The following is a 144179-nucleotide window of genomic DNA, read 5'->3' as shown; positions in this document are numbered from 1 at the left end:
TCAGATCAGGGAGGCCGTTCCTCCCCACCACGCCTCTCCAGGTGTCTCCATCGTTGCCCACGTGGGCGTTGAAGTCACCCAGCAGAACTACGGAGTCCCCTACTGGAGCCCCATACAGGACTCCATTCAGGGTCTCCAAGAAGGCCGAGTACTCTGAACTGCTGTTTGGTGCATACGCACAAACAACAGTCAGAGTTTTCCCCCCTACAACCCTTAGGCGCAGGGAGGCGACCCTCTCGTCTACCGGGGTAAACTCCAACACCGCGGCGCTCAGCCGGGGATTTATGAGTATCCCCACACCCGCCCGACGCCTCACGCCCTTGGCAACTCCGGAGAAGAATAAAGTCCAACCCTTATCCAGGAGTATGGTACCAGAGCTGAGACTGTGCGTGGAGGTAAGCCCCACCAGATCTAACTGATAGCGCTCCACCTCCCTCACAAGCTCCGGTTCCTTTCCCCACAGCGAGGTGACGTTCCACGTCCCCAGAGCCAGCTTCTGCCGCCCGGGTCTGGTCCGTCGAGACCCCCTACCTTCGCTGCCACCCATGTGGCTGCGCACCCGACCCCAACGGGTCTTCCCACAGGTGGTGGGCCCATGAGATGAAAAGAGGGGGGGTGCCACGTAGTTTGTTCGGGCTATGCCCGACCGGGCTCCGTGGCAAACCCGGCCACCAGACGCTCGCCATCGAGCCCTCCGTCTGGGCCTAGCTCCAGACGGGGGCCCCGGGCTTCCTCCGGGCTGGGTCCCATCTCCTCTTTCGTCGATATTCATTGAGGGTTTTGAACCATTCTTAGTCTGGCCCCTCACCTGAGACCACTCTGCCATGGGAGACCCTACCAGGAGCACAAGGCTCCAGACAACACAGCCCTCAGGTTCACGGGGACACGCAAACCTCTCCACCACGATAAGGTGACGGTTCAAGGAGAGGGTTTTAAGAAATGGGCGCGGCAAAAAAACTGACCAGCGCCCCCTATAGGGCAACCCCGGCACTACGATGGCCGACATTTATACAAATCTATCGGGACATGTGTCGTTTCATAACAAACAAAAAAATATCTTGGATAGGTATGCTTGACCAAACAGGGAGGCCGCCATTTTGGATCAAGTGGCCATTTTTATTCCATATTCCACATTTTTACTTGATGCACTTGTCCCAGGGCTTTCATCAGATTAACTTCAAATTGAGATCAGTGCCATCACAACAAGATGGAGATAAAAAGTGATTAAGAGATTGACCTTTCGTCACACCGTGTGACCGTGGCGTGGCGTCTTGAGTTTGATTAAACGCCATCAAAACACGAGGTTCTGTATCTCGGACATACATTGTCCAATCGAGTCCAAACTAGACATGTAAGACAAGGGTGCCATCCTGATGACATCTACACAGAAATTATGACTTGAAATTACAGCGCCCCCTGGTGGCTACAGGAAGTGACATGTTTTATACTTTGATGAACTGCTCCTGGCTGATTTACAATATACAGCTCAAATCAGATCAGTCAAGTCATTAGATCATGGTCAGAATTGTGACGTTTCCTCAAACCGTGTAAACATTGATGTGCGGCGAAGGATTTTCCTTCGCCAAAGGACACGATGTTATCATAACTCCACTGTGCATTGTCCTATCACTACAAAACTTCTGTCACATGGTCAGAGTCCAAGCCTGAACAGCTCTATGTGTCAATATTTCCTCAGTGTCATAGCGCCACCTACTGATTCGCCAGGAAACAGGAAGTACTTTGTTAATCCACTCTGCATTATCCAACCGGCTCCAAACTACTGACCTATGATCACAATACTGATCTGAACAGCTCCATATATGAATATTAGTTCAGGATCATAGCGCCACCTACTGATCAGTGTGAAAATTAAGTTGCGGAAACATTGTCCAATTGACACAAAATTTCTCACGCTACATCAGAGCGCCTACTTGAACAGATATATATGTCTGTGCGTAATAATAGTGATGGCGCCACCTACTGGCAAACCTACTGCCGAAGAGCGCAAAACGCATGCAACGTGGAGAAGTGCATGCTCGATCGATGATGTGCACTTGGTCATCGATCGCTCTCTCCACCGACCGCAACAGGCTTCAACGTGCGGGTGCTCGGGCCCGCAAGTGCTACAACGTAGCCCTAGTTTTTAATTATTATTATTAAAACAATTTGCCTTAAAAAAAAAAAAGTACAATAAAATGAGACAAACAGGCTTCATTTCAACAAAATATACAACAATAATTAAGACGAAAAATCGGTTATTGTAAGAATAATATCCTGCAGGACAAGTATAATTTGATAGAAACAACAAAGTGAATCAAACCTCAGCTGAATTTGCAAAGAGGAGTAATGGGAAGGCAGACCTTTGAACCGTAGTCATAATGATACAATGACCTTCACATAGCTAAGTGCCAGATCAAAGCCATGAGCAGCTCATCAGAAATGTATACTGCAGCAACTGGAGCTTAACCAACCACGGTGGAGGAGGGAGCGAGAGAGGCAGTCGGCAGAGCATACCGCTTCATTTCTCCAGCACCTTCCCTTTGTTGTAAATAAAACATTATTTCAGATGTTCAATTAAGATAAGTACCCTTAATTTAAGACCTCAGTCAATGTGCTGCCATCATTATTCAGCCCACAGAACGCCTGGGCCACGGCTCCAGCTACGGCCTAGCACACAATCACTCAGGGGCCCCAGCAAGCAGGGGAAATCGCAGTCAATTTCTGGAGCACTCATTTGCTTAACAAGGGGAAAATCAGAGGGAGCTGAGGCAGAGCGGAGAGGAGAGGAGAGGAGAGGAGAGGAGAGGAGAGGAGAGGAGAGGAGAGAAAAGGAGAAGAGAGGAGAGAAAAAGAGAGGAGGGGACACATGTGGAGAGAAGAGAAAAAATATGCTTTATATTTACCAGCCGGCTGGTATTGTTTTCACCTTGCCTATGTGTGTGTGTGTGTGCGTGTGTGTGTGTGTGTGTGTGTGTGTGTGTGTGTGTGGGTGTGTGTGTGTGTGTGTGTGTGTGTGTGTGTGGCAAAATGTGGCCCTAAAAAGACATACTGTGTCGGGAACAGCCACAAAGGGCAGGTTCAAGGATTGTGTCTAGACCGGGTGTTTACACATTTCCGATCACAAGTGATTGGGTATCACTCCCCTTATTTATATGCAAATAATCACTTGCGTCCTTTCTGTTAGCAAATTATGTTGATTTTACCCAGCTTGAGTTTGAGCGATGTGTCTGATGACGATATTTGTATGTGCATGAAACAAACATATGGACACTCAGAAGCATAAAAAATTTTTTAAACTGCAGCAGGTCACAAGACACAGCTGAGTAGGCCGTCCTTAATAAGTGGCACGGGACCTATTGCATTCATGAAGAAAAAAATGTGCCACATGCATCACAGACCTCTGAATGTGGTCTGATTGATCGGATCTCAGGACGCATTTGGGTGTAGAGCTGGTACTTAGAGCTGTGTACTTGTGATCACATCACTGAGGCCTAATCTTAATACCAGGTCTGAACGGGCCCAGAGAGACAAACCCACAGTCGAGTCTGTTTGACTCACAAAACTTGTGATGCATTGCTTAGATCGAAATCAAGGCAGAGATTGAAGGCTGTGGTCCACCCAATAACCCATGAGTATTAAAGTAATAATGTAGTTGTGAATGCTGAATCCTCATGTATCGGATCATCAACATATTGAAGGGTGTCATGGCTAGTGTGATCCAAGGCAAGATTGTCTCTAGTTAGGGGAGAATATCTTTTTTATTTTATTTTTGTAAATATGTCCAAAGTTGCTTTAGAGACTACAGGAGCACTCTCTTATGAGAAATCACTGCATTTGCCAAAATCCAACACCATAAACAACTTCCAGGGGAGATGTATAAAGCCCTTGACAGTGTAAAAAGCTCCTGGGCTCTCATCTGATTGTGGGAGGACTTTGTTTGTACTTCGTTACAGCACTGATACAAGATTAGATAAACAATGTGCTATCTCTACCCTGCATCTTTTTGACTCTGCAAAGTCCACTTTCCAATTCCACCAGTGACCTTCACAGTGGTCTGGTTGGCAGACACTAGAATTCAGAAGGACATAAAGGGAAGGACAAACTATTGTGTAGGAGAAAACATGCATAAAGACACGCATGCATATATTCATCTGCCAGACGTTATCACCTGATGTCAAAAAGCCCTCAGACCCCACATAGAAAATTAACGCAGGAATGAGAGTGTCTGTTTCTCATTTAAATGCAGTATCCATCAGCTAAAAACCTCCCTGAGGGGTAACGGTGAGCGCTTGTACCTCCGGAGGATGAACAAAAGTGAATGCTCCAAGGGGCTGTAGTGGATCTAAAAGCCGTGGTCACCGGAACCAAAGTGTCCTAAATATAGCTCGGCTCTGCCTCACTCTGCATGGCTCTGCACCATCATATTACGCTTCCCTCAGAGATACAGTGTCTGGCCGTCTCCTGTTCTCTTGCCACCAGACAGACAACCTTGACCGGTGAGAACTGCAGCAGGGACAAAGGGGCTGGGTTGACTTTACTTTGGTTTGACTCTGACTCTGTGTGAGTGCGTGCGGCCGATTAAACATGTTCACCTCGTTTTTAAGTCGTTTAACTGCTCAACAAATCAGTCATTTCAGTTTCCGCCATCTGGTCAAATTAAAGCAGATTCACATCTACGAGCGAGCTTGCACATCTGAGTGCACTGTAGCGCAGGGAAAGAGATCGAGAAACGTGCAAGACCTGGCACATTTATTCCTAGCTGCAGCTTCTCACCTTCTCTACCCCAGCTAGTGTTAATTAAGAACCTCATTAACAGGAAGTCATGTGAGCGTGCTTTGTGCATTTATCTTCCACTAGTTCTCATTTTGTTGAGGGGGAAAGATGAGCAGAGTGGTGGTTAGGTGAGAATTAAATTAAAATTCTGTCTTTAAAAATGTTTAACTCAGAGAATAGAGAGCAATTAACTTGGGTAAAACGTGCGGAATCTATGAAGGTGTTAGCGCTGCGCAGATATATATTGGATGTGTATTAAATCTCACCTACATCAGATGTCAAACACCAGCTCTGTCTACAACATTTTATATCCGTCAAACTCTTGAAACAAAACAACAACAGGGGGGAATTGTGAGAGTAGAAGACAAACACATTGAAAGAGAGATTGGAAGAGAGAGAGAGAGAGCGAGAGAGAGAGAGAGAGAGAGAGAGAGAGAGAGAGAGAGAGAGTGGAAGACAGATTCAGAGAGAGAGAGAGAGGAAGACAGATTCAGAGAGAGAGGAAGAGAGAGAGAGAGAGAGACAGATGCAGAGAGAGAGCGAGCTAGGGCATTGACAGTGATACAAACTGCCCTGGCCTCTCCCCTGGTCTCCTGAGTGGCAGGGTCTGTGCTAGCCTGTCAGCCTGTCTGTCATCACCATTGCTTAGTATTCTCCTTAAGACGATCCGCCTGCTCATTATACACAGACTCTTGCTTTGGACTGACATGTTTTCTTTACATCAATATTTCCATTGAAGCTCAAATGTCCCCTTTTCCCCCAAAGAACGTGAAGGGCAGCAAGTTTGCCCACTAAGCTTTCATTTTTTTTTTCGAGATGGAATAATATTGCATAAGAAACTTTCTCATCCTGGTGATGCTGTGATATGATATGGAGAAGGAGAATAAATGACCACAGTGCGTTTTATCAAACTGACGACGAAAATAAAAAAGGCTGATACAGTAACAGCGCTACCTGCTAGATGGGGCCATTCTTCTCATATCTCAATTGCTCTCACAACCAACTTTAATTTCCTCTAAAAGACGACATTATCGGAAGCCAAGGTTAAAGGAACGAGCCAATTTAATAATGATCTTAGCTGTGCTATCTACCGGCTGGAGGATGAAGCATCCAGCCAAAACAACGTCGAGAAAAAGTGATATTAGTACTGCAGTGTCATTGTGTCTTTGGTGAGGAATGGGAATTAAGAGAGATGCATGGCCAGTAGAAAACACCACAACACTAAAACTACTGGGAGAGATATTACATTATAATGGGAAAAACTCAATAGCTTTATATCTTTGGCAACATAGAAAATAAAGGTTTCTGTGAATATGAGAAAAATGTGCAGTTCTGTCAAAAAAACTAAATTTCCACGTTTAGTTTACACAAAAGATCCTTAACCTGAGGTGGATGTTAAAATGTAAACATACCTATAGCTAACTGGAATACCCAATCCCAATAATACAAAAGACCACTTTCAATAAAAGTAGCCTGGAAAGTAACTCTTTTGTAATTGGGTATGAACATTGTTTTCTTTAATAATGCGCTGTTGGGCGGGAATATTCCCACAGAGCATGTGCTTTCATTTATCCTATTCCATGTTATCTGTCAACTTTTCAAAGAGAGGCGAGCTGTCAGTGGTGTGAAAGACCCCCTTGCTCACTGTGTCACTCTCATTATAAGCCTAAAAAACAAGACAGATATTCAATTTAGATAAGTCCCCAGAACATGCTTGCCTCGCCTACATGAGACAATGCTCTATTTCTCTCGACCATGCTCCACAGAACATGGATGCTGCATTGTCCCTCACTCCGGCAAGGCTAAGCCGAAGAAATTTCCAATTATGGATCGAAAGGACGGTGAGGAGAGAAGTGATAGAGAGCTAGTGTGAGCGAGAGGAAAAATACTGTGGGGGTACCATTAAAAGGAGTCTCTCCTTTTGTTGGGGCGCCTTGTAGTTCCTATATTTATCTAAAGTCCGACAAAAAAGTTGATTTCCTTAGAGTGTTGGGCTACTCATGGCAGGAGGAATGAAGTGTGGAAGAGAGATGGAGACACATGAGATAAAAGGTGTGCAAAACGAAAGCTATTGACAGCCAGAAATAGAGAGGAATGCATCAGTGAGAGTCCTGAATGCTTCCTCCATACCTCCTGTGGGGAAGGATAATGATGAGGCACGAGGACAAACCCTGACTGTGTACCAAAAAAATCAGTATTAGGCCAAGAACTGGCTTCCAAGCGAAAACAAAAACAATAACTAGTCATTAGTCTTCATGTGATTATTTCCTATGAGAACATTATCGTAACAGCTGAATTGAATTATAACTGTTTTAAGGTGCAATTAAAAACATCTAGGACATAGAGATTTGATGTTTAATTTTTGGACCTTTGTTTTCAAATACATTGTTAGTGGATATATACCATGATTACACCTCTGTATATCATTAGAATATACATTTATACAGAATAACATATTTCTGACTGACAAAACGTCTTTTTAAAACCCCACATCATCAATCTGAATTTGTCACCTTTGGTAACAGCCTGTAAATGCAAATGCGGGCACACACAAAACATATCCTTCCCAAAACAAGCTGTTCGGCTTGCAGTAATGAAAAAGGAGTCAACTGCCTTCAGGTGCCGCTGTGCTGATGTGTGTTGGCAGGCGTCGCCTTCGCCAGTGTAGAAAAACACAGAGAAATCTGCTCTGCTGTCCTGCCTCCCTCAACCATGGAGGAGAGCAGAGACGGACTGACAGCGTTTGGAGCAGCATCTGGGATCCACAGCCAAGACCCAGACCACAGCAGCAGCCCACGTCGCTCAGAGAGAGAGGGCGAGAGAGCTGGCTCCGCACTCTCCAACAGCCCCAGATGAGCCACTGGATCTGTCAGCACCAGATGTTTGTGTAAGTGCACTTTGGTCTATACCTCCTTCACCACAGTGAAACTGATGATATATTCCCCATGCTTATTTGGTGTAGATTATATGCTACACAGCACAGGTTACAGATTAATCCCAACACATAAACAGAGGAGCCGTGAGGACAGGTGTTAGGAGCCGGTCGTATTACTCAACGACTGGTGAGCCTCAGAGCACGAGAACAGACGTGAATACTTCGTTAAGCTAACGAAGGTGCCAGCATTCATTTTCACTCAATCTGCTGTGATTTACAATGGGACAGACAATCACAAACTCCATCAGGGGTGCCCACAACTCCCTCAGTAGACAAGCTACGACCTCTATTTAAGCACCTTAGACAGTTCAAAGGGCAAACTCAGGCACGGACGAATCCTAAATATTCAAACCTTTTAATCTACGGCACAGAAACGGCATCCATTAGGTGGCTTTTCTCCACCTGCTGTCAAAAACCTCATGAATAGGCCGTTATTATGCAAGGTTCATGTAATCCACTGACACTGGAGGGAGTTTGGATTATCGGGCACCAAACCAATGTGGGGATTTCCGAGGCTCATGAGGGACCCTTCATCAATATTCATGAAGTATTCCTGGGCTTCCCTACTGTATGGCAAAGCCTGTGTTAATATTCATGAGGTCAGGATTGTGATCTAGTGTGTGTGTGTGTGTGTGTGTTAATAACAGGGGGAAGCCCATGTTGTTAGGTAATGGCAGAGAGAGAGAGAGAGAGAGAGAGAGAGAGAGAGAGAGAGAGAGAGAGAGAGAGAGAGAGAGAGAGAGAGAGAGAGAGGAAGTTTCAGGACCATGGACAGTGCTTCTTTAGTGTGAGCATAGAACACAGAAAAATGTGATAACATGGAGGATTTGGGAGGTGGAAATGTTACAGCACTAGTCATATTGGTTGATTATTGATATTGTGTTGATATTACATACATGATAATATCAATCCAGAATATTGTAAATCAGAAGTGTCTTTATGCAGTCAGATATGGGGAGTATGATAATTAGTTATAATGACCATGTTACACCATGTGCTGGGAAAACAGGTCCCTTCTCATTTAAGGCTCACTTGTGTTATTGCTCTTCTCTCTCATTGACTCTATGTTCACTTGGAGCTGAAACTGTAAGTTTTAGTTACAACCACAAAAAATGTGCATACTAAGAACATGATGTTATTTATCAGTCTTTACTTTTCTCTGCTTTGGCTCTGTATCAGTGGAGTACTTACAGACATTTGTGCTGTTAGTACGATGTCAGTGTGTGTGTGTGAGTGTTTGAACAATAATAATAATTTAATACATTAATGGTAACAATGGGCAATGTGATCACTCTGACCCACTTTGATCAATGGGATCATCATCTATCGAGACAGTCATGCTAGGTCTTAGTAATTTGTAGTATTTTGAGGATAATACATTTGCTAAAATTGAAAAAAATAATAATGAACAATGTTAAAGAGGAAATTAACTGATAGTATTATTATTATTATTGAAACTTTTTTCAAATGATTTAAACTTTCTATAGATACTTTTATAATATCCTTATCGTGCTTCAATAATTTTTGAGGGAAAATCTGATATGGTGACACCCCTATGTCAAAGTAATCAGCAAAGAAGAGAGAGGCAGTACTGCTGATTGCTTGTTCATTCGGGGGTGTCCAAAAATGTATGTCAGGTCATGTTGGACACAAAATGGAGAACATTTTTTGTATTCACACTAACTCCAATTACTTTATGTTGCTTAAATAAAGAATGCACTGCAACATACAATAAGGTCAATAAAAGAAGAATCCAAACTGACACTAATGTGAAACACCACAACAAAGTTAAAGTTTCCAAGCACTTAAATAAGTTTCGTACTGATGCTGCTCTAATGATCACAGCAGGACCCAAACCGGCACATATGCAAACAACTAGACAGACGGTTTTCCTCTCAGTGAATTCAGCACTTTCACAAATTGTAAAATAAAAGCAATTAAAGTGCAGGAGCAGCAACAGCAGCAACAAAACAGACTCAGCAGAGGGCAGATGTCCCAGCACATTGCAGAACACAGATAGCTTTATCAGGACATTAACAGAGCAGCGGATAGCGCAGAAGCCAACAATATCAAGTCTGCTAACAAGTGGGCCAACTGGCCAACAAGCCAGCCAGAAAAGCAGAGACATACACTGTAGAGGGAGCCAATGGTGTCTGAAGTTTGGAGCAGGTTCATCCTTCAAACACTCTGTGACCACACAGCTCGACCGGGGCCAACTGTCAGTCAAGTGGATTATAAGGTAAGAGGCAGAAACAATTCTGAAGAAGCAGTTTGTTGTGGACATTTGTTTTTGACTTAAACATTAACCTAAGCAGAGTTCACTGCTCTGGCCTGAACTTGTTGCCTCAGTTATTTTTCTCCAAGAAACAATGCAAGCTTAATTCCCTGTACAACACACACACAACCTCCCTCCTGCTAACACACACACACACATACACACACACACAATCCCTCCTGATAATACACACACACACTCACAATATATACATGCAAGCCACCCCACACAGTCCTACACCCTCACATACACACATTCCTATGTAAACATCTAGACACAGGCTGCTCCCCTCTGAGTGAGTGCAGCAGAGCGCAAGCTGCTTAATAACTGGCAATGATGGGCTGCTCGGTCCCAGTCGGAGACCGACCTGAAGCGCTCTGCCCAGGATGTCAACTCTACTCACGTCAATTACCACTCACTGCTACAGCCAGCCTGCACAACAGCACTGACTGACATCTTGATAGCACTCCCACTACTGTAGGCTATGGTGACTTTGGATATGGGTTTGTGGTTGTCACAATGTCAAACACCTTCTCCCCCAAGTGTCAAGTAGCCACTCAACTCCAGAGCCTGTTTACTGGGGATAAGATGTACAGGGGAACAATTTGAGGTTACAGAAGGGGGTGAATTCAGACAGACACTACAGCAGTGGAAGATTTAAGTAATATGTCAGATTGACAGATAGTGTCACAACCATTGCAGGATATAGTTGCAAAACTTTACTGGTGTGTAGATGGGATCAAAATGGAGGTCGAGTCAGAGTGGAAGTTGGGTATTGAAACACTTCGGTTAAATCACAGATCACTGAAGCCCACTCTCTGGTATTTCTTATTTAAAGAAGAATTTATTAACTTGCCGGCAGCAGTGAAATGATAAACCAGCACTGTCACGTCACCAGTATTACTGGGCTAGAAGATTTTCTAAGCTGCCTAGAACTTAATGGAACGGCAATTATCCATCCGGCCTGTAGCCAGGCAAGTCATATGAGTTACTAATCTCCATCAGTCACTGTATAGAAGGTTTGATAAACTTGGTATTAGCCAATATCAAAAACTTTCATCTAATTTTGACTCCTGAATTGTTCAGTTTGACATGAATCTTCTCCAAGACAACAACCACAACATATGGTGAACAAACTGCGAAACAAGTTGGGCCTAAACATGCAAACATCAGCACCTACATCTTAATTCACATGGCATTCCATTATATCAGAGGATCATGGTACATGTTTCCTACCAATTCACAAAGAAAACCTAAATAAATATGAGCTCTGCCAACCCTACTTGATACTTCCCAACTAATTCCAAAGCAAATAACCATACACGCTGGAGGTGGATACACTGGAGCTGGAGCCAAGAGCAAATCTTGGCAGGCAAACCACCAGGCACCATGACTAATACATCGCCCACAAGATGATATGTCAGACTGCAACAAACCAGCCCAAAAGAAACTCCTGCTTCTAACTAACTGTCTCCAACCATTGGCGAACTATTCCTTGAAAAGGTGCACAGAAATGAGTCAAGCTTGATGACATTTTATATCCAGTGAACATGTTTGGAATTGTTCCAAATATCAGTTGCATCACTTTTTCTATGCACAGAAAACACATGAAATCGAACAGGACTTTTTCTTTCTGAATCCAGGACACCGAGAGATACCTCGTCTCACTTGCTGATCTGTAGCCCAGGATGGATCGCTCTGTGAGGTAGTTTGACTTGTCAGTAAAATTAACATCAGTCCAACCAGCTAGAGAAGACAGCTGTCAACCTTCTAATTTAGGGGCTGTCAGTAACTATTAACTTTATCACCGTCAAACCTGACTTACCGGTAGATTTTTCATTATTACCATGAGTAAGATGATGTAGCTGTCTTGAATAAAAAGTTATTTGTGAGAGTTATTATTTAATGATGTTGCAGGATAGCTGAACAAATAAAACAAAAACTGGAATTCCAAAAGCAATACTGAATCCATAATATTACAATTGTATGATATGTCATGCCCCTTTCGCTGCTGTTGTCCAAAATCTATTAAAACAAATAAAAGAGTCATACTTATATATATGTTTTATACCGACCACAACCAGGGTATACTGAAATAACTCTGCATCTACATCGTGACTGCTCATGTTCAGGGATAAAGTTTACACTTGTGTGACGAGCTGAGAGAAATGCAGCCCTATGTTTGCTATATAGCAGGGGCTTATGTTATTAAACATATTCAAAGTAATGTTGTGGTCTGGATATATCCAGTTCTGCCACTGTAACTTATGAAAAGGATTCCTGTGGGTTTGTAAATAATGATTAGAAACCCCTGGCCTTGGTCTGCATGTTCCGCTGATGTGGTTCTTGCAACCTCTTCAATAAGACAGTTCAGCTCAATGGGGATTTCCACATGGTCCACGTTGATCACATCTTGGCCTGGACTTGAACGGGCCCTTTATGATAGAGAGCAGGAGGGTCTCCCATCTCTCCAGACTCTAATATACAAGACCTGCTCCTTTGAAATTGACTGTGACCTCTGCCACACTTGCAATGGACTAGTGCTCTCCACTGTATGGGATTTCTGATCTCCCTCCGCTGTTCTCTCTGCTCTTTTATCAGCCATGTTCTATTTTTTGGCAGGGATATTAAAGTGTGCACAGTGACACTGGCACACCCATGGACACTTAATCCTTACATAGATGTGCACGCAAGCTCATGCACGTATAGGAACTCAAACGGATGCCAAACTAGACGCTTTAATACACATCCTTTCCTCGAATTGAAGATGTGGAAATGAGACAAATGTCTCAGTTTAATAAGTTCTTCCTATTCTGATTATTTTCGTCATCAACGACATAAATGAATCTGCTACACAGTGCTCCACATTCAGACTGCGGATCCTCACATGGCGGCTTAGGCTTGGCAAGGAAATATATTGAATCCAACTTAATATCACAGGCTGAAGTTCTCTCCCAGACACCCATTCAGATTGTGATTAATTATAGTGTGCACACAAGTGCCCACACATGACAGCTCACATTTGAGTATATGGATTTAAGTATCGCACATTCATTGGTGTCCTATTCTTTTCAGACCATCAGTGAGTTTTTCATAAATGTCAGACACTGTGTGTGTGTGTGTGCGTGTGCGTGTGCGTGTGCGTGCGTGTGTGTGTGCGTGTGCGTGTGTTTGTACATGTATGGGGGGATTAGCTTGTGTCTGTATCTCTGTTGCTAAAGGTGAGGTACTGCACATATGGGAGTGTGTGTGTGCATGTGTTTGGTTAGGGGGTAATAAATCATAATCTGTATGTGGACGTGGCTGTGGTATGAAACCCTTATGTTGGAGCTGCCACCCCAGGCAACTGCTGCCCTATACCAGCCAACCATCGTCCCATTTCACACACACTCTAATCAACAGGGGAAAGTGTAAATGGATTAATGCAGTTAGACGGTTAATGCCACAGATTACAGCAAGTAGCAGCCTAGTATGAAATGTATGTGTGCCACCATGAACAAGATTGAAAAAGCGGTTGATCGATTAAATGTTGTATTAAAAAGAAGGTAACGCTGTCAGGGTTGGCATAATGACACAGGCCTGAAATACAAAGCAGAGCGGTTCTTTCTTAAACTGGGCTTAACCATGTACTTCTGTCAAATAGTGGTTACTTTTAAGGGCATTTAACCAAGTGAGAGTCCGGACTATGGTCAGAACCAAGGTTCATATCATTGTTACATTGCCTTCAAAGCAAGAGCTTTGTAAATTATACATACATGCTGTTGTTAGCACCTAAGTAGGCTACGTCTAAGCATTAGACATTAATTGGTTTGTAGATAAATATGTTAGCCTGGATGCCAGACGAACTTAGCCCCACCCACAACATTTGAGGTCGGGAAGTTCGGTCTGGAGTCGCTCCGTTGGGGAGAAATTATGCCCGACCGGGCCAATCAGATTGTCGGGGCTTTATACGATGATGGACAGATGATCAACGGTAACGTAATCAACCACGTCATTAAAGTGCGCTTGGGTTGAATTCGGTTTCAACAAACATGCCTGCCGCTGGAGAGCTGAGATGTGTAGATGCTGCCATTGAGTCTGTTTTAGAAGACATCGACAGCGCATTCATTTTGAAAGAGGAACAGAGAACGTGGAGGCGACCCCAAAGCACCGCGCTAATCCCTATCGCGCCAGCGCTTGGCTGTTCACACCGGACACTGAAGCGATGCTGAACCGCCGGGCAGCGCTAATAATATCACCCGTTGATCCAGTTTGATCGGCGCGAGGCAGCCTTGGCGCAGCGCGGAACTTCAGCCTCCGGTGTGACCGGCACAAAGTTTTAACATGGGAGTGGATGGGAGCCAGCTGTTATTTAAGGCTTGGCACTGCGCTGAAGCGTCGCTTCGGCATCACTTCAGCGTCCGGTGTGAACCCGGCGTTAGTAAATAACTCACAATGCGCCGCTTAACATACGTCTCATACTACGTTGCTCTGATTGGTTGTAGGTCTATCCAATTGAGCTAAGAGGAATTTTATTTCCTGGTCAGTTGAAACACGCCCCATAATCACAGCCCATTGGAGCAGTCTCAGACTCACATTCTGACTAGAATTGTGAGTCTGACAACGTCAGGCTACAAATATGTGCCTGACATAGCCACATATTCAATTCCTCTATTTTCTTTTATAACTTTTGTTAATAAGTACAATAAAAAAAAGGTCTTCTTCTGTTTGAATGGTGAAAATAAATGATCGCCCTTCACATGGCTAATTTGGTTGTTATTGTAATTTCATTCTGATATTACTACCAGTAACATGAACGTCCTTTAAACATTGAATTTTTTTGAAGCGAGGATTACATCTCTACTTCTTGTAATTGGTCTGAAAGTCTAAACTATCTTATAAAGTTTTCACACTGCAAACAAACCTTTACAATGGTTAACTTTGATCCGGACTTAGACCATCTCTTTTGGTCAGAATAGATTTGTGTCTGTTGGTCTGGACCATGATAAGAGGCACCTTTTACATCGTTTATATAAGAACACTGAAAATTCTGACAATCTGGACCAAACAAAGTCGGTGTGTTTGTGATTACAGCAGATTTTTATACCTGCTCTGAGTGCATTTTCTCTTGAATTGCAGGAAGCAACAGAGAAAAGAGCACTCTGTTGTGCACCTGTTCTGCTTCGAGGAGACATACAGATGCTTTGTGTAAAGAGCTGAGCAGATTAGCACTTCATTACCATGGTAGATTGTTTAACGAAGACACTGAGGGAACAGAGAGGCAGCTGGATTATGACCAAGCCATGTTTTCCATTTAGACAGGATTATTGCTTCAGGCTGCACACCTCGCATAGGGAATATGACTTAAAACTGAGGAAAACACCCATCAACCAATCGTCTTACGTTACCCTAACTCCCTTGTCTTATGAGGCCTGAATTGACAGAAAGCTTTGGCTTCTTCCAACTACATAAAAGTTAAACAACTCTTCTGTACTTGGAATGGAAAGTTTTTTTTTCTTTCTTTTAGATGTGCACTGTAATTTTTGTTAAAAAAAAAAGATCTCTAAAAAACTAAATCCGACTTTCTCTTTTTGACTTTCTCAGACTGGAAACGTTGTATATGCCTCCAGCATCAAGTGCAGCTTCTGTCCACATTTCCTATGAGGTCACGATGACCTTTACCTTTGATCAATGTAATCTAATCAACCTTTGAGTCCGAGTGACGCCTGGTCAAATTCTGAAAGAAACTCCCTAAAGGTAGACTTCACATATCATGTTTTGTGAGGCCACATTAGAATCAGGTGATCCATGTGTCCGAGTGCATGTTTGTGCCAGACGATATTCCCTATGGGTGCTCCTGATATATCACATTCACTGTGACCTTGACCTTCGACCAACTGATTCTGACCACTTCAAATGTGTGGCTAAAGGAATGTTGGTTCAGAGTTTGGAAAAATCTCCTTTAGCCTTTCTTGAGACATTGTATTCACAAGAATGGGAGAGATGGGCGGATAGATGACTCCAGACAATCTCCATTTACTGGTTGTCACTGGTGCAGAGGCATGCAAATGTATGTGTACTATACGTCTTCAAAACTATAACATAGCTTTATCCCTTAACTGGACTAATAGTCGTAAAATGCGTATTTAGAGATAGAAAACAAACTGAGCTGTCACAAATGTGCTGTTTGTTTGCATGTTGGTTGCCATTAAGATGACACACATGCTAATCCTACTCACAGTGCTCATCACACAATTTAGAGACAGCTCCAAACAATCTGTAAATTCTGCTGTGACGGATTTATGTGTCTTTCTGAAGGTTGGATGAGAGCCACCCTCTGAGAGGAACCCATGTGCAAAATTACATTGAGCAGCAACGTGCCTCTGTGGATAACACCGCAAAGTGGCATTATTGTATTCTGAGCAAAGGGAGGAAATGAGAACAGAGATGAGGTCCAAAGGCGGTGACAGGAAATTAGTTGTGTTTGTCCTCTGTGGCAGCAGGTACTTCATCAAACCTGCGTATGTGAGAAATATATACTGTATATGTTACAGGGGCCTCGGAGTCCTCAGGAAGAATGTGCATAAGTATGAGGATACAAAGTGACATGACAGCAAAAGGCATGTAATTATATCCTCTACTTCACCAGGGCCCCATCACAGATACAACAGATAAAGACCCAGGCAGAAAGACAGGAACAGAAGTATGAATATACATATGCATACCTTCTTGTAATTACAAACAAAGACAATCCAATACACAAAAGTATTACTAGTGTGTAGTGTGAGTCTTCTAACCTTCAAGGGGTATTTTTTATAAATTATTCTGAAAAGACCAACAAAGCAGCGCTCTCTAAAACAACACTTGCTCACCCAGTCACCACAAGGCCCCAATCTTTTACTTTTTTTGGAGTGTGTGGGTCCACATGTAATACAATGTGTTTTTACTGTCCTTCCCATTCTCCTTTCATCTACTGTGTCTCAGAGGACAGAAAAGAGAGGGAGAGACTGCAGTGTTTAAAGTGGGCCGTCAGTCAGTCTCCCTGGAGTTTCCCATCCTGTAGGAATCTCATTATCAACAACCGCTGGCACATCAGAGACCAGGGATGCAAGTGTGTTTTCTGTGTGAGTGTGTGAATGTGTGCCCGTGCACACACTGCAGAGTGTGTGTGTATAGTACTGTATTTTTATAACATAGACAAGGATAAAAAGAAGGAAAGAGAGGAAAAGGGAGAGAGTGTGTGCCCACAAGAGGCGATCATTTTGTAGAATCTTAAGTACTAACGTGTCTGCAAGGAGCCATTTTACCCATAATGAATGCTGCTCCATCTCAAAACTCCTAAGAGAACATATAGCTTTATATGAAGCCAACCCAGTACTTTGCAAAAAGCAGACGGAATCATAACAGCCAGTGAACGGCACTGCTTGATTGTCTCTTAGTGAACACAGACACACTGAATGAACGACTTACATAACACCAAGTATAACTGGTAATGAAATAATTCTTCCCCATCAAATAAATGGTGGATAATCAGTCCAACACTTAAAGAAATTAGGTTTTTAAGTTTTGTGAAGGGACGGGGGCATGAAAATGTCCCCACTGTGGGACTATTAAAGGTTATTTTTTTACCACCTGATCATTCCAGATCTTCATTGAAATGCTTGTTCCTTATGGGGAATCAACGCTAATATTAATAAAGTAATTGTTGAAGTATTTGGCTGATATAGTTAGCTAGCATCCAGCATTTTACTTTAAGTACAACATATGAGTGAGGAAACGCACAATACTGAATAAATCTTTGTTTAATGACTTAGTTATTTACATTGATGAGTAAATAAACTCTTCCCTGTGTATTTGTAGTAAGTGGGAAAACAGTGATAATGTCATCAGAAGTTTTCTGATACAGAAAAACAACATACTTAGTGGAGATTGCTCTGATAAACTCTCTTGTTTCTTGTCTCTTAAGCATCAAGTCCATCAATAAATCAATCAGGTAAGCACTTGTCAACCAAAACCAAAAATAGGCTGATGGGAGAAAGGGCCCCATTTACAAACTTACAAAAAAACATTATTTCAAAGTCACGATATTATCACTGACATCACAGCAAGTGTACTTTAACGTACTTTGCACTGTATAATAAATAGGGATTAGGTCTTGAGACCCTCTTACCCAAAAACATCATAATTTATACTGCACTTTCAAGGGTCCTAAAAAACACATCCACCAAGTCTGAAGTCACATCAACACAGCATAATTGTGAGGGTACAGGGTTGGAGTCGCGACACTGCACTTGCTGTTTTTCTTTCTTTCAGACAGACAGAAAACAGAAAGACAGACTTTTCTGGCTTTGTAAAATGTAAACTTGCTTACCTCATTGTGTAACACATCGTCCTTACACACTAGTTAGAACATGCTGACAACACTTTTCTGTCAGGGAGCATTAGTACGTTTGCAGTGACTAATGCTACCACTCCTCATTTTAGTGCTCCTCTTGTTCTTAATCTCATTATTAGACACTGACTCACGGTTTTTCTAATCATCAGCTACATCTGATCAAGCTGCTTCCACAGGAAGCATTGCCACCCACTGGAAAGCTCGGCTCCTGGTTAGTTCATACGATGCTGCAGCTGCATTCCATGTAATGTTTTCTTTCTAACATAAATGGATTATTGGACTTGCAGTCAATAGTAAGCAGATTAAACTGAGCAATGTGTGTTAGCAGACACCACACAAATAGACCGGCAGCTCTAATCCCAATAAATACCCACTCCATGTCACATGATATAAATTTAGAAGCAAGAATCTTGATTTATGACACATCACCACAAACATGAGTGGAATACAATAAATTATATACATTCTTTGTCTGAAAAAGGATCTGAACAAAGTTCCAACTCAACCACATAACAGTGTTTTGTTGGTGAAGAGTAAATGGCTGATAATCACAATCACAATAAAACAATCCTGTGTCACACCCCCTTTAAAGTTCCTGCTTTGTTTGCACTTTCGGTTTTATTGTGTATATTAATAACACATCCTGTTCCTGATTGTTTCAACTTTACTGCTCACCTTGTCCGTGCCCAGTTCCTGCCCCTGTGTTTCCCACCGGTAGGCCCTTTATGTTCAGGCTATTATTCTGTGACGGATCTTCCTCCAATGTTTTCTCGCTTCCCTGTGTATGACTTTTTGCTTGATTACCTTATTTTATTTTTTCTCCCTGTTTCTGATGAGCCTCGCTGGACTGATACTCTGCACATGACCTTTTAGTTTGTAAGTAAAGACTCAGCCCTTTTCACCTACACCTAGATTCCTCTGATTTCTCAGTCACTGTTACAGGAAGAAGTAGGTTTAACTTATTGATTAATTGTTGTAAATTTTTCTTTTATTCAACTAAAAGTAAAAGACAGGAGGCGTTTTCTTCCCAGTGTCATAAACCCATATCATGCCTGGAGCAGGCATGTGAGCGTATGATAAATAAAAGCCTTTTCACCTCCGAGGTACAAGTCTGTACAGGTGGGGGAAGATTTTGACGGAAGTCGGCTTATCAGACCTGCCTTATCTCCCTCAGACAGTTTGTTTGAAGCAAAGACGCTAAAGAGAGAGAGGGAGAGAGGCATAGAGAAACAGAGAGAAAGAGAGGGAGGAACCGCCACAGGTCAAAAAGCCACAGGACTGTTGGTCGTGTCAGATTCACAGCCCTTCTGGGGTCACCTTGTCTCAAAAAACAGCTGGGGGACTCACCTCGGCTGAATGTGACTGAACTTTTCTGCTTCCTCTTTCACCTGACCTCAAACTTTATGCTCATAGTTACTTATGATATTTTTTTAAGTATTAATGTGTATTTTAGGAGTTTCGGCACTCACCATGCAGGTTTGAATTTAATTAATAGATTTTACAAGCAAATTATAAAAATGTAGATTAATTAGTCCACTGCGTTAGTGCTCGGTACATTACCCTAATCCGAGTAATCTTTATGGGTAAATGTATCTATTGCATGCTCATTACATTGTTATACAATAATAAAAATGCAGTAAAACATTGTGGCAAAAAGTCAAAATTATAAAAACAAATGACCCTGACAGTAAAAATGACTTCTACAGTTGCTGACTCCAGCTATAATATCGCAGCCATATTTGGTTCATTAAGCTGCGAAGGGGAGAGCTTGAGTTCAGGACTGGCACACTGATCTCAATGAGCAAACTGCCAAAGGTCACACTCATAAAGTCGCTGTGGGAGCTCATCCATTCTAGTGTCCTAGTGAGAGCTAAATGTCTTGCCGCTATTATTAAGTATAAACATGGAGCCTGCAGGAACCTTCAAGGTAACAAGCCTCAGTCGAGAGGAGCATCGCCGAGCAACCACCGTTGACAGCGGAGAGGAAAATGGTGGTAAGAGGAATTTTATGACAGAAAGTGGAAAGTAAATAAAAGATCCACATCGTATAAAAAATACATTTTGGATGGGAATATGATGTTTGTCCAGAGAAAACCTGACAAGGCTGCTAGCATTTATTAAAAGTGAAATGTGAACTACTCAATGATGGGTAGGCAGGTGTACGACCTCATACCTGTCATTGCTGGCCATGCAGAGGGGGACAGAGTATGTGTGGAGGGGTCCAGGTTGGATGTCAACCAGCCTTCAGTAATCATCTACACGTGTGACTCCAGACAGGGTAAGCGACTCAGTTCGGCAGGTAACTAGTCACCTATGGGCTGATTTATTTTCCAGAGGGCTGATTTATGTTGTGCTTATATCTGTAAAGAACCTTCCATCTGGCAGAGCACAAAACCATCAACACTGTAATTAAAATGCAATTACCACCGCTCTCCTCTTCCAGTTACACAGTAATCCCTGAGAAGTCTTTCCATCTGTGCCATATACGTATATACACGCGCTCTCGAACACGTGAGCACACACCCATGCACACGCACACGTAGAAAGTCTCATTTCTCACTCCTCAGCACAGTTTCCGCCCGTCGCCCCCGTCAGCACTCCACGACAACACAACACTGTCTTATAGCTTCCAAATCTGCTCTTCAACTCAGCTTACAGTGCAAAGCCTATCTGTTTCTGCACAAATCACCTGCTCATCCTTTTGCACCGTCTCTTCCCTCTCACCATGTTCCCTGCAGTTTGACGTATCTAAAGCCTGAAACATGCTTCTGCGTTTTCACGGGCCCGTAAGCGCAAGAGCCCTTCCGGGTCCCTTACGTGCTTATGTATCCCTCCTTACGTGCTGACGGGTGTCGACCCCCTTTTCTAAAATTTACGGCAAAGCTCCGCAAGCTCACTCAGCCCGCAAGGCTGTGATTGGTCTGCTCTACATCCCTTCTGGAGCTGCATTTCCGGTTTCATGCCCCATAATACCGGCAGAAATCACGGAAGATTTAGAAGAACGAATATGGACCAAATAGAAGAGCACTTGTTAGAATATATCCGATAGTATGATCACTTGTATAACCTGTCACTGACTGGCGGATTTGTCCGCCAGAAAAAGGCTACGAGGAGCCGCAGTGGCTATGTAAATAAACAATCGACGAAGAAGAAAGAAGGCGTCTCTAAGGTCGTCTTCGACAAAAAGCATTACTCCGCCTAGTGTTCTGGCGCGGAATTGCTTTGTAAGACGCGCAACGGTTGGGGAAGCATGAATGAAAACGAGTCTTGCGCCACAGCGGCGTGAAAAGACGCAGACGCAGTCGCAGAAGCATGTTTCAGGCTTTAGTCAAAACCCCCATTGCGAGGGGGACTGTTACTTTTGAAACTGGATTGTCAGTGCTGTTATACGGCTGTAGTTAGATGCTATAGCTCATAATAGGATATCAAATAAAATGTGTGTCAAGTTTTGACCATGACATTGACAACATTCTTTTTGTCAAATACTAGAAATTGACGACAAATGTTTGGTTCATCATCTTGTTTTTACTTATCTGATGCTTAATTACTACATTTGTAATTTAGCTAGTTTCATACTGCTCCATAAATCTAATCCTTGGTCCACCATGTTACCCGATTCATCTATTAATATGGGTCAAATTTTGCCATATTTGAAACACAGAAAAAACATGTTTTGTGGGTATCAAGACATTGACCTACGGCCACCGAAATCGAATCAGATCCTCCTCGAGTCCAAGTGAACATTTGTACCAAATGTAAAGAATTGTAATGAAACTCAAGGTCAAGGAAACTCAAGACATTCCTGAGACATCGGGTCTACAGGAATGGGCAGACAGGGATATTAGATTGATGGACAGATGGACAACACAAAAATAAAATGCTCGCGAATACAGCGTTGACTCATACGGAAATATTGAAAAACTAAAAATTTATATGAAGATAGAAAGACTTATTTTGTAAGTAAAATGTACTGAAACTAATGTAAGATATGGCAAGAGTTCTAAAGATTAGCAAATTAAAACTAATATTCTCAAGCACAAATCTTTGGTTGTGAACTCTGTGATTACATGCAGAAGGCCATAAAATGAAACTTCAGACTGACAAGACTTTGTTTGAGAATGGTCAAGGTCACTATGACTATGAAAGCTGTAGAACTGAACACAAACATATGTCAAACAAATGGGGAAACAAAGACATGAATAAGGATGTGTTTTCTGCATGTTTGAGTGTGTGCACACAGGCCTATGTGTGTTAGGGGGATGGGTATTGAGCTGTCCCTCTAGAAATAAAACCGTAATCACTTCTGACTAAAACTGTAATTAAAATACATCACATCTGCAGCCTTACGTGTGTGTGTGTGTGTGTGTGTGTGCTCTCGCCTCAAATGTCTATATACAGGTCTCTGTGTGTGTGAGTGTGTTTGAATGTCTTTGCCACTGCAATGGGACTCTGTGAGTGCCACAGATAAATCACCTCCACGTAGCTTGCCAGCACAGGGACACAGGGACTGGGGGTGGAAGAGAGATCAGAGAGGGGTGCATCGGGGAAGGAGAGAAGTGGCAAAAGGAATAAAAGAGAGAACTAGAGGGGGACAGACAGATAACAGACTTACATTTTGGTTCCCCTCCTAATAAGAGGAAAACCACTCCACTTTGCGGAAAGAATGGACGGCTAGAATACACAAGAGTTTTCAATTTGATAGAACATCAAAGGTAAATCCTGATTCTCCATATTGTCTTGTAGAACAAACCCCTCCTTGTTCGAGAAACTTAACAAAGATCATCCTTCTATCAAAGAGGTTTTCAGCTCACCAAACCCCATTGAGGGAAGAAATCAAATGCAGTGAATACTGTTAAACCCTATCCCGCAATACCGCACAAAAGCGCAGGCAGTTCGACCTTTTCCACTGTTTCCTCAAACAGGATCAGTGGTGTGAGTCAAACGATGTATGCACCATGCAGTCATGAACCATACTTTCACTGCTATTGCCTGTGTATATGGAGCCATCGGGGGAGGCATGGGAGGAAGAGGTGGGATGACAAATAGCGGGCAGCTGAAGCCACTGGGGTTAACCACAATTGTTGTTGCAGAGAGAGGACATTATTGGAAATGGCTTTGCCACCGTGGGCGCCCCTGTTTTTTTCCCCCTTCTCCCAGGCAAGCAATGATTTCCCTCTGCTTCCTGTCCACACGAACACACACACACACACACACACACACACACACACACACACACACACACACACACACACACACACACACACACACACACACACACACACACACACACACTGCATAAACACACTTACACGCACTTAAATGGAGTGGGATCTGCAATAACCCATGGGAATTAAGAAGGTGTCAACACAGACAGAGCTCAGTGAATCAGGGAGCAGCAGGTGATGGAACCTGAGGGTGAGGTGCTGGCCACAATGCTGATGCGTGCGATGAGAATGCATAACTATAATGGCTGATCATTGCGAGGAAGTCTGTTAAGAGACAACCTAGTAATCACCCTTCAGCTTGCCCCCGTCCAACCCATCAGTGCCTTCTCAATAACAAGACAGGAAGAGCTATTTGTTCCCCGAGTCCATTCTACACCTGGCTGCGGGGACGCGCTCTCCTCTGTTCCCGGTGAATGAGATAGCCTTTCACTGGGCTGTATAACCTTTACGAGCTTCCTTCACAGACAACACAATGTGTGCAATCAAATCTGACTCACTAAAATAAAAGACTCTTCTGAAATGAAAGAGTGTTCGGGTATTAAACAAGCCTGTTGTGTTTGTGGCATTGAGTCGAGACAGGACAGCAGTAGCACTTCATGAATTAAATAAAACAAATAATGAAACAGTTTGCACTCGTGTGACACCTGCTCTGTTTACACACAAAGCTTTTATCTTAGAGCAGGGAGGAGGGAAAAAAAGGCTTTGATATTGGGAGGGGGAGACATATTGATTTTCTTGACATTGGGCTCTCCTTGGCATTAAAGGTGTTCTTTCCTCTCAGCTCTGATTACCTATGTGCAGAGTAAGCTGGGCTTTTTAAATCTTATCTGTGAAGATAAAATAATGGTAAGAAGCCATCTGCTCCTATAATAGGAGAGCACCTCTAGCCAGCTATCAAGTTCTTATCAGGGTCCATGGAGAGTGCTGTAGAACATACTGGAATGTCAAGCAGTCAATAGAACAACACAATAAGCAAGCTTTATTCCCTTAAACAAAGACTGATGAATGGTGGACCTTTTTTCATTCTGAGATCTGTATCCAGAACAGGTTAATATCAGCTGCTGGAGCTTTTTCAAAAGGAAAAGTCAAAGAGAAGGGCACAGACCTTAACTAAAAAGAGCACTCAGTAAAGCCTATACCCCAACCAAGGCCCAGAGGTCCCTTTAAATTCAGTCAAACCACACCAAATATTGTTACATTCTCATTCTCATATCAGTCCCCTTAATGTGTCTGTTGTCCTTTTCATCAAGATCCATGCATAGTTCCCTGAGAAATTACTGAAAACCTAAAAAAATAACCTATCTCGCTATGTTAAGGAAAGTGCAAGGTAACTCCTTGATCTGCCCCCTGATCCAGCTCCACACCAAAATGTAATGGGTTCTACCCTGAAATGTACTGGAAGTTTTTGTGTAAATAAACAAACACACAACTGGAGTTGAAAGCATAACCTCCCTGGCAGAAGTAACAATACATACACAAGAAGAAATAGATTATAATTACAATAAATAACCTGTAGCGTCAAAAATAAATGTCATTACATTTGGAGTTAAGGGGTTAAGAGTTAACAGGCAGGTTAAGCATTACTTTTTCAATTAGCATTTAAAACCACAACTCCACCTTGTTAAGTTTGTTCGGCCTCATCCATCAGACTAGACTACAACGCTGGTTGTTGCAATTTAGCTCTAAAAGTGCAAGATACAAGTGTATGTAGGAAAGTTTGCTAAATTTCAGGATAATGGAGGGAAGTGGAGACACATCTTCCATGAGCTTCAGTGCTCCTCAGAGAGTTGTCTAAACATACTTCATTATTCACAACTTTGTCACATTGAACTTAACTACATGCAACTATAGCACAGGGCTTTCCAGCTAGTTCGATGTGCTGTTTGAGGGTTTATGTGTCAGCATGTGTTTCAAACAACCAGATTTCAAATCAAGCTGCAGCTACTTTTCTCTCCGAGCGCTGTTTCCCCAAGCAGGGCTCCTGCTCGGCAATCTAAATCAAGACAGAGCTGTTGTCAGCCATGTGGAGGGGACAGGGAGCATGTTAGCTCCACCAGATTGAATTTAGCTGAATCCCCCAAAGATCCACATTCAGGCAGGATTCAGGTCAACGTCGAGATGACGAGCAGCGCCGTATCGATTTCACCGGCTCCCAATCATATTACTCTTCTTCTGCCGACTAATTCAATTCCCTTACAGACAGTTCACAACTCAGTTCATAATTACAGCGATGCCAAATTACAATGTATCTTGCCAAAGAAATTGTATTAGGGGCTTCAAACTGCGCTGTCTGATTACATCAAATACCTATTGTTGGGTGGGTCATGACAAATTCAGTGTCTTCACTGAGGCATAATGTGTCGACCCAACCCAGTTGGGGTACTAATGTAACGACTCTGCTCACAAATTAAATTGGTGTCATGAATAAATTAAGTGTCGTTCTCACAGAGGGATCACTTAGTGCATTGTGACTCCTGTGTAAGTTATTAAATCTCATAACTTAATTGACACCTGTGAAAAACAACTTTAATTTTCCTTTCTACATGCTTTTTGTCAAGCGGCAGTATCATGTGTCATGTGTCCATTTCTGGCTTTCACTTGAAAGTCATGGCAAAGGGCAGATGGCTCTCAACTGACAAGGAGCTCAGCCTGCAGCATTGATTTGTTTACTAATAGCTGATGGAAACCCTAGAGCGCCTCTCCTCTTTACCACCAGCCATGGGGAGATGAATAATTAATGGATTTTTAGCTTCTTTTTTTTTAGCTATAAAAGGATTACTGAAAGTCAATTCAGTAATGTAATACAAACACTTAAAAAAGCCATTTCATGCCTGCTACAGCGTTAGATCTGAAAATCAGCCTCTCCCTGTGAAGACGTTGGAGTCGTGACAGTGATAAGGCTTCTTCATGCAGGAGCTGTTAAAGACGCTGATATGTTCAACTACAACATCAAATATAGCAAATGAACATACTCATAAAAGATTCAAATCTGCCTTGAAATTAATGTCACATTTGATGTAAAATGACACAGAGATAACACAAGGAAAAATAAACTTACGACTTACTAATAGCATAGTGCTAGTTCCACTACTATTAAAACTACTACTTGCATCTCTTTACTTGGAGTTTAATGATAACAAGCACTTTTATTAATGTCTGCCAAGCATCACTCTGCTTACACACACCAAAAGACAGACAACAAATGTGAGATAATTTAATCTGAAGATAAACCCAAAAAGCAGAGACAAAGATCTTGCACAGAAAACAGAACACTTTAATCTTTCTTCCCCCAAGGCCAGAGAAAGAAAGACAGGGAGATAGAGAGATAGAGAAAAAGAGAGACAGTGAACAGACAGACTGATAGAGACATTGATATAATTGAATGTGACTTATTCCCAGGACCCACCCAGCCCTGTGTCCATCTGTAGGCAGCCTTGGACAAACCACAAACACCCACAAAAACAGAAACACACAGACACACACACACACACACACACAATCACACACACACACAAACACATGCATGCAAACACACACACACATATTCACACACAAACAGAACATCTGGAGTGTGCACCAGTGGACCTCGCCTAGTGCCAACCTGCCTAATAGCCTATGGAGTCAATTATAAGAGGGGAGAAATTTTCTGGCTTAATCGCTAATGGCACCATCTGGATAATGGCAGACTTCACAGAGTAACTTTTGCTTCTTCCTCTTACCTGGTCATCTGGGGATGTCTCATCTCATCATCGCCTGTTTTTGGGGCAACGGAGTAAAACCAAAGAGTTTTTCACATATTAATGAAGTCCCTTTTTTCAGAGCCCAACGAGCTAGTTTAAGTGGAAGTGGACTTCTTCGTGTCTATTTAAATGTTCCATCGTATCTGTTTCTTTATATACGAAAAAAAAGTATAATTTGTGTACAGGGGAATTTCTGAATTGAGCATGTCACTGTATTTAATGGAAATTTAAAAAACAATCTTTCCGTTTGCTTTTACTCCAGCAGAGTAATTAACTGCCTGACCTTGAGTTGTGTTACAGCTTTTCAACAACAGGTTTTCTTTTCTGAAAACATTTGCTGGAAAAAATGAGCAGTGTTTTCTTTTCTTTTTTGCTGGTACACACCTGAACTTTCCTACAACTGTCGGTGTTGTGGCATTTCAAGTCAACACAAAACTCTATTGCCCAAAGCACATTGCAGCAGTATCAATTTCCCCTCTGTAGCGGGTGATATTTTAACAAATGTGCTCCAGCAACAGCCCGTTGAGCTGAGGGCCAGAGAGGTGCAAGGTTATTTATCGAGACCTGGGAGGAATGATGGCAGGGGAAATGGGCAGCCAGGTAGGAAGGCATGCGGGCGGGCAAGAGATGAGAAGACACAGAGATTGTCCTAAAAACACTGGGGACTGGAGGGAGTCCAGAGGCAGAGGGAGAAAGACGAGAGTGGGATAGTTGGGGAGCAGACAGATTGAAAAACACATTTACTTAGCGTCTGGCATAGCGACGATCGCAAATCCAGCTTGGCATGAAGGACAATTTGGAACCAAAACAGGCGGCCCTCTAAATGAAGGACATTGAAGGGAATGGAATATAGAATGAAAGGGAATTAACTAGCTGTGGAGATGTAAATACAGATTTAAGAATATTAATATTTATTTTTTGGATATTTCTAATTAATGTATGGCCTTGCTTCTCTGGCCTCCGACCTTTGATGCAAGCAGAGCCATATATAATGTAGAAATAATGGCCATGCGATAATGTCTGTGATGCTGCTTATGTTCATTTGATGGTTTTTACTTAATGCTTTATTATGTACCCTCATGTATTAACTGTAAATTAAAGTAGGAAAAAAACACAGCTTTAAATATAGATTGAAAATCTGTGTGTATGCATAAACAAATTAGTCAAAAATTAGAATGTCACTTCAAAATGCCCTCGCCTGTATTTCTCTTGCTGCCACACAAGTGTCAAGCTACTTTCCATTTTAAACGAGCAAAACACCATGATTAAGTAACAACAACAACATCATTAACATTTATCTCTTTCTTTTAAACCAGCCATACATGCGGTGGTTCTCGTGGAAACTGGAAATCGAATGTGGCCAGATGGAGGCTGCACACGAGCTTACATAAGTTGTGGTGACTGGGGTGATTTAATATGAGAAGTGACTGAACAAGAATGGGGGGGCTTGAATACAGCACATTGCCTTGTATCACAGTGGCTTTTTTAATAGCTCATGCGTCGCAAACAAGAACGTGCAGAGTTGAAAGTGCACAGCAAAATGGCAAATAGTCAGATCTCTGAAATCTTTTATACAAAATGTCCCGCACTGAAATCAACACGTAACACATGACGCCTTCTTAATTGAAAGCCTGCCAGTTGCAGGACAACTGTGAGTGTGAAGTGAAACAAATGTGTGTTTGATTTGTTATTATTTGTAAGGGAAGGGGTTAAAGAAATAAACGTTGGAGCTAACGGCACTCTGACAAATGGAGAACGGGGTATATGAACCATGAAATGAACACTCTGGCAATTGGAAGGCAGCAGGCTTTCAGCACCATGGTCAGCAACAAAGTGCCTGCAACAGCTCACTGCTTGAGCGATGGTATTCACAAGGCTAAAGAGAGCTGGGGAGAACAACAGAGGACGACAGAAAAGGCAGCGGATTGTGGGAAAGAGGGGGAAGGCGGAGAAGAATCAAACCAGGTGAAAAGTACGGGGATAGGATGGCGCTTTGGAGATAGAGATGCATTTTTTAGAAGAGTTTCATGTTTTTTTACTGGACCGAAAAAAAAAAAGAGTACACAGTGAGCAAGATCAAAAGCCTAACAAGGACACCATGACTAGATGTTTTATTTCAAGCAAGACTAGAATACAATTAAAAATAATAGATTTAGTTCAAAATGAGGTCAATCCAAGGTGTTTCTTTTTTTCTCTACTCCAGAGCCTGTGAAGGTAGCTGTCCTCTCGGCTGTCAGCCTGTCTGTCTCCATGTAAGGTGTGCAGGAGTTTATCAGTGTGGTGCAGAAGGCAGAGCTCAGATAAAGTTAGAAGGAGAAAAAAGCCTCCACCACCTGGCTCCCCCACTGCTTGTGAATGTGGCTTTTCCCATTAATTGTTGTTGTGGAGCAGTATACAGCCATTAAACAGTAAATAAGTCATTAACTATGCTGGCTGCCGGGTTGCCTCAGGCCAGGACCTGTATTTGTTGCAGAGAAATGGAAGTGGTGGGCCCTGCAGGCACAGAGGCCGAGGTTAATGCAGTTGGGTTGATGACGGACAGCCGGGGCTCGACTGCACTGGCAACTCACCCACACACACACACACACACACACACACAGAGTATGACTATTTGTCAACATCAGATATGGGAAATGGGACGTGCAAAACATAATTTGAATGCATAAATTACTATTTTATTAAATATTGCTGTAAATGCAATTTTCTAGCAAGCAGGTTAGAAGGTTAACTCCGTGGTTAATACCTATAAACCTGCAACAATAAACAGCAAAGCACTGCAAACACTTCAGCATATTAAACCACATTTTTTAGCAAATACTTTTTGAATATTGATCATTATAATGCTGCTAAAATAAGAAGGAAGGTTTTTCTTCAGCCTCAAGTGTTTGATAAAATGAGAAGTTACTTCACTTTGCCCCCTGCTTCTACAGAAAAAGACAATTGTCTTGTTCTCCCTTCAGAACAATCAACAATCAGAAATTATTTGAAATAATGAAGAGCCCTTTAGCTACGTAGCTCTATGTGTATAAAGACTGGTAAGGATTGTTATATTTGGTGGAAATCATAAAAAACTTCTTAGATGTATCTATTTTGTGTATATTTAAATGTTCCATTGTATCAGTTTCTATATATAAAAAAACAAGTACAATTTGAGAACAGGGGAATTTTTATTCTAGCACGTCACTGTACTTAGTGGAAACAATATTGTTTGTTTTTATACATTTAGAGTAATTTACAGTCTGACCCTGTGTTTTGATAAAGCTTTTCAACAACAGAGGAGTTGCAGGTGTTCATTTCTGAAAAGATTTAATGGAAAAACTATACACTAATTTCAGAAATCTCTCTCTGAACTTGGCTCGTCAATAATGGTAAGGTTTTATCAACACAAAAACTACAACTGCAGTTCATTTCAGGGTTCTGTTTATTGAGTTGAGATTCACAGAACTTTGAATAACCAGCTGAACACTTCTACGTACAGCAGCGGAGTCTTTCCGCCCGTCTCTACCTGCCACGGCTTTATTACTGCAGGTCACTTCTACAGTTTGAAAAGAAAGCTGCCAAGCAAACAGCTCATTCCAAACAGGCAGGTTCAGAACAAACACCGCACTTGTATGTTTTAATTTTGACTGTTCAAATGTAAACACTGTTGTTTAATAATGTTAAACCTTGAAGTGGAAATTTGACAACAAAAAAAACAGTGAGCCTCAAAAAAGATCCAGTTGCCTACAAAGTTATTTTGGTTCAACAACTCTTCAAATCCAGATAAATCCCATCTGAACCTCACCAGACCTCAGTGTGTAAAACTAAATTTGTGTGCAAGCTTTCTGAAGGTAGCGCTTGGCCATCTCTGACGTCTGTTTGCAAAATGGAGTGTCAAAATAAATATCTTGTGTGTGGGCTGAATTTTTTTTTTCATTCTGGCTGAGAAAGTATGGTGTCAAATCTAAAACACAAAACGGCAACACGCCAAAATAAAAACATCCCATTCTATCACTCAGTATCAGTGAGAGATGGGGGCTGGTGTTAATAGGACTGTAGTTAAAGCCTCCAACTCATCACACTGTCATAGCAGTACACTCTCTCTTTCAAAACACACACACACACACACGCACTCACACTCACAGACATATGCAGAGAACGCAAAACTGCTTTGTTCCTCCCACCCACCTTTAGTCTACCAAGGGCTGTGTGTAATTGTGTGTGTGTGTGTGTGTGTGTGTATCTGTAAGTAGTGTGGTGGTGGTGGGGGGAGTTATAAAATCATTCTTAATTACAGATTTGTCACATGAAAAGCATTCTGCCTACTCTGAATGAGCTCTCACAGTCTGATTAATTCAGCAACCCTGACATTCCAACTGCTCATTATACACCAAACTTCCACTCCTCTCTGTCTTTTTTATCTATGTCTTCCCCTTTTTCATTTTCTCCCTAATTCCTTTGGTCCTCAACATTTCAGGCTTTTCATGTGAGTGTACTGATGTACGCTTGCCAGATCCTGTAGCCGCAGAGACAAGTTTTTCCTCTGGGATTCGGGGCTTTGACAGCACACATAGGCTGTCAGCGTTCAATGTTGGCGAACGCTTATAGGACAATTAGAGTGGGGAACACTCTGTTTCTTGGTGTTTGTGGATCTCTCCGGCTCTCATTAATACCGGCGTCCACACTGTATCAGAACGATGAATCTAAAACAAACTGTAAAACTGCCTTTACGCATCGAGCTCTTGTGCTACGGGTGAGTGTATCCTCAAACAACATGTTGGTTATTCCTTATAGTCCACTATCGCTGGAGCCTATTTAACAATTATGTCATTAAATGAACTATGTGTTGAAGAAGAAATATTCAGGAAAGAGAAGAAAATGCATTGAATGATTTAATTAAACAAGTCAGCTAGATAGAGTTAATTTAAAAAAGGTAAATAAGAAAGCATCATCGGAAAATTAAGAGATACTGTGTTAAATTTGCATCTTCATTAAACTCAAAGGGAAAGACCATCCTTTTAACCACACACATTTCATTTGTGCAACTTAACCATGAGACCATATTGTCCAGGAGCCATGCAGTGTAAAAGAAAAACCTTTTACTCTCACTTTTGTTGTAAAACTGTGTTCATCTGTTTGAGTTATTTCCATCTCTGATTCCTTTGTGAGCTTACAGGAAAGCACAGGTCCGTTGCGTCCCTGGAGATGCTAAATCTCAACATCAGATATCTAGACAAACAACATCTGTTTACTCTCAAACACTCGCAGAGCTGCTGCCATGGTGGAAATATCACACATGCAGGCTGAACAAAGCAGTAAGGTGTCTCTATGACACTTCGATCACCTATCGGAAACGTGTTGTGGAGAGAGTCCCTATAATGTATATTTTTACTTTAAGTGTCACGGCAACTCAGAAAGCGAGAGACTTCTTTGAATGAGGCTGGACATTTACAGTATAAATTCCTAGATATACTGTATCCCCTGCTTTCATGCCAGTTTAGATCAAGCTTGCAACAGCAAAATGATCCCTTATCCTTTGTGGGGCAAAAGTCGATTACGTTCCACCTGCTCCATTTGGTAATATTTTGGCTTGCCATGAAATTGCTTTTACTGCAAAGTGCAGGGAGTACTTTAGAGAGGAGTGTCAATACAAATCAGGTGTGGCAGTGTAGTTTGATGTCAAAAATAGGGTTGCAAAGGGGCGGTTGAATTTTCAACCCTCCACTGTGCATTTCTCCATCACAGCACAGATAATTCAGGGCTATTGAGGCATGCTGTAGTGTGCAGGACTAGTCAGGTAAGTTTCAATGATATTACTTGGGGAAATATATTAACCTGCTGATTGAGGATGGTTCATCTGTTCATTTAGCATATTTCTATTCATTTTTCCATTTATTGTAAATTATTTTTTAAAAACGATTCCAATTGTTTGGCTAACTATTTATCCCTCAAGCATTGCATTACTGTTTTTTTACAAGCTTTTTTCTCATCTGTGGCTGAGGGGTAGAGCAGTCCTCCTCCAACCAGGAGGTCGGCAGTTCGATCCCAGTCTTCCCGTCTGGACAAGATGCTGAACCCCGGAGAGCCCTGCATAGAAGATAATACTTCTAATAGATGAATTATTTTTGGCTTACTCTTTGTGTGCTATTATTTTATTACAGAACCGGTTTAGGTGTTTGTGTCTGTGTGTGTCTTTGTGTGTGTGCGTGAGTGTGTGTGTGTGAGTGTGTGAGATGATCCCACCCATGGTAGGTTAACCAGCAGTGAGACATGAAACATTCATAGCAGATGTGACCAATGCGTCACAGAACAGGAAGTTAGATCCCCCAGGCGCTGTGACACACACACACACACACACACACACACACACACACACACACACACACAAACACACACAAAAACACAGGCACTTGAGGTAACCAGTCTGAATAATTGCTGTTTTGTTTTATTGACATTCAGTTTCTGAATAAATATCCCCTGGCACTAAAGATGGACAGAACACACACATTTGAGGCAACAGTCCTGATTTATGATGGTTCATAATTCTGACACCACCTACTGCAGGTGCAGCAAGGAGATAGAGCCCGCAACACACACACATGCATGCACATACTCAGATACTGTACTCCCGCACCGAGGCCAACACATTATATCATACTATGTGAGTGCATTAGCGCCTGAGCATGTACACACTTGCCACTAGAGTGGCTATAAATGTGTCTCCTAACAGCGTGCTCTTTGGGCCGGCATGCCACCACTAGCTAGTCCCCCACACAGTGTCAGTGACAGCACATAGAGTAAATTAGCCCAACTGACTTGACCCAACCACATGGTGTGTGAGCACAGTCTGATAGTGTCTCCCTCCCAAAAAAAAAACACAACATCAAATCAGCACTGAAACGAGCCGCAACATCCAACACTTTACCACTGCCTGCTTCCCTGCTTCCAGTCTCACCCTTCAAAAACAATAACCATAATACCAGTAGTAGCAGTGAGATACACTATTTTACAAAACCATCTGCAGGAATAAGTTATGGTCATATCATTTCAGTTCAATAATAAATTGCCAAACTAATTTTTAACAAACATTTTCATAACTGCAGAACAATTTGTCCCTGGAGTCATAGCATTGTAATGTCAGTCTCAGTACAGCAAAAACATGTAAATGTGCTTCATTTAAATGACAAACCACAATAAACTGGCAGAGCAGAATAGTCCAAAGGTTAATAGTCTGTAATAGAAAGGTTATACATACAGTTGTATCTCAGTCAGATGTGTTCTAAAATAGAACAGATAAATAACTATACTAACTTAACAGCTTCATTACTCCAACAGCTAAAAGAGGAACTCAGTAAATGAGATTATACGGTGCAGTTCCTGAGGTAAAAATGTCATAACACTGCCCCTCATGGTCCCACAGTATCTCCATGTGGCAGCAGGGTGCTTTAATCTAAAAACGTCAGGGTGACCTGGGAGATGTTCCTGCAGGCTGAGATGGAGAAGAGGCCTCTTACTCCAAACTGGTGAATGTGGTTACCTTGTATTAATTAGCACGCTATAAGCTCGAGTGATGTCTGCAAAGGTATGGCCCTGATAGTACATGAAGGTCAAACCAAAATGGTCGGGTCTACAGATGATTTCCTATTTGTGTCTCTAGTTGGTTCTGCCCTTACCATTGCCTTTTTATCTAATTTGAACCACTTCCCTTACTGTAGAAACTAGGGGACAATCATCTTACCCTAACACGAGGACAACCCCAGCTCAAACTATCTCAGTATCACTTCCAAAGCACAATTAATTTATCACAGGGATCTATTCATCCTCTGCAGTGTGTGTTTCATTATACATTAAGGTTGTAAATAATCTAGTCTGCTTGTTGATTTGATTATATGAACACTAATTAGAGCCAGCAGCATTGAAGCCTAATCAGTTACATGTCTTGGCCTAGCTCTAGATGGGGGATGAAGTCTTCACGACTAAAACACGGTGGTCAGTTGGTGTTAGTGCCGGCTGAACACGCAGCCTGACTGAATCAAGCTGTAAGATTTCAGATTTACAGAAGTAAGTGGAACACAGATCTTAGACAAAGTTGAATATGTGGTTAACTCTCACTACTTTCCGTGGGATCCCAAGTGTATATCTTGTTTTATTAAAATTTTACTCGCAACAGAAAGGAATGATATAGCAGCGCACTGCGAGCACTAAATGAAAGCTGAAGCTCTGATCTTTCCATTGATGTGGTTCGCCACTCACAAAGTACATTAGAATGGCTGTTGAAGCCTCAAGCCTAAATGGTAGGCACTGAGATGCTTGTGATGCCACAAACACAGCCTGCCAGCAACTGGGGGAAGCATGAGTTCCCTATTTATTGAGTAAGTGTATCAATCATAAGCTATGACAAAAATAGAGCATAACTAATTCTGTGAAGATTTTTAAGCAATTCTAGCAATTTGTATAATGGGTGTTTCTCCCTCTCACTTGATGGCATATTATGGATGGATGCATGAATAGATGGATAGATGGATAGAAAACAGAGACAATGCACTACAAAATCGCAGGCTCTCTCATCAGATGGTGAATATTAGAATCGTAGCTCGTCAGCAGCCTCCCAAAACAATAAAACAGCAGTCGACAGACAGCTTAGCCCATCAGCACACTGTTAAATTACAGCCATCAGCACCCCTCCCCCAATCCAGATCTAAACTCTCATCTCTAGCACCAGGAGAACAATCTGCAGAGTAATTAGCCTCCACCAACAGACATTTACAGAGAGAAGGAGGACGTTTGGCTTGATTAAATTATTAAACCACACAAACAAAAAACAAAAGCAGCATCAATGAGGCACTGCGGCTCTCCTTCAAAGCTCCTCGCTGTTCCCTAAATACAGAATACAGAGAATGTGTTCTCCCAAGCCACTAGTTGGCATAATTAGCTAAATGTGTGCATTTGTGTGTGTGTGTGTGTGTGGGTGTGGGTGTCTTTGCTGTGATTGGAACCATTCCTCCAACTGCTATCTAAAATAACCAAGTGGTTAACGACAACATGATGCCACCCTGCCCCCCCCCCCCCCCACAACATACACACACATGTCAACACACACACACACACATTAAACAATACTCTAATTACAACATTTATAACTCCCCCTTGCCTCCTGCTTCTCTCCAACCCCCAACCCACAAATCTGTGAATCTGGAATTGAATTTAGCCCAAGTTGAGGGCTTGGCTGGCATGAAAAGACTATTTGATTAGAACGGCAGTTGTTTCATTTGTGGTGCAGCAGATTGCAGAGCCTCTCTATCCGGTGTGCAATCTGTATTCATTACTCTGTGTAAAAGGATGATCCATGTCCTGACACCAGGCTCATCATTTCATGCAGATGCGCCTCAGCTCCACAAGGCCCTTGCTAAGCCACCATGCCTCCTCCTGAAACCTCAGCAATTACCATTCTCTTTTTTCACCTTTTCACTACTTACTTACTTTCACCTGCCTGGCTTCATTTCCATGAGAGTGTGGGCAATATTGTTTTCACCTTGTGCATTTGTGTGTGTATGCGTGTGTGCATCTCTTACTCTGTGTTTGTGAGTGTTAATGGGAACAAGTGTTCCAGGAGACACCTACAGAAGCAGGAACTTTGGCAGTTGACTAGCCAAATACTTTTTCCTTGATAGTGTAAATAATGTGCAAGATAAAGACACAGTGCTGCAGTTTAGATCAAAACAAAGGTGCAGATCCAGCATGGTTTGACCAATGAGTACTAATGTAACATAGTTGGCCAGGAAAAAGGACACTGTTTTTACACAGGAGATTTTTGCTAAATTGTATTTGCTTTTTATTTACTTGCACTTGGTGGTGATAGCACACTGAGCACCGCAGATGAAGTAAGGAGAGTTATTGCCTATCATGAAATGGATTTATATTGTCAAACAGGCTGCAGTTTTTAGGGTTGTGTATATTTGTGCACTATTTTGGAAAAACTTTACTTACCATAAAATAAGCAAAAAAAAACGATTGACGTGATAGAGATTTCTGATGCACTGTTTCCATAAGTAAAGTGGTAACATGCAAAAAAACAAATACAAAGCTGCATACTGATCTTTGTACTCAGCTTTTTCATTCAGACCACTTTGTCAGCATCTCACTCTGCCATACTGCTGGGATATGAATGGATGGACCACTGATCACTGTCCTTATGAGCAGATTCACCAACTTAACAACACATGTTCCCATGTCAGCCAAATATAGACAAAAATCAAACGCTATCTTAATTAGGTACTGATAATTTTGCTGTAAGATGTTATTATGACCATATGACATATGCTGACAGAGAGTACCAAATCAAGGGAAAATGGAAAAATTAAAAAATGTAAGTGCATGGAATATGAGATAAAAGCATTGTATGAGTGCCTGCTATTAGATTAAAGACATCCAAATAAAAGTGTCTTTTAAAAAATGCCCTTAAGGTCTGTGGCTCCTTTTTAAAGCAAATCAGGCTAAAAATAAGGGCATAAATTCAGCTAAGGAACCTTGTGTCAGCAGTGATAACCTAGGGAAAACTAATTTTGCTATCAGCTAGACAATTTTAAAATGAATTCTGTGCTGTTGTCATATCCTTTTGTCCATGTCATTATGAGGTGATCTGGGGAGCATCAGCTGTGACAATGAGGGAGGATTCCTTAGTTTGCCTTAACAGAACAGGGTCAATTACGATACCCTCTGCTCTCTGGCACAACGGTCTGATGTCTCGTATGTCTTTCAGAAGCCACACATATCTTTCTGCAACTTCCTTCAGGGGTTTAAAAGTAGGTTCCCTAAACTTTATGGGTCTATGTGGCATGTAAGAAGTAAACTAATCCCTCTGGCGGAGTCACACAGAAGCCACTGTCTCTTCTTTTGAGAGGGGGAGCTTAAAAAAATGAACATCCAAAGAGGAGGAAAACCACAAACACATGATATATGCCTATCTGCCTTGTACCATATACTGCAGAGGCAGAATAGAAAGGAAAAGGCAATGAAAATGGGTAAAAATGACATGATGAAAGCCTGTGTGTGGCGTTTTATTTGTTTTGACAGACCGGATAAGAAGACAAGCAGAACTGTTGACAAGCATGAAAGCTAGTTTGTGTGTGTTGGAGAGTTTTGGAACATGTATCTTGTGTGTGAGCCCTTGTCGTGCATTTTTTCGCAGCAAGGGAAGACCTGATAACAATGCATATGGATGAGTCTAATTCTAGAGCTGCGCATCCAGCAAGCCGTCCCATGGGTAGACCAAATTAGGTGCCACAAATAACCATCACAAACCACCTGTCTGGAACGCATGCTCGTGGCCGCGCCATGCCAGCAATGATTAGCCAATGTTCATCCAGCGTTGCTCGCTAGAGACCTGCCTGTCCTCTCCCTATGTCACCGCTGAAGGACATTGCGACACAGACCCGATGGTAAAGGGGTACAAGGAGCACCAACGGGACAGAGGAGGAGAAAGGCATAGACATTGAAGATTGGAGCGTCTCTCCACAAAAGCAGGAGTAGCAGGGGTGAGGTTTGCGTAAATCCACCATGACGTAGCCAAGACAGGCTGTCTGAACCAGAAGACTGTCCAGAGCTGATGAAGCAGCAAACTCGCATAGGAACATCTAATATACAGGCTGACATTGATATTACACACTGCAACCAGCAACTGCCTTCCCATAACTGCTGCCAACGTGTGCTATTTAGGGATGGGAGGGAAAAAGTATCACTTACAAGATCAACTCCTCCTCTTCCTCCTCCAATATACTCAGTTACTGCTCTCGTCTCTTCCGTAAAAAAAATATATATTGTGCACCACATCTATTACCCCGATCCTCCCCGCTGTCATTATCCTTTTCAGGATTCTTTGTCTCTGCTGTCACACAAGACATCAGAATATTAATGGTGTATCCTTTTCCAACTGATAAGAAAACACAGTCAGATAATTACACCATTTAGAGGATGTTTGCAGGCATTTTAAACCCAATCAGTCATTACAGTATGTGATATGTGACTCTTGTAATATGGTAATAATTTATACACCTGGCTGCAGCCCACAAATACATTGCTTATCAGAGTCTATGAAAAGACAATAGCTGTATAAAAGTAGAACCCCTTGATTAGTGTCATTAAGACATGATCCATAACGTCTCTGTGATAGTTTTAACATCCTGTTTAATATTTAACTTAACGTGCCATCCACCTCATCTCTCTACGACAAATTGCATAACATCACTGATGATGAATCTAAAAGGGTGAGCATCGTCTGAAAGAGTGAATCGACGATGGCTCTTTCGGGAATCGAGTTGACACATGGCCTATTCTGCTGCAGTTTGTTCTCTTTCCTGATTATGGAGAATAACCACCCTGTACTGTGCTTGCACTGGACAAGTGAGGGTTACAAATCACCCCTGTAGTAGTTGGAAGAGTTGAAGGCACTCTGCGCAAGGTTTTACTGCCTGTCTTCTGTGAATGGCTCCCTGAAGGCCTCTACGATAATAGCTCACAGCCGTGCCCTTCACGGAGCCTGACATCGAGCACATCCCTACAGCAGGATGGAATGGCATATCAACTTACCCAATGGGGTATCATATCAACCCATCCACTGGTTTCTGCTCATAACGTAGGCAGAAGATGAAAAGAAATAGTGGCATTTGGAACTTACATGTCCATTTGCAATTCACCCAGTTTGGACATAAGACACATTTTAAAACTTTTTTAAAGGTCCCATGATACTGAGCTCTTGAATTATTAATGAAAGTGAATGAGATTTTTCGACAGCCCGGGCCCTCTGCTCTAAAGTACATGGCGTAGCACAAAATGCAGGTTTGCACATGAATGCTGACTAAGTGGCCAAACATCAACAATTTGTAGATTTCAGGTTTACCACCATCTTTGTACGACCACGAAAACAAGTGGGCAACATAAAAAAATGTATGTCTCGCTAGTAGCAACGTCGATGAAAAATGTACTCATGAATACAACTGAAGCTTACAGTCAAATACTTGTATACATACATACATCAGATCTCTAGAAAGAAATAACTCATGTTCATCTCTGCTATATCTGGTTTCATCCTGTTATCAGTGGTTTACTGTACTGATAAATTAAGTTAAAATTACCGATAGAAATGAAGACAAAATAATTAGTCTTTGAAATCTTTGCATTAATTAAATGCACTGTATATATTCAAGCATAAGCTCTACAATCAATTAAACCATTTATGCCAAAGAGGCGATAAACCAGAGGCCTTCAGGGTTCCAATTTGCAAACGTTTGAGGCCCGTGTGGATCTTGGTTCTCCTTTCAGTGCCCATGTTAGTAGGTGAGAGTGGCCGTACAGCGCTTGCCTGACAGTTTTTCAGCATTTCAACGATTTTTCATGTGCTACACATAAGTGACACTTTTTCCTAGTCCGACGTCTAAAGTAAAGTTCAGATGTCGTCGGATGCTCTCTCTGAATTGCTCTCTCTCTCAAACAAGGTAGCAATCTTGCACACATTTGAAATATTTGGAGAATATAGCACTAGCTACACTGCATTTTAAGGATAATGTAAGCGTGGCTGTATGATGTTATCTGTGTACCCGACAATTGCTAAAGTCAACATGATAACACATTTACCATGTTCACCATTGACGTCTAGCATGTTATCAGGCAAATTTTGCTTGCCTGTGTGCTAAAATTAATAACAAAGTATGGCTCAGGCAAACAGGATGAGATTTCTGTTCAAGTATTTGGTAAAGATCTTTGAACAAAAAACAGAAATGGTCTTGTGCAAAAAAAGCAAAACACAGCAAAGCTGAAATAGCGTCACATGGTCCTGGTCATGGCAGCCAACGAAACCAGAATTGGGCTTTTGAAGTAAGTGAGTGTGTCAAAAAAAAAAAGAAATATACAAAACAGAGACATTCATCCATCCAGCCATCCATCATAACCAGTTCTACGGTGAAGCCAATTTCCACAAAGCTGCTAAGCTGATTGAGGCAGACCAAATCTGTTTCACCAGCTTACATTCCTTCAAAATGGCCATCTCACTTCCAATATCACAGGCTTTTACTGTTCCCCATTCCCCTGGCTCAGGCTGAGAGTTAGCAAGGCTTAGCTGGATGAAACACTCCAACAGCCCAGTTCTTCCCTGGAACCCACTGATATCGTTGTAGCACAGCCTCTCCCCACATAGCTGGTTTATTTACTCATGCTATTATTCTTTGGTTAATTTCTCTGTTTACATTTTTTTTGTCATACCAGAACAATAATACAACCATAATATATAAATTCAAGATGTATGTGGATTCTGATGGTCATGGGCACAAAGACACAATGTAATCACAGTGTCTGTATACACACAAACACACACACACACATTGGCGAAATGCACAGGCAGCACTTAACCACAACACCTTTTACTGGAGTAGATTAAATTCACACAAGGTCTCTTTGAAGAAGGAAATTGGACTGATAAGAAACAGAAGCTTGTGAGCTGTCCTATGGAGAGAGTGCATGGAAGTGTGCGATGGGAATGGGTTTTCACTGGTTTTTGTCACCTGTGGGCTGGCTCTCGCATGTGGCACTGTACATAGTTTGTTCATATAGCTGATATTTATCATTCTTTTGTCGTTTACAGTGTTGTATTCCACTCCCCAGTCACTTTCTCCCCCGTCTCTCTCCCTCACACTTTCTCTGTCATTTTGCCACAACAGCAAATATCCTGTTGGCCCAGGCTGCAGGCTGTTGGTGCTGGACTATCTGGCTCTGGGATCGATCCGGCTCCAAGCCGAGGCCTCCCATTCATCTCAGAGCCATAAAATGTGATTAGTGCTGACTACAGCACTGCAGGGAGATGGGCTGATAGGCCTGATAGCCTCAGATAGACTGGGCTGGACACTCTACAGGAAGACAGCAGTAACAGCATGCTGTGAATTCATCTTTCTTCATTTTCTCTATGGATCGCTATTTGTTTTTGTTATCGCTCTCATCTTTGTCAATCTCTTTCCTCCGTCTATCTACCTCTCTTCACTGTATTTATATTTGTCTCCCTCTACATTTTGTCTCTCATTTTTTGTTTGCTTCATATCTAAGCCTGACAAGCTTGTATGCACAGAAATTAGAAAGCAAACATAAACAAACTTGAAACCCATTGATTTCATTCGTACCTTCCTCTCATTCTGCAATGATATATTTAAATGGTAGCACCATCCTCCATCCCCCTGAAGCCGCACTCACTGTACCCACATGCAGTGTATCTCTGTGGCACGTGAGCGCCTCTCTCAACCAATCGCAGAGCTCAGAGCTTGCTAGTGGCAGAGTCAAGCTTGGAGACTGTGACAAGACGTGAGGTAGAAAATAGAGGACAGCCTCAGTTCTCAGCCAATCTAATCAGTTGATAGTGTTTATATATGATCTGTCAATGTCGCACCGCAATGTTTGAGGACACAAAAGAGGAGAAAGAAAATGTTTTTAACATCTCACATGGCGAGTGTATATTGTGACACAAGGTTGGTTGCGGCTAGTTAAAACAATCTATGATTACTAGTTGGGATTTCTGATATAATGACACCGTGTCACGAATAAAAGTAACCTTAAAAACATAGTCTTTTTGAAATTCAACAGCATAGTGGATTCAAGACCCAAATTATCACAGTTATTGGTACTATTGCAGTATTGTTACTATGTGCTGAAAATGTTCAAAACCAATGTTAAAAAATTAATAAAGTACAATATAATATCACTACAAGCTAACTTCCGACTTTAGCAGACTTTACAGCTCACTTTATCTTAAAGTTCTAACACTGCCAGCTCTTCCAACATGTTTTTACAACACACAAGGCACGTTTGCATGCTAAGCCTGTGTCTTGGAGACTTCCTAACTTTGGTTGATGCTGGACAGGATCAACCATATCACCATGGTGACTACAGTCATTAAAGATTGAAACATTACAACTAACAGTTGAGAATTTTACTGCTCAGTATTCTGTGAAACCGATAACCACGTCATCCCCACTTCCCACCTAATATTAAGAGGGAAGCACAGGAATCACACCAAGAGATGGTTCTGCAACTTTCTCCTGCTAAAGAGATGAAAATCAAACTTGACTTTTATAAAGAAAATACTATAGTAGTACGCTTATAAAGGCAGCAGAAGCTGTTGTCCTTGCAGTACTGTACTTAACCAACAGAATATCAAATTATTCATCTATATTTATAATTTAATCAATTTTTATTCAACAACATATTATATTTAAGGATGTACAATTATATATGTAGGATGTTGATAAAGTCTTATTAATAATATAAATAATATTGTTGGTATGTTTTATTTATTTGTTCATATTTATTCATTTGTAAACAGAACCCTGTACATCAGTTAGATCTCACCAGCGGGAGTAGGCAGGGGCTTTGGAGTTTATTCACTTTGTCAGAACTGATAGAAGAAAACACCAAACTTGATAGTTTTCCTCTTATTGCTGCTTCAAACCAGAGTCTTTGTGTGTTATACAATGGAATTGGGAGCAGAGCCCTTGTCTATGATTAATGGTAGCACTATATACTATAGGACCAAAGCATTCTGACCTGTGTCTCACGGACATTCTCCACTGTGAAGTTGAACCAGACTCTGAAGCGGGGGTTGCAGGTGTCGGGCCGGATGAAGAGGTCAAACTCGAATTCACTGATGTAGTCAACACGGCCAAGGTTTCCTGCAAAGGCAGCAAGACAGCTTACATTAGTATTACAAAGAGCTGAGTAGTTAGATGATTCAAAACATTACAAACAGGCGTCCAATTAAAACAGTGGGATAACACAACATGACCTTACTTCAAATTGAGGATCTGCTTCCTAAGACAGAGTGTTAAATCAATATGTCACAGTCAGCTGTCTAATAATGGTGCATTGCCTCCTGTTTTATCCATGTTTGTTGCTGCACATGTTTCTACATTGGTAAGTCTCTCAAACCCAAACGACACACAGAGATGAGGAGCAGAAAGACAACAGACAGGGCTGTTCCAGCCATCCATAACTGACACACTATATACGATGCAAAAAGATCCAGATGATCAGTGGAAGTATAATTAATCCAATGGGAACTATTTCCCCGCTTCCAATTCTCAAAGCTGTCTATAAGATGACTGGCTAGTAGATTATTACATGACAAGCATTCTAAATATAGGCTGTGTCTGTACCTTCTGATTCATATGTTGACACATATGTGAACGACATTCCTGTGGCGCATGTGCAAATTAATGATTGTCAGAGTCAAAGCAACGAGATGGAGGAGAGTGAGATAAGAACGAGTTCTCCTTCTTGTTATATGGACACTTCACCCAAAGCAGGAGAGCGGTCGACGCTGACATTTTAAAAGCTGAACTAAGAAGCTGTATAAGACCAGCAACTGTTCAAGAGTTAAAGTCACTGGAAATCAGGGCATACCAATAGGCTCAAAGTCCCTCACAACTTTACATAAGGGTACTGTTGACCACCTGGTGCCAGGTAGTGACAAGGCAGCAGCACGAACACACACACACATACACACAACACAGCTGATTATAGACAGATGGGCTAACTACCACACTGTCAAAGTAGATCCCTCTCCTTCTGCCATCGGACAGAGCTAATCCACTACTGAGCTTGTAACACAGGCGCACACACACAGACACACACACACACACACTTTCCTCCACTGAAGCTATCCACAGAGGTGCAATCATTAGTTTATAGAGGACTGCAGCAAACAACAACAGTATTTGGATTTTGAATTTCATATTTAAAGTGGTATATTCAAAATGTTTTTTTTTTATTTATTTGAAACACAGCATTCAATATAAATTCACACTCAGTAAGAAAGAACCCTAACCCTAACCCTAACCTAAATTTTGGGGGATTTTTTATAAACAAAATTATTTTGTATGTTATATTAGACCTATTGAGGCAACAGCATGACAAGAATATGATTTTCCAACAATATAGTTTATGAGAACTATGATCTTCATTTTGCTATGACAACAGTGTAGCTCTGACACATGGGCTCGCCATGATTTTACAGAGACAATGAAGATAAATGATAATACCAAGTTATCATCCAGCTCTTGTTTGTCTATCACAGTGGCTGACTAGTTAAGAAGCAGGCAGCCATGCGTGGACTAGCTCTTTTGGCAGACTGGCAATGGAATTCTGAACCATTTACAGCAGATAAAGGCGAGAGCAGGCGGAGGGCTGAACCAGACCCAGCTGCAGCTCGCGAGCACTGACAAAGAGAGGAGATTGACAGCAGAGCAGCACCTGTTCCAGACAGATGTGTCATCAAAACAATCATCTCTCATACCAACATCACAGCTATTCACAGAGCTGACACTGCCAAATGCAGCCTATTAGACCAAGTTCATAAGAGCCTTCAAAAGTCAGCACTCCTATCAGTGTTAATAATGCTTTTCAATAATATAAGCACAGCCACTTTTTGAGGGTCATTACTTTTTTTAAGATTTAAGTTGAAAAAAATGTTAAACTATACTCATGAGAGTACTCCCACCCTTTCAGATGTGGGGGCTTGAACTACTGTCAGATATATCTATAATTCAAAATAAAAATCATAAAATGTATCATAAATGAATTAATTTCTTATGGAAACATTTTACAGAACATCTCAATAAGTATAAAAAAAACTCACAATAGCTGCAGAGTACGACTTATTCAAAGAATAACGACTAACAAACAATAACCTGTACTGAAGAACAACTCAAATTAACAAACGGCTCCATACAATTATGCCACGAAATTCTTGGCAAAACTCCAACAGTGGAGATAAAGTTATAAACCAGACTAATATCTGTCGGCTCCTGCTTGTGAATACTCTAGCATGGGGGGGCAACAGACAGCAGCCATGGGCGGCTGGGTTATTGAGCCCGATGCTGGAAGGCCTGACGTGAGAGATGGCTGCAGCCCCAAGGTTCGAATTACATGTTCAGTCTGTGGAGTAGCAGTGATATGACACACCATTGATTCCCGTTTTAATTTTATGGTGGCTAGCTCCAGATTCAAACATTTTGGTAGGCCGGTGGCTTGACCCTTTTTAATCAATCTTATATCATTTACGATTTAACAAACATCTAACTGATTTTTCGGAAGCAACCCCTGAAAGATTTTGGGTTAAACTAGACAAAGCAAAAAGATGGTTTATTGAGTATGATGTGGAAAAGCGATAAACAGTACACCGCATTTGTCAAGAAGTCATCTTAAGAGACAGAGACTGTATTAGTGTAAGTGAAGTTAATGAACTACAGACTGAGAGAAGATGTGAAAGAGGAAAAAAGACTAAATATCTAGTCCTTTACATCTCTTGAGTATCATCTTTCTCCGTAGTCTTCTTCAGTGGTGTCTTGGCAGGTTATGTTGAATATCAATCTTTGACCTTGAGGGAAAACTAGTGCAGCGTTTAAGACATTAACAAATTGCTTTTCAATGAACAGCTTAGCCCTGCCGGTGCAGCCCAACAAAACACAATTGCTGGTTCTGAACAAGATTTTACACATGACAGCGTCTCCTTGAGGAAAACCCCGAACGAACCCTCCGCAGCTCTCCTTGTCTGTCTCTCTCTGATTCTTCAGCTGCTTCCGTCTCTCACACAATAATGAAAACAAATAGGGAAAATATAATGAGAGAAGACTGAAAAATTAAATATCAATCTCCTGAAAACAAAAATGTCACAGGAAAATGCTGTATAACCTGCGTCAACACACAGGCTCATAGGCAAGTAAAGTAGGTGCAAACATGCGATGGCCAAGTGGACAGTCAGCCATTCACACATCCCAGTGTGTGTATGTGTGTGTTGTATTGTGTGCGCATGAGAGAGGGAAAGAAAGAGCTGGAGAGGGAGCAGAAGAACCTGGCTAATGTAATCCCATTACGGAGGTACAAGAGGGAGCAGTCACAGTGCTCAGCCCACACAAAGGGCCGGTCTGCAGCCTGTAGCTATCCACTGGATGGATGGTTTCTGCCATGCAGATGGATCATCGAACAGCAGCAGCAGGCCTGTCTGCCTTGAGCCTGAGGTGGAACTCACTCACACAGCCAGCCATTAGAATGCTAATAGGCAGTTGTTTCAAAACGAAACAGACTGCGGTTACTGTGCTTTCTCCACGGCTGACGTGTGGGGTCTTGTCTCCTCAGTCTTGTATATTTTTTACACACAAGTTTGATCCCATAAATTCTCCATAATATGTATGGCATTGGGGAGAGGGTGCAGTGGTTGGCACTGTCAGCATGAAGGAACTTGGTTTCTCTGGCTCCTTCCACCCGAGGTACAAAGACGTGCTGATTGGGATTTAGGGTAAGTTTGAGATTCTAAATTGACAGTAAATGGGAATGTGAGCATCATTAGTTGTATGTCGGCCCATACGCTAGCAACCTTTCTAGCGTGTAATATACATCTTGCCCCTTGTCAGCTGACACTGGCTCCATTCAGCCCGCCATGACCCTCAAATTGTACTGATAATGGATGGATCGATGGATTAATAACATTAAATGTGTTTGGATTAAGAATTTGTGTTTCTTACAGTAAGCACCACCAAGTCTGTCGCAGACACCCAGGGAGCCATGAACCGAGTTTTTTTTTTTACAGTCTTTAGCGGCTCCGTCAGTAATTTACTATTCCTCGCTGTGTGCTGTGCAGGCAGCGTTAAACCAAAACCGAGCGCTCCGCCATCTCCTACAGCTCCATGCATTGTCTTATAAATACTGTGGTTTTTACTCAGTCTGAGTTTACATCGCGAGGGAGAGAAAGGAGCGGAAGGGCGAACAAGCAGCCGGTGAATCACGTGCTTCTCTGAAGAAAGAGTTCAGTTATTAATAAAATAAAATCATCATGTGATGATTACGTTATTATCAACTTTTAAACTATAGCGGGTCAGAGACGCACACACACACACACACACACACACACACACACACACACACACACATACACACACACACACACAGACACACAGAGAGAGAGCAGCACTGTGAGTGTGTGTTCCCAGTTACTTTCCCCTCATGTTCTGCTATCATAAATAAGCTTCACAATTATTTTATATAATCAACTGCTCAAGTGATCACTAGAAGATTCCACAGTAGAAATTAGGAGGCTGATGGAGATCTGAAATCTTTTTCAAATTCTCTTTTCTCCGTAGTCTCCTCTTATTCTCTTCTTCCAAAAATGTTTAAATGAGAGAAAAAACCTGTCAATGATCTGAATATCATTAATTTATCATCTAGGGAAGCAGGGCTCCGTCTGATTGGGCTAATATATTGACATGCAGTAAACACTGACCGAATTATCTCTGGATATTACAATTTGAGCAAGAAAATACCAAACTTTAAAGATTAACCGCATCCAATTCCCCTCAGTCCACGCATACATGTGCACCCACACAAGATAGTACATTCAATTCCCTTTGAGGGGCATAGGCAAGGCCACAACTGTGTTTAGACACTAGACAAGAGATTAAAAGAGTGCTGTACTGCTGAGGGAGACCAGCCAGCCACCTTTTTAAAGTTATTTTTTGCTGTGTTCCATTTCATTATTGGAAAACACATCAGTTTCCCCCCCGGCTGCTCTGCGGTGCATGGAGGATTCCTGGACACAGAAAAGGGCGACTGATAAAGATAGAATTGATTCCAGCCAAAAGCAGCAGCCATAGTCAAGGGGTCTCAGTTTAGACCTGCAGCTAAACGTCTGTTTTTTTTTTTTTCTTACCGTCTCTCTCTCTCCCTTTTGTCTTAAGGCAAGTTGTCACCAAGGAAACATCAATCTCCTGCTTCATGACTTCTTAAAGCCTGCCTTCTCCCCTGATGCCTTATCACTTCATCTGCAGGCAAGATTAAACAGGTCACCTCCAAGTTTCTACAATCTAACTAACTACCTAAAAGGTGCACTAAACTGAAGTCTACCTGTTCAATGGTTAAAGGACTGGCTCAGATTTTTCCGGCCTTTTTTACAGGAATATTTTATGGTTGGAGAAAATAGTCCTCCTTTGGTTTCATGTAGAGACTGAGATGAAAATATTCTCTTTCATTATGGTTGATATAATGGTAACCTCTCAATACGTGAAAATATGAAACTTTGATATTCCATTAATAAGATAGACAAGCCATTTCCATAGTCACAATAGGGTTGGTTAATGAAGCACACAAACCCCACATGCCATTACTATGGTATCCAAAGTCAGTTAGCTGGAGAGGAGAAAAACTCTTCCCAAAAGGAAACTTTCTCCAGTTGCAACACGCAACAGCTCAAAAGTTACATGTCAAGAAGCACAAAGGGCTTCTGTGGATAAACACGGCAGCAAGATGTCCTGTGTGGAGACACTTCAGCTACTTGGGGACATGCTTTGACAGAGAGTGGCTGACAAAGTCTCGGAAGAGCCTGAGCTAATGTTTATCAGAGACAAAACAGAAAGGAGATGTATATTATAAACTGGAGCAAAAACACGGTCCAGGTTGATCACCTGAAGCATCACATTATCTTTTTTATCTCTTATCATAAGGATAAGGGTTCACAGAAAAAAACCACAGCAACTAACAGCAAGTTTACTGTGCGACTGATAAATGATCTTTTAAATGTCTGCCTCCAACTTAATTGAGAACATTTTGTGTTTGAAAACCAAATGGACCTGACTGGACAGTCGACTGCCCACAAGATTGTCTGATAACACATTTTTTTTTCATTTAAACTAATATTTAAAACTGCCTTGTCTGATGTCCTACACAGCCATTCACACAATAGTTGATTGTGTATTTGTAAACACTACTTGGAAAGTGTTGTGAAACTAATCGGAATACACAACAACATCAGAATAAGAGCAGACAATAAGAGGGGACAATAAGGGAAAAATCATATTGTTATTAGTCCATCTATGCTTCAGTGAGCTCCTCGTGTCAATATAGATGAAGAAAGCTGGGCCCGAGGACAGCAGGGAGATATGCAGGCAGCCTGCACATATCTGATGATGTACAGGCCTGCCTGCACATTCTAAAGAGAACACATTTCCCAGCTAGCCTTTTATAATTGTATTTTTTCCTTCCAAAAGGCCCTAGAGCTAGACTGGTATTCTCCATCTGAAGCGGTTGGTGTAGTAATGGGTCATAGTGATGCATTCATACTGGGACAGGCTTAATTGTATTATCAATCTCATCCAGACAGTGCTTTAGCCCCACAGCTCTGGACATGCTTCTGTCAGACACTCTGCATTAGTATTGGGGAGTAAACCATGAGGAATTGCAATCTTCACTTTCATCTGTTTCTCAAGCTTTAAAACTCTGGGTTTGCCAGTTAGATGATGTTTGGATCAGAGTCAGGGCACTACAATCCCTCGCTTCTCATCCTCTCTCCATCACCTCTCTGTCTGTCTGCCCATCTGCCTGTCACTCCACCTCTCTCGCTCTATTTATCTTTTGCTTTTGGTGTATTCTGTGTTGGTGGCCACTGAGTAAATACAAGTCTGTTCCAATTTCATGCTATCTTTTAACAAGTTAATTATGTTGAGCTCTACAAAGACTGAGGAGAGACAGAAGAGGTGGCGCCACTGGCACAGGGACAACAACCCAGGTCAGGCCTGGGTTGTTGTTGTCTCGTTTTGTGTCCTCCTGTCCAAACACTCTCCCCATTTCTTCTCTCTTCTCCTCTTCTATATTCGCTAGGTGTAAGTCCATCCTTCTCTTCCTCAGAAGTAATCTTTCCAGCAGCTCCAGTGGTCGAGGAGAGTTTGGAGATAAAAGTGTAGGGAGCTGAGGAGTCCTTGGCAAGCCTAAGGCAAGGGGGAAGGTCAACAGGCCTGCTAAGAAGGGCTGTTATCATCTTGGTAACATGTTATCGGAGAGCCTGCAGTAGTCTTTATTTACAGTTATTGCTCCCTCTGGGTGCACACTTCAATGCCTGAGGCTGATTGCTCTGTAATGAGTTCAGGAACACAGGGAGCCGATGCAAGAAAAGAAGAGAAACAAGGGAGGCAAGAAATCATTGGCCAATAACCAATAGGTCAGCATGAAAAAAAAAATACAAGGAAGTACTGAAAATGTCGTTCACTGAGTATGCCGGAGAAGGAGACCATAATAAAATATTTTCTTCAAACCAAGACAGTTTTTCTCTTCAGCCACTATGCCTGGCAGTTAAGAGCAAACAAATCACCCCAAAGTGGACTGAGTTTTCTCAAATAAGGAACAATCCAGTTAATCCAGCATGGCAGTAAATGGCTCTTGACCTGGAGTTGGCTGTATTTGTTCTGAGTAACAGCCACTGCTTGGACCCAGAACACTTGATTTCCATCTCTAATGTCCAGAATGTCTCTTGTAATTTACTTTGCTAGTGGTTATTTTCCTGTATTTATTTGGCTGACCAATCCGGTACAGTCTCTGCTAATCAGATTGGTCCATATTTAATGGGCTGAAAGGTGAAGGTGCAAGAGTGAATCCAGGAGTTGAACAAGTCAGGGGAGAGGATATCTGTAAACCTCAGGGTGTTTCTTTTGTTTCAGTCAGGAGCAATGCACAGGAAATTTCTCATTGAGAAACAGCTTTTGAATCTAAAGAATTAAACTAAATGCTGCTACTGTCAATGCAATACCAGCTTTTCAGAAAGAAAAAAATTAAAGAGCAGGAAAAAGCAGTGCTGATTGCCATTCAATAGGCTGGGAAAAGATCAAGCAGTTTCTTATACATATATATATATATGTACTTTTCTAGAATACACCGTAAAACCCCATCAATTCTATGACAAGCTAATCCCTTTTTATATAATCGGATATGGGAGATTAAGAGACATAATTTGGTAATTCAATTTAGACATAATTCATCAGAGAAGAAAAGTGCAGGGAGCTTTCGGGGACGGTTCTTCTTTCTCACTGCAGGAGGTAGCAGATGATGCTCAGTTGATGTTGCAGATTGAACCGAAATGACTTAATTTAGAAAGAAAAATCTAAACATTTATACAAGGCATTGTGGTGACAGTCATTAAAACTAGAATAACCGCATTGCGTTCAAATGCCTCTGTCAATAAGTGCAGATTACGTGAACAAATTTCTACAAAGTTTTTGGTCAGATTCATATAAGGTCACTGCAACCTTTGACCACTGAAATCACTCCATCTTTCAAAAGTCAAAGAAATTCACTCAAGCAGTCTTGAGATATCAGACTCAAGTGGCCAAAGCCCTGCTTTCAATCTTTGGCTACCAAAATTCAATCCAAGATCCGGGGATACTGCATTCACAGGGCATATATATTATGATTTGTAAGGTCACAGTGACCTTGACCTTTGACCACCAACAACAAGTCAGTTCATCCTTGAGTCCAACTGAATATTTGTACCAAATTTCAAGGAATTTCCTCAATGTATTTTTGAGATATTGCGTTCACAACAATGTGATGAACAGAAAAGCCCAAAAACTAAACGCTTCCGGTGCGGAAGCATAAAAACAGAACTGGTCAGTATAATCAAGAACTAAAGCAATTGGATACAATCCCAAGAATCAATAAAGCAATCAGTAAAGGTGAGTTATTTGACTTAGTGACCAGCTGTTGAAGGCAGTGGAGCATTAAGCAGCCAAAAGTACGTTATTCTCAGGAGATGATGGAAACCAAATCAGAGCAAAAAAGAGAGTAAATTTGTAAACACAACATCAGGTGTGTATTTGCAGAAATATGAATCCAAATTCATGCTTATGATGTTTTGTGTCTGTTTGATGCATGAATAAACAACTCTATGCAGACATATGTGCCTTACCAATTTAATCAAGTTATATTATGTAATGTTGTGTTTACAATTAATGCACTGCACCAAAAATCTATTATTGGAACTGTAATCACATGCTCTGCTAAAGTCGTGGTTGGGTTACCCTAAAATCCATTCTCCTGTAAGGGTTTATATCTTAGGCAGTTTTTCAAGAAAATATTTCTATTGCAATTATTTAATGTTGAAACAAGCCTGATAACAATCTATCAGAATCTGAGTCCTTTTTAACTATATCATAGCATCGCTCGCAGACTGATTTCAGTTGCAGGTTACTCTTCTTATCTCTTTAAAATGTCTTTTATGAAATGCAGTGATTAGAGATTATATATGAATTTTGCTGCCTTTTCTTTTATACTAAAATATTGAAGTGCAACAATAGATGAGCACATAGTTGCTTAAGATAATAAATATGATAGACAAATAAATATAGTAAGAGTAAAACAGACATCTTGAAAAATTTGAATAGATATTAATTCTGTCTCTCTGAAAACAAGAGCTCAATCCAACATCTTCACTACTACGAGCTGTTTGAAAATGTCTACTGAAATAAATCCTGATAACAGTGTTTGCCCCCGAGTGCATTTCAATACTGTTTACTTTGAGCAGTAGACCTACGAGATAGCTGCCTGGCTTCAGACCAAAAATGTATTCCATCAAAATTCTGCCCCTGTCAGTATTTCACCCTCCACTGTATAAGCACATTCTGTACATGAATTTGTGTTATCAAACAAATCCTGGCACATCAATGGAGCTAATCTCAGAGAGAGGTTTGCTAAATAAATCAGCAGAATAAACACATGCAGCTTGAAAAACCCGGAATGGTAAAGCATTACAAATCCTCGCCATTTTCACAAACTGTACCGTCTTGCCTGGGATGAAAAATGAGACGTCTGCTCTGAAACTGTGTTTATGGTGTCAGAAATTGCTTGGGAATGAATTACTGGATAAATCACTGGAGCCTTGTGTGCAAGCCCCACTTGTGCAATGCAGAAATCTGGCTGCAGTAAGTTTCACTTATGACACACTTGTATCACAATGCTAGAGGCAGGCCCAGAGCCAATTAACAGTGATGTACCAAAGTACATTTAGAAGACAAAATACCCTAAAGCTGGACTTTAAAAACAACAACAAAGATAAACCTTTCCAGATCGCACAGCCACATTGTGTATACAGTTGATAATCAAATCCTTTCGTTACTCACTATTTTGCTGCATCTACAATTGGTGACATTTTGAGAAGAAAATGTGCTTGCTGGGCTTTCTGTGTGAAGCTCATATCAGAGCCATCAACGACAAACTTAGAAAGCACCAAGGGTCTTTGTACTACTCTGGCAGAGGAAGCATCTTCAACCAGTGCAACTGAGCCAATGTGTTCACTCAGTGATTACACAGGACCTTATGCAACAGGCTGAATGTCAGACAGGTTTCATTTGCTCTACTAATACCACATCTCACATCCCATGGCAGAACACTCCCTCAGCCCCTCTGAAGCCATGTGACAGAGGCAGATATATTGACCAACCTTGGAGTCAAATTCATGCAAATGAATAAGTGAGAGAACAACAAAAGAACATGCTTCTGGGAAATAAATTAATCATTCATTCAATAACTGAGTTTTTAAAGACACTTTTGAGTCTTGCATCACCCATGGAAAGCTTCCCATAGGGTCAAGCCCATATAACACAGAGGCCACTGGCACGGAAAGGGAAATAAACCTGACAAAATATGCCTCGGTAAAGCCAAAGATAGACTGTGATGATAATAAAAAACACAATAATAATAAAGACTAATCTCTTATGGATACAAATGGCCAACAAATAGTATAAATCAAAAGCAATGGTCTTGCCAACAGTCCCCAGACAACTCAAATTTATCTCCATACTCTGCTACTGACTTTAAAGAAAGAGAGAGGGGAGAAAACCGCTAAAAGGGAAAACTGGAGAGGCCATTTAGTGATTTGAGCAGTGAAGCTTCACCGCTGCCAAGGACATGTAAGAGAGACAGAGAGACTGGGAGTGCCTCTCAATACATCAGATGTCAGGAGTGCTCCCTCCCACTCAGACGAATGGATCTTATTTTGGAAAGTCCATAAGAGCTCGAGCAACCTAAGGTCAGTGAGCTATACAGAGAATACAGTAAAAGTCAAAAACTCAACAACCAAAGGCGCCAAGTCTGCACAATGCAGTGGCATCTACATGTTTGAGGAAATTATTATCAGGACATTTTTCAATTATGTTCATTTAAAAGAAAACGTGACAATGACAAAATATATATTTTTTAATGCTTGGTCTTTCTCCCTTCATGCGTTGTTTCATCAGAGAGGGAGGCGGGGCTAGGCCCAGAGCGAAATACTGCGGCAAGCTCAGGCCTCTCCAAGCCACTCCTCGCATCTGGCTTGATTGTAAAAACATTTCCCTCTAATCAATGGAAACTTAACTATCCTGATTCATGGGGAACTCTGGCGCGTATAAATATCTTCTGACAACATTGACTGTTTTTTTCCTTCCTCCACCATCACCAGGCCACCAGCCAGCCACTACCCATCGTGCCGCACTGTTTGTAATATTGTTCTTCTCTGTACTTCCTTACTTCTTTCCCTCTACTCGACCATCTCTCTCTCGATCTCGGTTTCTATCTTTCGGTCTTTGCTCTGTCAATTTTCGTTTGAGTATGAATCTAATCAGTCGTTCTTTAGAGGATCTGTGCAACTGCAACCTGACGTCTGGGAGAAGATATGGCCTGACAGATTAAATACACTGCTCAGTGTTAGAGGGAAGGAAAAACTAAATTAAAAGAAAAAGGAGGAAAACACAATAAAAATCCTAATCAGCAGTGGAACAGTGGCAATATTTTCTTCCACATGTATCCTCATTACTTATCTCCTGACAGCCTTTTTGTTTTGGTCCAATCTTAAAACCACATCGTCATCGGTTATCGTTACTGGTGTGATTTAATACCTAAGTCCATGATGTGCTTGAGATATTCCATAGTGTATATAATAGAAAAGGTGGAAACCTTAATCGCAGGGTCATAAAGGGTAAACACATTGCTCCACTTTTGACTTTCACGTAGAAAATAATCATCTGGCCAGTAGCAAGCAGTTATTTTTCTAACTTAATAGTGATGTTGGCACAAGTAGGTTAGAAAATACTTTTTGAATATTGTTTGTGTAGATCTTTTGCCATCAAGTGAACTGAGCACAATATCTTTTCAATGTATATACAGTCCAGGCTGCATTTGGACGGTTACACCTTTTTTTGTCGTTGATTACATTCATTTTACATATGACAAGGGATTAGCAGACTTATAGTATTGTTGCTTCCATCTGCAGTCAAATCCTCAATGCCAGTGGAGCCTTTTTCTGTTGGCAGCCATACATGCCCAAGTCATATCAGACTGTCTGCCATGTTTAACAGATGATGTGTTGGCTTTGGGCCATAAACCTTATTCCTCTTTACATTTATTAAACAGAGGTTGATTTTTGTCTCCTCAGTCCATATAACTTTGTTCCAGAACTAAGAAATTATTTGTTTTTACACACTCCAACTTGGACTTTCAGTTTTTGGAGTTTTGAGTCTGATGCTTATGCTAAATCTCCATCATAAGTTATGGTTATGGTCAGCATGTTGTCTCTTCATTAACAACAAGGAAATGCCTCCAGAGAGAATTCTTGACTTCGTGTGCAGTCACAAAGGATGTTGTCTTATTCTCCACAAGACCTGTGATCACCAGTCTATAAGGTTGTTTGCTATGTTCCATTTTGTCCATACACACCCCTGCCTTTTAAAAATGTACCTTATGTCGATTTTGAAAAAAACAGCTTTGATATCTCACTGATGGATTTTATCTTTTTGAGGCTCATCATTATCTCCTTCACTTGCAAGGTCACCTCTTTACTCCTCATATTGACAGACAACTCCACCTCAATCAAAATGTCAACTCTTAACGTCCAATAAACTCAGTTCTTTTTGTGCACGAACCAATGTTGAACCGAGACAAAGTAGCCCGAGGATTATTTAGGAGGCAAAAGTGCAATTACTTTTGAAACCCTGCAATTTGTGCACTTTCTGCTGTATTTCCCGCACAGTTCTGTCTACACTGATGTAAACAAATTCAAATCAAAGTAAGAACTTGGTTCTCAAATGTAATATCCATTATTTCAATTCAAATGTCATCCGCTCAAGATCAGAACCTGAAAAACAAAACGGTAAATGTTGAAACACTTCTGGACCGTATTTTCCCCATGCTTCTTTAATGTGTTACTATCTCGGTTTAAAAAAGACAAGTGAGGTTAATAAAGTACAAACATATTTAAAACTCAAACTCTAGAGAGGGCTTGACTATTTGGGTCACAGAAATAGCTGTAGGTGCATATCTGTTCTCCAGTCGGCCACATAAGTTGGATTGTATTGAGTGAATTGATTGTAAAGCCAGATGAGTCTATGAGTTGTGCTTATCAATGGACCCCATTAAACACTTGTCACCCCCGAGGAATTTCTTTGACCATGCAAGTCATTGTCAGCAGACAGCACTCTGACTAATCAATGAGTTCTTAATTACATCTGGTGAACGGTCCAGAGGTGCAGTAAAAAACAATATGTGCACACTGTCAGTGGCATCCTTTTGTTTAGTCAGCAACATTGTGGGGACGTATTCACAATAGAATTCGGAATTTAGCTGGAAATGTCAACAGTTGGGGTGTGTGACAGAACAAATGTGACAATACAAGATAAGAAAGTCATTTGGATTTGTCTCAATAAAAAAAAAACAATTAGGCTTCTCTCATCACATCATGAATCTTTGCCTTCTGACAAAATAAATAACAATATGCCAAGACTGAATGATGACATATTCAAAAAAAAATCTTCTATAGTATGATTTATTGTTCATTGTCCTACGAAGCATGAAAAGATGATCTCAAAGTAAGTAAAAAATGTACATGCTACTCTTTTACAACGCTGCGGTAAGAAAAAAGTCATAATGATTATTTCCCTCGGTACCAAATGCAGCATTTCCGAGGTCATCAACATACTGCAGGTTACATTTGAGTGTCCTGTTGAGAACAAAAAGGCTTTCAATGTTTTAGAATGACTCTGTGTCAGAGGACCTGTTGGCTGAGACACATACTGTATGTAAATCTGTAGGCCATCACTGACTTGATCAGCATAGAGCTGACAACAAAGTGAATTCAGCCTCATCTAAATGTAAATTAGGTTTTATACCTTTGGCAAACAGTTTACATAACTAAGTGTCTATTTTAATAAACCAATTAGATTTTACTCTATGCTACAATAACGCAACAAAATAAAAATCTGTACTTCATGAAAATGCACATGGGATGCAGAGGACTGTCAAACACAGGAGAGAAAAGGAGGCAGGCACAAAACTATACAGAGTTTAATGTCTGTATAAATGTTAAGAATGTAATGTAATGAGAACATCTGCTTGAAGTTTAGTCTCTTTCTAGGAGAGTAAAATAGATCTAGGTGGCAATGAAAGTCTATTTCAATGGCTTTGACAATTACACATGACAGTACATACAGGAGCCTAAACACTAGACTCCAACGTTCACCCCTTCATTTTTACCACAGACATCAGATTAACTTGTATGCATACAGTCTGATCAAGTGTATGTGGGCACTGAGTCTACGTTAAACACAAGCCAGCAGGTTCTTGTTTAGGTGAATTTAGAGATATTACTGTCTTTAAAGATTATATATACATCATTCAAAACATATCGCGTATCCTGGTATTCACGATAGTCAACAGGGTGAACTAGGGTAACGTTATTAAGTTGTGTTATTTGTTTGGTGAATGGGGGCTGCTACAATAATGAGCCTCGTATATAATGTAATGTAAATTAATGTAATTTAATGTAATGTATAGCCTTCATTCAAAATCCACAATCTATATAAGGTGAGTAAACAAAGCCAGTTTCTTTCACATGATCGAAGTGTAGTTGATGTCTCTGGCACAACACACATCAGTAAACAAAGGTATTATAGTCATCCGTAATGTTTATTTCACATTGAGGAAAAAGTATTGCTTGGTTCAATAGTACAAAGTAAATAAGAACCCATAATTAACAGAAATCAATAATGCATGAAAATATACTGTAAGTGTAATTTTTCTTTGCTGAAAAAATTACTTCAAAAAATTAAAGATCCAATAGGCCGCAGTTTGTGATGTGATGCTCTGCTCTGCTCATATTTATATTTGTATGACAGGTCGGGCTGTTCCATTCAGAGACAGGATATCAACTGCTTGGTACAAAAGGACAAAATCCTGAAAGAAGTATTATGAACCAATATAAAGACTCACTTTGCAGTAAGGCCAGGACAAACAGTGATGCTTCAATGAAACAGCAGCAGGGTATCAATTTGACTTTAGCTGGCAAACATCAATTTATCCCATATTCTAACTTTAGTAGTTCAGTTACTGGAAAGACATTAATATCAATTCCATAAATCATTCAGGAGATGTATCCGGAGCCAGAGACACTGGTATGTTAGTTGATCTCAGTATGGGAGCTCAGCACACATTAATCAATGTCTGAGGCTCTCTGGCCATGTCATCTGGGAAAAAGGCAAATTTATAAAAAGAAAAAAGGAGGGTATCACCACCCTGTTATCAGCAGAATCCTCATAAACTAACATGTTTAGATCTATTTGCACTGGTTCGATATGTATGCACTTGTCCCCTGCACATGTCTATTGGTTGCTATGTATGAAACTGTGGATACGGTTACATATTTCTTTATATATCCCTTCATATCAAGTGCCTAGGACACATAACAACTAAGAAAACGTATTTGCATCTGAACAGCTGAATATCACTGTGAAAGTCAAACCTAGAGACAACATTGAAAGTCAAAATAAACTTGGAAGAATAACATTGTCAGTGACACCAAGACCAGACATCAGAGAGTAAATAGGAGGAATGTAAAGCTCATGTCCGTCTGCAGGAACCAAAATGTTCTTGTCTGTGGAAAAATGAAATCTGAGTGCCATTTTAACCTAATCTCCTCAGTCCCACAGAGACCGACTGACTCACTGATTCACTCCAACTACTTCTGCGCTTGAGTGGGTGTCTGTGAGGGTCTAACCAACTGACCTTGTCAGTGGTTGAGAAAGTGCTTACTTTTCATTGTCGCACAATTCATCCGTCAGAGAAGCTGGAAAACAATGATTGTTGACAAAGGACCCTGCGGAATATTAACTTAATCTCACTCTAAGCCAGGTCCCTGCAAAAGAGCTTGACAAGGTATCAGGTTGTTTGTGCTTTCAAGTATATTTCAAATATTTCTCACCACTAACCAACAAACATGACATTGCAAGTGATAATGTGGATATTTTCTGTGTACAAATATATGTATATCCACATAATAACAATAAAAAGTCAATATCTATATTAAATGTGTATTAGCAGCATCAGTAAAAGAAGACCATCACTATACCCAGTACATGCCCAGGTAGATGCTTTTATGTACACATCTATAAATCTTTATATTGACTTGTCACAGTTATACTAGTTGCAGAGGTAAGTGCTGTTCCTGACAGAGCTCTCAGATCCATAGACTCATAGATGAGCCTCAAAAAAGCAAAAATCCATCAGTGAGATATCAAAGGTGGTTTGTCAAAATACATTTGAAAAAGCAGGGGTGTGTATGGAAAAAGGGGAACATAACAAACGACCTGATAAACTGGTAAGACCAAACACAGAACTTTGTTTGTACTGGAGCTGCCCCATTTTTATTCAACCCTTAGGAACTGTTAATAATCTAATAAACCATACTGAAGATCATGTTAACATGCTTTAACTGTTCACCTGTAATTGTTATATTGCTTTACTTTTATTATTGGTAGTAGTAGTAGTACTAGTAGTAATGATGGTCGTGATGGTGGAAAATTAGCTGTGGCTTCTGTCTTTAATCAAAACTGTTAATGGAGTCCTTAGTCCTAAAGTTAAGTGAAAGTTAAACATTTTGGTTTATTAAAGGTCTTCCTCCAATGATTTCATTCTTATTCTCACACTATATAAATACACACAAAAAAATCGACAGAGATCAGGGGCTGGAACATGCAGCCTGTTAAGTTTGGATAAATAAGATGATGCTAATCGATGGCTGGAATTTATTTCCGGCAGTCAAATATATTTGTTCTCCTTGTAATACGATTTGAACTGTTGTATTTGGATCACAGTGGAGCTGTTTGGTGAAACGTAAGGCCAGAGCTGCTGACAACAATAAAATCCAGTTAGGATATAAAAATAAAAAAACAGTGTACCAGGATATATGTGATATATTTGACTTAAGGAACAGAGAAGGTATCAACTATCTTTGGTCTGTTTTTCATTTGGTATCACGGCTTAACAGTTGCCCACACTTGCCTTAAATAATTTAGAAACTATCTTTTGAGGACATTTTGGTGAATATCATCATTTTTCATTTACACGTTTTTGAACATGCAGCAGGACATTTACAGTCAGGTTAAGGCAGGGATGAAGCATGCAAGGCCTCTGGGTCGTATGAGGCCCGTGAGACAGTTTGATCAGTTCCACGAGGCAATTCATTAATATTTCATCTAGAATTACTTTTCTGCAATAAGCCTGAAAGCTCTACAAACTGTATGCACTACGTCCCGAGGATTTTTCGATTCTGTGCAGACATGCACTGATGTTTAAAATTCGATTCAAGATGGCCCACTGCTGTGAGCAATTATTTTCCAAACTGACTCTTGCAAAGATTCCTCTCAAGACTGACTGACCCAAAAGCTGCGAGTAGCATCAGCATCAGCATCGCTGCCATCTGACAGAAGATGTTTTGCCCAGGAGAAGCAGATCCAGCCGTCGCACCAGAGAGGTTACTGTGATATATGTGTTCAATTATTAAGTATGCCCCCTGAAGGCTGTTATAAAAACTGAAATGACCCTTGATAGGAAAAAGGTTCCCCAGTCATGGGTTTAAGGATTTTTCCTGCAGGTTGAAGGAGGTCTGATACAAAATCCACATACTGAAGCCTGTAATTATTTGCAGCCACAACTGAAAACAACACACACCACTCAAGAGACATCTCTAAAATGAAAACAGCAGCATCAAAACATGTTTGTCATGGCTTACCACCACTGACTTGTTTTTGGGCGTTGTGTTGTTTTTTAGTTTCACTACTCACCGCTCTCAAAGCAAGCATCAAATACCAGGTGTCCTTTTCGTGGAGCTCCTGAGTATCCTGGTGGGCTGACCGTCAGTTTGGTCACATTCCCCACCAGGGCATCCTCTCCTCCGGCTTCACTTCCTGCTGAGCAAGTCCAGTATGAATGACAAAGTTAAGTCCCAATTTATTCCAAGACATTGTGTAGAAATACATTTTCTCCATTTTGCCAATAGGTAGAGGACAGCTGACCTGAGTAATTTAAATAAAAATATATAATACCCATGTGTTCTCATGTTTGAACAAATCATGGTTACAAATGCATTTATTTACAGTTAACTTATAGTAACTTAAAAGTTAGTTGTCACTCATTAGAAAATGTGAGAACAAAAGAGTTAATTTTCAGTGCAAACTAGAGCACCCATCTAAATAAAGCATTTCGAAATTCAAAGATTGATTTTTTTGTTTGAAACACAAGTTGCAGTTTGAAGCTTACACAATTGCCTCACTGTGTTATGTTTTTTATTTTTTTTTATTTTCAATTGATCTTTAGATGTGCACACTTGTCTGTAATATAATACTAAAACATAATATAACCTATCAAAATGTAGGCTGGTTACCTCTGTTTAAAAACACCATGAACAGTAATAACATTGAGTCACAACAGAGTTCATCAGACAGACAGGTTCTCAGAGTAATAACTGAATCCTTGTATTAACAGACAGGTCAGTTATTGAGTGTTCACGGGTTTGTCGCTTTCATATCAGCCCAATAAACGTGAGCACGGAACACCTCCAGGTTCTGACAGCTAGCTCATTAGCATCCCAGGAGGAGCTAGGGTCACCCAGCTAGCTAGCAGCCATTACACCTGCTCTCCCTGCGGCTCCCCTCACACACACACAGGCCGGCTCTTCGCCTCACGTCCTCCCGTGCGCTCCAACACGCGCACACCCTTCATGGTATGTAAAGTGCAAGTAACAGCAGAGCTATCTCTAAACAAGCTGGTGACCCGACTCTTGTTTACATCCCTGTACCTGCTAGCTAGGTTAGCACACCTCACGTTCGCGTCAACACAGACTCGCGTGGAGCCCGAAGCATGCACATGTATTATTATCCAGGCTACGAGGGACCACGCGCCTCCTTCTGCTTGTGTAACCACGCAGAGGAAGCCGAGGCGGGGTCATTGTTACACACCAGTGTCGCCGTCTCTAACCGCGCTCTCCTCCATCTTCCTCTCCATTCTGCCACACAGCAGCCGACGCTCTCTGCGCGTTGCCCCGGTAACAGAGCAGGAGGAGGAAGAGGCGCCTCTCTGCAGACACACATCTGTCCGCATGCACATCTCTGCAGACACACATCTGTCCGCATGCACATCTCTGCAGACACACATCTGTCCGCATGCACATCTCTGCAGACACACATCTGTCGGCATGCACATCTCTGCAGACACACATCCATCTGCATTCACATCTCTGCAGACACACATCCGTCTGCATTCACATCTCTGCAGACACACATCCATCTGCATTCACATCTCTGCAGACACACATCCGTCCGCATGCACGCAGACACACATCCGTCTGCATTCACATCTCTGCAGACACACATCCGTCTGCATTCACATCTCTGCAGACACACATCTGTACGCATGCACATCTGCAGACACACATCCGTCTGCATTCACATCTCTGCAGACACACATCCGTCTGCATTCGCATCTCTGCAGACACACATCCGTCTGCATTCGCATTTCTGCAGACACACATCCGTCTGCATTCACATCTCTGCAGACACACATCTGTCCGCATGCACATCTCTGCAGACACACATCTGTACGCATGCACATCTCTGCAGACACACATCCGTCTGCATTCACATCTCTGCAGACACACATCTGTCCGCATGCACATCTGCAGACACACATCTGTCAACATGCACATCTTTGCATACACACATCCGTCTGCATTCACATCTCTGCAGTCACACATCCGTCTGCATTCGCATCTCTGCAGGCACACATCTGTCTGCATGCGCATCTCTGCAGTCACACATCTGTCCGCATGCGCATCTCTGCAGACACACATCTGTCCGCCTACGTATCTGCTGCAGACACAAATCGGTCCGCATGCCCCTCTCTGCAGACACACATCTGTCAACATGCACATCTTTGCATACACACATCCGTCTGCATTCACATCTCTGCAGTCACACATCTGTCAACATGCACATCTTTGCATACACACATCCGTCTGCATTCACATCTCTGCAGTCACACATCCGTCTGCATTCGCATCTCTGCAGGCACACATCTGTCTGCATGCGCATCTCTGCAGTCACACATCTGTCCGCATGCGTATCTCTGCAGACACACATCTGTCCGCCTACGTATCTGCTGCAGACACAAATCGGTCCGCATGCCCCTCTCTGCAGACACACATCTGTCCCCATGCGCATCTCTGCAGATACACATCCGTCTGCATTCACATCTCTGCAGACACACATCCGTCCGAATGCGCATCTCTGCAGACACACATCTTTCTGCATGCCCCTCTCTGCAGACACACATGCGATCTGTCAACACAGGTTTTTAATTCCAGCTTAGAAGTTCATCACTCTAACAGTCCAGTCAAAATTAAAAAATCGAGAACATGATGAAAATGGCTATGAAGGTGATGGGCAAAGAGGACCATCCTTCCCCTTCAGACTGTTCTGTGGTCAGACTGGCACACGGGATCCTTAATGACCGGTCACACATACTGTTCTCTGAATTTTCTTCAGACAGACCTACAGAGCCTATAAGTGTAAGACCAACCGCCTCAAGCTCTCATTCACCCTAGTGGCCATCCCACTACTCAACAAGGAAACATTGTTGCCTATTTTTTTAGAGATTTATATCCTTTAGTGCTTTATCATTGTATATCTCCCTTTTATTCTACATTATTATTCTGGGTCTCACACAATATGTCCTTGTGTACGTTTTTTGTTGTTTGTTGTACAATGTACTGCTCTGCAGTACACTATGCTTGCCCAGGTACATGAACATACCAGCCCAATGATATGAACAAATTGTGGTCTCAGAAGCATTATGATGATTTTATTGTCAGATCTGATCCGACCATAGTACAATGAGAAAACCCCAATTAGAGATCACGTTTTCTGTTTTAATGTTGTGATTGACATGTAGGTAGAACACACTGACTACTTATTCATAATAAAGATTTATGAGAACTTGTCATAAACTTGAGCCAAGATATGTCATGTCTCTGACAGAGCTCTCCGATTCAGATTCACAGACTCTCCAGTTACATTACCAAAAACAGACCAGATGTTGATGAAACCATATCATTAGATCATATATACTGAAGCTGCTTCCTGCTTTTTTTTTTATTCAAACCCTGGAAATGCCTATTACAGTCCAATAAACCTGTTCACCTGTAATTGTTGTAATATTCTATTTTAAATCACTTTGATCAGAAGCTGTCGAAGGAAAGTAGTTGTGGTAGTAGTATTAGCTGCCACGTATTTTGTTTCCGTTCAGAATAATAGCCTCTAAAAAAGCAAAACAACCACAGGCACTGATCATCTGTGTATTTAAATAGGCTACAATTTGTTATCGTAAATCGAAAAATTCTAAACTGGTAATTCTGAGTGTTGAACTGTCATTAGTGGTCAGGCAACAGGAAAAGTCTTCGACATTTAGCTTTATCCTCCATCTGAAAACCATCTGTCAAAAAATATTCCAAAAGTAACCTTAATTAAAACTTAATTTGGAAAAACTTCATATGCTGGTGTGCAACATAGTTAATCTTTGACATTTACATTCTGAAAGCTCCAGTAGACTAGATATAAGCAATCACAGTGCCTTTCACCTGTAATCAGTCTATTGTACACACCTCAGTTTTATGTCCCCCCCCCACACACAAGTCCCTGGCGGCGGCCAGGGACTCTGAATTAACCTGTAGATCGATTAAAGCTGGAGGTTTTCTAGACAATTGGAGCATAGATGTCATCAAGGCCAATCAAGCCTGGCCCTATTCCTTTCCCATTAAAAAGGCTTCACCTGATTAAGTACATCAAATGAGCAGCCGCACAACTCCTGGAGCAAGAGGCGCACAGGCTGCTGCTAATTTTCAGGTTATAAGCTGTATGTAACAGGGACCAAATGAGTGAGACCAGGGAGAGGGCAATGTTTTTTCTCCACCGCGTGTGATCTGTATTTGATGGCGAGCACCAACCGGCCTCTGAGCAGATAGGTTGGACTGATCATTTCTCAGATGACAGGAAGAGAATACAGGGCTGCCGTGTAATATTTCGCTAAAATTAAAAATTGAATAGCTGTCCTCCATGCTATGTCATTCCTTTAACACTATGCCAATTAAAGAGCTCTATGGTGGTACAATCACTCATTTTCAAGAGGGAGATTGAAATTGAATTATGGAGCATGAGAAGAAGGAATTAGATACGCTACATGTCTCCCTTGTTTCTCAGCTCTTATCAATCTGAGAGACTGCAGAAGTGGAGCTGAATCTACCCCAAGATCCTCGCTCGTCCCTGCAGGGTTCGTGGCACTTTAGATTTCCGTAACTTGATCGAAAGACCAAAACTCCCATCTGCTTTTTGAATCGAATAATTACCTACAATTACATGTGATATGGCTGTGACATGTTGTAAAGTAGGGTCCTATATTGGAACTACAGTGGCTGAGGATGTTACGGCAAGGTGTTGAGTTGCATGAAGTGTTTTTGTCTTGATGGTTTCCCTTTTCTTTTGAAGCACCACATTCTATATTGTTGTGTCCTCCTAAGGATACACAGAGAATAGCAACACATTGGACATTCTCTCTACCCAAGTACAATTTTCCCATCATGCATGCTGTATGTTTCTTGTCATGATGTTTGCAAAGTGCAGCAGTGATTTAATGAACACATCTATCACTGGAAAATAGAGGAACATGAAAGAGAAGAACAGTCCTCAGTATGGCCTCTCAATTTTTAATTATCTCTCAGGAGAGGGTATTTTTACATGTTTATCAAAACAGTTTTGACCTCTAATGATTTCTGCACAATTGAATGTGCCTCACTTGTCGACATGCCTGTCATGGCGAAATACAGAATCTACATTAACCTTAAGAAACGGCGTCTATTTAAAGCTGTTGCTAGTGACTGGAGGACACACCACGGCATCACAATCCCGTGCCGAACATATCAGAAGCCCCTCTGGGAGACAGACGCTTTGGCAGAGCAAAGATATTTTTCAAGCCGTGCGTTTCATTCTTTCAGAAAGATACTCTTTCTTCTAAACTGCAAAAATGATCAAATAAGTCAGTGCTTGTGGCTCAGTAGCACGACTGAGAGAAAAAGAAAACTGACACAAAGAATTTCTTGTTTATGTTGCCAGCCTGAAGCTCGATGTGCGTGTACGTGTGTGTGTGTGTGCGTGTGATGGCTGAGCAGATCTATGTTTTGGTATTTGTAATCCAGCATGTACAGGGAAACCCTTTTTACTTTGGTCAGCTTAGGACTTCCTCACATATAGTCCATCATCATCATTGAAGAGGGAAGTCATGCAAAAAATCAAAACACGCGGCACAAGTGGCGGGGAGCTGGACACGGGGTGGATGTGAGGAGTGCCAGCTTCGGGGGGGGGGGGGGGGGGGGGGGTACATAGACCAGCCGGCAGGACACAGAGAATCACTATGGTGACAGCAATCAGGGGGCTCAGGGGAGTGAGGCTGGGTCAGAGAGGACGGCTTGAGAGGCAGCTGACGGAGGATTCAGCCCTCACTCTGGATGATTCAACTGACAGCTCCCCCCAGGGCTCCGCCTTACCAGTCATCCCCAGAGACTGTGGGCTTTACAGTACAGGGATGTGGCTAGCAGTCCCTTTCTTCTGAGGGGGGGGGGGGGGCAATTAAATGGAATTAAAGCCAAGTGGGTACGACGGTTCAACATCACAGTTAGACTGTTGATGATGCCCTCACCATATCCTGTTACAGCTGAAATTGTAAAAAGGGAAAATGTGCTAATTTAATACATGTAAGCGTCATTACAAGTATGTGCCACATGCTCGGTGTCGCTACATATTTTGTATTTTCCTCCATGTCTGACTTAAACATCTGTTAAAACAAAGTGTTTTCTAACACTTCCTCTGCTTTTGTTTCTTCCCCTCACCCCCCTCTCTCATCGATTCATCATCACCCACTCCTCTCCCTCTCCCTCTCTCCACTGTGCTGGACAGTGTCCACCTGAACAGATGGTCCCGTGTCAATAGGCTGCTATTAACTGGCCACTCTCCACTGCTCTCATCCAAGACAGCAAAAAGCACATTCAGAGCACCGAGAATAAAAACCCTCTGCCTCGCCGACGGAGCCACGATAAGACACAACTGAAATTAGCTTAAGTGAAGATGACCACGCTCCCAGTCCCTCTCCCATCAAATGCCACTCAGTTCCACAAGCATCTGGACTTTTTTTAATACTTCACTCGATGCAAATGCAGAACCCCATGAGTCATGGCTGTCTGAAAAAGTGTCATCCACTGAATCCAAGAATGAAGTGAATCATATTCTTGGCACACATCCCCCCCCCCCCTTTTCTTTTTTTGTTGTTGTTTGCTCCGTCGTCGGGATCTCCTGCCACGCTTGTGTCTAGCTGCCTCGTCATCTCTGTGCCACACCCTGCTGAGGAGAAGGACATCCTCCTGACCTTGATGGTCACATTAGCCCCCCCAGGTCTGGTTGCCGCTACTGAGAGGTACCCTTCACATCCACTCTCTTGAGGCATCTCAATGGTGTGTGGCTTTTATTGCATCCGATTACTTTGCCTGTATGTGTCACGAAAACACGTCAAAGGAGGCGCTGAAGGCTTTTCTTCCTCTTAAGTCATAACTGTTCTCCACACTCCACGCGTTTATGTAAAAGCCATAAAATAATTAACAATAAATAAACAGTATTACTCCTCAAACCCCTCATCGGTTCACTCATCCAGGCTGTGTATCCTGATCGGAAATGCAAAACACTCCTTCACCATCTATACCTGTGTGTTATAGACACACACATGAGAAGAGGAGAGGAAAACTCGAAAGATAGGAGTGGCACGGAGGGGAAGGGACGTGGTGGCGATGGTGTCGCTGTTGTAAGAACAGTCTTCCCACCTTGTGGCAGCAGAGTGAACTGAAGCTGCATCAATGCGTGAGCAATGGGGGCAGAGGGAGAGAGAGGGGGAGAGATTGAGTGATGGAGGGAGGGGGGGGGGTTGCAAAGGAGAGAGCCAGGGTGATACAGTGTATGAGAGAGAGAGAGGGAGAGAGAGAGAGGGAGAGAGAGATAGATGGATTGAGGGGAGGAGGGTGAGCAAAGGAGAGAGCCAGAGTGATTCAGTGTGAGAGAGAGAGAGAGAGGGAGAGAAAGAGAGAGAGAGAGCAAAAGGGAGGGGAGTTTAAACTAAGTGCTATGTTTTGGGACAGGCTAATCTGCTAGCGAGCAGTGTGAGGATCGGAGCGTATTGTGTGAGCCAGTGTGCGGGGGACAGATAAGGGAGCCAGCCAGCCCGCCAGCTCGACCCACCGACCGCCTGTTTTAATGTGCTGACTCTTGGGAGATTCCAAAAAAAAAAAAAAAAGAAACAGAACAGCAGCATATTGACTCCTTAGACGTGTGCGGAGACCCTGGGCACAAACTCCACTACTACAGCCACAGCCTGCAGAGGTGCATCCACAGACAGGGGAGAGAGAGAGGTAGAGAGAGAGAGAGAGAGAGAAAAAACAAGAAAAAAATAAGAGGACTGAAAAATCACAACTCCAAAATCTGAATATTCAAGAGGGTCTTTTTTATCCCCCTCTTTTTTTTCCCCAATTGATTTCATTTTTCCTTTCTTTCTTTTTTTGGTCGTTCCCGGGACTGACTCCCAGCCGTACACACAGCGACAAGAAAACAGGGGGAACAAAGAACTGAAGAGAACCTGAAAACAAAAAAAGGACAGAACGGCAAAACAAGCACTGAAGCTGAACATGTTCGAAATAAGCAGATCACTGAACGCCGCTTTGCTGAGCAATGAGGTAAAGACATTTTGGATTTCTTCTCCCCCCATGCCTCACCTGTATATGTCTGCTGCCAACCATCCTGTCATGTGTGTTGTCGTGTGTGTGTGTGTCCGTGCGTGTCTGTGCACTTCTGTACGCTCGTAGTCAAAAGGGAAAAGGGGCTGATTGATAACCGCTGCTGTTCATTCTATTTCCCCCGGCACGATGGTCGGTACGCAGGAACAGGGACTGCTATGCTTCTCACGCTCATCCTGCCTTGTGATCATACACGGAGAGCTAGAGTCTCGACTTTGTATCCCCCCCCCCCATTGTAACAAAACCAAAGGTAGCCATCCGAATCCATCAAACACAGGCTTGCTTGTGAAATTGTCCACCTGGGGCTCAAATTGTAAGTGTGCCTTCATGTGCACGTACAGTAAGTCTGCGAGTGTGTATGCTCACATGCATTTGTGCGAGAGCAAAGTGTTTCTGTAATCCCCCTCTTCCTCCTCTTTCTTCATGTTTTCTCCCCCACTCCCTCTTCTGTCCTTTACCACCCTCGCTGTCCTTCCTCCCCGCTGTTATCCGTTTTCCCTTGCCTCCTCTCACACCCCTTCCCTCTCTCTTTCTCTCTCTCTCTCTCTCTCTCGCCTCCCCTCTCTCTCTCTCTCTCTCGCCTCCCCTCTCCTCCCGTGTCTGTGTATGAGCGTGTGTGTTCTGTGAGCAGCATCTCAAGATGATGGCGAGGTACGAGCAGCTCTCGGGACTAGCAGCCAGTGGCGTGGGCTCCGTCCCCGAGACGCACTCGCCGCTATTTCCCAGGGACCTCCTGTCATCGCCGGCCCAGATGGGTTACAGGTCACCCCTGGTAAGAGGATAGACAGCGCAATATATCTCCATCTCTCTAATGAACACGGGCGAGAGTCATACCGAGAACAGAAAACAGGGAAAAAAGGTGTGAGTGGTAGTTAGTACAAGTGTGAATCTCTTTCTCTGTGTGTGTGTGTGTGTGTGTGTGTGGGTGGGTGGGTGGGGGGTATGTGTGTGTGGGTGTGAGGGTCTGAGGGTGTATGTGAGTAGAAGAGCAAAAGAGCGTATCAATTGTGGGATCCTGCCGGTATCCCCAATGGATGGTATTAATAAATATTTACATTGTTATGTTTGTTCAATTACGGACGCCTACTCTGTCTTTAGCCTCTGCCAGTCAGACTGTTGTCAAGGGAATTTGTGGTGTATGTGTGTGAGTGTGTGTGTGTGTGTGTGCGTATGCATGTGTGAGCGTGTGTTTGGGCTGGTAATATGTTTCATGTTTGTTGTATGCAGGGAAATTCTGTCAGCATCTGCACTATTTGCATTCAATTTGACCTTTGATGTAACTTTCATAGTAAATTAATCAACACGCGTTATATCACTCCATCACAATTCTAATACGTTGAAAGATTGTATAAAAAACATTTATGAGGGTGTTTTTTTTCGCATGCACCCCTAGGAGACATAGAGTTGTGTAAGATGACAGATTTCCAATGACATTTGATTACACCCATCAATCAGAGTCAACCTCCGACGAGTCACATTAGCACAGTGAGCAGGGAGAGTGGAGATTAATAGGATGTGTTGCACTGGAGTCAACATCACTTTGCCACTTTACATAGAAAAGGTGACTCGAAGGGAAAAAAGGTGAACGAGGAGGAAAAAGAGGGGCCATGAGAAAACCCTGAGCGTTTAGGCAGAGGGGGTTGTAAGAAAATCCCTGACTCGCCGCATTAAAGCGACATGAAGCTGTGGGTGTCTAATCCGCTACGGGCTCTTCATTGGTTTCGGCTTCCCTTCAAACTGGCTCAGATCCACACCCCAGAGCCTCCCGGAAGCCTTCATAACCCACTGTCATGCTGCTGACTGTGTACCCAGGGGTTTCCGTCAACTGTATGCAAATGCGCGGCGAGGATAAGCAGTTGATATGCGTCCGGGAGGAGTTGGGCTTCAAAAACAAAAAAAAAAAAAGGAAGAAGAAGAAAGATTGTTTTTCAGCTTTCCCCCTTTTTGAAATTCTTGCTCGAGTTCAAAGAACATCTGTCCAGTGTTTTGTTGTCATTGCACACGAGCGCGACAATGGGACTGCGTTTCCCGCTGCCCATGCACACTGACAACAGTGTTATCTGCTGTTTGCGTAAAGCTGCTGAATCATAAGTAACTTGTTAAAACCAGTGGAACTAATTAGCTGGATTTATTATATAAATATGATTGGCGTGCGCGCATAATTTTTGGCTGCATCCTCTTTTGCCTTTCATTAGGAGGATTTGGAAGGTGATTAACTCAACCGGTCGTTTCCGGGGTGGGACATGATCATCAAAGGACTAGTTGCACATAATGTTGAAATCACGGAGTACAGATGAAGTGAGGAAGATAAAGTGGAGATGAACATTTATTCAAAACCCCCGTTATTATTAAGTGAGCGACTAGGAGCTCTTCATCATGCGCGGTTACATTTCTGGTCAAATGGTTTATTTCTGTGATTGTGCACATTTGTCATCAACGTGCTGCTGGTGATGAGGCGTGTTCCTGTGTGTGTGTGCGTGGGGAGGGGAGGGGGGGGGTGAGCGCATATGCTTGTGTATGCGTATGAAAATGTGCTTGTGTGTGTGTCGGTGTGTGTGTGTGTGTGTGTGTGTTTGTGCGTGCACATGATTACCCGGGTTCAGAAAGACCATCGTTAGAGTGATTAATGGCGCCTTCATCAAGCACAGCAAGATCATTTGCATACATTAGATAAATGTGCTGGAAGATTGTAGTGACTTTGGTGTGTGCAGCCTCAAAAAGCAGCCTCACATTATTTCTGGCGATGATCTCAAAAGGAAACCTGCAGCGGTATCGAAAAACATTGTGGTGAATATCTGAAACCAAAGGAAATGAACTGCTTTCTAAAACATTCAGCTAATTTATCAACTAATCAATAAAACAAATTGAGAAATATTTTTTATCAAATGCACCACTCTATTAAATAACCGCTTTTGATTAATGAATAAATGAGGGAAAGGCTAAACGGTTTTCCTCCACTATCCGCCTGGAGCAAAGTTTACCGTTACTTCCCCTGGCAACGCCGTGCTCCGTGTGTTTAAAGCGTTTGTGTGTCTGTGCATCATGCCTTGTCTCGTCTGTGTGTGCGCACATGTTCTCCGCGATGCATCATGTGTTTCAAGATGTGGGAGAATCACATCCTGGGCCGAGGCACAAACAGAACAGGTCCCTCGTGCTGGGACCATGAATTCAAACTGGGACGGCTGCGTTCAGACCCAACAGCCGCAGTAACAGTTTACAGCAATCAGGGACGACCGGGACATCTCAGCCAAGTCAGCCCGGAGCAAAGCTGATTGAATTGAAAGAGCATGTGAGCGAAAAAGCGAACTGTAAATTATTCTTTATATCCGTCACTGAGATCTGATTTTCAAAAGCCCACATCCCAAACCCTGCAGTGCGCCGTGCTTCAGAGCTGAATGTTGTTAATTTGTTGGAAGCTCCGCTGATTACCCACTGCAGGCAGCTGCCGTTCTTTATGTGACACCAGGCTTTGTTTGACAACTCCAATCTTTTCTGGTTCAACCTTCTTTCTTTTTTTTTAAAAAAGAGGGCTGCATTTTACACCTTTACGAGGTCCATCACCACCGCCAACAGGCAAAAGAAGGGAGAAGAAGAGGGGAGAGGGGCTGCGTGGGGGAACGTGGGTGGATACGGTGCATTAGCCGGCAGGAGATGTAGAGGTCATCTCTATTTCATAACAATGATTAGCTTCTTCCATCTGCTCCTCGGTGCATTTCCCCCGTTTCCCTGATTGCGGTGTTCGCTGTATCAAGGAAATTAGTTCATTTATGCTCCACGACCGCGTTGTCAGCGAGGCACAAAACAGGTGCAGCCGACTGCGCGTCGCCACGAAGGGAGACGATGCTCCTAGAGAGGGAGATCCAGACATGTGCAAAATAAGCACAATGGTGCTTGATTAATGCAGGACTGGCAGAAACAAGTCTCTGTATTTTCATTTTAAAAGTATGTTAATTGCGTAACCCTTAATATTATATGATCTGCAGGAATTCAAAAAAATATCTCTCCTCGCGATTCAAAAGTGATAATTAGTTTTTCATTTTTAAAGCAATTAGAGCTCATTTAAGATGGAGGATCGATGTCGGGCTCTGCTCAGTGAACTTGTTTAGCTTTAAGGTCGTAATAAGAAAACAAGCTATTCAAGCTCACCATCCCTATAGCATATAGGAAACTGGAGCGGGTCGTGACCGCACCGTGCACACGCAGCATCAGAGGAAAACACAGCCTGTGCAGCTTTGTGCGTGTGTGTGTGTGTGTGTGTGTGTGTGAGTGTGTGTACATCATGTCATGTTTGCACTTGATATGAGCACATGTGGTGTGTCAGTTATGGGGAACACAGAGAGGCTGAGAGACGCTACGAGGTGGGGGGGCCTGAAGGGTTCAGATTTGTTGGAAGAATGCACACGTGTGTGTGTGTGTGTGTGTGTCTATGTGTGAGTGTGTGTGTGTGTATGTTTTTGTGTGTGTCGTGTCTGTTGGCCACCAGTGCTGTAGGGAGGGCCCAGTGATCAGCAGCTGAGCCTGTGTCCCGCTGGGAGCCATCACTGCAGAATAGAGCAGGTGTCTGCAGGCTCATGCACACACACACAGGCACGCACACACACACAGGCACGCACACACACACACACACACACACACACACACTGTTAAGCTAAACGCGCTATCTCTCTCTTTCCTCACTGTCTCCGTCTTTTCTCTTTTCTTGTGCACACCCAACCCAGCGATTGAGTCTGTCCGCAGGGGGCCTTTCAGTGTGTATTTCATCTCCCATTACCATGTTTTAGATCATTACGTATTTTTCATACCCATCGAGTCTTTAGACAAGACGTAAAAAAAGAGCCTTACGGAAGTGGAAGTGATCCATAAACAAAAGAACATCCCCCGGAACAGCGCGCTGCATCCACACGGGCGCCCACTCTCAGTCAAAGGTCACCTCTCTGTGTTCAGATAGTTTGACCTGGAAGTGAGGGCTGATATCCTGGCACAAGGCGGAGCTCAGGTGTTCTGGATCCTGCGCGGTCGCTTGTCTTGACATTCATGACAGCACAGCAGTCACAACACACCGATCGTGTCACTTTAACAATCGCTGTAATTATTGCAGGTGGTGGGCGAGGAGCACGACCCGTAATCCAACAGTAAACAAAAAGGGTCGCCCCCCCCCACCACCACCACCGCCGAAACAGCAAAGCAGAAGATTTGAACCTGCTATTATTCCGAGCTTGACTGACAGGTCTTTTAATACACTGATTAACAGCGCTTCATAAAAGCTATTCAAATTGTCCTGATTATGATAATGTTCGTAAACACAACATTAAAACCGGCTTTTCAATTACAATTTGTTAAGAAATAATGTAAATGTGGCCAATTTAGAGCCACACTTACATTACAAAATAATAACAATAAAATCGAGGTAATAAAAGATAAAGAAAGGAACCTTGAAGAAATACAAATTGAAAACTAGACCTCAGCCATGATGCAAAAGCCCGGCAGCACACATAATTATTATAGTTTATCGATTAATTATTGTATGATTTGGTTGGGTCTGGTGATTCACCTCTAGTTAGTGGCGTTATTTGTGTTGCACATGTCGACAGAAAAGGAGAATTCTCACCTCCTGCTGATTGTTTCTCTTTATGAATTCCAAAAAAAAAACATCACAGTGCTGCTCTTTTGCCCGGTTGAAGAAAGAATTTAATTTTCAGGGACAAATCAGTTGCCTCTGTTGGACAATGTGTTCACATCCAGCCGCAGATATCTCATTCGGCATAAAAGGGATAAACAGGGAGCGAGCGATGAAACAAACAAGAGCGGAGAGGAAGCTCCATTGTGCTCTCAGATTTGTTATTTGCAAACAAGCGTTACAAAAAACTAAGGTTAATAGAAAGTAGGAAAGAAATGCCTCCTCTCCGGTTGTGACGGTGAAATTCACAGGTTCTTTGCATAAATGTAACGTGACTCCAGGTCAGCAGTTTTCCTTTAAAGAGCAATCTGAATGAATTGGATTTCCTGCAGCTTCACTGAATTTAAAAACCGGACAGTGATATCAGCATGTACTGTAGATACAGTCTGGCGTCCATACAAAAGAGGCATTAGCCAGTGCAAAGCCTTTTTACTGGCCTCTCTGTGTCTGTGCTAATCTCTCTCAGATGGCTCAGACACATATTCATTTTGCAAACACGATCATCCGACTGAAAGAACGTTGAATCAATCAATCCCCCCCCCCCCCCCCCCCGAAAAATGAATTCATGGCTCAAGCCCTGTCCAGACGCGCCCATTTTGTAAGGTGACGACTCCTGACCAGACGGGACCCGGCGGTCATCTTGGAGGCAGCAGTGATGTGAGGGAATGTGCCGCGTTGTTGACAGTGCAGCGCCTGTTGATGCTGAGCTGACCAACGCCTGCCGATACGTGAGTGATTGTCTGCGTCGGGGAACCTGGCATGTTGATGACCCCCCCCCCCCACCCCCGCTCACAGAAAATGATAGTTTCAAAGTCAGTGCGTTTCTATTGATTCAATAATTGCCGGGGGTTTGGTGGGAGGGGGGGGGGGGGGGGGTCAGAATATCTGCTGTCACCATGAATAAATGATGTATGGTTGACTTTGCGCATTAGCGCCGATGGGTGACCGCTGCAGTTACAGTGGCTGCCCACTGGTTTCACTGGGAGGTCGGCTGTAGTGTAGCAATAGAGGCCTGTGTTTCACTGTTATAGCAGTTTAAGCTGTGTCACTTTCTTTTCAACCGATGGGCTTAAGACTGAAAGCTGTCGCTGAGTAAGACGTCGGACGAGTGAAGAAAATCCTGCTGGTATTTTTGTCCGAGGGAAAGCCAACACTAAGTGGTTCCTCTACACAACCCAGCGACGCGACAACATCATCATCGTTATCTGCTTACCCCTCACTCCCATTAATAATAAATGAGTTCTAACAGCAGCGTTCGGTTTCACTGTGGAGTCTGTCAGAAACATTCGACTTAAAGTGAGCGAATTTACAGGGATACAGGGAACGCTTGTGCTCTCATGTACAGTATCCCTATTTATCCCTCTGTTTGTTGTATTGTAACATTGTGCAGCTTACGTATTATCTTGGTATTTTCTGTGTGAGAAATACCAGAGTGTTTTCGACTACATCCTTTCCTTGAATCAGCCGAGTGTTTCAAGCAAACAGCATAATTGAAACACGTCTCTGAGCATGAAGGCCTTTAGAACGGAACCCTGCCGGAGCGTTTTTCTCGCCGTGCGTTGCCCACTTTTCTTCAGGCATGATAAAGGGCGGTTAAGCATGAAGTGACATTTGGAGAGCTGGATTTGTGCAGCGTGGGCATGCTTTCGGTCCACAGTGCCGTAGGCCAGCCCTGTGACGGACTCTGGACCAGTCGCGTTTTGGAAAAGGTTACTCCTTATCAGAACGCCGTAGCCGTTTATGCAGATCTGATACCGAGAGATTGTTTTTCGGTGAGGTTTTTTAAAAAATGACTTCATTACAGATGGCAGGTGGCGTTTTAACTGCTCACGTCGGAAATTCACTGAGAGAAGAAACCACGAGTCATTTCTGCAGGGAGACATACAAGTACAGCACGAATAGCGAAAAAAATAATTAATGGAGACAAAAAGGTCTGAGCGAGCAGCAGTCGAAAAAACTTTGAGTGGGACAATCTGTAGTGTGTGTGTGTGTGTGTGTCTGTTTGTGTGTGTGTGTGTGTGTGTGTCTGTGTGCGTCTGTCTGTTTGTGTCTGTGTGTGTGTGTAAAAGACTCTACCAGATGGACCACAGCAGTCGCCCCGTGTGCAGTGGATGTACCCCGACCGGGATCAAACGCAAAATGAGCTGCCCCCCCACAAAAGCCTGTCACTACACCCAATGGTCAACCGACCCACCTGCACCATAGCTCGACCGCTGCTGCATTTCAAACGCACAACAGACAACAGGACTGCAACAGAAGCTAAAAACCGGTTGATATCACAGTAATCACACGGAACTCACCAACCGCCGAATATAACAATCACACACCGGAGCATTTACTTTACATCGATGGCGGTTAACAGCCCGACTGAACTTGGTCAGTGTGCGAGCGGCTGGCCCGCTGGAGTTGAATGTCACCCCACGCTGCGGACCGCTCTGTTGTCCAAATGGACACTAATCCACCAGAGCCCTGTTGAGAATACACTCGCAGTGCCAGAGCACATGCCAGACTCAACAGCCAAGGCATAGCTAAGCCTCTCTGGGCACCTCCCTCAAACCCTTTCTCATTTGTGTTCCCCTGCAGCCTCAAAGACACTGCATTATCGCTCCCATTAAAATAAATAAATAACCCATACGTTTGCTCAAAAGTGAATTATTTGAATTTGAATGTTTAAATTTCCATTTTTGTTTTCTTTTTTTCTGGTTTCCCTCATCAAAACACCAATTAATCAAAAACCCTGACAAAGCCCACGTCTCCGTATTATTCTGGATTAAATCAACAAAAGACGAGAGCGTTTCTGCCGTTTACACAGAGACTGAACAAGCGTTTGCTCGCTATCGCACAGTCAGAGCGGGAGAGGGAGAGAGACAGAGCGTTCAGCCCGAGCTTTCAAACACCCCCCCCCCCCCTGTCACATCCTCGCAGTCGGCAAAGCTCCGGCTGTACCAAACAGCTTTGAGTTAAAGTGGTAGAAAGTGGCTGTGACAAATGCGGCACAGCCTTGTTCCGGGATCAGCATGATGAATTCATTTCTGATCTGAGGAGTTTTTTCTACCAGGGGAAAGTGACACATGCAGGGGTTAAAGCCCGGCGATGCACCATGCCCACTGACACGGGGGAAGAAGAGGACGTGGGAGGGAAGCTTTGAATCCACTGAGATGCTCGTCTTTAATACGGTGTACATTTCAATAATAACACAGCGGAGGGTCCGGCCGTGACCATGAGTCCACACATTAGTAGCAAGGCCGCCCCGTCTGGGATTTAGTTGTTTGTGGTTTTTCAAAGCAAAATGTCTCACAATCAACAGTGACCCTTAAGGCACTGAGCTGTAACTCAATAATAAATGTCACGTTTTCCGGCTTCATCTCAATGTTTTCATCTCTTTTCAATTCGTTTCTCCGCAGGACGTCCGGGAAAAATACATGCACGAATCTCGTGGCGTTGAAATGATGAGGAAAGTATTCGATTATCTGTAAATAACTAGCACATGGCTTTAACTACACAAACTGAATCTGAAGGTCATATTTTCCGTGTTAGGATTTGACTAGAGATTCTGCTGCTCCCGCTTTAGGATGTAAGTTTTCTCTTCAGCGAGAAGCTGTTGCGGCGGAACTGCTTCCTCCATTACTGAACTGTCGGAACCCCTCGGCACACAGGGGTCCTGCTTTCGCTGAGAAAGAAAAGAGGGAAGGATTTTTGATTGAACCAACAACAGTGGTGCAGGTGTACTTGTCTGCTCTGAGCATGAAATTACGATCAAGATAGTATCCGTACATTGTACACCACTAATTCATGAATGTAAAGCCCATGGTCTCATCATTGAAAGCAAACAACAAAGTAATCTGAGTCCAAGCCCGTCCCTCCCTGTCCGGAGGCAGCCACATCCTGTTAATAGCTGTCTGCTGTCTGGGACTCAGTGATGCTGAGTTTGTCGTCGGGCAGGGAGGCGAGCCCAGTGGAAGGCTATGATTCTCATTTGTTGATTGTTACCGGCAGAGGGTGGACACCTGCCAGGAGAGAGGCGATCATCAGACTGAGTAGCACAGCGAGACGCTCCTACTGCCAGAACTTCAATAGAGCAACTCAATCCATCCTTCAAGGGCAAATCCAGCAGAGGCTAAAAGAGCCGCAGCACGCCGAGGAGTGTGTTCTCCTCTATTAGATGTATTAGGTTGTTTTACAGCGTAGGTTACTGCGGTACTTTGAAGTGAAATCCCCAAAAAGTTACGCATTGTTCTCCTAGGCATAGATTATACTACATTACAGTGCTGTTTCCAGACAGTTTCAGATCGTGGGTTCTCCGTCTTTTGTCCTTCGTTGCTCCAATTTGTTCTCAACCCGTCGAAAAAAAAAAATGCAAAGATCAGTTTTGCTGCGAAACACACAACTTTTTCCTTCTCTTGTTAATAATCGAGGTATTTTCTCGCGGCACTTTGAGGCAACACCTCGGCTGTCATCCTCACTTCTCCTCCTTTAAATAGAAGCCTTATTATGCGCAGTGAAACTTAAGACAGGTGTTGAGACGCCGCATCCGGCAGCTGACGAGACTCAAAACCGAGAGCACCCACTATTATCACAGTCTGCACACTGCATATTCAAACCTGCCGCACTGAGCAGGCTTTGCTTTACCTGCTCCTTCACACTTGTTATCCCAACAGTGCATGTCGGCGGCTGACAGAGAATCAACTATTGTGTGTGTGTGTGTGTGTGTGTGCGGAACTTTTGCGACCGGTATTTCCAATAGCGAGTGTGAACCTGGAGATTCGGCCTCAACAAGCTGGGATCTCCACAGGGCGTGGCAGAGCAGCAGCACAACGGGTCTGTGCAAAAAAAAAAAAGAACCCGAGGGAGTGAGAGTGACAACGCAGTCTGCAGTTAATCCATTAAAGGCCTGAAACGAGGAGGGGTTTAGGGGTGGAGGAGCAGGGCCGAGTGGAGGGCAGGGGGAGTTCATGTCAATTAGCCAGCTCTCTGCTCTCTCAATTAGCAGGAAGCGAACACAGGCTCAAGCCCACTCCTGGGGTCCGGCCCTTAAAGCTCCATCGACACAGACGTCACCGTGTCGGACTGCGACGCACTCCCCCAACCATAATATTGTCTGCCTTTTTCTTTTTTTTTTAAGAAAGTGTGTGTGTGTGTGTGTGTGTGTGTGTGTGTGTGTGCGTGCGTGCGTTTATGGATGTGAACCAGAGCCAATCGGTGAGATGGGATTTCACATTGCTGACGGTGGGGCTGGCCCTCCTGGGTTTAAGCCACAAAAGCTTTTTAACTTTCAAAACTTTACAGTGGGAAAGAAATATCATTTGCCTCCTCAAAGAACTATTTAGCATCGGTCATCATTTAAACGGCCAAATAATGCATCCAATCAACGCTGTGTGCGTTTTCTTTTTTTTTTGCAAAGTCTGACCAAATGAGAATTCCATTTTAAAAAAAAGCACTGTAGTCGCATTAGGAGTTACCTTTAATTACATCTCTGGCATTTTTACATTTCCTCACAGTTATGTTGAACTTTATCCGCACACGGACATAAACTGTAAGAAAAGCAGCCACATCCAGCAGTTAATAAGCTATAGTGCTAGATCTCTGACATACAGACTGTAAAGTATCTCAACATGGATGCCCTTGATAGAGCCACTCCCTCCATCTGTCCACACACATTATTATTACGCACAGTGTGTATCCTTTACTAGGACATGGTAACAACATGGTTCCATCGTTGGTATGTGTCTCTACGTCATAACTACACACACACACACACACACTTTACCGCACAACACGCGGCAAACAGCAGATTGTGTTTATAGCTAATTTACTGAGTAGCGGCAGTCCCTTTCATTGCTTTATAAAAACCACGGTCCTGCAAAGCAATTTGGGGAAATGACACAGCGAGTAAGACAACTGTGAGACCATTTCCAATTTCAAAACACATTCTCATTTGGAGGAAAGGTTGTTTGGATCGTATTACAGAAGGGGGAAGCAAACTCTTATGAAACAATGATCACCCACTATTTTCACCCAAACGTTTTTAGCGCCTCTGCCCCCCGTCAACGTTTAAAAGTTGAAACAGAACCGAATGTGATTTGTGACGGGGGCATTGCCATGTGTCTGCTTTCCTGTTCTTTACATTGAGAATTTACAAAAGAAACAATAAAAAACATGGATGTGTCAGAATAATATAGCAGTAGTGAGATGGAGATTTTTTTTTTTTTGCCAGGTCCAACCCAAGGCCTTTATTAAACTGAAAGGTCAGAGCAGGAGGATAAAAGATGGACAGGAAACTGAGGGTTTGTTGCCTGAACTATTCAGCTGCAAATGTCGCTTCTCTCTGCTCTTTTGGCAGGAGAGATACAGACGCACATGACAAAGGAAAAGAGACAAAGATGCTCTTCTATTTTAATCCCTTTTTCTTTGGGGTTTCACTCCACATCACTCTCGCTCTGCGGGGATAAATATACAGTATGACCGCTACAAATCTCCACACTGCCGGTGCCACGGTTTTCAATCCTACCTTTAACAAAAGCCAGCTTGTTTTGCCCAATCTTCTGTGTGTGTGTGTGTGTGTGTGTGTGTGTGTGTGTGTGTGTGTGTGTGTGTGTGTGTGTGTGTGTGCGTGTGTTTGTGTGTGTGTACTGTTCAGCCCTAATTGAAGGCACACTGAGAATTCTCATTAGTATGTCAGGCACATGGTTCTGCTAGGCCAGCTCGCTAGCTGTAGCTCAGCAGACAGGTGGAGAGGTCGGAGGTGAAGTGGAGTCACTGGGGAGCTTCAGTTCACTGCTCAGTTTGTTGGTGTGCTCGTCTTTTCCCTGTTTTCCCTCTTTACCAACATCCCTTTTTCAGTGTGTTGATTTGGGAGCTCATTTGTGTAGCTACTTGATTCACGGTCCACACACACCTGTTAGTATTAGTACATATATTATAAGGTACGTGTGGGGTATCAGGCCCTTCGTTTACAATGTGGGATCAACATTGATTATACATTATCACAGCAGTGAGTTACAGAGGGCATTATTGCACTCCAGGAAGTGCTTGAATATCAGTGTTGTCGTGAGAGGAGGTGACAGAAGCCCCCTGTAAATCATTCATAAAGAGGCTGCCAATGAATAAATGTGATTATTTGCTTTATCTATCTCAGGTGGAAGCTTTCATTTTGTTTTTGTTATCTCAGAGCAACAGTCCAAAACGCCCCCCCAAAAAAAAGCAGCAAATCTTTGGGACGCTGGGAAAATGACAATAATTAGAAGCTTACTTAATACTTGACTTAAGCAATTACGAACATATAATTAGTTTCGGCTTCACTGAAATTCAGGATTTGTGCTTCTACAGATTTGTTCACAATTACAAATATTATGTGAAACTAGTTTATAGTCATATGTCAGTGGATTGTGTAAATAAAGAGCGATCATGCATCGGGATGTATCTGGGAGAGAAGAAATCTCGGAGTTTATTATGGACTTCTGCTAGCTACATTAGCTCTGCCAGGTCTCAATCAGCTGAGCTAATTGAAACAAACCAGCATGAGAGGCAGAGCTGACACGACGACAAAGAAAAACCACATGCTGGGAAACATCGTGAGTGAGTGTGAGTGTGTGTGTGTGTGTGTTTGAGAATTTGTATTTGAATATGCTTATGTATTCCTATCGAGCAGGGTGTGGGGGACAACGTGCATTTCATTTGCATTCTCGGTGTAAGCGTGAGTGTGTATGAAGGAACAGCCAAGTGCTGCAGCTGCCAGGTAACCGTGTTAAAGGAAGCAAGAGCTCCCTCTTCTTGTCTGTCTGAGACAAGCTGGACAACATTAACCCGAGGCAGGTTCGCTGCAAGGCATGGAGAATTGTCTTTAGAAATCAATCAGTAGAAGGAATCAATAGAAAAACATTTAAAAAAACTGATGTGGCGATTCTAATTTTTGTGAATAATTGGCAACAGTATTTTAAAACAAAATTGGATTGTAACATTTGATTAAATAGATGATATTTACGAATCAAAAAGATGAACATAAGGTTTTGTGTTTTCAGAGTATAAAATGAGAAAGTACTTTTTGAATGGTGTGGTTGGAGGAGCCCAGGCTGGGGGGTTATGTTGGGGCCGGAATAAAGGGTGGAAGGTCTCAGAAGGAACAGGGACTGGGCCTTTACATTCAAACACCACAGCAACACTACAAATAACCAATATGATGTCCGTGCTTATTAAAATAAAATGAGTGGTACAGCAACCTCGAGCTCCGTGCATGAGTTAAAGCCTATACGCTGATCTTATGCATTATTATCAACAGTCTTCTGAGGGATAATTATGCGCGAGCACGTACATAAAAAGTCACCTCAACTGCTTTCCGGTGTCCGTGCGCGTGCTGATCCCCTCCATCAGCTCCGTTCTCCTCCTCCACTCTCATCCGCGAGTGCACGCGCCGCCCAGTCCGCACCTCGCCAGCCAATTGGAGACGGCGCGCGAGGTGACTGGACTTTCCATAAATGGCTTTTTTCGGGAAGTACACTGGGAGGTGTTTGACTCCGCTCGACTCTCTCTTCCCTTCTCCTCTCGTCGCGTTGCTTTCTTTTTAGTTTTCTTTTATTTACCGAGCGCCAGTGCTTCTGCTGTCAGGTCCTGCCCGTGGAAACGCTCGTGTGCTCCCCCCCCTCCCCCCTTGCAGTCCTCGGCTCCGCTCCGCACTGTTCATCCACACGTCCTCCGAGGCGCGCCTTTCCTCCACGCTCACTTCACCGGCTTCTTGCAGTTTTGTCCGTCAGGAACTCCGTCGTCAGTGTCCGTAACACCGACACGAGAATGGTCATGGTGAGTAGGCTCCGGACTTCACGGAGCGCACGGTCTCTATAACGTATATTTGCTTCCTTTGTTGTGCGTAATTTCTGCGTAAAATTCCGCCGCAAGCTGGGATGTATTAATACGGGAATATGTATTGCACCGCAGCAGCAGGTGGGGCAGCGTTTTGTTTACAGAACACAACACTTTACCTATGTGAATAATTATAAATCATTTGAATAGGAGTTCAGTGTATCACACCTGTAGGGACACCGACTTCCCAAGCGCGTGTGCGCGTGCCTTCCCTCTGATATCATATTGGCCAAAAGAGCTCCATATTAACATTTAAATGCAAATTACGACTAAGCAACAAATCAGAGCATTTTGCTGTAGTTAGAGAATAATACAAACAATTTATAAAAACAATTACTTCACTCATTCTGCATGATAGTGCCTCCTTGTGTGCGTTGAAGTGTTTGTGTTTAAAAGAAGCGAGAGAGAGAGAGAGAGACAAGCGGTGAGGGAGACCGAGGTAGTCCCTATACACACAGTCATGTAAATGTACATGGTGATTTTTACATGAACTCAGTAATAGCTAATTTATATACAGCGCTGTGCAGGCATCCTATTACCGTAGAGCCGGAGGCTGCAATCACTCTCCAGGAGCTGCGCCCCTGCGCCGCGCCGCCCGGCTCACTCAAGCGCGGAGCTCAGCAGCGATTGATTGCTTTGCTGGGATTCAGAGGCGCCTTTTCTCTGCCAAACACCAGCTGAGGCTGGCGTGTGCCGACGCGGGCTGCGAGCCAGCCAGAGAGCGAAGGCGTTAACACCGAGGGGCTGGGGATGGGATGGGGACGCTGGAGGGGTGAGGCCAAGGGCTGATAGGCAAGGCAAGAAGCCAATCGCGAGCTCTAAAGGAGGGAGAGGTTGGTGGGGAGTACGGGGAGTGGGCGGGCTCTGACCTTCCAGCTGAGCAGGCGACTGGGCGGGTGGCTGCGAGGAGGAGGGAGGGAGGGAGGGAGCGGGGACGGGATGGAGGGAGGGGAGGGGAGAGAGGAGGAGGAGGGGAGGCTTGCTGCAGCCCAGCACTCTCATCCAGGCTCACCACTCTCCTCTCAGCATCTGTGGAAGAAGAAGGCGATGCTCGCCCCTCGTGCCTCTGGTGCTCGCTGATAAGACTCCCCATCCAGGAAACAGGACGAGAGGCAAAGTGCAGCAGGCGAGTGAGAGAAAGGGAGACCAAGTGTCAGAGTACAGGAAGAGAGTGAGAGAGGGCGAGAGCAGGGAGTTCTCTTTGCTGAGGCGTTAGTGTGTTGCTGCTGTGTGAGGAGAGAGACAGCGTGAGACCACGGCCGGCGTCTCCCAAATGGAGTGGAATGGGTTTAAGATGGTAAGGAGGAGGCTCCCAGGCAGCCTGCCACTGTGCTACCGCTCACATCGATGACCATTGTTGAATTGATGGGCTGCAGTGTGACACGCTCCTGTAGCACGGCCGTATGCAGTGACAATGTGGGAACTATTTGTTGTGTTGAATGTTAAGTTTCCTCGTACATGGGGGTGGCGGGGGGGTTCGTGTGTGGCGAGGTTTGCGGGCAGGATGAGAAATGGAGGTAGACAGGCGGGGGGGCTGGAAGGAGAGCCAGATATCATGCTAATGGGAGAGCGGTGTGGAGGTAAGGAACGCTGGGGAGAGGAACGGAGGAAGGGATGAGTTAAATCGGGGGGAAACAGCCCCCATTTTATGTTCGAGCTGGGTCTGGATGTGTGTGTCGTCCCCCCCCCCTCTCTTTTCCTGCCTCTCTGAAATATTTACCTGCATGTAACCCCACAGCAGCTGAGGTGGAATGCCTACTATCGATTCTGAAGGCACTACAAGAGGGACGGGGGGAAATTGTAGACGTGTGTGTGTGTGTGTGGGTTTGATATTCATGCATGCAAAGCAGTCCTTGTTAATTACGCGAGTAGACGTGTTATCCGTCACGCTGCTTGTGCACTCAGTGGGTGTGTGTGTGTTGTCCATGTGTTGTGCCAGCGCCGGAGAAAGATGGAGTAGGTGTGCTGGGAGTAATGCGCATGCCCGGATTGCAAAATATGATCTGGCTGTAGTGAATTCTTGATGCTCTTAAGTTTTAAGTGTGTGTGTGTGTGTGGGTGTGTGTGTGTGTGTGTGTGTGTGTGTGTGTATTAATGGTTGTGAATGTATGTATGAGCAGGCAGGAGAGAAACTAGGATCTATTAAACAATCCCCTTTTGCTCAGTTTCTTTACACTGACTTGAACTTTGCATTCATTCATCCATTCATCCATCACACCCCTTTGACACAGTGAGAGGTTAACGATTCATATTTCCCCCATAATTCACAGTAGGGCAGAGTTTTATTCCACCAACGCTACTGCGTCACCGCTCTGACCACACGGTCGATACCATTTATCTTGCATTCTCGGCGCACCCATCTGCTTTAAAAATGGTTTTCTCCTACCATCACGTGCACTGACTCACTTTCTTCATTTGCGTGCAGACCAGTGGAGGCAATATCCAGTAAATGTTGGATTGTTTGCACGCTGGCTTCTGTCCACTGGAAGCAATCAAAATGCAAATTGAAAACGACGGCGACTCCCCCCTGCTTTGTGACGCGGCTGTAGCAGCGCCGCCTCGCTGGACGCTCAGGAGCAGCGGCTCGGTGGGGCATGGGTGGAGGGGGGCCTAGCAGGAACACGTGAGAGGACACATTAATGGGCGTCAATGCAGAGAAAGAGAGGGTTTTGTTTTTGTGTGTATACCAGCACGGGCAGGTGGCGCAGAGGAGAGGGACACGGGGAATGAAAAGGAGCAGCTAGAGAGGGAATGTGGAATATTCATCAGTAATGGAGGAGTCAGATATGAGTGTGCACCACGAGCCCTCCTGATGGGAACCAGCGGGACTAGACACACGCCATCATTTCAAGCACACACACACACACACACACACACACACACACACACAGTGGCTCTATTGCCCTCAGGCAGAACACCATGAGCTCCAAGGTTACACGTAGTAGGATGGAGTGTGTGAAGAATTTTATTAGCCACAGTCCAGGAACCCAATGTGTGCTTGGTGTTTCAAATGTAACTGAAGATCACAGAGAAATATAAGATATGAGGAGCAGTGTTTTTTTCCTTCTGAGGTCTGAGCAACAATGACGATGACTCATGGACGTCATGTGTGGAAATTGACTATCAAAATAAAGTTGAAGTAAAAGGACAATCAGGGAGTATTTCTCCGGCGATTCAATTACATGATCGCCTTTGCTGCATTTTTGTATGTCTGTGTTATTGGCTTTGTGCGTTTGTGTCGTGCGTGAGTGTGTCCATCCGAGGAGCGACTGACGCATGTCCAGATGCAGAGTGACATGGTGAACTAGAGCCTGATTAAACACCAAGGAAATGGATAGAGCGAGCAATGGACAGAAGTGGCTCAGGCAGGGAAACAATTGCCTCTTAATCTTCTTTTCTGTGCTCCTATGCTCAAACATTAGCTCTCTAGGTTTTACTGTTGAGGGGTGTGACGCATTATATATGTCGATAAACAGGCTGTTGCGTTTCATGACGCAAGTGGAACTAGCAGACGGGTTTCCACGAGAGAGGAATTCAAGCTTAACCCTGCATGGCCACCAAGTGCATAGGTGTTTTATAGTTTTGCGCATCAACAGATAGTAAACATTAAGAACATCAAGCCAAAAACCACGCAGTCAAATACTCTCCTGCAGTGAATCCTTACTTCAGGAAGATTACAATTATCAGTTTTTAATGAAATTGTTATAGAGAGGTCATGATTTCATTTATCATTTTGGAGAGTGTAGCTTGTGGTGGTGCTGAACTGCAGTTTCCAGATATTTCTTTGTCTTACTTAGCTGCATTGATGTACATGGATTGGACACAATAATAGAGACACCTGTTGATATAAACCAATACAGTTGATCACCAGCACAAGAAAAACCACATCCTCCAAAATGACCATGAAGGTGAAACCACACCTCTTTAAAACTGTGTCAACGCAAACTGTACACTATCACCTTCATCTTTATCTACTGCTTATCCTGGAAGGGCAGAGGGGCTGGGATGGGGCCAGTGTAGAACATTCATGAAAGTGGGAATTATTGCAGGATGCTATGTTAGGCTGCATTGGATTAAGCTATAAAATACATTTTATAAGGCTGGACCACACAACCCAAAAAATATCTAAATATAAAACAATTTATATAAGTCAATATCGATAATATTTGCGATAAATAGTCAAACTATTATTTATTTTTAAGTTTAAAGACTGATATTTGCTCCTGAGTGAAGGCTGTGGTTTTAAACTTGGTTTCAATTTTTTGAACAGAGAATAACAGTTGACAAACAGTATAACATTCTACTGCATTAGCATCATATCGATATAACTTCCACTTCTTTTGTGTTGCTATTGATGGAAGTTGTATTGTATTTTTTTTATTGCACAGCCCAAGAAAATTACTTTTTTCCTCATTTCCTTTTATTTCTAACAAACAACATTTTATTGCTGTAAAATACATTTCTTAAACAATTAGGTCTCGCTCTGAACATTCGAGACCTATTGAGATAAACGAACAGACTGAGTCAGACCAGCGCTCTGCGGACGTAGCAAAACACCTTCAAGCTGTTCTCACAGGCCCAGTTATCTGCTGTGAGGCCAATTGGACAGTTTGCAGCTGCTATTACTTACCAGCAGAAAAACATACATTTAGATGGAAGTGGAATATGCACAGTGTGGGTGGAACCTGCTGGTGCTATGTTGCCCAGCATGTAGTGAATGCCTGGTACCGATTTTTCCACTTTGGAGAAGGACAGGCGGTAAACACGAGCTAAGTCGAAGGCCTTTAGGAATCTTATACTCTGTGTCAGGAGTGTAGTGTCATGGCTGCAACGCTATTAATGTGGATTCAGTTTTTTGTAAGGAGAGTTTACCCTTCAGTTCATCAGTATCAGATACAGAGAGAGAAATGTCAATTGGTCGTGTGTGTGTGTGTGTGTGTGTGTGTGTGTGTGTGTTCATGTATTTGTAGTATGGTTCATGATTGTAGCTGTGCATGTGTGAGATGTGTAACATACTGGTAATTTCCTCTCTAGCTCTTAGTAAATGACCAGCCTCAGTTAGGCATGTACCAAGAGATGATATAGCAGAGACATATGGACACCAGTCAGTCAATTATAATTATATGTTCACTACATTATCTCTGAGGTTCAGAGTTGGGTTCTTTAGATAGACATGCTGGTGATATGTGAGGCAGAGCTGAGCAGTTTGTTGTATTGAATTTGCTCAGCTCTTCCCCCAATAGTACCAAGGAGTACCACCCGTGGTGTTGTTCAACATGTAAAGTGAAACTATAGGGAAGAATATTCCATTTCTTTTTTTTAGGTCGTTTAGTCCTCTCTTGAGGCACCATTAGGGAAAATTCTGGGCCACAATATCATCAAAACAATTGTATCAATTCATCTCACAACTTAAAGTGTAACACTTACTGATATAGTGGACACTGCACCTGCAAACTAGAATGTGTGTCTCCTTATGAAACCACATTTAAATTCACTACATCTGGATTTTATTTGGATCGCAATAAATTGAACACACGTATAGATGTTAGTTCCGTTAACGTGTCTGATTTTATTCTTCAAGATCCATGAATTATTCCTTTTCAGAAATGAAGTAAACTGTTTGAAAAACTCAAAAATTAAAGAATGGAAAAAAAAGCCAGTTTTTCTGGATACGCACTAAAATGTAATGTTTTTTTTTCCCTTTGTCACCCTTTCATGGAAATCATTCAGTCTTTTTTGAGTAAGACATTCAGACAAACAAACAAATGATAATGAAAACATAACCTACTTTGGTTGAGGTAAAAATATTATTATAATAACATTATTTTTCCATACAAAACATCTATTTGCTCAGCTTTATTTAAAACAGTGTGGTCGACTGGTGGTCAAAATAAAGCTACTACTACTACTAAGTATAGATCTGATGTGTGTGACACAACACTGAGATACAGCTGAAGCAGACAAAGACATTTCTATTTGCCCGTTACAGTCGAGGTACGAGGTTCTGCTATTGCTTTAGCACATTCACTGTGAGCACATAATGTGTAAATCAGCGTTTTGCTAGTACAGAGCCCGTTCAAATATCACTACATTTTTTATTTTCTTGAAATGTCTTTTCCACTTTTCTTTAAACAAAAGCTGGATGGAATCATCTAATGAGCCAAAAGCCTGTTTGAATAAGAAGCTGCTGTAACAATCTCTGTCCCAATTAGCATGCTTTGGTTTTTAAATATTCCTTTTGTGTGAAGCCTAAACACACATGAAGACTCACAAAACGGTCACGTTGAAAATTTAATAGGCTTCCACAGTGATTTCCTTCATTTATTTAAAATGTGTTTTTTTATTTTTTTTTTTCTCTCTCTCCCGTCTCTTTTTAAAAAGCTGGAATCCGAGAGGCATGGAAAGGCATTCTGCTGTGAGGGGAGCAGCATTCACAAATACTAGACCTAATTCCTTTGGCAGCAGCTCAAACTGCTACAGACAGACACATAATCAGCCGGGGAGTGTTAGCGCCTCAGCCCACTAGCAAACACAGGACCGAGCCCTTGTTGTGCATCGCTGCTTTTCAGAATAAATATCCCGATGAAAAAACGGTGGGAGGAAAGAGGTATTCGTGTGTATATAGCCCTTTGTTCAGTCAAAGATACAGAAGGAGAGAGGAACACTGGCTTTCTTAGCTACTTTACTGCTCCCTCTGTCTCTCTCTCACTCTCTCTCTGCCTCCTTCCCTCCCTCCCTCCCTCCCTCCCTCTCTCTCTTTATCTCATCCTCCGCTGTACCCTGTGTGTTTTGGTATTCATACAGATGTTTGGATATGAGTGGCAGTTCCTCCTGAGACCGTGCGCAAGCGGCTGACTCGTCTCATCTGCATTTTGCATCCCAGGAAAAAAAGGGAACAGAAAGCAGCGGAAAGCATCAGCAGGCAGGCTGTGTGTGTGAGAGGGAGAGAGAGAAAGAGAGAAAGTCAGTGTGTGTGCTTGTGTGTGTGTGTGCGTGCGTTGTCTGTTGTTTGTCTTTGGCAGCTTAACTAGCCCCAACGCTGTTGATGTGTGATGTTTAAAGGACATTTCAAGGTCACGCTTTCGACAGGCCTCTCCGCCTCTGAGATATTAAACATTAATATATTTCTGTAACCAGATGAATTATAGATTTAACATGCAACTGAACATGCTACAAAATGGCACCATTGTGCTCGGTAATGGACACTTTGGGGCAAACACAGCTTCCCTCACAATATCCTTTAGCCTGCCTCATGTCATCAATAGCAACGCTCACCCAAGGCAAAAAGGCTGATGTGTCTCTGTGCAGTAAACTAAGACACCGGAGGATCCCGCAGTGGCAGGAGAGGGTTTACACAAAGTCCATCTGCAAGTCAGCTGTGGTTGGTGGCTCGTAAAGATAGGGGCAGCTGTACGTACAGATCAGAAAGCAGGAGCTATCTACTGCTATATATCTTTCTGGAGGAGGAAGATAATACCAGACTATTTTCTCTCATCAGTCTGTGGTTTGTTTGTTTTTTAACGTAGACAAGAGGTAACCAACCAAGTCAGGGGGGGTAGTTAGAGCAGCGGTTCTCACTCCGGGGGGTCCAGGGCGCACCGCCAGGGGGTTCAAGAAATGTTTCAAGATTACGCCATTAAAAATGATCATGATATACGGGTAGTGTCTGTTGATGTGCCGAGATCTTTTAAATACAATCAAATATCTTTCCAAGACATTTCAGTCAATCAAATTTTATTTGTATAGCCTCTATTCACAAATCAAAATTTGCCTGATGGGGCTTAACAAGGCGGCTCTGGGAAAAAAATATTTTAACACTAGGGAAAAAATGTGGATAAGTAAGAGAGAGTCACAAGTGAGGGATCCCTCTCGAGACGGACAGAAGTGCCATGTGACAAGAGGTAAATCAATGTTCAAAGTATTTATGCAAAATAAAATCTCCCTATTATTTCTCATGTGTTGTTCTCTCACACACCATAGCATAAGTAGAAAAAAAAATAGGGTATGTCAAATTCGACAAGGGTCACCCTGTTTATGAGGGGGTCCCTCTGAGTATTTTCTATCTTGTAGTGTGTGTGTGTGTGTGGGGGGGGGGGGGGGTCCTTGAACTAGAAAGCCACAGATTGAGATAGGGACTCTGGTAATGGAGGTGTTTTTCCAAACAGGTTTATGGATTCACAATCAATGCACATTTCCTACCAATGGCCAGGAATGCTCCATTTCCTAAACAGTTTATATGGAAATGGAGGAGAATCTGAATTCCAGTGCTTATCCAAACTGATTAATGTCAGCGGCAGCGACCACCAGCACCTGCCAAGTTGATAAGGGGAGGGAAATAAATAAAAAAAAGAGTGGGAACAGCGGAATGATAGATGTGTGCTATCACGCAGATCTGCAGCTCTTGCACCACAGGCTGTCAGGACCCAAACGTCATTGCGGGATTTTATATGGCAATCAGCCGCCACCCCTCTATACGTCGCCTCCCCTGGCTCGCGCTACAGTATGTGAGCAGAGATAGTCTCCTGTGGGCATTTTCAATTACTCCCCACTGTACAGCAGGAGGGAGGGGTGGGTGGGTGGGTGGGGGGGGGGCTTAATCTGCTCATTTGAATGCACGCCACACTTAATGTTTTAGCTGGTGTGCCACGGGCCTCGTCTGTTAGCGGCGCCCGTATACATTCGGGCTTTTGTGTGTCGCTCGCGCTCTCCCCTCTTCTCCAGTGCAGTCGGTGCCATTGCTCATTGTAGCACTCCCCCATTCAAGTTGCATCGAGATTAGGTTTTCACAGAAGATCGGCTCGCGATAAATTCTCAAGTCAAACTCCAAATTGATTGTGTAATTACCAGTACAGAGCAACGCCATGGCATTTGGAAAGTAGCTGAAACAGTTGAGCTTTTTCCATGACAGTCTATTAAAATAAAAGGGTTTGAAAGCATAAAGATATCTGGTGCAAATGGCAGAGGCAGATCTAGGGAGGCATTGGACCAAGATTAATTTGTCCCATGCAGTGATCTCCTTTTTCTTTTTAAATAAACTAGTCACAATAAATAAGGGAATTAATTAAACACAATGTGCTTGCACAAGGAAAACATTTCTAAATATTATGTGTACTTTGTTCAAAGCTGTAGAGCTAACAGTAGACAACAGTTTACTTTACTGTGCACCATCCTGAATCAATCTGATATGTTGGACACATCATTTTGCCCTTTAATGGCTCCTGACTTGGAAAAGTGCTAGACACGCCATTGTTATGTCGCCACCAATGCTTAACTGGGCTCAGAGAAGATATTTGTCGTGTGAAAAAAAGAAATTTGAATAATCTGACATTTGATCATGTCTCTCAGCCTAAAAAGAAGGATGTCAGGAGATTTCCTCGAGGATAAATAGAAAGTTTCAGCTCGTGTCTCAATCAGCGATGCAGTCGTCTCTGCTACATCTACATGTAGTTTCCAGTTATTCATTGCCTCCATCACTGCTTACTCATTAAGACGGATGATGGACGGCTGTCCTTTTCCCTTCCAGCTATTTGATTATATGAGCTCTGGTTCGGAGCTGAATCAATAACCAGATTAGCCGGGCATAGGATGCGTTTACACACACACACACACACACACACACAAACACACTAACACACACATACACCCGGACACACCCTCAGACAGTACCCAAGGCTGTGGAATGAATTCTTGAGTGTAACGGTTGGTTGGTGTCTGTGTGATTTAGCTCTGTGCCTATGCTCCAAGGCACATACACACACACACTCTCTCTCACACACACACACACAGGCCGGCCGGATGTGTGTGAGATGCAGCTGATGGGGGGAAACAGTGATTAGATTAGGAAGAGCTCTGCCTCTGCTTAGCAGCCGGGCCGGCGTGCCTCTCTCCCTCTCTCTCTCTCTCTCTCTCTCTCTCTCTCTCCCTTGTTCTCTGTGTAAGTGCTGTGCTGTAGGTTTTGTTCTTATCGTGCACCCCCAGGCTGTTTATAGCTTTTTAAACACCTGCTCCACAAAGCCAATATTACCACTTCTAGCCTCGAAACTGTTTTAATCAGAACTCCATGTGTGAATTATACCGAAAATTTCGTTCAGTTGGAGAAGTTTACAAATGTCTTATTCCGCTGCTCTTGCATTTTCAGGAGGTTGCTTTAGCCTCTTATCTTGTCATTCAACGCCTCTTTTTTAAATATGTACAGCAAGCACGGCTGTGGGCTTGAGGAATATATGTAGTTTGAAATAGCACGGCTCTGCTGAATTGCTTATTTCTGACCTGATACACGCAGGTGGGTACAGTAACAGTGTGTAGTGGGAAGCTGAGTTGAATAAGTCTGCATACATTTGTTTATATGTTTGTTTATGGGCACGTTAGTGTATGTCAGCGCTAAAGATAGCGGCTAGCGGCGCAAAAATGGCCGCTTGCCTGCACAGGTGCACGGCCGCGTTCACTTGCCAGCTACATGTGGAGGTGGTGTCCTCGCTCATGACACATGGTGCTGACTCAGATGGATCAGGGCTGCCTGCTCTCCTTACCTCACTGTCTTGTTCCTGCGTCCTCTCCAGCCTCCGTCCCACCGGCCCCGGGCACAGACACGAGCCCTGCACAGACGCCAATCCTCCTGAAAATGCAGGTTTTTGTACAAGCAGTGCTTTAGTGCTCTAGACGCTCTTGCAGTGTCACTTTTGTTTATTCAGAGAACAGTGGCAGCGAGAAGAAAACAACATGCAGGTTAGATCTTAACGTAGTCCTGGCAAGCGTGATATTTGTGTTATGAAAGACAGAGCGAGAGAAGGAAAAAGCCCTGTTGGGAAGAATCAACCTTTTATGTCATTTTAAGTGACAGGCGTGATGTAGGCCTACTATAGGCTGACAGTGATCTTCCTGTCCTGTCTCTCCTGCTTTATTTTTACCCCTTTACCCCTTATTCCCATTCTTTTTCTCCTCACCAACCACAGAGACATGGTTAATACGTCCTGAATAGGCATCAACACATTAGAGAGATATCATCTCTGCTGAAACCTTTAGCCACATTAATGACATTTAATTAAGGATGGGATCCCATGTAGGGGATGAGACAATGATTTAGCCTCTTTAATCCGCCAAACTGTCCTTGCTAAGAGCCCCGACGAAGATCAGTCCCATCCATCACACCCAGGGACGATCTCTCTGATTTGACTGAGCTGGAAGTCGAGGGGCAGGCTGCGGTAGCCAGAACTGGCAGAAAGGCTGGGCGAGCTGCTGTTGAAGGGGATTTTACGCTGTTTGAGGGAAGACTGCTGAAGGGATGGTGGCGCTGCGTTGATTTACAGCTGAGGATTTGATAGAGAAGTAGGGGTCAGGGGCATCGAGTCAGGGACCGTTCCTGGCCCGGGAGCGAATCAAGGGGAACTTTGATGAGGACCTGAGAGACCAGGCCAGGGCCGAGGCTGAGGGACAGGGACCTGGTCTGACAGGCAAGGCCGGGACTTCAATTCCCAGGCCCGGTCCCAGCGCTGCAGGCTCAAGCCAAACAGCTAGGCAGGTGTCCAGCTGATCTCACACCCCCGCAAGGGAGGAACTGCAGAGCATCAGTCACTAGAGCTGCACAAATTGAAGTGTCATCTCCAGAGTCAAGATGCTCACCAATTTTCTGCATGCGTTGGTGCAGAGTTGGGATTCAGCCAGTGGACAAATGGCTCCAAGTCCGCCTACAGTTTGGCTGAGCAAAGGAGACTTTAGTGTGTGTGTGTGTGTGTGTGTGTGTGTGAGAGAGAATGTAACCATGTAGTTGTGGAGCGCCGCAGGTCATCAGTGTCACTGCCTTTGAATGGATGATTGAAGCAGTTATAGTAAAAGGTTTTTAGACAAAAAAATGTATTAAAATTAAAACAACCACTACAAAAAAAATTGAAAAACTCCTATTGCTTACAGACATTGGATATTTAAAAAGAACATACTCATCCTACAAATGTGTGTGGTATATAAATATTTATATTTTTAAATAAATCCTGTCCGACATACCATTCGGCAATTGGTCGTACCTTGTCATCTCCTGACCTGTGACCTCTTTCCAGTGTGCCGATTGCCCAAGGGCTGTGAGGAAGTGTTTGGGAAAGCTGCATCGATTTCACTGAAGACTGAAACATCACAAAAAGGGAGAGAAGAGAGGAGGGGGAAAAGTTAAGCCAAAGTTAAATGAAAAATTGCTTACATGCAAGTCTTGCACGGTCTGGAACATTTATTATTCCCAGTCACACAGAGAGAAAAGAGGTGGAGGAGGATATAGAAGAAGAGAAGAATCCATTTTGTAAAGTAGATGCAGATCGATGAGACTGGAGGCAGGCGGGCCAGAGTGCAAAAGAGGAGGGGTGTGTGTCTCTGTGTGTGTTGGCGAGTGTCTGTGTGTGCTTGCGTGCATGAGGCGTCCCCGATTACTTTCCGTGATTGATCCGGCCCAGCATCCGTCTGACCTGCAGGACGTTTCAGACCTCAGAAGACGCTGGTGGAGGTGGAGAGACGGTGCGAGGGAGAGAGAGAGACGGCCAGGAATAAAGGGAGAGGAGAGAGAAAAATAAAAATCAATAGCGCAGAGAGCATTACAGGGAACTCGACTGGCCAAGAAACTGAGATAGTAAAGTCGTATTAATCTCTTTGTGTCTCAGTCGGTTTGATAGGAACTCCAATTCAGCATCACTTTAGGGGACAGAGTGAGTTTTAGTCGAGTTTAATAGCATCTGGTGGGGCAACATATGGCACGTACTGTCAGGATCAATTCAAATGTGTTTTCCTATGTGTATCTGCATCTAGAGATAAAGTAGAACTAGGTCATCAATCAAATTAGTTAGTGGCATCGTGTTTTCTCACATTGACAAGCCAAATTATGGGTACGAAATTTGAATAAGACGCATAATGCAATCACCAAAAAATGTATATCTAAAGCCCGGTGGTGAGGCGAAGTCTAACAAGTCAGATGGGTGCACGCTGGCTCCATTTTGTAGCTGCCAGGCGGTGTGTCTGTCAGCGAGGAGATCCTGCAGCACACTGTCTCCTCTGCGGTCTCTTCCGCCTCCATCTGTCCCCGGCCAAGTCAGGCTAAATTGATTGTCTCAGCTCTGTAAGAGAAGGGAGGGGAAGGAGGGCCGCGCCCGGGCGGGGACATAAAGTGGTGGTTTTATAGTGTTAACGCAGTGGAGGAGCGATGAAGGTGAAAGAGGACGGGAGAGGAAGACAAAACGCCTCATTGGTTTAACTTAATTGTAAATCATACCACAGAAAAAGCGTCCTGTGATGGAATTATACACATTTAATCTAAAAGAAAGCTCGCCCGTGACTTTGTTTTTTTTCCACAAAAAAAACAACGTGTATATATACCGTGTATATAACCCCCCCCCCCCCTTAGCCTCCTTGCTTTAGGCGGGTGAGGCTCGTCTTGTCGTCTGCAGCACCCAGACACCACTGGCCGGGAGCCCGAGGAGACAGGAAGCACTTTTGCGGCATCAAATATTAATGGCGTTATAGAGTGTATTGATTATATAATAAGTTTTCCCAGCATCTGAGCACCAACTGAAATGTATTCCCTGAATAATTGAAACTGTATCCATGAGCGGGTTTTTCATCTCAATGGCTGGCGAACGTAATTGCATTGCCCCCCTTATTCCATTGTTATTTGAGATTTTTATCAGGAGGCGCACGTGTGTGTTCATGTGATAAATGCCAGGACAGTGAGAATATGAAGATGAGATTGGCTGTGTGTGTGTGTGTGTGTGTTTGTGTGATATGCCCGAGACTGTGTTTGTGTTAGCGAATGGTTGAGCCTTCAATATTGAGCTCTGAGTATTGTTTTTAGAAGTGGGATGCAGGGACTCAAACGCTCTTGTAAGAATTGTGATTTTCCTTTTTGCAGACATATGCTCCCTTGCGCCGCCGCTGAAATTTGCTGAAAATGGAGACTCATATGCATCTGCTTGCTGCTTCTTACATTTCAATCATCACATTCGTACATGCTACGATGACACTGCCCCCCCCCCCCCGTCACTGCTTGCTGCGGAACGCCATCCACCCTCGCACTGACGTAGTAAAATGTTAAATGATGGCTTTGATGTTTCACCTCTGCCTAACGTTTCCTTTTTTCAGGTTAGCTTTTCAAATCACTTCTTTTAACATACAGTCTATATACAGCATGTTGTCCTCTAACCTCTTGAATAAGATGTATACTGCATGTGGTGGCTTCAAATCGTAACTAGCGTGGGCACCTTAGCCCCGGGGGTGTAGCTATCCCTGGTACTGTCCACTCGGCTCTTTCAAATGGTCATAATTACACCTGATGAGCTTTGACACAGTTGCATGTTGACCTACAACAGCTACAAACCGGAAAATGTTGATGTGCAGTGGATTTTGATTGAAAACAAACAACAACAAAATTCCTCCGAAGCATTTTCTGATCTGTCCCAGTCGGATTTGAAAATGTTCATTATTCAACAGGGACACTGTCGTCCACCCCAGACTAAAACAAAGATGGCTCTGAACTGGATTTTTTCTACAGGACCATTCCAAAACTATTCACTCTCACCTTCCTGCCAGTACAGCCAATATCCTTTGTCCTCTTTTTCTACCCTGACCTCTCAGCCCCTCTGTATCTTCTTTTTCTCCCTTTCAAGCTGACAGTTCCCTCTCATTTAGACCTCCATTATGCATTCCTGCCTAAGTTTACAAGACACATTGACAACAGAGCGTGTACCGACTCTCTCCTCCCCCACCTCTGTCTCTCCATTTCTTTGAAGTATCGAAAGTGTCTTCCCCATTACTCAGCCCTCGCCTTTTCCTCTTCTTCCTCCTCCTCCACCCATCTGATCCCTCACTCCGGCTCTTCATCTCTCTAAAGGAGTAAATGAAGGCAGAGGTCATCCCTCCTCTCTTCCTCCTCGCCTGCTAAATTGGCTGCTTGCAGCATCCGTAGATGGCTGCAGGCGTTTAAGCCCTGTGCTCTGGAGAGCCGCTGAACAGACTTCCTGCTCATTTGTGGCGTTGCTGTCTCTTCCACCACCGGCTTGTTTACAAGGGGGAAACCCTCATTATAGACTCTGCCAAGGTCATTGCATGCAGTCGCCACAGCGATCCGCTGCCTTTCGGCACACACATCTTTTTACTCAATCCCCCGGTAAGGTATTCAGATATTAAAACACTCTGAAAAATATTTTCTTTGTCATTCCATTATTTCAAATCACTCTAATTGTTTTCCACTATTTCCAAAAAAGTAAGAAATAAATCCAGAGCCACTCGTCTTTGTTTTAGTTTGACTGGTGGAACGAGAATACAGGGTGAAGCTGTACTTTTTGTAGTGGGTCGCCATTTTCTCCTCAATTCCCCTAAATCCCAGTGCAACCCTAACCTTGCAAAGTGAGTGTGTGATGCTGACGGTGGGCTGTGCGTCCCTCCCTCCCTGTGCTCCGCTCCATAGGGGTCGACAGAGACACAGTGGCGTCAGGCAGAGCTCCCACAGCTCCAGGGCTGGGCAGAGAAGGGATTGCTGACACAGCCAAAGATGGTAAGGAGACGACTGCTGCCAAATGGATGGCCCAGCCATTTTACATAACCATGAAGTGCTATGTTTTGATATTGTACTGTGTTTACATCCATAAGTGGTGGTGGTGGTGGTGGTGCTGCTGACTGAGACAGGTGGAAATGGTTCTTCAGAGACGTTTGAGGAAGACAATAGATAATGTTGCACTCTAGTATTTTTTCAATATGTACGTACACATGAATGTTTAAGTGTATAAACACATCCATTATAAATCAACCAGGATGTTTAGTGATCATTTATACATACATATCTGCAGCCGTGGGCATTTCTAATGGATCTTTGCCTACTTGCAGACACATCAAGATTTAAGTTGCTCACCACTATCTTGCTTCTAATTTCCATCTCTCTCGCTCTCTCTCTCTCTCTCTCTCTCTCTCTTTCTCTCTCTCTCTCTCTCTCTCTCATATATTGACCACTCACGCACCTTTTAAAAATGTCTAAGTAATAGGTCCCTCCCATGCACTGTGCTTTATAGTAACTGCAACCCCAGCATTGCTCGAGTCCAGCTGCATCGACTCATCATTCCTAAGATGCCTCGTCAAGAATGACCTCAGTGTATCTTTGGAACTATTTACTCTTAATTCTACTGGACGCCCTATCGCACATTGTTGAAATGGAAATCACAATCCTTTACCTTTATCAGGGTTTTTTTTCAATAACATGAACTTTCCTCTTCTTTTCTCTCCCTCACTCAATTAAACTGCTGGTTTTCAGTTAGGGCCCTGTCTTAGTGCACAAATGCAAACTGAATATCTCAGGTCAAAGTTCACCAAAGTTGAACTTCTACGCTACCAGTTGTTTTGCTACAGAGAGTGAATGTTTCATCCGCCTCCTGGCTTCTATGTGAGGCAAAGGGGGGCTTGTTTTAATGCAGCAGAATCATTGTCAATTACAGATGAGATCACTTAAAGGTGGGAGTCGGGATCATCATTTTACTCCATTAAATCATGCAGCCGAATTACACAAGTTTCTTTGCGGAATAAGAACCGGTTCTGGCTGTGAGTCCCACACAAGCAAGGTTTTTAGCAAATGAGTTAAAGAAGCTGCGTCTGGAGCCCGAGAGCCCGAGAGCCCGAGAGCCCGAGCAGGCTGCGTGTTGTACCCAGTCAGCAGGACGTGCAGTGAGTTCACTGTGGGAGAGCAGGGACAGCCCGAGTGCTCACAACCGACATGAAGTGGACTGCTGAGCAGCACAAGAGCTGGTGGGCAGGGACAAGGAGAGGCATATAATTGGCCACTGGGACTCGGCAGGTCCCTGTTAATTAGAGGCAGCCATTTTGGTGTAAAAAAAAAATCCTCAGAAAACATCCCATGGAGTTGAAAGTCTCTCTGACAGAACGGAGCCTAGCAGGGAATGTAAACAGATTTAATAAGGCTCGCTCCAATCAACTCTGGCAAGATATGATTCTCTCCTTCCACTCCGCTCACTCTCTTTCTTTCTTTCTCTCTCTCTCTCCCTCTGTCGCTCTCTGCCCCCTGTGTCTTTCACGGTCTCTCTGTATCTGTGTCGTGCTAGAGTGGAGAGTGATTAGGGAAAGATATCGTCAAAAGAACAATTTGCATGCAGCTCTCATATTGAGAGCTTTTAGACATCTCCCTGTCTGTTTGTTTTCTGCTATGGGCTTGGGCCATTGTTCTCTCTCAGTGCGTGTGTGAGTGAGTGAGTGAGTACACTGCATATGCCACTGTTTGAATACATGGGCATCACTCTGTGTATGGGTGTCCGTGTGTGTGTGTGTGTGTGTGTGTGTGTGTGTGTGTGTGTGTGTGTGTGTGCGCGTTGAGAAGATGAAAACTGTTGGTGCACCTCTTTACCACATAGGTGGAGGAAAAGAAGAAAATCACTAGATAATGAAAAACACTAAACACGGATTCTTTACAGCCATGTACGCAGCCATAAGCCATCCCATAATGCTGTTTTTATAATTGGCAAGATGGGAATTTAATTAAGTAATGTAAATCTAATCCAGTCAATAACAGGCTCACATATATAAGTACTAGAAGGCTGTGCTGGATCACACTGATATCAATAATCTTGAAATATAAAAAAATATTTCCTGTTTTGAATAAAGAGAAAATTGTTATTTTATTAAACATTTTCATATTTGTCGTAGTATTTGTAGATTGGTAGTGGAGTCATTTGTTTGCCTTCTGTTGTAGTTCTCACTACACGTTCAGTAGGTAACAGATAAAAGCAGAGTGATTTAAAGCCGAGAAGTGCGTGTATCGTAAATGTTTTTTTGCGAAACTATTTCAGGACAAACTGTGAAATTTTTCAATTCTGCTTTGAGATATATTATTAGAACACAGGTCCGATCTCTTTGATAATCCAGAAATAGAGCTAAGCAGGACTTGTGTGCGATTTCTCCTTCACTGAAACCAGCCCTGCTTCCAAGTGCAGCCTGTCTGTGTGTGTGTGTGTGTGTGTGTGTGTGTGTGTGTGTGTGTGTGTGTACTTTAGAATAGTTAAAAATAGATCTGCAGCTGAATGGTTGAACAGGGGGAAGGGAGAGATCTGAGAGATGACTAAAAAAAATTGGATTGAATCAGATAAAATATTTTTTATTTTGCATCTTAATTTGGATTTCAGCATGTTAGGTCACTAGAGCGTTGCTGCATCACAGGAACTGAACAGGACTTTTTCTGGACCTAGCAATAGCTTACCAAGGATATTTATGCAGAATCAGAGACACAGTTTCAACAAAAAATGGCTTTTGTGGGCAGATGCCAATATGAGGGTTACATTTTCGACACCAATAAATTAGCCAATATACGTATATATTTTATATATCTGCTGAAGTCGTAACCAAAACTTTATGACAAAAATAATATATGTTAGTTTAGTTTGACCAAAAGCTAACTATAAATGAAAGACAATACAATATATACAACATGAATTAAGGAAAACAAACTGTTTATGCATTGTGCAAATGTTAATCACATATTTTCAGCACCGCTTATTCTTTGAAATAAAACTATAAACGCCGATACCAATAACTCCTGAAAATTGTATCTGAAATTGTATCGGTCGAGCTCCAATTTTAATATGATACAGATCTTATATATAAATGCAGGGAGAGACGTGGAGGATATTGAAAAGATGTTAACCAACATGTCAGCAGTTAGTTTACAGTCTGACAGTAAAGCATCGAGACAGAATGATGCTCGCGAGGCTTTACTGCCGCCATCTTCTTTCCTGTTTTTTCTTTCCACCATTTAGGGATAAGACTCAGTTGTGTCGACTCCTTTTTTTTCTCACCTCACACACATTCACGCAACAGAAGCCATTAAGTTGATCAAACGAATGTGTTTTTTTATGCAAATGTATGAATATTTCACTTCACACTTTCAATCATCGGAGAATAATGTTCACTCTGAATACGCATTTGTATTAAATATGAACCAAGGTGCTCTGGCAGAAATAGCAAAGTGCAACCTCGTCCTTCCTCCTCCAACTTTTAACTCTGGCTCCATCGCACCTTCTTTTCCCCCCCGCTGTTTCCTCTCACTCACACCAGGCTCGCTGTTCCTTCGTGAACACTTTGATCCTGAGGTGCTCTGTGAAAAACAGATATATACGAAAACAGAAACTTCTCCCTGTCACAGCAGCAGCATCAGGCTTGTGAGCCGTAGGGGCTGCCCTCGTCTCTGTCCCGGCCCACAAGCCCCAGTAGGGATCACAGGCAGATGTGGCCACGCTCTTATTAGTCTTTCTAAATATTCAGTCGTCTATCATGTCTGTGTCCGGTGTTAGTTGTTGTTCTCAATGTCTAGACACGTGTCATAATGTGTACAGTGTCTGTGTGTTTCCATATTAGGGTTTATTCATGTTTCAATGTGTTGATTACTAGTTGATGATGTGTGACACTGCGACACAAGAGGTAATATTTGGTGACAGCATTGCTAGTCACATAAATAAAAAAAATGCAATTCCTAAAAATGACTAATAGTCAATATGATAATAATATTACTTGATATATATATATATATATATATATTTATATATATTTATTTTTTTATTTTTTTCAAATTTTTTACTGTTTTCATTCAGAATTTCAAAGTTCGAATTTACAAAATTGTCAATAAAATACATGAAAATAAAGCTACCTGATTTTAAAGGTACTTTTGCTCCAGATTGTTGAACTAAATGCAACAAAAATCTTGTTTTTTAGAAAAATAACTTTGTGAAGAGTCTAGTTTGCTTAAATACATCTTCATTGTGCCTGTTTACTAAAAACAGCCCAGAAATAATAATGAAAGCTTTTCCCTCCTTTTCTCCTTCCTCCCTCTCCTTGCCTCTCCCAACCTCTCCTCTTCTCCAGATCATCAGTAACATGGAGGCTGCAGTGACAAACGGCCCCAGCGGAGGAGGCAACACGGCCAACGGGCCGACCACCAACAGCCGTGGCTGCCCCTCGCCCATGCAGACCGGCCCCACAAACGACGACAGCAAGACCAACCTCATCGTCAACTACCTGCCCCAGAACATGACCCAGGAGGAGTTCCGCAGCCTGTTCGGCAGCATCGGCGAGATCGAGTCCTGCAAGCTGGTTCGCGACAAAATCACAGGTAAATGTGTTCTGGTGTCGCTGCTACTGTTACCACAAGATATCTTCTTTTTTATGACCTGAAAAAATGTATCTGCTCAGCCACATTATAATTTGAGGTACGATATCATTCAGCCTTTTTCCACCATAGTGAACAGAGTGCTAGTGCTGGTTCAGAGCTGGCTCAACTAATGCACCTTTAAAAAACAAGTTTGCTTGCCCATGGGCTGAAGCCGCCTTAGAGCCACTTCATTATCTCTGATTTCGCAACTCTTGTGCCGACTTAAAGACAGGGCTGGTAGATTACACAAATGAATATAGCTAATCTGTGATTGGCAGCCTAGACATTGACACTGCACCTTTTCCAGGGCAATGGTATGATGCCAGTTCAAGCTAAAGTTGCTTCAGAGGAATCATTTAAAGAAGTGTCTTACACAAGGAGAAACACATCTCTGCCCTCGGAGAGTGTTCGATGGCTGCGACTCAGCAATGCACCAAAGTGCCACATGTTCTCCAGAGGTGTTTAAATTAAGCAGCACTTCGTGTTGCTAATCGTGGCTGTAATCTGGGCATAGTGGCTGTGTGGGTGGCCATATAGCAGATGGATCGGGGTGGGGGTGGGTGGTGGGGGGGGGGGGGTGTTGCAGCTCTGTGATAATGCTCCATAATGGCTTTCGTTTTAGATCCTACTTACTGACACTCTTCTCCTGATAATCTCATTAAAGAGCACCAGACAGGCGGGCAGGCAGTCGAGATCATCGAGCCATTCGCGGAGAGCGGAAAGACAAAGCAAGGCAAGGAGAGTAAACATGCACTTACACCGATATATAACCACAGAAGTAGATTTCCCATGACAGTGTTAGTTTGTTCAGATTAAGTTTAGTTGTGGGTTAAGTTAAGAAAGGCCCCATGGTGGTGACTGTAAAACAAAGATGGCCACTGGCCCCGCGACCCCCTGTCGTCTCCTGGTCTCTCTGTCTTTGAAGTGTATTTCAGCAGCTCTACGATTCCTCTTTAGAACCATCCTCCTCTTCCTCCATAATGAGCCACGAAATGGAGCCTGAGGGTTAGAGACGCCGGGATAATGGAGCACGGTGTGAACAAAAATAACACTGTGATAGCACATGGCACCATCATCTCCATCACCATGTTCTCTCCAGCCGATTTTCCCCTTTAAGTGCGACTTGCCAAGCAGCCGCGAGAAACCGCCGGATATTTGGGGAGACTTAAAAAAAAAAGAAAAGAAGCAGAATCGGTGTAAACCTGCTCAGGCCATAAACAGGGACTGTGTGTACGCTCACTTCTAAAAGCCACTTAGGGTAGCTCTCTGCATAGCACTACAAGGTCTCTCTAATGACTTAGCATCAGCGCAAAAAAGGTTATAAATACATCCTCCCCCCCCCCCCCCCCCCCCCCTCTTGGTGAATACCTGTCTCGCTCTCCCATGGGTGCAGTTTCCTCGTGCCGACTTTTAGGGCGAACAAAGCACAGATCTCTTCCTCTCCGGCAGGAAACGCCAAGAGGCTTCATGCTGTCTCACAGTCATCCAAATCATTACCAGGCCAAGCCAGTTTTCTTTTTTTGGGGTGGGGGTAGAAAGAGAGAGCATTAAAAGAGAGGTATGGTGGGAAGAGAATAGAGAACGCATTATTATGAGGCTGATACATAAACCTGTACACTTTTCTTGTCTGTCACGAATATCTGCACAGCGATGTAAGAACAATCAATTGTCAGGATGTCTGAGTAAGTCGAGATCGAGAGAGAGAGAGAGAGAGAGAGAGAGAGAGAGGAACGATATTTTTTTTTCACCAACGTGAGATTTCAGAACGGAGCCTTTGAACATGTCTGGAGGATAGTTAGTGTTCTGTAGCTACAATTTATTCATATTGACGGGAACAATAAGGCCCCGCTGCCTTTGTGTCTTCATATTCTGTTATGCAGCGAGAGGAGCACAGGAAGTATTGAACAAAGTTTAAGAATAGAAATAAATTTGGAGAATTTTGATGAAATATTCAGTTGGAAAAATAGCTTCAATATTTCATCTTTACAAGGATGAAGGATTACGCTCATCACTGATTCGTGCCAACAAGGTTATCTTTGTTGCGTTGAATGGCGCTGTTGTTTTAGCCTTTTTATTTAAAATCATTAATCCTCAGCAAAGCTTTCATCCCCATGTTTGTTTGTATTTGACGATCTGTATCCCATCAGTGTTGGCGTCTTGGCGAAGGTGCATTCGGTGACAGGGTGTGAGCACACAAGCCTTTTTTCTGAGCTAGCACAGACGGACAGGTCCTCGCCGTCCTCTCTGCTTCCTGTGTACTTGCTCCTGTCAGCTCCGGGGACGCCGGCATGGCGTGAGGCTCGGGCGGGTGGCGGGCAGGAGCAGACGCCCCTGCTCCGTCTGTCACCCTGCCTGACTTCGGCTGGTACTAAAGCTACCTCTGGGTGTCTTTCTCGCTCCCCACACGTCTGCCTGCTTGCCTCACCTTCCTGCCTGTTTGCACAACCACTTCTGCCTGGTGCTCTCATAACACCCCGGGGACACGCAGGTTGATCTTTTATTTAAGGCTAGCTCACACGCACCTTGCTGCAGCCCACATTCACTCGCGCCTAAGCTCCAGACCTCCACCTGTGAGTTTCCTGCCTCCTAAAGACAAGATATACTCAAAGCATTAAGGCGGAATTAACAGTTAGTACACTGTAGAAGCTTTTTACATGCGTGCGTCTGCATTCCGGGCACAGACAGCACAACATTTACTAGTGCTTACCTCAGCTGCGTAATGTCTTTGATATACGGTGCACTACTGACAGCTACAGTTACAGTGCTTTATGTTGATGGCTTTTCTTTCTGTTAGAAGGAAGCAAAACACGTCTTAAAGCTGAATAGTGCCTGTCTGAGAGCCCAGATCCTGAGCAGCACTGAGAGCTGCTACTCGTCACTGAGATGTTAGTGAAAACACACAATGTCCACAGTGAAGAATGAATGTGGACCTTACGATATACGGGATCAGCTGCTCACTAACATCTACACACAAGCCCATACACACAGGCGTATGCACACACACACACACACACACACACGCAGAAATGGAATTGACTGATCCTTGTTAGTAAGTCATTTTTCTGGATTATTATTCTGCGTCAGCTGCATTTCTGCTGGGGAAATGAGTGCATTTGTTTTCATAATGACATGCAGGAGGAGAAAATGTTGCTCTTCGTGCTGCAACAAGAAGTGACAACATTTGGGAGGGAAGTGTTTATAGTTTGGGAGGAGGGAATTAGTAGATTTCTATTTAGCATGCATGCAAAATAAGTATAAGCATAATATAATATATACATTTAATTAGCTAAGGCACCTATCGGATAATAATTGTTTTCTTGTATTATAATAAACTTTTGAAAACAATGGATCAGCGCGATCAAAGAAGGAAACACAACCTGGGTATGGTCTATAATAACATCATAAGATCGATATTAACTTTAATCGACCTGAACAGATCTTCTTCATCACTAGTGCCAACAAGTTAAAAATAGTCAATGTAATCATCTACAGGGCTTTTCAATTCATAACATCAGGTCTGTTAAAAAAATATTATACATATTATAACATCCATTCTTAGTAATATAATGAATTAGTTACCATTTACTTAGCAAGTCCATTGAATGCTATTTCTACTATCATTACAAATTGAAATTCTGTAATTTGAATTAGTAACTTCTTATACAACTATCACAACCACCCTGCATGATCTAGCAAACAGTTTCACCTTGTATAAATATACATTTTCATTCCCTGTCCATATTTCTTGGATTTTCTTTTGTCGAGGATACAGGCATTCAGCTCTTTCAGTATTTTTATTCATCAAATGTCTATTGACATACACCCACACATTTAATTAGACAAACCAGTAACAGTTAACAGCTAAAATCTCTCTAGCCTTCTTCTCTGGGGAGAAACAAGATATTTTACTTGCTTGTTGATTATAAACAGTTCAGCATGTTTATGAGCGGCCACGCGCCCGTGTTACTTTTTCCTCAGGTAGTCACAACATTTGCAGACTGTCAAACTCTACTGCCTTTTAATAGCGGTAGCAGCATCCTCTGTTTTTCTCGTGTATACGGATGAAATTATTTTCACCTCTGTATCAAAGCCTGTAAAGAATTCATCCGCAAGCAGACTGACTGGAGCCTTTTGTGCACGCCACCCTAGTCACCTTCCATGTGTTGGCTTCATACATGGAATCAGGGGAGCTGATGCTAATCATAGTGACAATGTAGCAAGCCAAGCAGATGTTGGCCATGAAAAATAGATGGACTGTGATGTCAGCTGTGGAGCAGTTCAAGCTGGTGCACCTCTGACAGACAGCAGCTTCGGTGCCGTGTGAGAAGCTCGCTGTGAACCCGCCTCTTACGTAAGGACCGGTCCGTCTGAGACACAAACTCTAGGTGCAAAAAAACATCTGGGGTTTGCTGGATTTAGCTGCTCCGCGTGCACTTCCCTGTGGGTAGGCCAACACCCTTCCATTAGTTTCACTGTCGTTCCATTTTGGTTATGGAACATCAAGTGCACCCACAAGTATTGCCAACATAAAATATGCATCTAACCCTGATCTGCAAGGACAGATGAGCGGAGCTTAGCTCCCAAACAAGGTCTGTCAGTGGAAAGAGGAGCAGATCAAATATTCACCATATAAACCGCAGTTTACCCACAGCTCCTTGTTGCTTCAAAAATATACATTGACGACACGCACATGAGCAAAGCTGATTCTCTTTGAACTTTTCACATCATTACCGGAGTGATGGGAACAAAACTGAGACTAATTTTCTTCCTCCACGACAACAGCTTAACAACATAAAAGAAATGTTGTTCTGTGTTGTGACAAACAATTCCATAGTTTTTTTTTTTTATATTACCAAAATCGTGCTGAGCGAAGCCTGGTGCTGTGTGTGTCTCTCACACGGGCTGCGTTAATCGAAACAGCGACATGGGCGGAAAGTTGAAGATAGCGTGAACAAAGCTGACAGGGATAGAGATGAAAAAAAGGATTTGACATCTCTAAAGCCAGGTATTACGAGAGCTCCCGGCCTCAGGAGTGCAGACCCAGGCAGACAGATACACATTAAAGTTTCAGAGTCCCAGGTCCCAATAATGTCCTGTCTCTATTCTCATAACACCTCCACCCACTTCTCCTCCTTCAATCTCCTCCCAGTCCCTCTGCTCAGGACCCAGAATTGGACATCCTAAGAGCACTGCTCCTCCCATGACCCTCACTTCCGACTCGCGTCTGTCCACTCTCATTCCTCTCCGTGTGCCCTTTTAATAGGATGCAGAGGTTGCAGGTGTCCCCCTGTGCCGGCCTCAGAACCAGAGGCGGAACGGGCCTCGGGGCTGGCTCCTCACCTTGCAACCTTCAACTCTGAGTGCACTGTAAATGGGCACGAGAGAGCCGGAAGGTCCCTTTGTCTCCGGCGTGTGTGCCGCGGGGCTGGGGGGGGGTGGATGGCTGAGGTCCTGCTGGCCCGGTCACTCTCTGTTGCTCTCACAGGGAGACCGAGCAGGTGCAGCGAGTCCTGATGTGACAGTCGAGTCCTGAAGGGGCTCCTCTGTCTGTCAGCCTGTTTTCCTCAGCTGCAGAGCCGAGCAGCCCACACACTGCAGGCTGCAGTCCATCGGCCTCGAGGCTCAGGGAGTCACCACGAAGGGGCGGTTTACGTGTGTGTGAGTCTGTGTGTTTGTGTGTGAGTCTGCGTGTGTCCCTGAGCTTGTACGTGGGCAGGTGTGTACCTATAGGTGTGTGTTGGTGGAAGCAGCCTTGGGAACTGAGAGTGGGAGCCTCCTGACTGAAACAGTGGCTGCTACCTTGGCAACCCAGGAGTGAAAATTGTGTTGAGTGAGTAGGAGAGGGATCCACAGTATGTGCGTGTGCGGGGGACGTTGCTCTGTTTATGAATTTTGTTATTTAAACGGGCTCAACGCACGCCATATGATTCACCCCAACGCCACTCATAGTCGAGGCACTGTAGTCTTTAGGTCCCTCGCCGTTCATCTTTTCTGCAAACTCACTCCTAACCTTAAAGGAGCTGACCCTCCTTTAGGTTTTGACAAATTTCAAAAAGACAATCTCTCCCCCTCTGAGTCGTTTTAACTGCTGCTAAATTTAAGACTGACTGAACGGATTTGCCTGTACCCAGGGAGAGGACGCCGGTCCTCTCAAGGTGTGTTAGCGTCACCAAGTCATAGCTCAGATGATCCCAGCGTTTTTGCAACTCCCCCTCATCCCCCCATCCGAAGCGCCCCCCCCTCCCATGACTTCCACATGACAGCCAGGCAGAGCCCACTGCTGACGGCGTGTGGGACTTTTTGGAACGAGGACAAATGTTTAATAGATAGCCTTTAAAGGTCCCTTAGTCCCGTCACACAGATGTTATCTTTTTATCATCATCTTGTCAGACTGTCTAGAATTCACACAAATATTTCACCATTTGTTGAGCAGCATTGACGAGACAAAGTTCTTTTATGGTAAATTTTGAAACTACACAGGAACAATAGACAAAGAGATTATTATATAAAATAAAAAAAAATGGAATTTGAACAAGTTGCCAGCAGAATGCCTCTGCTCCAACTACAACATTATAATATCTGTTTTGACAACACAGTGTCAGTAGTTCAAATTAACTTTTTGACTAATAGCTTACACACTTCTCAGAGCAGAGTGTTAAGAACAATAGATGGCAGCGGGGGAACATAATAAAATGGAAGCTTCTTTCTGCCGTGTGTTTCATTCGGTAGCTATCACTCCAGATCAAAGAGGCGGCCGTGTGTCGAGCCTCGCCTGATGATAGCAGGAGACGGAGATGCTTTCATCTCTGCCGAACATGGCTCTTAGTCACATAATGCAGCAAAAAGGCACAAAATAATGACGGGCACTATGCAGCTGGAGTCTCTTACTATGTGCACCGTATCGTAAGTGATTTGTGTAATTCCCCGTGTGCCTCACAGTGTCGGACGTACTGTACATATGCACGTAAATATGTTTATCTTGATTATATGCCTGTAGATTCAGTGTAGCCATGTGTGAATGCATCTATTTTGCTTTTGTTTGTGCGTATTGACGTGTGATTTGTGTGTGTCCAAGTCACTTTCTCATCTCGCACATTGGGCAACCTGCTGCTTGTCAGGACACAAATAATGGCGTCGACATAACGCCTCACCAACAAGAGCAGCTCACTAGAAATAACAGTGATTTTAGCACTGAAGCATACAAACTATCTCCCTGTACAAACAATGTTAGAAAGTACAAGGGGTCTGCCCCCCCCCCCCCCCCCCCATGATAAAGGACTGCATTGTAAAGGAACCTATACCTATAATCTATTTGATTAATAATTTGTAAATTTGCACATATTTTACCCATATTGTCTGATATCTTTAGTAAAGCTACTTCACATGAATCCCATTTGGGGATGTTTTTAATTACAAGACCTCTGCAATCATTAAGTATACATCACTTTTTATTTAAAGGTCTGTTTCCGCTGCTGCGGAGCGTTTCCTCGAGTCTTTACAACCGCTATAGAATTTGCAGGAGTGACACTGTGAGCAGCCGACGAATCAAAGGCAAACGAATATCCACCCTCATTAAATGGCCATTATGAAGAGCAATGCATCATTTGGGTTCTTGCTTTTAATTGACAATTAAAATATATATAAGTTAATGTATCCATTAAACTAATTGATCAGCACAAGGCTAATTTTAGTTAGCTACAACCCCATTAGAGGCTATTTATCATGCATTTTTAATGTCCTCTCTGTATTGCCTCAGACTCAGCACTTCCTTAAGTCATTTTACTTTCATATAAAATATCAGGAGGCTGCGTCTGTCTGTAAAATCCTCTCAGGCAAAGTGTCGTTTCAACTGGTCGATTCTGGTTTCCTCTGGAAGATCTCTGGAAAATTTAGACTGGACATTTACCAGACTTTGCCTTTCACATATGAAAAACACAGCAAAAAAGGTCAGACGTGTTTACAATGAGGAAAATGGAGCAGAAGGCAGGAGGCAGGACATGAAGGAAAGGTTTCAGAAGATGTCTGGAGCAACTGACATGTCTAGCTCCTTAGGAAAGTATCAGAAAAATCCAAAGTTGAGTTCATGTCTGAATGAAGCAATACAATATCACAAAACCCTATGATCACGTTTGAAACAGCCTTTCTCCAGCCGTATTATTCAACATGAGTGAAACAACTTTAATGGGCGATATGACCCTGGAAAATTACTTTCACAGACTTCATCTTGACAGCTTTAGCAATATCAAGTCAGCTTTGTCTCTCCTTCACGGTTATGAGTGCTGTCTGGTGTTTTAATCACGCGGAGCCGTCGGAGCTGGCCTTATGTCCTTGCATTCCATGCGAGGTTAAATAATGCTGAACAGTTTGAACGTGCATCTGATCTGTGCTTAACCGGGGTGTGCTGAGCCAGAACAGAGCAGGGCCCTGTGATGCAGTGATCCAAATGCAGCCTGCATACAGGGTTGATCCTGCTGGGGAGTACTGAGGCGGACAGGGCAGGTGTTGTGACAGGCTGGAGCCAACCACACTGCCTGCTGTCTCTACATGCATACTGTATGTTACAGATGGAGAACTGCTTACAGTCGTCACTTGGCCTATATGTGGCATGCATATGATAGTGTTGACATTTCCTAAATGGTTTAGCAGCCACAATCCCTCACACCTCCCGAACAATCACACGTTTACTGATCCGGTGGCAGCACTCCTCTTTGTCCCGCAGCAAAGATGGAATTCACCCCTTGTGTTTGTTTGTGTGTGTGTTAGTGTGTACCTCTGTGATTGAGTGATTACATGTTTACTTCCATGTGTGTACATCTGCCAATGTTGTGCGTTGGTGTTGCGTCTCCCGCCCCTCCGCGCAGACTCCAAGCAGCCAGGCAGTCTGCCGGTGGCTCCCTGCTGTTAGCTGCTCCTCAGCCGGCTGGAAGTGGTGGGTGGAATTCCCTCCCGGAGCTTTCCTGAAGCTGCAGGCAGATGTCTCCCTCTCTCCCCCCCCCCCCCCCCCCCCCCCCCCCCCCGCCGTTTCTCCCACTGTCTCTCCTCAACTCCCCCACTCACCTGGGGAATGATGCCAGCCCACTTCCTCCTCTTGCTTCCAGCCCTGGAGGAACCTCAGCAACGCCAAAGAGGGAGTGAAGACGGGAAGTGGGGGCAGGCAGATATGCCAATACCAGCTTAAACTCCCTACACACACATACACAGCCGTCATATACATATAGCAGAGACTGAATACCACATTCATGAAGGTTGTAATCACAGCACATACATTGCATTTATTGCATGCATGATATCTATTGCTGACTCACGTGTGTGTGCCCACACTGTAATACTAACTTGAACGCACCCCACACGGATACTAAGACCGCCCGCCCTTCCAGCAGTACCAGCCATGGCTGCCATTTTGGCCCCGTTTTAGCACCATGAGTGTTAAGTGGCCTGGTACTATTAAGCACCAGCCAGCCAATTTTGATTGCACCGCACGAGTGCTTTTCAATGGCACACTTCACTTTCAGCCAACCTTATGGCGGCTGCTCTTGTCGCACCTCACATTTCTTGTCGAGGGTGAGGGTGAGGGGGTGAGGGAGGTGATGGGAGAGTGCGAGGTGGGGGTGGGAGAGACGCTGAACGCCTGAGAGGAGCATTAATGTTAATTGAATATATCCAGCAGTGTTTCCCATTAAGTATCGAGTGAGGTGGCCCGACATATTCTAATTTGTCCGGCCACAGTTTCATAATGAACCAAGAGATCTCCAACTTGGTGTTTTGCTCGGTTGCTGACCTGTGTAGCTGTGTGCAGCGCTTTTTAACTCAGTCACTCAGAAATGCTGCATCCACATATGATCAGTTGCCATCGGAAGTTATTTGACATATTCATTCGGATTAATACGGATATGGGTAATTTAGAATACTGTCTGAGGGCCATCTCAGTTTGTTTGCAAGCTAAACTTAAAAGCTTGTTTTACTTCACCTCACGCAGGAGATTATTTTTTGCCACATTTTCTCGCTTCATTTTTCACGGTCTCGTTTAATCAAGACGAGAAGCTGCAGAAAAGACTTGTGAGTTACATTTTCACAGCCCAACTTAACACCTGATGTCAGCTGCGAGTCACAGCGGAAGGGGGAGAGGAGACGAGAGGAGGGTTAGTTATAAATAGCCCAAGTCTCTCCAGAATGGCAGGTTTTTTAATTAACAATAGAGAGCGTCTGATAATCCACAGCTAATCCAGAGGAGAGAAGAAGAGAGAAATCATCAGCTGTTTGATGTTAGGACCACGAGTCCCTCCTGGCCCTTCAGCCCGCTGCTGAGCCGTGCGCTCTGATACCCATAGCCCAAATGTATTTACTCTGTGAAACAGTCATGCTCAATATTTTGTGATTCACTTTGTTTCTGACTAACTGCTGTCTGTTCCCATTAGCGTGAATGTGTGCGTGCCGCCGCGCCTCTCAAACCGACTGCGATGCTTTGTGCTCGTGTGTGTGGCGTTAGCGGAGAGGGCTCTGAAAACTAGCCGACTGACGGCCCTGATGGCTGGAGGCATCCGCTTTAAGTCCCCGCGCCTGCTGAAAGGCTTGATCTGTCGGGGAAACACTGGGAGATGTCAGGCGTGCTTCACACTCAAAGGGAGTGTGCTATCTGAGACACTTTGAGCTTAGAGGGAAATGGGGGTGGTATTTTTTTTTTCCTCTCTTCTTTTTCCACCGCGGCTGCGAAGACACTATCAAATATGGTGTTTGTACTTCCTCTGATATTTTATTTGCCGGGGCTTGTGGGGTTTATGACATTATATTTTAGGCATTCACTCGTTGACAGTTGTTCTATCTCGAGCAACGCAAAACAAACACGTCAGTAGAATTTACGTCCCTCAAGCTCCACGTTCACCAATATAACAAGCAGCCAGTATAAACAGTTGAGACACGTTCTCTACCCAGTACAAAGGGAAATATCAGGTCCAGATTTTAACTGCCAACATATTTACTATTGTCGACTCAAATCTTTCTCTTGTATTGTCACTTACTTACTGTTTGTTTAATATTAACCGAACAAAGTAAAGAGAATAGTCCCTGAAAGGACACATGTAGGATACAGCGATTCTGGATTGTGCCAAATGAGCCGGCTTTTAATTTTACACTTCGCTGACTGAGGACGCACCAAGACTCTCGGCGCTCAAAGCAGGAAGCACACTGATCTTGCCAGTGGTGATGAAGAGATTTAGTAAAGAGAAATATGTAGGATATACAAGAGGCTGCATGTGTACACAGACGGGACCACGGGCGGCAGATTCAGGAGGGACGAGGTACCAGGGAATCAAACCCTGGTCAAATCACACATATTACTGATTAGTCTAAATGTAACTAAATTTTAACTAAATTTTTAGTTAAATTTGAAATATGTATGCTCCTCTTCTTACAATGAGGCATCTCTCTGTCTGCCTTCAGATTTTGAGACTTTCTAGTTGGAACCAACTACCTGATGACCCCTAGAAATGACCCCTCAAAGATATTTTGAATCTCTTTTACTTAGCGCTGATTATAAATTGATTTCATTTAACTTTATCCCTGTGTTGCTTTTAATGTCCCTCTACAGCACCTTGAATCTACCTCTGTGTATGAAATGTGCTTCAATAGTTAAACTGCCTTGACTTGTCTGAAGAAACAAAATAATCCAACTGAGTTAACGTTCCCTCTTTCTGCCATTTCAGGACAGAGTCTGGGCTACGGCTTCGTCAACTACATTGATCCAAAGGATGCAGAGAAAGCCATCAACACGTTAAATGGACTCAGACTTCAGACCAAAACGATCAAGGTAACTGTCTCCATGTGCAAATAAGAAAAACTAAACTAAAAGTGAGAAAAGATTCACAAAGAAATCGTTAAATATATGTTAGATATGAACATAAAGCCACAAAATAATACTGGAGGGCGACACGTGATTAATATGCATGAGCCTCGGAAATAAAAAGACCATCTAAATCAAAGAGACACATTTTAAAGCGCATCGCTACGGCCGATTATTAATTACTTTCTAAATGTCAAATTGTAAAGGTGAAATTATATAGATATCTCTGAGCAAAAGGCACGAAACACGTCAATCATTACATGTTTTCCAGAACTGTTGACGTGTCTGTTATTGCGTTTTACAGCGTGACTAATGGGCAGGCTTCGGTGATGGTTGTCACGGCGGCGAGACAGATAAATGGCTGCCAGCTCTGCAGCGTCCCTCCTCCTCCTCCTCCTCCGGACACGATTTGAAGAGTGAAAATTAAACCTTACAAGCTGCGAGTTGTTTTGTGGGGTTTTGCAGATGTTTTACACAAACATATCAATCACCTCACTGATCTGGTTTCTTCCTCCTCTGCTCTCTTTCCCCCCTTTGCTCTGTGCCGGCGGATTGTGTTGTTGCATTTAAGCTGGGCAGTAATCTGTTGCTCCGCTGTAATCCTGGGATTCTCACTTTCTGTCATCTGATCTAATCTGATCTAATCTAATCTAATAGGCTGGGATTAGGCTGTATTTGTGAATGAGGAGACTCAGGGGAATCCCTCCGTTCCCTCGGCAGTGTGCGCTGTCGAGGGTGGCCTTGGTTCAGCTCAGCATCCTTTCTGTGGTCTACTTAATGAAGAGAAATATGTGTTACTATGTGTAGAAGTAAGTACGTGTGTACCTTTCTGTTTGAGGTGGGAGCTCTAGAGGCATGAGGTGTTTATAACTGATGAATCAGTGTCTGTATTTGTATGCGTCATACATATTAACGTGTACCAGCCTGTGAGTGTTAACACGTCAGCGCTATAGGAGCACTGCTCATCGCTCATTTCAGTTCACAACTTCTGCTTCCGGCTTCTCAACAGTTCTGTATTTTGAATTCTTGCTTCACTGAGGTACTTCTGGGTTTCCTCACAAATTCATTCACTATGTTTTTTGCAATTGTGTAATTATGGAGCTAAATATGTAAACACAAATCTTTATTGAAGGTCTTGATATTTGGTCGTATTTCATTGTTAAGTTATATTATTATATAATGTTGTATTTTTTATATAGACTGACTGAGGTATGAATCCCCAATGTCAGACGTGATTGGCTCCAGCCGACTAAGACCCTCAGAAAGATAAGCAGTTAAGATGATAGGTGAAAAATATCAAGCCTCACTAACATATTGGTATCTAACATATTTACTGTATTGAAGATCCATATCGTCTATATTTTTTAGGTTGTCTGTATTTTAGCAGTGATAAATATGGAATATTAATTACCAAGTGATTTTATTTAGAAGTTGAAGCGTGTGAATGTCATCTCATGGCCGGGATATCCGAGACGTTTGCCAGTATTAAGAAGATTATAATTCTGTTTCCTGAACAATGCTCACAGTATTTATATTTTTACTTTGAAGTATTTTTGTGAATATGAAAATTGGACTGTAGCAGTCGGATATTCACTCTCACACTCATGACACAAGAGGTTGCCTCGAGTTGTTCCTGAGATAAAGGCTTCCATGTCTTTGTAATGACAGCAGACAACTGCGCATCGCTGTCTGGCGCCATCGCTCCTTCACACTTCATCTCGTCGCTCCCCCCCCACAACCCTCCTTCACTGCTTTCCCTCTCTTCCACAACAGACTGACATACCCTACAGGTAACAAGCTAAATTAAAAGGCAGCACAGTAATTCTAAAATTAAGTTTGTCGCCGCTTCATGTCACACCCGTCCCACTCTCTGCCGCTACACTTGTGAGGAAACGCTTGGACGCCCGGAGATTCACGTGCTCTCGGCGATGTGTCTTTCAGTAGTGTCTTTGAGGTGGGGGGTTTTTCGCCGCTGTGTTTCCCTCCACCACGACACCTCAGATTTAGTCAGCGATGGCTGCGATGCCGCTTTCCTTCTGAGGTGTGAGGGGAAGCAGCATGCCAAAGGTGAGAGGAGCTCACAGTGACACACATGCACATAATCCACATTTATACAGTATGTGCTTGTGAACACTTTAATCTTCACACTTGCAGTTTTTCCTAACTTTTCTGTACACACACACACACACACACACACATGCACACACGCACACACACACACACACTCAAAAGCACACACGCACCACGCCACACTTGTACACAATACCGCTCACAGCTTGAGGAGGTGTTGATGGATTAGACATCTGGAGTTGGCTGACAAGGAGAGAAAATGAGGCAGAGCTGCACAGAGGAGAAAAGAGGACGGGGAAAAGAGAGGCAGAGTCTGGAAGAGCGAGAAAGGTTTAGTGAGGCGGCACGCAGGAAGGAAGGGAGGAAGGAAGTGAGTAAGGAAGGAGAGAAGAAGAAGGAGACGATCCAGGCAGCAAAAAAGGAGGGAGATGAGGAGAGGAAGACATTGGAGCTCAGCCGAAGAGGCCAAAGAGGAAGATGGGTGAAAGAAAAGTGAGACATGCGAGAAAGCCAGCTGTCCCTGATCCCGCTCTCCCACCGCAGGATTTCCACATGCTGCTGCTGCAGGATCCAACTTATTTGCCTGACTTTAACCTTATTTGATGACTTCTGTCTCCACATGTCAGAGGTAATGAAAGCACTGCGAGGGAAAGCTGCTCCAGTCAGCAGCAGTCGTAATGGGATTTACACAACTTCTCACTGGAGTGAAACCGGGTCGGCACATGAAGATGTTGGGAAAGACGATTGTCAAGTGAAGGTTCACGGGTAGAGAGCTGCTGCTGCTGGAAGCTGCCCTGCAACAGGATGACTAGTTATTCAGGTCCCATTAAATATAACATTTACACACAGCAGGACCGAACCAGAGAATCAGTTGTCATGGCCAACTTATCAACCAAATGATTAGATAGAAACTTGTCCGTCTGTGACATGTGTGCAAATGAGGAGGAGGAGGAACTGACTGAAATTCAGTTGGGTTTGTGGTAACACGAGGTGTATTTATCTCCACTGTGAGATTGCTGTTGCAAGGGCAAGAATATAATGGATTGTGTGTTTGTGTACTTGCAGCCGAATTGCTTAAGTGTTACAAAGAATTCACTTCGATTGCTAATTTGTAGAGTTCACGTTTTAAGTTTGACTAATATTCTAAACTGGCTAAATGAACTCTCTTCAGAGTTCGCAGGGCTAAACGGTGCTTGGTGAAAAGCTTAAAAGATATTTCTGGTTACTTAGTATTGGGCTAATTGCTAATTCATTTTATGTTCTGAATCCACAACACATTAACTCTGGCCTTTGTAATTCATTCATGCTTTAACTCAGAGCAGTGCATGAAATCAAGGGGCACAATGAAGAGACTTTTTGGACAAAGGCCTATAATCCTGTTCCCCTGGCAACTTGAGCCACCCTTTCAAAATAAAACACCTGTGGTTTCGAACTCAAGGGAACAAAGTTTCCTCTGCCTCGACTCAAGCGTTATCTCTCCAGTGTTCTACGCAGCTAAATCTGTTCCTGACAACGATAATCCCCAAGGCAAGGTGTGCTAAGAAAATAGTCACATTTTCCTCCTGGTGAATCCAACGACACACACCCTGGCGTCATCCAACGCACATACACGCACAAAGTCCCTGACCCTCTCACACTGTAACCTTGTTTCGATTTGAACCCCCTGGGATTTCATTGACTAATAAAGCCTTGATTTATTCATACGAGCCCTAACACTCTGTTTCATTCTCCACAGGTGTCATATGCGCGACCCAGCTCAGCCTCCATCCGAGATGCCAACCTGTATGTGAGCGGCCTGCCCAAGACAATGACCCAGAAGGAGCTGGAGCAGCTCTTCTCCCAGTACGGACGCATCATCACCTCCCGCATCCTCGTCGACCAGGTCACAGGTATCCATGGGGCTGCACCTCCTCTCTTTTTAAAAAAGCACAAACGCACACACGTACACACACAGAGTACTTATACTTGATAAATTTCAAATATCTATCATTTGTGTGATCATGTGAGAATTAGATCTATGAACACACGAGTAATATGTAGAACCAACTGCTTTTCTCGAGAAAAAATATATATAACCATTTATCCAAAGTATTTCTAGAATACGTAAATAAATCTCAAATCCTACAAAATTGTACCCGCTGCTCAAGTTGCAACACACTTCAGTCAAACCAAAATGGCCGCCGAGTGCGTCATACTCCTGCGTACTTGTCTTCGCTAAAACTGTAAACCTGTAAACTCTGGTGCAGCATTTAATTAGGTCTCCCTTTGAATGCAGCATCACATCTATGTCTTCTTCACACTATATGTGTTGATCCTATGGAGTGTTAGAGGACACCTTCCCTTTATTCACCTTTTCACTATAGATGATCGCTATCGTACAGACTCTGGCAGCACTCGTACCAAGGATATTGTGGCTTCATTTCTGGATAGTGAGAGGAGGTGGACATGCGCCGTCCATCTTTACATAGAGTCTATGATCAGAGTACGTTCTTATTAATATCATAATTGGTTTGAATCCTTCGGCCCAGCCCCACCATTCCACACTAAGCGTCTTTCTAAGTGAATGAACTCAGCAGACGATTGTTCTGGACCACGGCCCCAACGGCCTCCACGGCAAAAAGGATGATTATATTAGAGGCACAAGCTGCGTAATCTACACGCTCTTTTACACATTCCACTACATCAGAAACACAGGAATGAATCACATCAGTGCATTGTGTTGCAGAAGAACCCCTCCAGCATGTCTCTTAGATCCATTTCAGGGGTTGTGCGTGTGCCTACAGGCTGCAACCTGCTCCAGTGTTATGTGCAATGTGTACTGATGAAGCAGAAAGGGAGCAGCATGCTGTAAGCCACACTAATTTGCCTAAGCAGAATAAATCACTGCTGGCAGTGAAGTGCAGGCCTGTCTGTATACACACTGAGCAGAGGAGAGGAGAGGGTGAGAGGAGAGGGGAAATGGAAACAAAGGAGAGGAGAAAAGGAGACGGGGGGGAGGAGGGGAGTGCACACGAGGAGGCAGAGAGGATGGAGGGGAAAGAGGGTGGAGATGAGCAGAGACGTGAGAATGAGAGGCAATGAGCAGAGGGAGGAGGTGAAGGGAGAGGGGCAGCAGGAGGGTAACGCAGGAGAAAAACAATGGGGCCATTTCCATCCTCATCAAACTCACATTTGGATGAAGTGAGCACCTCTCCTCTGCTGTCTGCCTGTTTTCAACAGCTCCCCGTCTCTCTCTGCAAACTAACAGAGAGGTCACACCACCACGCTGGCTGCTCACACCCAGGGGACCCCCGATACGAAACAAGACAGCCACACGCACAACATAGATGTTTCAGCTCCACAGCCCAGGCCACACACACAGGGAGAAGTACAAATCTCAACGCAGGCGGGGGGGGGGGGGGGGGGGGGGGGGGTGTCACTGGAAGGCAGAGGTTCCGATGCGTTCAGTATAGGTGGCGTTCACGAGAGGCTGGATAATTTATAGCCTTCATTCTTGACTGGCGCGAGGTCACTTTTCAAGTGGAGTGTTCTCGTGAGCATGTACAGATAAAGACCTGCAGCCTGAGAATAATATAAACACCCACATGAAAGGAAAATGCTCAATTAAGAAATTAAATGGAGTTTATTCAAATCTCACATTTCTCCCTTGGATAGTTTATTCATCAACAGTTATCCGTCTTTACAAACATTTAATTTATCACATTTGGCGCACCAATTAAACTTAAAACCTTTTAGTACATGTGTTAATTTGGTTAATTTTAGAAATACCACATTTCTTTGTTGTTTTTTGGTCTGAGGTTAAAAAGCTACTTAAATTAAATTAAAATCTAAATGTATAATTCTTTCCAACATTTTCTTCTGTTGGGGTTTAGAAAATATTCTGTTGGCCGCCTGCTAGATTTCCCAGAAGGTTAACAGACGTTAACAACACTATAAGAAGGTAGAAAAATAAATTATCGCCTTCGCTTAGGAGTTCATGTTTTCGTATGCAATTATTAGCAGAATTACAGAAAAACTACTCAAGCAAGACAGATGGGGCATGACCCAAGAAAGAACTCATCAATTCCGGAGTGAACCTGGATCATGGACATTTTATTTTAACTTTCTTAAACATAGTAAGGTAAGCCATCAGTAGAAGTATGCACTCTCTGAATCCCCATCTAGTTTGATTTCTGACATGAATACCACCATTTAAATGCCTCTTTTTTATTACTGGGATTCATTTGAAGGTGGATACACCCTGGCAGTCCAACAATTCTGGCTCGCAGCGTTAATAGGTTTATTGGTCATCACACGCTTGAGTCCATAGAGCAGAGGTGCTTTCACACTTTGCGCCTCGTCTACACTTACCGTAATCCTATTTACCCATCTGCCTCAAAACTGAAATACACAGAGATTCACACCGGCGCCCGATGCTCACACAGAGGCACAAAGATAATGCAAGCGGGAGTGAAACGTTCTGCGAGGTGTCTCCGGAGGGTGAAGGATCAGCAGGAGAAAAGTTAATGATTAATTAGATGTTGGAGTTGCTGGTGATTAAAAACTGGAGGACTTTAGAAGAGCCCTGAGAGTAGTGTGCTGGCATCCCTGACTCATCTCTTTCTACTCAGTTACTGCGCACACAGGAGACAATACACGCATCTGCCACACACAAACACACACTTGCTGCTATTAAGAGAGAAACGGGCTGCAAATTAAAACTCCCCCATGACTGCCAAAAATGTAAGTACAGAAGAAAGGAGAGACAGGAAGGCGAGAAAAAGAGGCACACACTGATTTTTGGTCTGCGTCAAACTGGATCCTGATTATTCAATAAGTGAGGTTCACTTCTGGGATTCAGAGTCGTCGGATGTCCTCGTGATGATTTTGTTCCAGTCACTTCTAAGAACACGGCCTCTTGAGTAGAAACTACAGCTATATTAACAGTTTTGATTTCAGTGATTAACTTTAATGTTTCCTGACTTGAAGGACACTTGTGGTTGATGTGACATTATTGTCCTGTGGTCCCTTGTTGCAGGTCATCGGTGACTCAGTATCCCCACATTCAGTGAATCAGTGCCTGAAATCCAATTTCCTTAGTGAAGAAGACACGGATTTGAAACACACCCTTACATTGTCTACAGCTTATATGAGGTCTGTAGCTTTTTCCAAAAGTCATGGCTTTGTCGAGGCTGACCACTTGACATCGCTCCACTCGTCTGTTGTGCCTCCACAAAGACAACTGACAGCTCTACATCAGTGCGTTTCGCTGCAGTCATACAGTGTATAAATACTTTCACAAGCCGCTTCGCCAATGCTTTAGGGCTGTGATTGTCTGTGATGTGTGATTTGACTGACAGGTCTAGAGGGAAAACTGACAATGAGCGCCCTCTGCTGAATCACGACACAAGCTCCTAGACTGTATATTTGGAGTTTGAACCATATCCTTCGAATATGAACTTTTCCCTCCATGGGCCAATTAGTGTTTAAATTCTTTACAAAAGTAACAGCCTTGTCTATACATCGAAGAGGCTGTAGAGAAGTGCGATGGACAGACAGAAAGGCTTAGGAACAGAGCTGCGACTCAAAGTCGTTGAGGAAGCCATTCTCCAGAGCCCACTGGCAGATGGGCTGATGATCCCCAGCTCCTCCTCTGCTAAACTGGGAACATGAAGCCTGTTCTCTAATCGACCTCCTCATCAACAAGATGCACTCTGCAGTCACTCTTATGTTCATAAGGACAAAAAAGGAAATTTAGATTCATCGCTGTGAGCATCATTCAGTGGGAGGAAGCCGAGACAAAACCCACTGAAACTGCCAAATTACCCCAGAGACTCAGAGAGGGAACACCACATCGACTTGACAAGGATATCTCTCCATCTGTCCATCTCTTCCTTCGTTCCCTCACCCTCTATTGATTCCTTCTAAATGGATAAGCATATTTTGCCTCTTTATCAGTGTGAAACGTGCGGGCTGGATTCACTCTCCTGCCTTTCTTGCTCCTTCAAACCTTCAGGGAAGGCAGCCGAGCCGTGATCTCGTGCTCTGGCAGCTGGTTTAGGGTTGCCTCAATTCGAAAAAAAGATATCAGAGACAGCTTTGGATCGATAGTTGGCTATTCCCAGTTCTTCTTCCTGGACCTGTAGGCGAGCAGAGGTCAATGCTTACCTGATCAATGACCGAAAATACAATCGATCCGCAGACTTGGCTTTCATACATGGTGACTCAGATGTGAAACTTAATTGCTGCTCAGTATGGCTGTGAAATGGCTGACGTCACGTTTCCTTTGTGTTGAACAGAGGGTGGGGATGGGAAAGATTCCCCTAGTAACGAGTTGTTTGTGCCATCATTCTACTTAAGATGGTGATTTTAAACACTGATGAATGGTTGCGTGGAGTCAAGCTACAGCTGTGTGGTAGGCAGAGTTGTTCCTGATCAATATAGCATTCAAGGAGACATATTATGCTCATATCCAACTCCAAAATGTTTCTGTCTCTTTAAGATTTTTTTTTTGTAGACCTTTCACATATATAATAACAAGAAAACACATTAGGAAAGAAAAACTCAAGAAGCCTCATATTTTCCTGTTAAACAAAGGGTATTTGAGGTTTTGCTGCCAAGACACATCCACGTGTGAAGCTATGCACATTTTTTTTGATTATTTACTTTATTTAGTTGTTATCAGTATATTGGAGATTACAGATATAAAATCTCAGGCGAGAGCAAGACATACAATATTATGTAAAAATGAAACTGGTTGAGAAGTTCATTACAGAAACACGCAGCAATAATATGTTGCCGTAAGCACACAGAGTGCCTTTCGAAGATGACTTGTTTTGGGGGTATTGAGTCCAGTCGTGTTATGTTCAGATGCATATAATGTTTTTATTGGGACTCAGTGATCAACACAGGCACTTTGCAGTTAGTAACTCTGTTGGAGGCTATAAAATTTTGATTATGTTTACATGCAACAATAATGGCAGTGCTTAATAGAACCGTCTGAAGATTACGTGCCTCATGACTCACCCTGGGTAAAAGTGAACCGAAGCTATTTTAGTCAGAACAGAAGAAAGAACATCAGAAACCACACAGATGCCATCCCCTGTATTTTTAGATGAGGGGAAAAAGAGAGAGTGAGAGAGACGTGAACAGAAGATTGATTAAAGATTATGACAGAACAAGAGAGAGCGAGAGAAAGAATTACTTTAAATTGTCTCAACATTAATGATCTAATTGAAATCAAATAAAATGAGTTCAATGTCTCCCAAAAAATAACTGAACAGTTTCATGTGGGCGTAGATAGATGCATAGATGTTACATTACTCTGCAGTAGCATTGTGTTGCTTGCACACGACATGGTGCGCACAATGCATCACCGTGAATAATATGAGATATGAAATATGTTAATTTAGAGGCTGCAGAATTGTCATTCATATTCGTCCTGCGATTGATATCACCTAAAGGGAGAGCTGATGAAGCTGCTGTATAAATTGTAGCAAATGTGTTTCATAGACGATGGCAAAAATCGGGTTTATTGGTCAAAACAATCCAACTAAAATGTATTCTGCGAGTGGGCCCCTTGACACGCAAATAGAGTTTGAAGTCAATAAAATAAGAGATATTGTCATACGCCTTCCAAAGTATTTCAAATAATCATGTTTCTGTGTATACTTAGCGTTTAGGATGAAATCAAACCTTACATAGCACAGAATCAACGCCAATGGAAGCTATTATTGTTGATGTAAACTTCATCGCCACCTACTGGCCTAACATGTCATTTTCCTGTTCCTATCTGGACGGAGATATTTTGTTTGCTTTTTAAACAGAGGGAAAAAAAATTCAATTCAAAAATATCCACAGTAGAGTAGACAAGGCCTCAGTGATGTTTTGAATATAGTTGGTTGGTATGAGGTCCACATCTCACTGTGCAGCCTCATCTGCATGGAGCTCTGGTCTCTCTCTCACTCTCCTTTCACCTCTGTGCCATCCTACTTGCTGCGCTGGTACAGAAATACCAAAACAATATGCATTATAAGGACAGGGAGAAACCTCTTCACAGTGCTACACTTCTCCAAAACAATATAATGAAAACCAGGCACCAGACGTCTCCTTTCAGGGTTTCATGGTTTGATTTTTGTGTTCTTCTTGTATTCGGACCATTATTGTTTTCACGCTGTGCTTGTGAATTTAAACAACACAAGTTTTTCCTCAAAGGAATTTCCCCTTTTTCCGTGCAGTTGGTACGCTCCGCTTCTCTTGACTTGAATAATGGATGTTCCCCTGCAGACTGACACCACACTGACTCCCTGTTCTCCACCTGTCCAGCAGTGGAGAACAGAACGGTCAAGGTAATACAAGTGGAGAGAGCTGCACCCACTAGGTGGGATGACTGCAGCCTTGACTCCAGCCATCGCTTCCCCTGTAATCTATATAGTGCACATACCGTCTCTGTGGTAGCCAACACACACACGCAGACACCGCCACGTACAGATATGCACATCGTTACGTGAGCACACACACACACACACACACACACCAGACAGATGGTTGAAACGCTGCTCTGACAGAGGCTAAAGCACAGGGCACCTCCACTCTTCAAAGTCCCTGCGTCTCTCCTCTTGCTGCTTTTTCAGACGCCATCTGTACCCAGTCACACTGATGTTACTTAAAACAAGGACATTGAATTTTTTTTCCCGCCTCTAATTAAAAGACAGCAGGAAGAGAGTTTCTTTCTGCCTCTGCCATATTATGAATCTTTTTGGAAAGGCAAGTCTAATCATTGCACACAGTTGGCACAATGTAGCTCCAGAAATAAAAGATAAAAAGGACGAGAGATGAAACGTGAAGACATTTTTTTAAAGATTTTGCCTATGTACACTGAGTGTATGGGGCTGCTTACAGGAATACAGTGCACTGGATGGATATACTGTGTGTGCTTGTGAAAGGGGAAAGAAAAGGGAAAGGTAGTTCCACTGCAGCCAGACTTCTCACCTCTCCTCTGCTCTCTCAGACCTCTCCTCTGCTCACAGTCACTTCCCTCTGTCAGTCAGTCAGTGTTTGGGGAAATGATGGTGGGTTTTAGAGAAAGAGCGGCTTTGTTTGGGCAGAGGCAAGCAAGAATAGCACTGTTTCCTTTCATCATCGTCCTGTTACTGTCACCTCCTAACATTATCCCCTATCACCTTCTCTCCCTTTGTCCTTTCCTGCCTCGCTCCCCACTTCTATCTCTTTCCCTTTCTCCTTTTCATTCCTGCCTTCTCCCCCCCAGCACTGGTTTTTCAACCCCCCCCCCCCCCCAAACCTCTACCTCCTTCTACACCACCCCTCCCTCCCCAGATTGAGGCAGCGTGTTATTAGTAGGGCAGCCAATGTGCCTGTGTCGGTGTGTGTCAGAGAGAGATAAGCCCAGGTAGAGAGAGTTATATAAGCCGCTGTTGATTACTTCGGAGGTTAGGGAGAGTGAGAGAGGGAGTGAGAGGCAGAAGAGAGAGAGTGAGAAAGACAGATTGCTGTACCTTAGTAAGTACATTGTGCTCTAATGTCGCCCGTATGGCTGGCTGGCGGTTGATAAGTAGACCCGTGCTTCTGGGGCTAGATGAAAGGACATAGTCATCAGGTCGGACGCCTTAAGATTGGCAGCTCACTTCATAAGTTTGTTTTTGGTTGTAATGTTTAACAGGGGGAAAATCGAATAAATCTTGCTCAAGGTTTGTTACGCTAATGTGGCCCGGCAGCCGGGTTTATCAGGGAAACAGATGAATTCACGCTGAGTGGCATGTGGATTAATGATTTCATTTCAAACTGTTTTTTTCAATTTCATCACCAAGTCGTTCTTTTCTTCATAATAATAATGGATCAGCAGACTGATCCTATTGACAATTGTTCATAGAGCTCCACACTAAAAACAAACCATCAGCCAGACTTGGTCCTTAATTAAACATTCACTGTCCTGCTGCAAGGCATCTTTACTCTAGTTTTTCAATGTCTATTAATGGATGACAATAGAAATTGACCAGGTTGACCATGTAAAATATCGAGTCAATAACACATTAACTGGTAGAAAGTACAAATTTCATGAGCGAGCCATATATGTTTCAAGTAGAAATCAATGAGCTTAAGTGCAAGATGTGGAATTTAGACCGTATTAAGTGACGGACTATCAGTAGTGACATCAGGTTTATTGAAAATGATGCATGATGGGATTGGTCAGTTGTTTCTGAGACACTTGTTTACGTCCCGTTAGCCATCAATAAATAAGTGGGATGTATTGGCTGCATAGTTTGCAAGTGTAGCCTGCACTAGATTTAAATGCACTAGCATTTGACACACTAATGTGATGCCTGCTGAGTTTCATGGTATAAAGATACATTCAGCTTTAGGTGTAATGTGGGGAATTATAGGGATTATGAGAATTACGAGGCACTTCCCCCTGTAGGTTCATGTAAAAGCTAAAGAATAATAATGTCAAATCATTTGGAATCCTTTTCTGATCAAATGAACTTTAGCTTGTCTGTCTTCCTCTATGCCATCTTGGAGGAAAGCGATACTCTGCTTGTGCAGTTAGGGAGTTATTCCAAATTTTGTATTAGATTTTTAACAGACAATACAGAGCAGAACAGTGAAGTATGAGAACAATTGATGTTGATCAGTGCTGTTTGGGTTCATCGTATCGAACACGTTATGGCTTCAGAACAGTTAATGCACATTTCACACCACCATCACAGATTTCTCCTCCAAAGTCCCACTGATCCATGTCCTGCTCTCTAGTGATACTAAACAGAGTACAGGGAGTTTCACAGCACAACACTGAACTGCGACTGAAGGTCGACTTCACTCAGCTGTATCTGAGCCAAAGAGAATCAGCTCTCTTTTACTACCTGAACCTGTTCATGCTTCCAGCCGAGGCTTACCCCCTCTCCAAGTTTGAAATCTTCTGCAAGTCGATTACATTACTTCCCCAGACTGTGGCTTCGTGAACTTGTTACAGTAACCTATAGACACAACCCGACAAGGTGGATGCAAATAGGAGATGACTGCAGTGGCGCATGCACCCACACATTCATTGTTTATCGGAATTACCGGTGATAGGGTAAATTGGCTCCTTACCTGTCTCACCTCCTTACGGTGCTATTGTATCGACAAGGGCAAGACTGTCTGTTTCACAGTTAGACAAAACTGCACACATAAAAAAATTCAGTCTCTCCCAAACACGCATACGCACTCCATTTGCAATCAGACACGGACGATTGCAAACGGTCATGGACATCTCTACTCCTCTTTTCATACTTCATTCTCAATAGCACCTCTTCAAGTCATCACTTAAGTATGTGTGTGTGTGTGTGTATCCGTGTGTGTACGTGTGAGCTTGTGCCGTGCCTTCATCTGTATGCCAAGCATTTGTCTAGAGGCCCTCCAGCCACAACCAGCTTAGGAGCAGCTCAAGGCCAAACAAGTGTGAGGATTAAAGACAAATACAGTCCTCTCCTCTCCTCCTCTCCTCTCCTCTGTCTCTAGGAGAAGTGAATGAGCGATGCCCTCCTTAACTACTGTTGAGGTGTCCTTGAGCAAGGCTCTTGGAGTCACCGAGGGCCTTTACAGCAGACGACTGTTTGAAATTGTGCATGTTCCGGTCGTCAAGGTGGAGCGTGACCTAGATTCAATGCATGCATACTATATTTACAACTTTAAATAAAGAAATACAAATGCCCATTACCAGTGACTCACTAAATTGCAGCTCCCAAACAGCCACCCCCAAGCAGAGACTGCAGTTATACCTCACATTCATGATAGATACAGTAATAAATGAGTAAATTCACAGGAACATTGTTTACACTTGTAAGATCCCATTAGGATTGTTATTTTTCTGCTTCTGAAAAGCTAATTAAAATGTGAAGGTAAAGAAGCTGGCACAAAGGGAAGTGAGGGAGGGAAACTGAAAGTCTGTCAGGAGAGAAGGAGCAAAAAAGATTTTAAAAAAAACATTAGAATCAAACAGAATAATTTAGACTTAATTGGAGTTAATGAGATAATCCAACAGGCGTAAAAAATGCTGTGGTTCAGGACCGCAAACTTTCCAGTGAGGGAAATAAGTTAAAGTTATGTCCAAGTTTCTAAGGTGAGCTTTACACAATGAAGATACAAGTGATGATGTCAACTTCAAAAGACAATGAGATTCTAGAGCTATTGGTGATGAGGGCCGATGTCCAGACATTGTTTTGTTGTTTTGACGGGTCTGAACTAGACCATCTCCTGCTGAAAGTGGTTGCGGAATAATATTTTTTTTTTAAATCAACATAAAGGAACAAAAAGAAGAGAAATATAATAAGCCTAGCCTAAAATAACTGTTTCCCAAGACTGCACCTTTAAGGAGAAATAAAACATTTCTTCATAAATCATTGGTTTCCAGAGAGTGCCTTTTTATGTTGCAACTTGGCTTTAAAGTAAATGACCTTGTGGTGCCTGTGTCCTGAAGGGAAAACGAGAACAAAAGGGGAAGTGAGATGGCCAAGGTGCTTCTCCAAACAAGAATTCAGGCGAGCGAGTGCAGAAAGTAAAAAAAAGCGATGGGAAGAGAAGATGGCATGTACAAAAATGTGGAATAACAATAAGGAGGGCTTTTTATGTGTGAGACAGAGACTGCACACAATGATGCTCAAACACAAAATTCCCCTCTTTCTCACTGCCTCTCTTTTATTCAGTCTCAGTCACACAGACATGCCTGTGTGCGCACACACTGTTATGTAAATAGTCTCATCGGCAGAGTGCTGCTGTCACTGAGCAAGCATCCTCTGGGCCATCTAGGCAGCCTCATTAAAACCAGGCACAGCTTCCGTTAATAGATAACAGTGCACGCAGACAAATAATATACACACACACACATACATATATAGAGATATAGATATAAAGTAAAAAATGCACACAGAGCTTTCACAGACAACAGCAAAGGACCTCCCAGGAGGCACATCTCTAAATGTTGCTCTCAGGTGGCAGTCCAAAAATATCTCCGAGGTAACAGCTCAAATGTCACAGACACAATGCATGAAGAGTGTGTGTGTGGTGGACTGTGACTGGAGCCAACTTGAAGGAGAAAATGGACCTTGGATTAACAGACGCCCGGTTGAGGGTCAAGAAAAAAAGGGTTAAATGAATGAAAAGAAATAAGCGTCACAAAATAACTTGATTTTTATGGATTTAATTTCAAGTCTCTTTCACAGGAGATCTGTCAAATGTGCACACTACAACCCGTCTAAGCTCGAGAGAAAGTAAACCAGGCCAGACCCAAAACTGCCACACATGTTTAAGAGCGTTAGTCCAGGAAAACATGAAAGAAAAGAAGCCTAACATACTGAACATAATGTATTTATAGACTTTCCATGTTCCCTCTAAACCTTAAAGTAAAAGGTGGCCCGTTTGTTTGTGATCTGCTGGCCCCGCAGGCGGCTCCCGAGGTGTTGGCTTTATCCGCTTTGATAAGAGGATAGAGGCTGAGGAGGCCATCAAGGGCCTGAACGGACAGAAGCCATCGGGTGCTGCCGAGCCAATCACAGTCAAGTTCGCCAACAACCCCAGCCAGAAGACCAGTCAAGCCCTGCTCTCACAACTCTACCAGTCCCCCAATCGCCGATACCCAGGGCCCCTCCACCACCAGGCTCAGAGGTTCAGGTGAGTACTGGGGCGGGACATGGTCATGAACCATGGAGGAGGTGGGACAAAGAGGAGCCGGGATGGGGTGGTAGCACTTTCAGGTTGTATAGTCAGAGGATGAAGAGTTACAAGAGCCAACATGTGCTGTTTTAATGGTGCCGTTAAGATGGAGTTTCCCGACCTTTTTCAGTTGATCAGTTGTAAGGCCTCAAATTAAGTTTGTGAACCCCTTCAAAATTCTTAAGTAGTGTGACTTGATTGACTATTCTGTCTAGAAATGTCTAAAGAAATTCTAAAGATTGTCCCTTAACTGTCAATATGAAAAGATTATTCGCCGCTTAGTCAGGGACGAGCTATTTCTGCTGTCCCTGGTTCTAGAAGAGTAGAAATGTGAGCTACAATTGGTTCATTTCTACGGTTTTGATGAAAAGAACTGTAAGTATCAAAAATTTATCGTAACAAATACTGTTGGTTCTTTGATAAAAAAGTTCCAAGCTAAGATAACAAAAAAAAAGTGAGAAGTCAAATTCGACTTCTAAGGTGGATTTTGTTGAAAGACTTTGTGTGCGCTGAGAGAAGATTAAGTTTATGCCGTTCAGGAATTGGATGATGCAATATGCAGCTCAGATGAAATCCCTTTCTGTTTCCTGGTACAATTTAGAACAGTCAACCTTTGGTAACGCGTTTTGTTCACAATTGCAGGAATGAAACATTTTGAATCTGCTGCAGCTCTGAACTGCAGCTCTACCTGATCTCTTCCTCTCTCCATAGCGATGGCAGGCTCAAATACTCATTCAAGCCATGAAAAGACGGAAAACAAACAACTTCTGGGAAATTAAGTTAAAATAATTAAAAGTGATCACTATAACAACGACCTAAATTGTTGTTAAATTAACCTGGACTACCATCCTCTGTTGAGTAACATTTATAGGGAACATTTTAACCAGGAATTTAGGGAGATATACTTACTAAACCAATCGGCTCCTCCTATTTACCAAAATCAAATCCAGAGACATTATGATGAAACTAAGTGAAACACAAGGTGCCTTAGACACAATGAGATTAACAATGAGAATTGGGTCACAGGGTAATTGCAGCCCAAAAGGTTGGGAATCTCCAGATTAATGTGTCTAAACGATACATAATGGAAAGCAAGTAATATTTATTTGCCAGCAAACTTCCAAACGAGTATAAAGTGGTATGATTTATTGAATACTGGATGCCAAAAAAAAAACATGTTTGGTATGATTACATGAAATGTTGCTGTTTCTAATTCTTGCCTGAATATGAGAAATTTGTCTTGCAGGTAAAATGTACTGATATGAGTCATCAGGTCTTAAACTCGAAGGCAATTAGTCTTGGTTAACATGACAATAAATGCATTTTGATGAAGGAAACTCGTCTGTTCTAAACAACCTTCAGGATTTGGAAAATGTTTGCACCAAATGTAATTTGCAGTTTTGAAACAGGGGAGGTTAACGCCTACATTTGTGAGCATGAGTCACAGCAATAACGCGACTGTTCTCCTGTAAACATTCATATTCCACTAATTCATTCCCTTTTTAAAAGCAGCAGGTGTAAGCTGTGCACCTGGTGCAGGTGTCAGTAAATCAGGCGATGGGAGCCCCGTGTGGGTCCACGCAGATCAGAGAGGAACTGTTCATAAGAGACTGTGGGGTTCTGTCATTCACAAATATGTATTCACCCTCATTTCATCATGTTGTCATGGTGCCGATAATGTCCCATAATATCCCCCTCACTTCATGAGGCCTACGCAAAACATGGGCTTCGAAATACATTTTGTAAAAACAGAAACAATCCACTTAATTTAATATGCAGTATTTGTCATTTTGAATTTAAAGCCCTGATTCTGCCAAATATAATCATATACAATGGACCATAATGTCGTAGCCCAGTGCTGTAGTTTGACACATTGTCAATCTAAATTCACATTCAGATGTAATTTACTCTATTAAATACTTAATAGGTCCCTGGAAGATTTAGGAAAGACCTGTGTCATTAATCTGACAAAGGTCAAATTAAAAGAAAAGACGATTTTAATTGTATTGAGTTATTATGAAGATAAAAGATGTTTTTTGCCCAGGTCCGTCATCTCCACACCAATCCATCACTTAACTTTATATGTACAGTATCTGTATATATGACATCCTACCTGTTCATTTCCTGTCACTCCCTTATGACACAAACAGCCCTTTGTTTAGTTCAAATGTTTTTATAAAACTAGAGATTTTCAGGGCTTATTTCTAGGGGTCATGTTAGGTTTCCCCTCGACAATAAAAAACCAAGATGTGCAATATTACCCTCCATCCTCCAACCCAGCGAGGATGTTTACGAATTGAAAGCAGAGTGTGTGCTTATACAATTTCCCCTCTCTTTCAATAACAGTAAGCCAGTCGTGCTGTTTACTCTCCATCAAAGTCAGAGCTTGGAAGGTATTTTTCTTCTGGAGCAGCTTCCCTGGTGTGACACCTGAGCGATGTAGCGTGGCTGTGTGTCTGTGATACGCCAAGCCAATTTACAGGCTCCGCGGGAGAGCTGTCGCTTCTCATCACAACCCACAACCGCAGGACACTACCTCACTGTGTCCCTTTTGCTCCCGCTCTCTGCTCCCAAGTCCTCCACTGAAACCGCAACACTTTAGAAGTTAGACTCGTGTTCGATATGCACAGGCCGCCTTTTTTCTCGATCTTCTAAGGACAACCGTGAAAAGGGGCATTTTAAACTCTTTTGGCAAAGTATTCTGTTAAACAGCTTCCACTGTGAACAACTTGATGAGGTTAAAGCTGAAATGTTGTTTATCCATAGTGATCAACTTTAAACGCCAGCTAATACAATCCTTCTCATTGTTAAGTGCAGATATGTACATATGTAAAGCCTAAATTTAATAAGAGATGAGGAAGAATACAGAACAATCCAACTACAGTTGTCATTACCTCAATCCTCCTTGAGGGAATCACACGTGCACACTCTCACGCAAGCAAGAGTATAAAATGCTTTTATGGTCCCTCTCCAAGATGGCAAACATAATCGAGTGAAGCCCCGATACACCGAGATCCTCGCTCATTTCCGATCCTCTGTCGTTAACTAATGGTTCTAATTAGCAAATTAGCCTTATTATATCCAGGGCAGGAGCCAATTTTAATTAAACCGATTTTTGTTTTGACAAAGAAAAGAAAAAAAAACGCCCATTCCACCATTAACATGCATTCAGAGGGAAGCACAAAAGCCCCATTGTTTATATTGAGCTCGGAGAGGCAGTGTGAAAAGCTGGCAGACTGTTTGCGTGGCGAGCCGGAATCAGTGTGCATCCGTACATGTGTGAGAAAGGGAAAAGGGACGGAGAGAGAGAGGGAGACAGTGTGTTAGCAGCAGGTTGTTTTGTTGTGGCCCAACGGCCCGGCAGCCAGCAGATGTCTTAGTGCTTCTGGGCCTGGAGCGCCTCTCCTCTGAGCCTCCTCTCCAATTGACTCATTTACCCACAAAGCAGTCTGCTTGTTCCCTTCGACATAATGGGCTAATTACTGCTTTAATGATTCTATATATCCGCTCCTCCGCTTTTTTATGTTGTCTTAGGTGCTTTTGTACGTGTGCACTTTTTAGCTTTTGTTTAGAGAGACGAGCGCTACAATGCAGATGCACTTTTGAACCCGGATAAAATAGTAGACCTAAAAAGTATTAAAAAAGTTGACTTTACATGTAAAAAATCCTCAGATAGATCAACTCTGCTGAGTTTAATGTGGGGACTTCAGTGTTAGAATTATTAGAATATGACTTACAATATGACTGATAAACCAAAACCTGAAACTCTATACCTTATGTTCTACAAGATTTCTAATTTATAAAGTGCTTATCAACATCTGTCATGAATTCTACTGGTAAATTTTCACTGATCGTCAGACTCCTGATTTGTTATCTCCTCCATTTAGTTTAAATTAAATTTAAAACGATAACTGATGAAGCCATCTTGTTGCAGGAAAGCAAAGGCTGGTTGAATGGAAGAGACAGGGAGAAACAAAGCTGACAGTCGAGCCAAAGTCAGAGAGTTTATGGCGTTTTCAAGAGGACCGAAGCGTCAGCGGCCAGCTGTTAGTCAATAAGCCGTGGCCCCTGTCCATTAGGCCAAAGGAGTTAATAAGACATGAGACAGGCCAGACCCAAGTGAGGAATGAAGGTCATTGAGTCACCAAGCAGACTGCGTCCATCCAAATGGGCCAACATTTCGCACGGCCCACAGGTTTCTGCAGCCTGGCTTACAAACACACACACACACACACACACTCAAGTTATCCGCAGCTGGCAGCGATGCCTGTAGCTCACAAGCCGAAGTTATTATGACACCAGAACATTTCCCAAAATCTAACCGTTCGAGGACATCGTTTGAACCATTTCACCTAAACTGCCGACGCTCAACAGATCGACCCCAACCAGACAGAAGTTCACAATTTCATGGCTAGTTTAATGTTCACTTGTGACTTTTTGGTTGTTGTCGGTCTAGTGAACATACTCAATCGTCATCACCTCTCTCGCTCACCATCATTCAAATGCCAAACCATTACACTGACAGAACTCTGGATCATTTCCTGTCATCTCTGGTGTTCTCTCAATTGAGTGAACACAATCTAAAACTAAAGTTTATGATTCCTTTTTAATTGAGCCATCAAATGTGGTTGCGAAAATCTTATGGATACCCACATGCAATTTCATAACGTAATGTAAAAGAGTTACACAGCGTAGCACTGTGGCTAGCCTAGTATCCTGGTATTGCCATGCTACAATCCAGCCCTGCCACCATTAGTGCTCTGCATGTGACTGTAATACTGAACTGTGACCAGTCCACTGCCGCAGTCTTGTAAAACAATTCCACCATTCCACCTACAGTGATGACCGTAGCACTCTGCTCTTGCATTAGCTAGTGCAGGGCTACGCTGAAACCTATGAAATAGAGCAACAGCCGACTGGGCAAGTGCCGATGGTACTGTAGATTAATTAACTAATGATAGCATCTCCTGGTGGGGCTCCTCAGTGTAATGGGCCAACTGTAGATGGGTTTGTTTGTTCTTGAGTGAGGAGGACCATGCAGTTCCTAGAGGGACTTAACATTAGATCCATTGAGTGAGTCGACCATCTGCCCACCATTAACCCCAGAACCCTCCTTCTCTTTACAGGCTGGACAATTTGCTTAATATGGCCTATGGCGTAAAGAGGTAATTAAAATCTTCACCCAATGCCAGATGTCCATGTTGACTCAATCCTTTTTTTTCTTCTTTCTCCTTTTTTAGTTCATGTATCGTTGTATTTTTGCAGTCACTTTGCGTTTAACAATCCGTTAAAGGTCAGCTGCATCATTGGTTGTTTGATTTGTTTGTTTTATTTCCTCGTCAGCTTGAGTTGGTTTTGAAACCCCACCAACAATGTAAAAAAAAGCAGAAAACAACCAGTCTTTGTTTTCAGTGGTGATGAATTTGCTTTGTTTTGATTATGACAAGTGCTGGTGTTTTTTCCCGTGTACTGAATGGATTTTGTTCTCTGGTGTACAACTCCTGATTTCTAGGTGTGTGGTTTTCTACTGGATTCAGGTTCTCCTGCCTTGTCACTCCACAGTTAGAGTCTCTCCTTCAAAGCAACATTTTAAATGTGTCACAATCATTTTGTGCATTATACCTTACAATGTCATAGGACTAAGACCCTTGTACATCCACTATCAGCTATGTGTGATAGACTTAGATTTGTACAATGGAAGTCAGAACAAAAGTAAATATTGCCCTCATTTTGTGGCACCACGAGCTGAGACTAGCTTTCACTTGGACTTTGGATGAGGCTGGATGAACCTGGATCCCTGCTGGAAACAGGAAATGCTGTTTCACTGCAGACAGCTCCAGCTTTGGCACTGCTCTGCTCGAACGCCTTCATGTTTCATTTTGCTTTTCTTGCTAACATAGGTGTTACATAACCCAGAGCAGCAGTCACTTTGGTGATAGATGTTTCATGCGTTGACAGTGGCATCCTGCATGTTACGTGCACAAGGGACACATCTGAAGTTAGCTTAGCTCCTCAAACAAAGAGTTTGAACTGATGAGAAATGTTCTCTTGGCCTGTAAGTTTTTGAAACACTGGACTTCAGAATCTAGGTAGAGCTAATAGCGATGTATTGTTAACAATTACAGGTCTTTACATAATTTTGTGATCGGAGAAAAATGTCAGATCCATCAGACCTGATTGCATCATTGAGCTAGAGGTGCTTTTCAGTGAAGACGGGTGTTAAGAGCTGGAAGTGGTTGAATTTAGAAAGGACAGTATAGATGTCTGGTCAGCTACACTGTTGCTATGCAACCCCTGGCCTATAACATTGGGTAGTGTTTGGTCCCACTCTGATGGGTAGGCGCACATAGTCTACACACACTCACTCACACAAACACAGGCACATACGTACAAGGGCACTCATCTCCTCAAAAACACAGTGGCAGTGTTAGCTAGCCTCCAAACCCTCCCAAACTCATAAACCTCCTCACATATGCTTGTTTGCATACATATCAGGTCAGTAGGAGAGGCCTGAACAGACCAGCGTGTCAGACGAGGCCTCTCCCAGACCAGGTCTGTTAAGATTCCACCTGCTTGATGCTAGCGAAAATATTTAAATCTTCTAAACATCGAAGCCAAATAGATATGTGGGAAAAATATAAAACTCTTCAACCTAAGGCCTGTTGTTGGTTTAGTAATATGACCTACTTATTTAGCTGTTTCAATTATTTCCCATGTACCTCAATAGGCCTAAACATCAAAAGAGGCAGTTTTGAAGCTACTTCGTTCAATCATACCGAGAAATGTCAACAACCATAATCTTATACTCCTCTGGTACTTATAATCCAAAAAGTCCTTTAAAGTAATTGAGATGACCGCCCTGGGAGTTTGTGTTAGTGTCCACAGCAACCACAAAAGACAGAAGCAGACTCTGCAGGACCAAAGTCATTCACGAAGGTCGTAGTGATTGCCATAAATTGCTGTTTATAGTTGCTGGAGAGAAAGAGGGGTGTGGGCTCCCAATAGCAAGCTGAGCAATCGATCAGTGCCATGAGCCATGAGCTCTGGAATAGACCAGAACAGAAGACCCTGCAGACTGCGGGAAGAGTGGGAGGAATACACTTTGTACCTTAATGCCACTGGGCTGTAAAGTGCTTACATTTTCCCCTTTAGTTGGCTCCATCTTACCTCCCCCCTTTTTCCTCAAGAAAGCTGGCTTTTTCAAGGAATCTGCAGCAAAGCGGAAATCTCAATTAAAGCACACCTAATAATGCCTGTCGCCATTTCTCAGAGGGAGGTGGCATAAGAAATGAACCTTTTTATCTCATTTACCTTTTATTTAAAACTGGGGACATTTTTTTCTACTTTCCCTTTCCTTTAAGCGGAAAGGCAATTAAGTGAAGTCAACTAAGGATTCAAATCTCTTGCATCACAAGAAAAGGGGAGACGATTATGAGGCACAGATTTAGCAGGCTGGTGCATGATCTTTGATGAATTTCCAGCAGTGGTTTAATTCAACAACTTCCTGCAATTTAGCTCTCAAGGACAAAAAGACAGAACCTTCATCTGCATCTCCTTCAGCAGAGATATAGTTACGCTACAGATACGCGCTGCTGTCGTCAGCCTAGGCCTTTCAGGATTTAGGAGCTCAGGTAGATTTAAGAGGTACAGCAGAGATTCACATACAAAGCCATGCATTTAGACATGACATACATGCACATACATTACAAAGCCATGCATTTAGACATGAACATACATGCTCATACATTACAAAGCCATGCATTTAGACATGCACATACAATACGAACCCCTTGTGTATGCATCCTTATTTCTGTGTTATATTGTCTTGTAGAATAGTGACTTTCTGATTGCAAATATAGCATATGAACCTGTCAAAGCTTGTTATCTTATATGGTTGTAGACAGTAGTGGTTTATGCAGATGATGGTAAGCTTGTATATGCCGAAGGGAGAATTCTGTTTTAAAATGTAAATATTTGTGAGGTAAAAGCAAGTTGTAGAGGTTTCTTCTGGCCATTTCATGTGCAGTAGACATAAACACTGAGTTGCCCTAACCTGTTCAATTAAAATGTGCCTTCTTCTCCCTTTTCTTTCTGCTCTCCCTCCAATTCCCCTACTCTGCCTCTTCTCTTAGGTTCTCTCCCATCACCATTGACAGCATGACCAGCCTGGTGGGCATGAATATCCCCGGGCATACCGGCACCGGTTGGTGCATCTTTGTGTACAACCTGTCCCCGGATTCTGACGAGAGCGTGCTTTGGCAGCTGTTCGGGCCGTTTGGCGCCGTCAACAATGTCAAGGTGATCCGTGACTTCAACACCAACAAGTGCAAAGGCTTTGGCTTTGTCACCATGACGAATTACGACGAGGCGGCCATGGCCATCGCCAGTCTCAACGGCTACAGGTTGGGCGACCGTGTCTTGCAAGTCTCCTTCAAGACTAACAAGACACACAAGTCCTGAACTTTGACACGTAGAAGCAGTTGCCCCGCGACTCTGTCTGCTCCCAAATTGCCCCCCCACCTCCCCCCTCACATCCCCCCTTCCCTAAGCCCCTTCAGTCACGACCACTACCACCCTACAACAGCCATCCAACAGAGCAAACTCAAACTCCAACCGGAACACAAAGCAACCAACAAACCATCAAACAAATTGAACTAGAAATGGCTTATATTATAACTTTGGACCTATAAGCCAATGTTGCCTAAGTATTACAAAAATGAAATGATGAAAATGTTCATACGTTCTTGGAAGCTCCTGTGATAATGCAGGCTTCTCTTTGTTGTATATTCTTTCTGTTTGTTGTGGTTGTTAAATGATTTTTCTCTTCTGTGTAAACAGTAGCAAATCCCTGTATCCCCTTATTTCAGAGAAGAGAACGTCCTTTTTAGATTGAAACCTTTTCTCTGTCTTGATTCAGGATTTGTTTTCTTTTTGTAAATCCGGATCCACTGTCGTTAGTATTATATGCCTCCCTGTCAGTGAAAGGGAGGGGGCTCTTTTTTAAATTGGTGAACCATTCATTCATTTTTAGTGTGTATTAAAAACTTCCCCTTATCGATTCTAGACGGGACGCCACAGTCCCCGTAACTCTTATGTAGAAAAAAAAAGAATTTCTAACATTGTTTTTGTTTTGTATCGCAAACAAAACATAACGTCTTTCCTCACGGGGGTTCAGGTAGATTGGGTGAGGGAGGGGATGGGTTAGCTTTCCTGATGACACGTTCAGTAATTTAAGAAAAAAAATAACACTGTTGCCAAAGAGAAGATCTCTTTGCTTGAAAAAAATGCGTTTAGAAAAAGATAAAAATAAAGAGAAAGAAGATCTATTTTTATAAATGATAATTAAAATAATAATTATTGAAGAATTTTTACAAGAATCTGGATTTGAAAAAAGAGAAAAATATTTTGACTGGCTAACTAGGGGGGGCCGGGGCGGGAGGGAGGGGGCACCACCTTGTCTTGTCGTTCTGCCGTGGTACTTTATAGGATCAGAGGTCGTTTGTTTTTTGGGGAATTCAAGTCGGCTGCGATTTTGTAGATGGAAGGTTTTGTGAAAAGGGATGCAAACTGAGGCAGGTGATTTTGGTAATTTTTCACATATGTGCTCGTGCGTAATTATTCAACAGCGATACCCAAAAGGGAAGGGAGAGGGGTCTTTCCGAGGCCTAAACATCCTTTTAGTCCAGAGCCCAAAGCAAGAAGACCCTTAGTCCACTTGTTTTCCTGTTTCCTGTTTGTCATCAGTCAATATGGGATATCAGTAAATAGATATATACACATCTATCCATTTAGAGAGCATACTATACATTATCTATATCATTTTCTTCGCTCTGCGTTGGTGAACTTACATTTGAAAAGAACTTCCTTTTAGCGATCAACAGTAGGTGCTATACTACATTATTCACATATCTTAAATATCCAAGTTTGTTGTTCTATGTGTTGTTTAAAGAAAAAAAAATACTTAGATGTTGGCATTGAATTGAGCTGCTGTTCTTTGTTTAATATTTGTTTATTGTTGGCCCAAGGAAATCTGGTGAGACTATTTCTTTGCTGAATAACCAGATCAACGACTTAGGGCCTTGTAAGAATCACTGAACAAATTTTTTTTGGGTAATTTTTTTGGTTTGTTTGGCTTGCTGACTTTTAGTTTTTTTGCTGAGCGTGAAACGTTTGTCAAACTTAATGATGATTAGCTAGTTCTGTTAGTCTAGATATTTGTTTCCTTAAAAAGGATCTATGACAACTGTGTCTTTATTTGCTGTGTACAAATAGATGATATATATATAAATATATATAGTCTACATTTGTTTTATAATATCTACTGTACTATCTGAGTTGTCACTGTTCTTTTGTTTGAGCTTGTCTTTTCATATGAACAACTTATTATGAAGTGGTGGTTCAGTTACTTAGAAAAACTTGTGAGGAAAATGTTCAATTGTTGTCATGTTGCTTGTGGAGAAAAAAAAAAGATTTGGATTAACTTTCAGTTAACTACCGCGGCAAAAGTATCCGAACAAAAACTTAAGAGTATAACTGTTTATTTAGCAGTTTGTTTACTTTTTACAAACTATTTATTTTTCTATTTATTTGTATTTATATATTTATTTATTGATTAATTTATCTGTGTATTTATGTATTTATTTGTTTCATTGTCTGTGTATTTGCGTGATTCTGGTACAGGGAGGGGGGCGTTTCTGAGCAAAAGGGAACAAAGCGACTAGTGGAGAGGCTCTTCCAGTAGTCCACTGCACTGAGAGAACTTTTAGTACGTTTGTGCTTTGTACCAATATATCAAAATTACAATATAAAAAAATCTAAAAGTCAAGAAAACGGAAAAAAATGTCTGGAGGGTTGGGGGGACGCTCTTCCCTTATTACTAGAAACAGTTACTCGCTATGCATAACCTAGTTAATAGTTAAATTTGCTATTGCTTTTTTCTTGTCTTGTTAAAATGAAATCTTTAGATCTTTTTCAATAAAGTTTAGTCTTAATAGAATGTTATAAACAGTCGTTCTGGTTCAATATAACCTGTGATAAGTTTGTGTAGTTCTAAAAAGCCACTCCGTCCACACCCTCCCTCCACTTACTACCGCTTTGTGATGAAACCTTATGCAAAAATGTGGGTCTGAAAGCATAGTTTTCAGTTTTCAGTAAACATTTTATATGTAACATTCAACTCTTAGAGGATTGGGCAGAGACATTTTAAAAAGGAGCAAATGCCCATTGTTGTTTGAGGGTCATTCATTGCACTGGACTAAATCGGTCAAAACCACTTAAGAGTCAAAAACATATTTTTAAAACTATTCATCATGTTTTCAAATGACATACCAACAAATCTTTAAAAATGAGAAATTGTTACAAATGCACACCAACTGCTATTTACGGCAGTTGTTGTACTTATAAGAAGTACTCTGGAGGTATGAAAAGGGATTGTACCAATTCTATATTTTATATACTCTAATATGATATATATTATATATTTTGAATGGTGATAGGTAAGGGAATGGTTCCAGAAGCATAAATATAAGGAATTGGATTTTTTTTCGTTTGTTGTTAGGACTTGAAAACATG

At 42.9% G+C, this 144179-nt stretch overlaps 2 protein-coding genes across 5 annotated transcripts in view; one reads left to right on the top strand and one right to left on the bottom strand.

Moving 5' to 3' along the window:
• Positions 1-63472, bottom strand: part of agbl4 (AGBL carboxypeptidase 4) — a 279201-nt gene extending 215729 nt beyond the window's left edge. The window contains exons 1-3 of the mRNA XM_062394806.1: positions 63406-63472; positions 62233-62358; positions 43880-44004 (exon numbers count right to left, since the gene is read on the bottom strand). Coding sequence (XP_062250790.1) covers positions 43880-44004; positions 62233-62358; positions 63406-63451 — 297 coding nt within the window. The 5' untranslated portion in view covers positions 63452-63472. The remainder of the gene's footprint in view (positions 1-43879; positions 44005-62232; positions 62359-63405) is intronic.
• A 6184-nt stretch (positions 63473-69656) lies between these two features.
• Positions 69657-142011, top strand: elavl4 (ELAV like neuron-specific RNA binding protein 4). 4 transcript variants are annotated; one of them, XM_062394692.1, is made up of 8 exons: positions 69657-70265; positions 100289-100375; positions 104734-104980; positions 116719-116822; positions 120661-120814; positions 132341-132566; positions 137735-137773; positions 140741-142011. In XM_062394692.1, exons 1-8 carry the CDS (start codon positions 70218-70220, stop codon positions 141066-141068), a joined length of 1233 nt encoding a protein of 410 aa, XP_062250676.1. In that variant the 5' UTR covers positions 69657-70217; the 3' UTR covers positions 141069-142011. The 4 variants fall into 4 exon arrangements, with proteins under 4 accessions (XP_062250676.1, XP_062250678.1, XP_062250679.1 ...); XM_062394695.1 differs by lacking the exon at positions 69657-70265 and adding an exon at positions 84603-84795; XM_062394693.1 differs by lacking the exon at positions 69657-70265 and adding an exon at positions 85893-86152.
• The last annotated feature ends 2168 nt before the right edge of the window (positions 142012-144179 follow it).

Source organism: Platichthys flesus, chromosome 9, assembly GCF_949316205.1.
Source record: "Platichthys flesus chromosome 9, fPlaFle2.1, whole genome shotgun sequence".
Lineage (NCBI taxonomy): Eukaryota > Metazoa > Chordata > Actinopteri > Pleuronectiformes > Pleuronectidae > Platichthys > Platichthys flesus.
This window is presented reverse-complemented; position numbering and strand designations above follow the sequence as displayed.

What these genes read in the sequence shown, in the direction of transcription:
- elavl4 (XM_062394692.1), top strand. Translation starts at nt 70,218, where the DNA reads ATGTTCGAAATAAGCAGATCACTGAACGCCGCTTTGCTGAGCAATGAG. An exon ending in CCGCTTTGCTGAGCAATGAG is followed by an intron (nt 70,266 to 100,288) that starts GTAAAGACATTT and finishes TCCGCTCCATAG; the next exon opens with GGGTCGACAGAGACACAGTG. An exon ending in CACCAGGCTCAGAGGTTCAG is followed by an intron (nt 132,567 to 137,734) that starts GTGAGTACTGGG and finishes TTCTCTTTACAG; the next exon opens with GCTGGACAATTTGCTTAATA.